Source organism: Loxodonta africana, chromosome 14 (genome assembly GCF_030014295.1).
Source record: "Loxodonta africana isolate mLoxAfr1 chromosome 14, mLoxAfr1.hap2, whole genome shotgun sequence".
NCBI lineage: Eukaryota > Metazoa > Chordata > Mammalia > Proboscidea > Elephantidae > Loxodonta > Loxodonta africana.
The window spans coordinates 43,551,074-43,695,252 of NC_087355.1; the positions used below are offsets into that span (position 1 = coordinate 43,551,074).

A 144,179-nucleotide genomic window follows, 5' to 3' on the forward strand; every position below is an offset into this window, starting at 1 on the left:
TTTGTAATATTTCGATGTTTTGGATCCTCCAAAAGTTTGTTTTATGACCTAATATGTGGTCTCTTCTAGAGAATGTTCCATGTGCACTAGGAAAAAAAGTATACTTTGCAGCTGTTGGGTGGAGTGTTCTGTATAAGTCATTGAGGTCAAGTTGGTTGATTGTAGCAATTAGATCTTCCATGTCTCTATTGAGCTTCTTAGTGGAAGACCTATCCTTCTCCGAAAGTGGTGTGTTGAAGTCTCCTACCATTATCATGGAGGTGTCTATCTCACTTTTCAATTCTGTTAAAGTTTGTTTTATGTATCCTGTAGCCCTGTAATTGGGTGCATAAATATTTAATATGGTTATATCTTCTTGGTGAATTATCCCCTTAATCATTATGTAGTGTCTTTCTATATCCTTTGTGGTGGATTTAACTTTAAAGTCTATTTTGTCAGAAATTATTATAGCCACTCCTGCTCTTTTTTGATTGTTGTTTGCTTGATGTATTTTTTTCCATTCTTTGAGTTTTAGTTTGTTTGTATCTCTAAGTCTAAGGTGTGCCTCTTGTAGGCAGCATATAGAGGGACCATGTTTTTTATCCAGTCTGAGGCTCTCTGTCTCTTTATTGGTGCATTTAGTCCATTTACATTTAGCGTAATTATAGATAAGTATGAGTTTAATGCTGTCATTTTGATCCCTTTTTTGTGTGTTGTTGACAATTTCATTTTTCCATTTACTTTTTTTGGTGAGATATTTTTCTTTGTAAATTGTGTGTTCCTCATTTTCATAGTAGTTGAACTTATTTTTGCTGGGTCTTTATGTTTTTCTTGGTTTTTATTTCGAAGTATGGAATTGTTAGATCTCTTTGTGGTAACCTTAATATTTACCCGTATTTTTCTAAGTAAAAACCTAACTCGTATCGTCCTATATCACTTTGCTTTCCTCTCCATATGGGAGATCTACGCCTCCTCTATTTAATCCCTCTTTTTTGATTATTGTAATGTTTTACATAATGACTTCAATGTTTCCCTGTTTTGAGCACTTTTTTCTTTTTTAAATGAATCTTATTTTGTTTTGTGATTTCCCTATTTGAGTTGATATCAGGATATTCAGTTCTGTGATCTTGTGTTGTGTTGGTATCTGATATTATTGATTTTCTGACCAAAGAATTTCCTTTAGCAATTCTTGTAGCTTTGGTTTGGTTTTTGCAAATTCTCTAAGCTTGTGTTTACCTGTAAATGTTTTAATTTCACCTTCATATTTGAGAGAGAGTTTTGCTGGATATATGATTCTTGGCTGGCAGTTTTCTCCTTCAGAGCTCTATATATGTCATCCCATTGCCTTCTTACCTGCATGGTTTCTGCTGAGTAGTCTGAACTTATTCTTATTGATTCTCCTTTGCAGGTGAATTTTCTTTTATCCCTGGCTGCTTTTAAAATTTTCTCTTTATCTTTGGTTTTGGCAAGTTTGATGATAATATGCCTTGGTGATTTTCTTTTTGGATCAATCTTGTATGGGGTTTGATGAGCATATTGGATAGATATCCTTTCATCTTTCACGATGCCAGGGAAGTTTTCTGCCAACAGATCTTCAACTATTCTCACTGTATTTTCTGTTATCCCTCCCTGTTCTGGAACTCCAATCACATGCGTTATTCTTCTTGATAGAGTCCCACATAATTCTTACGGTTTCTTCATTTTTTAAAAATTCTTTTATCTGATTTTTCCTCAACTATATTGGTGCCAGTTGCCTCATCCTCCAACTCCCCCACTCTGCATTCCAATTCCTCATTTTGCTCCTCTGACTTCCTATTGAGTTGTTTAATTCTGTAATTTTACTGTTAATCTTTTGGATTTATGAATGCTGTCTCTCTGTGGATTCTTGCAGCTTATTAATTTTTCCACTATGTTCTTGAATAATCTTTTTGATTTCTTCAACTGCTTTATCAGTGTGTTCCTTGGCTTTTTCTGTAGATTGCCTAATTTCATTTCTGAGTTCATCCCTGATGTCTTGAAGCAGACTGTATATTAGTTTTTTATATTCTGCATCTGGCAATTCCAGGATTGTATCTTCATTTGGGAAAGATTTTGATTCTTTAATTTGGGGATTTGTAGAAACAATCATGGTCTTTTTTTTTTTTTTTATGTGATTTGATATCTACTGCGGTCTCCAAGCCATCTATAAGATACTGTAATGATTTATTTTATATTTGATCATTGAGTCTTATCTTCTTGTTTTGTTTTGTTTCAATATACCCAGATGGGCTACTAGATTGCGCTCTTGATTGTTGTAGCCTTTAAATCACTTATGTCCTATTACCACCTGGTTGGAGCTGTTACCAGGTAAATAAGCCTAAGAGTCCATTCACTATTCTTGAATAGAATCAGCTTAGGTGTTCTAATTATGTCACTTTTTTTTTAAGTGTGTGGTGTAGGCTGTCACCTATTAACTTGGAGGAGCAGTGGTGATAGTTGTATGCACCAGAGTCTAGTAGCAGCAGGGGGTCACACTCTGAGGAGGGCAGGATGCTGACAGCCTTCCCCTGAATGCCAGTGAGGTAGGTGTGTCTCTATTCCTAAAGTACTTTGGTGGGTGGGCTCTGCAGCTGTACCTTAGGCACCCAATGCTTGTACTTCTAAAGACTGGTAGGCATCACTATCCTCAGAACCCTTTAGCAGGTGGCTAGGTGGTTTGGGTGGAGCTTCAGCCCTCAGTTCCCTGTTGTGGATCAGTGAGAGCTCTGTTTAATAGGCAGAGAGGTATCAGACCTCTAAAATTTGTCTTTCCACTAAACAATTACAGTCAGATCTCTATTAGAATTTCCTTTGCATTATAGTAGCCACCTTGTTCCCTGTAGGGATGAAAGCCAAAGACTGTGGATCTCTTATGCTTGGCTGGAGCTGGTTCTGTATTTTTATTCCAGTTTAGGAAAGTCAGGGAAGGATTTTTTCCCCCTGGGTTGTTAATTGCAGCTTCTCTCAGGCCAGGAGAATGGGTTAGGAAAAAAAAAAAAGCCTCGTAGAGCACTTCACTCCCTGGCCCAGGAAATTCCAATGTTAATGAAGCCACCTGGGGCAGGGAGGGGAGGGATCAGATAGATAGGACAGAGTAGCGTGTGGCAATATAGACAAAGTTACTTTTCCTGCTTGGTGATGATTATTTTATCTGAGGTTCCAGAGGGGCGTGTAGCCTGTGTGCGCTGGCTGGGTCGAGATTGCCCCTGAGGGTCAGGCCTGTGTCCCGTGCTTGTGCCATCTCAGGAAGCCGTGATCAGCTCCTCCACTCCTAGTCCAAAGGCCAGCTCCAAGGTTTTCTGGCTGGGACAGTGCACTCCAGGCTCCAAAACCAGTTGCTCCTTCCCCATAATTTCTCCTTCTGTCAGCCACATCGTCGTGCAGCCTGTGTGTGCTGGCTGGGTTTCTGCTGAGGTTACTTCAGGGGGCTAGGGCTACATCCCATGCTTGCACCATCTCAGGAAGCTGTGCTCATCTCCTCTGCGCTTAGTCCAAAGCCCGGTGCCAAGGTTTTCTGACTGGGATGCTGGCTCCAGGCTCCAAAAACAGTCACTGCTTCGCCATGGTTGCTCGTTTTCTGGTCAGCTGCATCTTTGTGCAGCCTGCTTCCACTGGCTGAGTCTCTACCGAGGTTACTCCAGGGGGTTGGGGCTGCGTCCCGTGCTTGCCCCGTCTCAGTAAGCCATGATCAGCCCCACCACTTTGGCACCAGGGAACTGCGAGGGCTCAAGGGTGTGGCACGGGACAGCAGTTCCAGAAGTGGTCGCTGCTTCAGGGCGCGGCTTTCGTTCCCCTGTCACTCAGGTCAACTCCTTAGTTTTGTGTTTGATGGTCAGGGTTCATAGATTATAATGTATGTGAATCAATTCACTTGTTTTTCCGAGTCTTTGTTGCAAGAGGGATCTGCGGTAGTTCTACCTAGTCAGCCATCTTGGCCCCGTCCATTTAGTTTGGTTTTTATGAATTCTCTAAACTTCTGTTTAGGTGTTTTTTAAACTTCTGTTTATTTGAAAATGTTCTAATTTCACCTTCATATTTGAGAGACATTTTTGCTGGATATATGATTCTTGGCTGGCAATTTTTTTCCTTCAATGCTTTGTATAAGTCATCCTATTGCCTTCTTCCCTGTATGGTTTCTGCCTCATAGTCTGAGCTTATTTTTATTGACTCTCCTTTGTAGGTGACTTTTCATTCATCCCTAGCTGTTCTTAAAATTCTTTATCTTTGGTTTTGGCAAGTTTGATTTTAATATGTCTTGGTGACTTTCTTTTAAAATCTACCTTATGTGGAGTTCGATGAGCATCTTAGATTGATATCTTCTCATCTTTCATGATATCAGGGAAGTTTTCTGCCAACAAATCTTCAACAATTCTCCCTGTATTTTCTGTTATCCCTCTCTGTTCTGGAACTCCAATCACTCGTAGGTTATTTCTCTTGATAGAGTCCCACATGATTCTTAAGTTTTCTTCATTTTTTTAAATTCTTTTATCTGATTTTTCTTCAAATATATTGGTTTCAAGTGCGTTATCTTCAATCTCACCAATTCTGCCTTCCACTTGCTCAATTTTGCTCCTCTGACTTTCTATTGAGTTGTCTAATTCTGTAATTTTGTTAACCTTCTGAATTTCTGATTGCTGTCTGTCTATGGATTCTTCCAGTTTATTAAATTTTTCATTATGTTCTCAGATAATTTTTAAAATTTCTTCTACTGTTTTATCTGTGTGTTCTTTGGCTTGTTCTATGTATTGCCTGATCTCCTTCCTGATGTATTGAAGGGTTCTGTATATTAATCTTTTTTTTCTGCTTCTGGTAATTCCAAGAAGGCACTTTCATCTAGATCTCTTGATTCTTTGTTTTGAGAGCTTGTTGAAGCAATCATGGTCTATCTGTTTATGTGATTTGATATTGACTGTTGTCTCTGAGCCATCTATGTTATAGTATTAGTTTATTTTATGTTTGTTTACTGTATCTTAGCTTCTTGCTTTGTTTTGTTTTGATATGCCCAAATGGTTTACTTGAGTGATCTAGCTTATTGTCACCTTTGAAGCTCTGATGGCCTGTCACCAGATAGTTAGAGGTGTTATCAGCTGTATCAGTCTAGGAGTCCATTCACTTTTCTTGTATGAATTCAGCTCAGGTGTCCAGGTAGCTGATCATCAAGTGTATGGTACAGGCTTTGTCCTACAGTCTTATAGGGGCGGGGTGATTGGTGTAGGTACTGGTATCTGGTTGCAGCAGGGGGTCACACTCTGAACCAGGCAGGGGGCTGAGAATCATCCCCCAAGTGACTCTGAGGAAAGCCCATCCCTCTTCCCTAGAGCGTACAGGTGGTTGGGTTCTGCAGAAGGACCATGGGCACCCAGTGCTTTTGGTTGTAAGGACTGGGAGGTACCAGTTATCCTTGGACTCCTGTTGCAGGTTGCTGGGTGACCTAAGTGGAGCCACTAGTCCTCAGGCCCCTGGTGGGGGTTAGTGAGGACCCTGTTTAATAGGCAAAGTGGTTTCAACTATCAAACACCCACCTCTCCTCTGCACAGCTGAAACAGTTGCAGTCTGCCATCAAGGGCCTATTCTCATGAAATAGGCCCACACAGGTCCATCCAGGGGGGAAATGTATTCAAAGTCCATGGACCGTTTGTGCCTGGACAGGAGCTGCTTCTGTCCGGAGTTTCTGAGGTTAGTGGAGCTGACAAATTATCTTTTCCCCAATTGCAAATTTTTTCCTTCTCCAAGGCTGGCAGGGTGGCTCCAGGCACTCAACAGGGCCTATGTCAGGCCCAGGGAAATCAACGGCCTCTGAAGCTGGCTTGCAGGTGGGGGGTGTGGTAAATAGATGCAAGTACTTAGGTTTTGCCGAGAGCACAATTCTTCTCTGGTTCCCGAGATGTTAGTAGGCTGTGCGGCTGGCTGCTTCTCCCTGAGGTAACTACAGCCAAACACTACTACCAGCTCACCCCAGCTGCTCCTGGGAATGGTACCTGAAGGATCCCAGTGATTCAGGTCCAGCAACACCTCTCCACTTCTGAATAGTCTCTCCCTTCCCCTGCCACTCAGCCATTTTCTAACTTTGCTTTTGATGTTTAGGCCTCCTATCTTGTCATAATCAGTTCACTTATTTTTATGCGTCTTTGTTGTAAGAGGGATTGCTGGAAGCATCTGGCTATTCTGCCATCTTGGCCCCACCTCCTAAAAGATGACTTTTAAGAAAGGCTTTGAAAAAGGTGAAAAAGAATGTTATAAAGAAGAAACAGTCAGAGAAAAGGCCCCAAAGTCAGAGCATGTCTGCTGAATTCTAGAACTATCATGACTGTGGTTGTGGCAGAATAAGCGAGGCAAGAGGAGTAAGATATGAGGCTAGAGAGGTAATGGAAATAATGGGGTAACAGACACCCACAACATTTATAGCCTTGGAGGCCGTTCGAAGGATCCTGACTTTTTACCCTGGCATTTCAAATAATCTGTTATCTGGCTTACCATTGTCTCTGATTTCATTGTCTTATACTCTCCCCCTCATTCAGTTCTTTCTACATTACATTGGCCTTCTTCTTGTTGTTCCAACATGTCAGGCACCCTTCTCCTTCAGGATCTTTGCACTTGCTGCTCATCCCCCAATAAGCTGCATGGTTCACCCTCTCTTTCTCCAGGTCTCTGCTCAAATGTTGTGCTATCACTGCTGTATTTCTAGGTGCTAAAAAAGTGCCTTGCATATAGTAGAAACTCAATAAATATTTGTTTAGTGAATGAATAAATTAGAAAGAAGATGACAATATAGCAGGTCTGTGTCTGCCTACATTTTTTGCATCTTTTGATTTGAAATGGCAAGAATTTGGGTATTACTGTAGTCAAGGCTTTTGGGGTATGAGGACAAATAAGTTGAATATATATTTAAGCCCATAGGATGGAGTAGAACTGCTCCATAGGGTTTCCAAGGAATTGCTGGTGGATTCAAACTGCCAACTTTTTGGTTACTAGCCAAACTCTTAACCACTGTGGCACCAGGGCTCCAAATATATATTTACATGTATATAAATGTTTCATAAAGACTGGAAGGTTAAACAGCAAAATGACAATAAATACTTAAATATTATTAAATGATATATCTGAGTGAGTTGATTTTCCTTTTGTTAGCTTTTGCTTTTTTTCTATAACGAACATATAATTGTATATTGAAGAATGATAAAACTATATGTATATAATTATGTATATATTTTTTTTATGTATGTACTAAACCTGTGCTATTTGCTGAATTAATTTGAACTTTTGAAACAGAGAGAGTAGGTCAGTGTATATTAAAGCCTTGCTTTGGGATTTCATTAGAGTTTTTGGTTCAGTAGGCTATAATTGTGGTATACCTCCACAAGCCACAATTTAATGAACCTGGAGCCTCATTTCTAGGACTGAAGAGGATTGGGAAACCTGGAGTTCAATAATGCTGTTTTGTTTCATTAAATGTTCTGTGTGGAAATAAATGTGACTTGTCTCTGATAAATGATAAAAGGCAGCAGACATCATTAGTGTCCATCACATGACTCCTGACACCTACTGGTGAGAGGATCTCTGTTTGCTGATGATCAGAAGTAAAATCTTTCTAAAGATTGATTTGAAATTGCTCCTTAACTTCAACATTCAGATCTAGCCATGAAGCCAAGAGTGCCTTCCTATTACAACATTATTCTGAGGTTTTAAATCATTTCAGCTCTGTATTTCAGGATGTTTGAAGAGGCAGCCATGTTCACAAAGGAAGGAGGCTCAGTGGAATGCTTTATTAGAATTTCAAAAAATTGCTTTCTCTTGAACTCCTCATTACTAGGAACAACCTGATGCCAAGCAATTTATGATTATTAAAACATATAATTTGCATTTAAATTAAATGAATTAATAAATAGCAGAGATTACAATAATGTGTTATATTTTCTTATTGTTTGCTGCTTTAATTTTCACACATGCTAAAATAAAGTATAAAATTTATGGATTTTCATTAGTTGTTTACAGAGAAGTTATTGAGGACAGTATGAATTGAAGAAATTAGTCTCCTTTATTTTCAGTTTTTAATGAGAATAAATGTGTTCTTATATGGGTGCTTCTCTTAAAACATGGCTTCCTTTTAAGAAACTGGGCTATATTTTAATTTAGAAGAAATTTCTTTTCATTCATCTATGTTAGAAATCTTTTCTTAAAGATATGCAAATACCCTAAATATGTTTTGCTTAGTCTCTTATATAAGATTTTCTCATATCAATAAACGGTAATCTTATTCATAACTAATTAATATTTACCAAGAAATTATTATGTGTAAGTTATGATATCTGGTATTATGGTGAAAACAAAAACTACAAAACCCTTCCCCTCAAAACACTGAGTCCAATTAGGGATATACAACTTAAAGCTACAAAAACATGTTTAAATACAAAACATAATAAACCTATACAACACAAACACAAGGTAATTTTACTGTATATAGTTAACCTAGAATCTCAGCAATTTAAAATTCTATTTCCAAGGAAATTCTGGGACTGGGAATAATGGTACCCTGCTGAACCTGAATCTCTCCTCAAGTCCTTCCCCAAAACTAAAATATCAAAAAGACTCCAAATTAAATTAAAAAATGACTCAAGCTTATAGCCTTACTAGGGAAAATACCATGAACTTCAAGCTATCTATAGAGATATGAACACCACATTCCAACAGACCTCCCAAGACTTCTGTAAGCCTGTAGGTGTAGAAAGTAGGAAAGGAGAAGCTGAAGAGACTCCACGAAAAAGTGGAGCACATAGAAAAGACATAGACAACAGAAAGAGAAAGTGCAATAATAAGTGGCAAAACTCTGTGTCTGAGATTTGGTAGCTCATGGTACCTGTCACAGGGAAGAGATTCCAAGATGAGTGGCACTGAAGAGGACAGCAGCTTCAAAACCATTGCTTCTTGGAAAGAATCATGAGAATAGAAAAGGTATTATCCCCTTGGTGGACGAAAATAAGAGGGGAAAATTGAGGATCTTGTACAAATGAAAGAGAACCAAAGTATGCCAATCCTTTTGTCTCTCCCTCACCAACAGCATCCATTAAGAAACTGGACATCATTACACTGACAAAAGGGCGCAATCCTATACTAGGAACCCTATCCAAAAAAATGCCCCGGAATAGAAGAAAAAAAAAAAAAAAATCAAACCAATACCATAGAAAGCTAATGGGAGAAGAACACAGAAAATGCAAATACAAGTATACTTCGGATATATTGCAGGGTCAGTTCCAGACCACTGCAATAAAGCAAATATCACAATAAAGCGAGTCTCATGAATTTTTTTGATTCCTAGTGCTTCTAAAAGTTATGTTTACATTACACTGTAGTCTTTTAAGCGTGCAATAGCATTATGTCTAAAAAAACAATGTACATACCTCAATTAAAAAATAATGTATTGCTAAAATACATTAGCCATCATCTGAGCCTTCAGCAAGTCATGATCTTTTGTTGGTGGAGGGTCTTGCCTCAATGTTGCAGTTGCTGTCTGATCAGGGTGCTGGTTGCTGAAGGCTGGAGTGGCTGTAACAATTTCTTAAAATAAGACAACAATGAAGTTTGCTGCATCAATTGACTCTTGCTTTCATGCAAGATTTCTCTGTAGTATGCGATACTGTTTGATAGCATTTTACCCACAGTAGAACTTCTTTCAAAATCGGAGTCAATCCTCTCAAACTCTGCTGCTTCTTTGTCAACTAAGTTTATATAATATTCTACATCCTTTGTTGTCCACAATGTTCACAGCATCTTCACCAGGAGTAGATTCCATCTTAAGAAGCCACTTTCCTTGCTTATCTGTAAGAAGCAACTTGTCATCCGTTAAACTTTTATCATGGGATTGCTGCAATTCAGTCACATCTGCAGGCTCCACTTCTAATTCTAGTTCTCTTGCTATTTCCGCCACATCTGCAGTTACTTCCCCCACTGAAGTCTTGAACCCCTCAAAGTCATCCACGAGAGCTGGAATCAGCTTTTTCCAAACTCCTGTTCAAGTTGATATTTTGACATCCTCCCATGAATCACAAATGTTCTTAATGGTATCTAGAATGGTGAATCCTTTCCAGAAGGTTTTCAATTTACTTTGTCCCGATCCATGAGCAGAATCAGTATTTATGTCAGCTATTGCCCCCCCCTTTTTTTTTTATTGCCCTATGAAATTTATTTCTTAAATAATACAACTTGAAAGTCAAAATGACTTCTGATCCATGGGCTGCAGAATGGATGTTGTGTTAGCAGGCGTGTAAACATTAATTTCCTTGTACATCTCCATCAGAGAGAGAGCGTGAGTAACCAGATACATTGTCAATAAGAAGTAATATTTTGAAAGGAATTCTTTTCTTCTGAGCAGTAGGTCTCACATTGGGCTTAAAATATTTGGTAAATTGTTATAAACAGACATGCTGTCATCCAGGTTTTGTTGTTCCATTTATAGAGCACAGGCAGAGTAGATTTAGCATCATTCTTAAGGGCCCTAGGGTTTTTGGAATGGTAAATGAGCACTGGCTTCAGCTTAAAGTCACCAGCTGCATTAGCCCCTAACTAGAGAGCCAGCCTGTCCCTTGAAGCTCTGAAGGCAGGCACTGACTTCTCTCTAGCTATGAAAAGTTGCCGATGGTGTCTCCTTCCAGTATAAGGCTGCTTCACCTACACTGAGAATCTGTGGTTTAGTGTGGCCACTTTCACCAGTTATCTCAGCTCGAGCTTCTGGGTAAGTTGCTGCAGCTTCTACCATCAATCAGCACTTACTGCTTCACCTTGCACTTTTCTGTTACGTAGATGACTTCTCTCCTTAAACCTCATGAACCAACCTCCGCCAGCTTCAGACTTTTCTTCTGCAGCTTCCTCTCCTCTCTCAGGCTTCACAGAATTGTAGAGAGTTAGGATCTTGTTCTAGATTAGGCTTTGGCTCAAGGGAATGTTGTGGTTGTTTTGATCTTCTATCCAAAACCACCGAAACTTTTATCCTTATCAGCAATAAGGCTGTTTCACTTATCCATCATGTGTTCACTGGAGTAACAATTTTAATATCCTTCAAGACCTTTTCCTATGCATTCACAACTTGGCTGTTTGGCACAAAAAGCCTAGCTTTCAGCCTATCTCAGCTTTTGGCATGCTTTCCTCGAGAAACTTAATAATTTCTAGCTTTTGATTTAAAGTGACAGACTTGCAACTCTCCCTTTCACTTGAACACTTAAATGCCATTGTAAGGTAATAAATTGGCCTAATTTCAATATTGTGGTGTCTTGAGGAATAGGAAGGCCCGGGGGGAGGGAAAGAGACAGGTGAATGGCTGATTGGTAGAGCATTTAGGACACACACAATATTTATTAAGCTCACCGTGTCATATGGGCGTGGTTTGTGGAGCACCAAAACAATTACAATAGTAACATCAAAGATCACTGCCATGGATTGAACTGTACTCCCCCCGCCCCAAAATATCTGTCAACTTGGCTAGGTCATGATTCCCGGTAATGTATGCTTGTCCACCGTTTTGTCATCTGGTGAAGTTTCTCTATGTGTTGTAAGTCCTATCTCTATGACGTGGATGGGATTAGGCAGTTATGTAAACTCAGTCTACAAGATTAGATTGTTTTAAGCCAATCTCTTTTGAGATATAAAAGACAGAAGTGAGCAGAGAGACAGGGGCACCTCATATCACCAAGAAAGCAGTGCTGGGAGCAAAGCACATCCTTTGGACCCAGGGTTTCTGTGCAGAGAAGCTTCTAGTCCAGGGAAAGATTGATGGCAAGGACCCTCCTCCAGACCCAAGAGAGAAAGCCTTCCCCTGGAGTTGACACCCTGAATTTGGACTGCTAACCTACCAGACTGTGAGATAATAAACTTCTGTTCGTTAAAGTCATCCACTTGCGGCATTTCTGTTACAAGGGCACTAGATGACTAAGACAATCACTGATCAGAGATCACCATAACAGATATAGTAATAATGAAAAAGTTTAAAATATTTTCAGAATTACCAAAATGTGACACAGAGACAGGAAGTGAGCACATGCTTTTGGGAGAACGGCACTGATAGATGTGCTCGACACAGGGCCACCACAAACCTTCAATTAGTAAAAAAAACACAGTATCTGCAAAACATAATTAAGTGAGGCACAATAAAACGAGGTATGCCTGTATCAATATTTTAGGTGATAAAAATGTTCCCTACCAAAAAAGAAACAAAAAACAGAATACTGAAACACCATACTCCAAACAGAATTAAAAGATCCTTAAACAAGCATTCAGAGGTTAGATATACATATACAGATATGCAAATACATGTAGATGAAGATACAGATATAAGCTAGAAGCAGAAATTTTAAAACTAAGGGCATAAGTGGAAAAAAGGAAACAATACAATAAGAGTTGTTTGATATAAGAAAAGAAACTGAAGAAAAAGACAAGTCCATCTCAGAAATGAAGACTAGATTACAGTGAATAAAGTAGCCAAGGAATAAAAGATTCTTATGAAAATTTAATAAGAAACTTTGAAAAAACACCGAGAATAAAAATAAAATAACAAAACAGTGTGAAAAAAGGGTTGAAATGGAAGCTATGCAGAGGGTTCAACATACATATAATTGACATCTCTAAAGACAATAAATAAAGCAATAAAATTAATATGTAAAACTATTAGAAAACTTTTCAAAAGTAAGAAACAAATCTTTTTACATATCGAAAGGGCCCCCATGTTTGCCTCGAAAACTCCAACATAATAAACTTTGAAATACATTCTAGTAAAATGATTAGAATTTAAAGACAAAAATCTTCAGAGTGTACAGGAAATAAGATCAAAAGGGCAAAAAAATTGGGCTGGCATCAAACTTCTCCAGGGTAACATATAAAACAAAGCAACAGTGTGGCTAAGGCAGTATTTTTAAATAATTCATAAGAAATTGCAAGCCAAGTATTTTATGTTGAGCCAACTCCTCTTTGAGTGTCAAGGCAATAGAGAAGCACTTTAAAAGGTTTGTGGATTCAAGGAATACTGTACATGTGCGCACTTCTTTGGTTGGGTAAGGTTTATCCAACTAGGAAATAACTTGGAAAGTTTCATAACAGAACTGAAAAAATAACACTATCCTCAACTAGTACTTGTGTAAATTCCTGCCACAAATTTTGAAATCACTTTGGATTATCTAGCAATACTTTTCCTCTAGGAATACTTGCACATGTTCGCCAGGAAGTAGGAGCAATAGTGTTCATGACAGCATGGTTTATATTATTAAAAAACTGAATATAATTCAAATGTCCATCGAATGGGTATATATATTGTGGCATAGCAATGAAATTAATGAATATCTGCATAAATGAATCTAAGAAAAAAAAACTTGAATGATAAAACCACATCACGTAAGAATTCCAACTACATATTGTTCAAAAACAAGCAAAACTAAATAATACATGCTTTAGAGTTACACAGAAAGATGGGAAACTATAAAAGAGAGCAAAACAGGGTTAATTACTAAAATGAAATAGTTTACTTACGGGGAATGTGATGGATAAGGACTTCAAAGTTATTGTTCTTTTTCTTAAGCTAGGTGCTGGGTACTTGGGTATTCATTATATCACTATTCTAAACTCTACGCACAAACTAGAGATCATACACAATCTCTGAATCCAAGAAAAATAGTTTCTACATAAAAGTTTCAAAAAGCTCTCTTGAATTTAAGTATTTGTTTCTAAGACCTATGCGAAAAGTTTATTCAGCTGCATTAATTAAAAAAAAACTTTAAAAGCAAGTGGAACATAATTATTTTTTAAGTCCTTTTCAGCTTTAATAGTTTTGTACTTAACAGTATGTCAAAATTCCTTGAAAAAAATACTAGCTTATTTATTGAATAAAATTAACATCTTAAAGTCTTTTGAGAAAAAAATAAAACAAGGTTACAGTAACACCAGGAATTTGAACAGCCAGGTAGGTCAAGTTCAGGCATCTTTCCACATGTGACTTTCCCACCCCCTGCCAAGCACCATAGTTAGTACAGGATTTGAGTCAACAATTAGTATATGATTAGGAGTGTTTGGTCTTAAAAAAATTACAATGCCTCTGATAAAAGGCTTGAAGTAACTCAAAATCCTCATCCTGCCCCTCCCGATGTCTGTATCATTGGAACTGGAATTTTCATCATTCCAAGGCAGGAGTTCTCGAAGGTGGGGATGGTGAAGACTCTGACTTCGGGGGGCACTTGGCAATGTCTGGAGACATTTTTGATTGTCACAACTCTGGGGAAGAACGGGTGGTGCTACTGGCATCTAGTGGATAGAGGTCCGGGATGCTACTAAACATCCTACAATGCACAGGATACCCTGATGAAGAATTATCTGGCTCAAGGTGTCAATAATGCCAACCTTAAGAAACTCTGCTCTGAGGAAGTGTGATACTTTTTCACTAAAAAATATTTATTGTGTTTATTCTCTGGGCAGGGACCAGTACTTGGCATTAGAGATAAAGCAATGAAATCTTGAGTTCTTTCTTAAGGACCTCACAGTCCAATGGGAGAATCAGACACATAAGTGGATAATTATATCACTGTGGAATAAGTTGAATGAAAGACACAGAGAAGAGTCATCTAACTTAGGATGGGGGTGGGAGAGGTTGGAGGCTTCAGGAGGAAAGTCCAGGGAAATCTGGGAACCGATGAGTCTTCAAAGATAGATATTTAGAGATCTTCCAGATTAAACAAGGAAAACAAAAAAAAAAGGTTCTAAGCAGAGGAAGAAAGTACCAGTGAGCATTAAGGGTCATTAGCTAAACAATTTTCCCATACCACTACACTACACACACTCCATATTCCAGACACCAGCTGCACACCAGGCACTAATATGCCCCTATGCTCTTTTGTAGGTTTTCACTTCTTCCTTGGAATACCTTTTCGTCATCCTCTCTACTTGATGAAACTGTCACCATCTCTCAAGACCACATACCATGAGAGCAGGAGTATTTTGTTGTTGTTGTTTGTTTATAGTTACTAATTTGTTGCAAGTACAAAGAACAGTGACTGGCACATAGCAGATGTTCATTACTATTATTATTATTATTTGAGTGAACAATGCATAAATTCAAATATCAGTTCCTTTTTGATGCTTCAGTTTCTCGCTGTGAAAAAGCAGAGCTCTTTCTATAGTACCTATGTTGTATATAAATGAATTGCCCAAGATGACTTATTAGCACCTAAACAAAAAAGACCAACCCATTGCCATCAAGCTGATTCTGACTCATAGCGACCCTATATATTAGCACCTAATAGGTGCTTAATGGTTATTGAATGAATGAACATAGAAGAACATAATGGAAAAAAACAAAAACAGACAAACCTGCCAGACATCTGGACTCGTGATCCAGCTCAGCAAAAAAAAATTTCCTTCTAGACTTCCCTGAAAATGGATCCTGAAGGATGCACTCCACATAAAAAATAAAAATCACTTATAATATTCAAGAGATAACATTTTTCTTGCTCAACAGTCTTCCACCACTTCCATACAGACATACACATATACAAACACATACAGATATGTGTATTTAAACAAAACAGAATTATCACATGCAATTTTTTATAACTTCCTTTTCATCTGTCCATGATATTAAGTGTAACTAGCTATCATTATAATTTTATGATGTAACATGATTCATTTAAACAGAATCCTATGATGGACATTTATGTTAATTTCAGGGTTTTTTGTTTGTTTTGTTTTTGATGTTTTAAGCACTGCTATAGTTTTTTTTTATAGTTACCATACTTTCCACATTTTTGCTCACTACAGGCATTGTTACCTTTGGAAAGATTTCTAAAGTATACATCAAATTTAAATCTTTTAAAGTATGCTGCAAAATTACCTTCTAGAAGGCATGTGAGATTTATCATTCTACCAAGTAGTATATGAAAGAGATTGTTTTCTCACATCCTTAATTAACACTGGGTACTGGGCTGCATGTTAGATTTTAATTCAATGTGTTATAATCCCACAGTATTTCTTTTATGATTTCTGACTCATGAATCAATACTTGGAAATAATTTCCCTACTAAAAACTCCTACCTATAATTTCTTCAAATGCTTTTTCATGGTTTCATTTTTTTTTATATAGAAATCATAAATTCCATCAGAAATTAATTTTAAGCCTTTTAATTTATAGATACAGTTATCTATTAATTTCTAAACAGACAGTCTTTCCAATACATTCAATAAATAATTTATCAACTCTCTCTCTGTGGACTAAGTTGCACCTTACCCAAGCCATGGTATTTTCAATTGCCTCATATGCATGCAAAAGCTGGACAATGAACAAGAATTGATGCCTTCAAATTATGGGGTTGGCGAAGAATACTGAATATACCTTGGACTGCCAGAAAAACAAATAAATCCATCTTCAGAGAAGTACAGCCAGAAGGCTCCTTAGATGTGAGGATGGCAAGACTTTGTCTCACGTACTTATAGCATGTTATCAAGAGGGACCAGCCCCTGGAGGGGGACATCATGCTTGGAAAAGAAAAAGAGGAAGGCCCTTAATGAGATAGATCATTGCAGTGGCTGCAACAATGGGCTCAAACATAGCAAAAACTGTGAGGATGGCACAGGTCTGGGCAGAGTTTCATTCTGTTGTGCACGGGGTCACTATGAATCGGAACCAGCTCAATAGCACCTAACAACATCATCTTTGTGATGTATATGATATGTTAAATGAATATTTATATTTGGATATATTTCTGAAGACTGCACTTTTACTTATTGTTTTACCTACTTTTCTTGACTATGAAATTATTTTAATTACTACAGCTTTATAATATGCTTTAATATCTGGCAGATTAAGGTCCTCTTTTCTGTTTTCCAGATTAGATGAAAATTTATATTTGTACAATATTGAATCTTCCTACCCAGGGAGACAGTTAATCTCTTTTTTAGTTGAAGTTTTATCATGTTACCTTGTAATTTTTTTTTTTTTTTTAATCCCATTGAGGCTGTACATTTTTTGCTAATTTTTTCCTGGGTAGTCCATATTTTTGTTTGTAATTGTGAAAGAGGTATTTTTCTATTATAATATGCAATAAATTGATATAGTTGTTTATATATATCCTCATATTTATTTTCTAATGGAACATGTTACCTAAATCTTACTCAGTTTTTTCAGCTAATCATATAATCTGCAAATAGTATTAGATTTTCCATTCTTTTCTATATTTAACTCTTATTCATGGTTTTTGTTTTGTTTTTTATTGTACTGGCTATCACTTTCAGAAAAATGTGAAAGTATAAAATTTTCATGATTTGTATGAGGCTATGTCTAATATTATGCATGATGATGGAATTCTGGTTCAGTACGGAAAAGAATAGTAATTACAATGAGTTGAAGCACATCAAATATATAAAAATCTATAGTTCATAATGATAATAAAAGCCACAACAGGAATAGCAATAGCAAATCTTCATTGATCACCATTCGAGAGGGCAAACTCTTTACTCTGAAATTTAATAAAGGGAAAGATTCAAGTATTTATCCTTCCTTTATGAATTGTATTTAAGAGTAACCAAAGGGTTGATGAAGACAAAACTTTTTAAGAATTACAATTAATATATGCTAAAAAATGATAGAAGATCATCACTTAGTAATGCCCAATGAAATAATGGATCTAGGAAACAATTATGAATGGATGCTTTAGATAAAATAGTATGTAAAACTTTATTTTGGATGGAATCAGGCTACTAGCACCTGAACCCACTAATACATTTTAGCAGCACCATACAGAGAAAACCAGATATCAGAAAACCTTTTGAAGTACTATGATACTCTTGCCTTAAACACACACATTCAGATCTAATCCAGTTTAAAATCTAACTCTCAATTTACAGAATATCAGAAAAATAAAGGAATAAATTGAATAACACAATGAAAAAGGCCAAATCTAGAATATCAGACATTCAAAAGGACAAATATCCTCACTTCTTCAACAAATCATTGACATGAAACAGAAGTATGTTATACAGTAAAAGAAATTAAAGAGGCATACAATCAAATGCAGTACAGATCTGGATTCCAAACCTATTATAAATAGACATCTTGGAGACAATCAGGAACATTTTAAGATGGACCTGCTACTAGATGATATTAAGAAATTACTATTGATTTTATTAACTACAATAATGGCTTCCTGGTAATGTAAACAAAATCCTTGTACACTGAGATATTTACAGGTAAAATATCACCATGTCTAGGGTTTGCTTTAAAATATCCCAGTTACAAACAATGGGGGGCAATATATAAAAAGTGGCAAAACATGAATAACTGTTGACCCTGGGTGATGGACAGATTGAGGTTCACTATACTATTCTTCCTACGGTTTTGTAATACAAGAGGTTAATGATATATCAGAAAAAAAGCAGACAAGAATTAAGATACAGTGGTAGGGATGGGGGGAATAAGTGGAAAAGATCAATGATGATCCTAAGTAAAAAGGGTAGAAGCAGTTAATACAGTAAGCACATAGTTAAGTATGACTTAAAGTATAAATAAGATTCATATAAATTGCAAACGAGAATGTTAGAGATTGCCTACAACTTAGAATTGAGGCAGATAAGGTAGAGGTGAAGAGAAGGGAACAAAAGCACCCAAATAAGAAGCCTAGAAGGGCACACCCTATTTGTATCACAAATGTTTAGGGACTAGTATCATCAATAATTTTTCATGTCTGAATTATTTCTCTTTATTCTATCAACTCCTCCCGCTCTGTTGTTCCCTGTAAAACATCCTATTAGGGGCTGAGATGATGACCTCCTTCTCTTGGCCATTAGTGCAGGAAATGTATCTGGTTGTTTATTTATAAAACCGTCCTTTAAAAAACTAATTGCTGCAATATCAGAGACTTTAAAAATGTTTTGAATCTCACTTTATAAATATGAAAATGGGGGGTGGGAGACTGAGTTTTCTTAGCCTAAGATGTGCAGAAAAGGCAATCCAGTGAAGACCTGCCTTGACACATCCAACAGAGCAACTGCAGAAGCAATTTGTTACAAGCAGATGGATAGCTGAACACCAAAAGGGATGAAAATCTAGAAAGAAATTAGATATTGAAATCAATTTCTTTTAGACTTACCATGGAAGTTCAGTTTCACACAAACAATTATATTTGAAGAAATAGGAAAAAAATGCCGTACCAAGATGGGTGCCCGTGAAAACAGAACTTTACACATGCTATAGCCTTTATAGTCACCATTTACTTGATTGGTCCAAATATTTATAGTTCATTGTTATGACTGCCAAAACTGGCAACCACAAGGATTGTTGTCTCAATTAGGACAGTAAACAGATTGTCTCTTTTTTTAATGAAAAAATCTAAAATGTAATACTTCACAGTTTAACATGTTTATTCATCTAAACGAGCTAAAAAATAATGGTGCGACATCTGTTCGAGAGGCATTGGTACCTCAAATTTTGGCTGCCTCCCCACCAATTTGGTTGTTGTTTTAAAAAATGAAGAATAGGAGGGGGTACTGTCATCAAAAAATCTTCTGGCATGTAAAGTATCTTATTTTGCTTGAAATAAGGATCTCATGTCTGTTGCTAGGGCTAAAAAAATGGTATAATGAGAAGGCACTATGCTGAATACTGTCGCAGTTCAATTGTTTTAAATAAATTTACTGACCCATTATGGATATTTTCACACTGGTATAGTTCTTTACGTGGCTCTCTCAGCTCCCTCTATACTTGCCTGTAGAGCTAAAACCTAGACAAAATATTAAAATTGTTTCTGTAGGTACTGAATTCATCTACTACAGTTTTTACTGTGGGTTGCACTTATTCTAGGTATGTTGCCAATGGAACAATATCTAGCAAACATCGTTTCAACCATGCCGCATTGGAGTAATTCTAATAAAAGAGGGCAGTGCTGCTAAGGGAGAAGTGGTAAGAATCTCCCCAGAGAAGCCTCAGGCAAGTGGAAAGACGCATAATTGTTGGAAAGGAAAGAATATAAAATTATTCTAGATGGTTTCTGGCTCAACAACCTCAAGTTATGGATAAAATACATTAAAATTTTATAAGTTTAATTTCTAGAAGTTTATTTCTGATGCTTATCTAAAGCACAATTCACTCTACTCAAGTATTATTTACTATATAATTTTGGAAACTGGAAATATAGTGCTTTAGTATTCACATAAACATTATAATAAAAATTTAGTTTTGTTTTCATTTGGAGTAACGACATATGCTAAAATGAATTTAAAATGTTGAGTGTGGCTTATTAGAATGCTAAGAAAAAAAGGGCACATTTAATTTCCTAGAAAGGAGCAATATCTATGTTCTACAGCAATCTTAATTCTAGTTCTCTTGACTTGAAAGAGCACCAGGATGGGACATATACACATTCCAATACAACCAATAACCACAACCATAAACGCTAAAGGCTAAGAGTTGGTCAATACTGTGATTTTAAAATTTTATTTATGAATTTCAACCAATTTTTGAGCATCTACGACAAGCAAAAACACTGTGCCAGACTCAGAGGACTGAGGAAAAATTTAATTTAAACCTTAACATGCACTTACTAAGTATGTGCAGATTACGACAGCATTAGAAATACAGAAATTAACAAGAACATACTCTCAGGATCTTACAATCATTGGTGGGGGTGGGAGCATTCTTTCTGTCTATATAAAAAATTGCTAAGATAGAAAATCTTGAAGTATTTGCCACCTTTAAGCAACAACAAACCCTATTCTGATACAAAATAGGCAGGGTGTTCCCCCCCCGCCATGAAATTCTATATGAAGTAATATATTTAAAGTATGTCCTCTCATCAAAGGAATTTATATATTCTTTACCTCCACCTACATATACATGTAAAATAAGAACCAGCAGCCCTTTAAGCTTCATTCATGGTATTCAATAAGCTATATTTTACATCTGGTGCATTAGTTGAACCCTATTCCGTAGAATATGTTAACAAATAGATTCTAACGTTCTGTAAAGCCATTATAATTTTTCTGTTTTTGTCATCTGAACTACTGTGAACAATGAATTATTGGGGGAAAGGGGAAACCCACGCCTAAAATTTGTGTCTGTTGCCAGTCTCAGATTTATGCCAAACACCACTTGTGGTTCAAGAGTGTGGTCCATCCGCTGAAAGAGCAGGCCGGATATCGCTTCTCTGTCTTCAAAGATTCAAATCAGACTTTCAGTCTGGGATTCCTCTACAGAGGTCTGGCTGCTTTCCAGTTAATGTGAGTTCACAAAATTTGCATTTCACAAAAACAGTGTTGTGTAAGCATATATTGTCCCACTTTACCTGCTGTTTGTTAAATTCAAAGAGTTTAGCTTCTGGGATTTATGGTTCTCTGGGGTCACCAATCGGAGCCAACTCCATGGCAACAGGTTATTTTTTTTGGTTTTGGGGGTCATTAAAGTCATACAAATGGGCATTGACTCAAAATAGCAATAGAACTGGGCAAGGAAACTTGTCTATAATAATACTGTATTTAGACTATTATTTATTAGATCAGAAACAATATTTTTTTTTTCCCAAAAGAACATCTCAAGAGTAAAACCGGATGATAAAGATTTTTCAGGATGATAGATTTTCAAGCATTTCCAAGAGTATAGTCATTCATTTTAAATACCTGAAACCATGTCATATTTCAATTGCCTAGATGGCTACTCAACAATTATTACATATCCTCTCATTTAAATTACCACTAAAAACAAGAAATGAGCTTCATTTAAAATGACTGTTTTTAACACCATATGGGAGGGGAAATAGCTAAATGAAAATTGTTCACGTAAATGTGATGGGAGTAGGGGAAAGCAGTATTTCTTGACATGTGGCATGTCACTCAGGAAAGGAAAAGGCCCATCGTATCCAAAATGCCAGCTTGGATATCCCCTTGCCTCCCACTTCATGAACAGACACACCACATGGCACTAAATGCTGCAACCTTTCCTAAAAATGCCACTTGGATTGGTCAGCTGTGGTGAGTGTTCAGGAACTCTTGGACTGTCTCCTGAGTTTGTGATTTGAAACTGAAGTATTCAACAGATAACACTGGCTGAATTTTGTCCTCAGTTGTTTGGCATAAATGACCTGTGCGGATACTGGAACCTGTGGCTGTTTTTACGCTGATGAAATAAATCATGTTACATGAAAAAGTTCTACAGAAAATAATGCTACACAGTCATATTCAACTATCTTCAAAAGTACCAAAGAATACCTTTTTTAGAAACTGTGCTTATAAAGCCCTCGAGGGTATTTTTCGAAGCTTTCTTCTCTTGGCCAGTATGGAAACAATCTTAATGTTTTCTTTATTCTTCATAAATACAACGCATATACAACAAAACACTCTGTGCACATGTTAATTTTCTAGGTACTTTTATATACTATAGTAGCTGGCAACTGTACTGTGGACACGTTTCCCCATCTTCTAAGCTTTACGTGTTTTAAAAATAAAGTAAAAAAAAAAACTACTACCAGTAAAAAATATTGAGTATCTTGGTCATTATGCTCTAATAAACCCACACACCTTGATGAAAGTATAGAAACAGAAAAGTACACATGAGAATAACAGGAGTCATATATTTTTCTTCCACTATTTAATTTCCACTGAAGAGTTTAATTGATGAAATCTCAAGGGGCAAAGGTAAATTTTAAAAACAACTTGGTATTGTTCTGATTTAAGAAATAACTTAAGAAAAATGATTCTGGGTAGGTGGAACTTCTGCTATTACGATTGTATGAAAAGGCTGCACAATTAAAAGACAGATTGTTACATATCTCCCAAACAAGAGGGGCAAACTAATACTGCAAGCAGCCAGACCAACATAATTAAAATAGAATTCCAAAGTTTATATTAATAGAGTAATAAGTTAATTAAAATCAAGATCAACTGAACTTTCTATTTACACCACTTCAGAAAGCCCAAGAGGAAAGGAATTCTATTTTAGAGACATATGTGACTCTTTGAGCTTCTGTCATCCAGGTGCCATTTCTGACGGAGCACATGTGCACTGAACAGTTGGCAAAGAAGGAGAAAGATTACTATAGATGTATGTGCAGATAGTCTCTCTAATGATATAAAATACGTCTGGAGAAAAAGCAGGGCTTCTTTGTAAAATGAAAATTTTCCCATGACTTTTGTTCCTTCTTAGGCTCTGAATGTGATCTGAGTTGATTTCTGTAAATGAGGACACATACTTTTACTTACCATGCACACAGAAAGGAAAATAGATTTACTAATCTGTCATGGATGGAGTTCTACATAGGAATTGCTAAGACTCTGAAGAATTTAGAATCTGTTTTCCGTTTTATCTAAACGCACCACGTATAGGGTGCCTGTCAAAGTTGAAAGATTTATAAAGACATCCAGTAGCATACATTTTACTACACCGCTGGGTAAGGCTCTTTTCTTGATATCCTATGCAATTATTTAAAAAGATATTTCTGCCAGCTGAAGTACCAGCAGAAAGAATTCAAGATGCTGTACTTTCAGTACTTCAGAAAGTATTGGTCCCAAGAGGTGCTTTTATAAAATTATTTCTCTTTTTCTGTGTTGCTTGCTGCACTGCTAATCTTCATCTGGTTCCAGATCAGGGTCCACATCCAGGGACAGTCTGAGATAAAAGAAAGCGTAGAAAGCCAGCAGGAGAGCCAGTATCGCTGCAAGAACCAGGCCAACTTCCTGCGGGGGTGGGGGGGGGGGGACATGAAGGCTTGAAGTTGGTGAAAAGAGATTGGTTATCAGCTTCATCAGATAAAATAAACTCAGAGTTCCACAGCCTATAATCAGTAATTTGAAGCTAGCTGTCACATAATTTTTGTTTAAAATTTTTTGCCATTAAAGAAAGAAGCTTATTTTGAACTTGACAATACCCACTGGAACTGCAACTACATCAGTGGGTGATTTGTTTCTCTTTAATTTTATTACTCACGGTTTTCTAACTGTAAAATTCAAATTCGTCATTTCAATATATTTTCACAGTTCGGTGACAAATTCTAGGTGAAAAGAATGTAGTTTCTGCCTATGACGTTTCTCTGTTCTCTATCTGGATATGTTTAACTTTGTTGTTTTGATAAATTTATTATTAGTTATAGCAATTTGAACATCGATTTTTTTTAACTTTATTTTGTCACTTTTTCTCTAATTGAAAGAAACTGTTATTATAACCAGTTTCTAAATTATATCTCTGTACACATCCCTACTAGATGTTACTATTTTGAAATTCTAATTTTTAAGTTCTAAACTCCATTTTATAATGTGGAAGAACAAACTGAGTACTCTTAACTCATATAGAATTATACAGTGTAATTCATTATAACTGTGAGGGATGGCCTAAATATTTCATTTGATGATTTCATGTGGATTATATTAATCAATTATATAGAAATAATTGCCAAAATAATTAATATGTACATAAAACGGTAAAAATATTTCTCAAAAAGTCTATAAATCTCTTCTCTCTCTCTCTATGTGTATATATATACACACACACACTCTAATACTGAGAATGTTCCTTGATGCTATATATATACGACATCAAGGAACATTCTCGATATTAACATATTATTTAGCGAAGTAGAAAAAAGGGCAAAGAGTGCCACCTCAGGACCCTGAAGGTTTACTGTTCCCTTCTAAGTTTTACTGGTATAGCACACCTATTACCAGGAATTCTTTTATGGAGAAGAAATTCACTTGCATTTACATGAACATATTTTACATTTTATAATAATATAAAATCAACAACTCAACATATGCTATCTAATAAACTTTAAGAAACATTAAAATTAATTTGCTTTATTGTCAACATGGAATTTTAACCTAAATATTGAAACTGAAAATAGACACTTGATACAGATTTTTAGCTTCATAATTTCATTTATTTGTATTTCCAAACTCTGAAAATAAATATCAATAAAAGCCATGGGTTGAAAACTCAAAGTGTCGTCTATTTTTGTAAGGTTTGATTTTTTTTTTTAATCTATCAATATAATGTCAAATGATAGTAATTTTTCTTTGTTGCAGTTGGAATGCTTTGGCATCTCAAAAGGGCATGGCGGCATCAGACAGGTTTCATTTATTTTCTTATATCCACAGCTGTGCTCCCAGACCCATCTGGTTACACAGCTACTAATTTTAAGAGGATGTAATAAACAAGTGACACACAACTGCAAACTCCATCTGTTCTGTATAGTGGACAACAAAACTGTTAAGCAGCAGTAACCATTCATAGGAGCTTAACACAGGAATAAAGTTTTTACTCTTATTTGGAGGCCGTGATTCTCTTCTTGTTGACAGTCAACTCTAATTGCTGCTCTTCAGCTCCTCCTTCTTATCCTTTAAAAAATGACTCTGTATCATCTTTACCATACATTTCCAGAATATCCACAGGCATGAAAAGGGGTTTTAGGGTGGGCAGCAAAGAACATTCATAGACTGTAGCTTCAAAAGATCCATTAATTCAATTAAGTCTACTCAGCATATGGTGTGGGTGGCATATGAAGTACTGGGTGGGGAAATAAAGCAAATTATATTCTTCAAAATGTCCCTGTTTTATTAAGTACAAAAGCATTGTGGAGGCAGAATATTTGGAGGGTTAGAACAACTTTAAATTTTGAAAATACTGCTTTCAGGATTCTGGTGATACCAACCATAACTTAGAGACCTAGAGGCATATATTACGCTTTCCCACTCCTCTCATTTTTAATTTTAAAACAGAAAGAATAAAAAAGTACAAACGTAACTTTTCAAGCTGGCTCATTTCAAGAGGTTGAGAGGATCTGGTTGATGCCTATTTTATTTACTTAAAACAAAAATGAAATTTTTGATTCTTTTTATTATTAGTATACCTTTCAAATAAACCCTTAAGATAAAGAAATGAATAAATGAACCAATGACCAAATATCAATTATCCTTTTTCTTTTAACTACTAGGGAACATAGGTATTTGGCCTCTAAAAAAATGTATTAGTGACATTGTAGTTCTTTAGAAATAATACCCTAATTGAACAGCAACAAAATAGCAAAATCAGATGTTCAAATACTTTTGAGGTGGCACTCATTTCATTATTGGATCTTAAATTATGATATTTTTAATTTATATGTATAAGACAGAATGAAATAAAATAGCTTCTCCATACAAATTAATTCTAGATTTGAACACAATCATATTTATTTTCCTGGAATCATTAACTAGTCCCCGAAACATTTTCTATTACACATTTACAAAAAGGCACAGAAGCCTTTGGGGGTAAAGGCCCTATTACACAATTCGTCATATCTGTAGCCCATGGTTTATCAATCAATATTGTTCATTTGATATAATAACTAAATCTGGAAGTGATTTCTTATATAATTCCTCCAAGATGACCATGCTTAATTCATCTTTCTATCCACAGGTTCTATAACATTATAACACTTATAATAATTACTAAATGATGAATAAATAAGATTTATATGATCTTTATACAACATATATTAAAATTATATAATGCTTTTTAAACTTTACAACACTAATACCCATAATACTATCTCTATAGCAACACTGTGAACATTTTGTAAGTTATGACGTAGTCACACAATGCAGGCTTAGTTGAAGTAGGGGATCTTCAGATCAAAGAAAAACATCCTTTAAGGAAGTCTTATTTACACAAACTAGAAATGGCTAATTTGAAAAACATTTTCTCCATCAACTAACAATTCATAAATGCCTCCTATGTGCTAAGGTTAATGTTAAGTGTTTTTAATGCACTATTTAACTTTCCTAACAACAGTTTTTTTTTGTTTTTTTCACAACAGTATGGGAGCCCTGGTGGTGTGATGGCTAAGAGCTCGGCTGCTAACAAAAGGTCGGCAGTTTGAATCTACCAGCCACACCTTGGAAACCCTATGGGGCAGTTCTACTTGGTCCTATAGGGTTGCTATGAGTCAGAACTGGCTCAACAGCACTTAACAACAACAACAGTGTGAATAAACCTCCACTTTATAAATGTGCCAGCTCAGATTCAGCTAAATCATGGCAGGAGTAAGGGGCCAGGGGGATGTGATATTAGATCTTCTTGTGGTTATTTTTCTATTCCATACAGTTGTTCCTACTTTCTGTACATTTAAACTATTTTTAAGGACATAACTATGATTTGCTCTAAAGAACAAATAGTAAAGTAATAAAATATCACAATATTACGGTCATCCTTGATCACCTAGGTAAGAGTCAAACATGTCTGATGTTCATTAGTCCTTAGTTGCTTCTCTGACATTATCAATATGGATAAAATCACTCACTGGGGAAATTAAAAAACATTAAATGGCAATTGCTGAAAGAAATTTCACTGTTTAAAATCCTATGCCAACATGACAAGGCAATCAAAGTTTGACAGGGCAAGCTAATTAGTATGCCAGTTTTAAAATGTAAAACACCTCCATGATTTCGATTCTAGAAAGTTTCTTATCATTTTAATGGGCCCTTCATGTAAATTCTCAAGCAATGCAAACAATATTTAAAGTTCTTTGTTTTCCACAGGTTGACGACTCAAGATGATATGCCAGCTTATTAAATAGGAGCTAAAAAAAAAAAAATTTTTTTTTTCTTTTTCTTAATCTATCTTCTGATGTCATTTAGAAACTCTTTGGTACACACTTTAAATTGTAAATGAAATCTAAGAATTTTTTTCTCACAAATTCTCCATTGTTTTTTTTAAAATACGTATTAGATAATTATATTATAAGATAGATTTTACCTCATACTGGGAGCATAGTTATCTCCCCAAATTAAAAAAAAAAATACGAGCAAATAAAAATGACTGTTTAAGTAGATGGTATATAAATAAATGAGTCGTTATGCTGTTATCTTAAATTCCAACACACAGCTCTTCAGTGTACTGGGCCACAAGTAGATTGTGCTACCTCAACTTTTTTCTAAAAAAAAAAAAATCGCTCATTGTAAAAGGTAAGAGACATAGTGCCTTGAAGGAAAACAGCAAGGAACCCTCTCACTTCAAGGGACAACTAGCAAGTTTTAAAAAAAAATTAAGCATTGCTTTTAGAAAGGTCATGTCATGGTGATATTTTTCAAGGATGAGTGAAATTTCATATGAAATTAGAAAAAAACTTCAAAAGATGAATCATTTCTCTTTTAAGCAAAAAGGTAGCCTACTTTTTTTCATTAGAAACTGACACACAGCACTAACTGAAGAGATTATGTTGTGAAAACATACCGCATCACACGGCAATGCTTGATCAAAATCAGCAATCAGGAGCAAAAAGGAGGCAGTGTTTCATGATTATAATAGCAAATTCTGGAAGACAACCAAATATATCATCTGGCAGTTCAACAGCTGTTACAGCTTGGTAGTAATACCTTGGCATTTACTATAAGCTATAACTTAGAATAATTGATTTTTCATCTGCCAGATAAAAACTAAAATCTCCTTTTAACATTTTAATATATAAATAAAATATATGTACTGGTCATTTTTATTTTACACATTTGACAGTAGGGCTGTCAAATTAATTTTTCTATCAATAGTTTAATTTGATTCTAAATACTTGGCAAAGAACAACATGGGTAATAATGTAAATATAATTTTGCTGAACTTCATTGTATTAGCACATTGGATTAATATCTGCTAACATTATTCTTAGTTCCATTTATCCCAGTTAAGCAGTCAGAACACCAGTTTTCTAAAAGAAGTTTGGGAACATCATCAGAATTTTATCACAGAGAGTACTGACAACAATAATAATACATACAGAATAAAATTTTATATAATAATGATCTAAGTGTATATGACTAAAATTTCAATAATTATAAAGTATAATTTATTGAAAGTGAAAGAAGTTTTCAGCTAAGGCACTATAAATCACTGAAATGTTTGAACAATATAAACAGTAGCAAGTAAAAGCAATATATAAATGGAAACTTTAAGTATAACTCATCCTTTTAAGTGACACAGTGTTTCATTTTAAGATCATTTAAAATCTCTGGATAGGAACCATGTTTTCCATTAAGTGAATTCTTTATAAAAACCTTTGATTTTGGCATTCTACTTAGATTTTACAATGTCATAAAACAGAATTCAAAATTTATGCAACCCTGTTTTAGAAAATGAAATGGCATGCATATATCAAATTTTAAAGTTATTAAATAAAGGTCTACCTTTATGCCTATTGCTGTTTTCTTTGCTTCTGCTTTTAATTTGGTTGCTCGTAAAATAGGTTTGGTTTTTTTATAATCCTGTTTACCTAGAAAGAAATAGGTTCAGACAATAAGTTATGCTTATAGATATTTCAAGTTTAACAGGCATCTGAAATGTCAAGGATGTTTAAATAGAGTAAAACAGACACACAGATTTGCAAAGTAGTTTCCAGTTGTGGAAACCATAAACTTGTCACCCTAAGGTCGACTTTTCCTCCTCTCTTACTTTTTCAGGAAGAAGATTCTGACATACATCTTTCATTTGAAGTGCAGTGAATATCAAAAAAAAGAGAAAAACTTAGAGAATAAGAAACTTACAAGGGATATTTGGAAACAAATGCATAAACATTATACTTAAGGTCCCATTATTATGTAAAGTTAACTTTGTCTTCATAATTGAATAACAGCTCATTATAAATTTATTTTATAATGGGTACATTAAGTATTCAAATAATCAATTTATCCCCAAGTTTTCTCTAAGAGACCAAAGAAGCTGTAAATAATAAGCTTTTATTTCCTGAATTCATCAGAAAAATATGTATTTAACTTTAGTTTTCTGTTGACAGGGCAGAATAAATATGGCTAGATAAAACGCATAAGACAGCTACATTTAGATATTAGTTTCAACCTTCTCTACCACATTTCATAGCCAAAAAGGAACAAAACTGAATTAATGCCACCAAATTTCCTTTTTTTGGTGAACTGTCTGGCGAACCCACTAATGGTAACAAAAGAGCTGTTACACAGCCTGAGGAGAAAATGGATTTAACAACAACAAAAACACTAGCTTGAATAATATACTATTTTGTTGACCAAACTCGTAAGTAAGATGAGTCAAATGAGTCTCAAATATATCACATTAGGCTGACTGCTAGTTAATATATGCCCATATAATCTCTTTTGCTATTTTATATCCTCCTTATTTTGCCTGTTGTTTCTATCCTATTCCCTTTCCTATCAATGACCATATGTTTCCAAAACTTACTCCTGCATTTCTTTTATCTAAATAATACAACTTCTAAACCTTAATTTCCACACCTTCCTCACACTGAAATAAACCTGAAAACAGATGATCTAAAGTATATCATAAAAATTTAATGTGCAATATATTTATTTATGTCTGCTAATAATTCAAAAGTACCTTTATAATACCATACTGATTTTTAGAATTAGAAATGGCAGGGAAGATTGAGTCAAATGAGTGGAAGTAATGAAGAAATACTGTTAGTGTTCATCAGACACATACAAGTGTGTGTTTAGCTGAAGAGCTATGTATTATTTTTGAAGAAACTTAACTGCTATTGTACAGCAGTCTTTCTGGATCCATGAGCATTCAGAAGCTTAATAAATATTATTTGATGATGGGGTTTAATGATCCAGAAATGAGCCAATTGTAAAAATGTATATCAAATGATCTAAATTTAAATCATGGAATGAACAAAATACAAATATTACTGTGACCCATTTTAAATTAGTAACATTTAATATTTCTAAAAAGACTCTGACAAGTGTTCACTCTGATTTTCCCATCTCAACAGTCGAACTATTCATGTCATTATTCCTGCTGAGATATAAACAGTTTAGAACAATGAAAATGGTGACACATCAAATGCCTCACTCAGGGTTACAAAGCAAGTTTCTAATGAGAATTGAAATTTGAGGCCAAAAAGTCATTTCTGGTTTTATCCTACTCATACCCTATGATAAACTCTGAGTGCGATGGGAAAAAAATAAATAAATGAAAAAGGATTACCTTAACCCATATTGCATACAAATATGCAATCTTTTTGATAATGTGTCTATCATAAAACAGATTCGAATATACCTCAAAGAATCAATGTTAAAGTGAGAATTTATTACTCTACTTCAAATGCCACGTAACCATTGGTTAAATAATGTATTTTATTTCAATTCAACCCCTAATTCTCTTAGATAATAATTCCACATTTATATTAGAGTTGATATGAATATTTGAAACCATATTGATAATAAATGGTTTCAAAAATTATTGTACACTTGGTAGTTCTCCAAACAGTACATCTGTCATTAATTTAGCATTCTCCTTGCTGACTATAATATCCAAAAGTATATACTGCAAAATGTGGTTTCCATCTACTAAGCACAAATGTTTAGAGAGGTATCTGTTAACTTCTTTATAACTAAAAACAGATCTTTCCATCATACCCAAAGAGATTTTGAACATTTTAATTTTTTATGGCTTCAACAAAGATACCTGTGCCCAAAAGATTGTAAAAAATATATGTATATAAAATACAAAAAGTTCCTGCCTTCTGAGTTCTTACATGTGCAGAAAACACACTTAGATGATCAAGATTTTATTTACAGACTTTTTTTTTGTAACATAACTTGGTCTAATTTTCATTTTATCAATAATGCAATAACCAAAGAAGTTATTTGGCAATTGCTCAATAAATCTGATGTGGAAAGAAAAACTGGGGCCACAATTATCTAGTTTCTTTATCCTCAATGACGCCATTCATTACATAATTCCTGTATTTTCATTCCCTGTGGCATAATGAGGAGTCCCTGGGTAGTGCAAATGGTTGTGTTCATCTATTAACAGAAAGGTTTGGTGGTTCGAATTTAGCCAGAGGTGCTTCAAAAGAAAGTCTTGGCAACCTACTTCCGAAAGGTCACAGCTATTGAAAACCCTACAAAGTGCAGTTCTTCTCTGAAACACATAGGGTGGCCCTGAGTTGGAACTGACTCAACAGGAATGGATTTTTTTTTTTAATGGTATAATGCAGGTGAAAACAGGTTTTTCTCCTTATCTCCATGCTTCCTTAGTGACCGATTTATGCTCTCTTGCTCCAACATAAGCCTATCGTACTGTTTTTTTGAAATTATGTTTCCCCCTCTTTGGTATACAGTTCTATGAATTTTAACACATTTCAAAAACCCAATAACTGCTACCATAATCAGGATATAAAATAGTTTCGATCACTCCAAAAACTTCCTTGTGCTATATCTTTATAGTCATCTCTCTTTCCACCCATAATTCCTGGCAACCACGAATCTATTGTCTATTTCTATAGCTTTGTATTTTCAGTATGTCATATTAATGGAATACATAGTATTTAATCTTTGATGATGGCTTCTTTCATTCACTTTTCCAAATCATTCTTTGCCGTTCCATAGAAATTTTGGTATCAGCTTGTTTATACCTACAAAAATTCCTGCTGAGATTTTTATTTGTATTTTCCTAAATTTATAGATTAACTTGGAAAGCAGTGACACTTATTTGGTAGAGTCTTCAAATCCAGGAACACGGCGTGTCCTGTCAGCTATTTAGGTCTTGATTTACTTTCATCAGCATGGTGTAGTTTTCAGCATACCGCTACCGCACACATTTCGTTTGACTTATACCTGAGGTTTTCACTTTTAGGAAAAAGCTGTTGTAAATTGGACAGCCTTTAAGAAAAAAGAAAGAAAGAAAAACTCGGTGTCAAATTGCTAGTGTAGAGAAATGAGATCAAGTTTTGTGTGCCACCTTGTATCCTGGGGCATTGCTAAACTTACTTTGTAGCTCTGTATAGGTATTTTGTAGATTCCTCGAAGTTTTTCATAGACAAAAATGTTATCTGTAAAATAGGGACAGTTTTATTTCCTGTCAAATCTGTATGCCTTTTATTCCTTTTTCTTGCCTTATTGCACTGCCTAAGCCTTCCCGAAGATTGATTAGAAGAAGTGAATGAATATCGTTGCCTCGTTCCCAATCTTGGTGGGAAAGTATTAAGTTTGATGTTAGTTCTAGGTTTTTATATAGGTCCTTTTGATCACGTTGTTTCCTTCTATTCCTTATTTGTGAAAAGTTTTTTTTTTTTAATCATGAATGGATATTCTGAAATACGTTTTAATGAGTCAATGTGATCATTTGGTTTTATTCTCTATATTGTTAATATAATATTGCTAATAGGGTAAAATACATTGATTTCAAAACATTGAACTGGCCTTACATCTTCAATAAATCACAAATGCTACTTGGTCATGAGGATACACACACACAGCTGGGTTTGAATTGCTAATTATCATGGTGCAAATTTTTGCATCTATGTTCATGAGAAAAGTTGGTCTGTAGTTTTCTTTTTTGTACTGCTTTTGTCTGGTTTTGGTATCAGAGTACCAAAAGGAGTATGTTGGCCTCATAAAAAGAGCTAGAAGTACTTCTTCCTACTCCATTTTCTAATAGATACTGTGTAGAATTGGTGTTATTTCTTCTTTAAATGTTTGGTAGAAATAGCAAGTGAAATTATCTAGGTCTAGGGAGTTATCATTTAGAAGATTTTTAACTATGAATATATTTAGTATCTATAGGACTATTCAGGTTATCCATTTCATCTTGGGTAGTTTGTGGATTTGAAGAATTGACTGTTCCTAAGTTGTAGAATTTAGCCTTCATACAGCTGCTTATAATATTTCCTTGTTTTCCTTTTAAAGGCTGTGGGATCTATAATACTCCCTTTCCATTCTTTCTTTTTATTTTTTAGTGTCAGTCCGTATAAAGGTTATATCTATTAAATTGATCTTTAAGATTTTCTGTGTTTTAAATTTAATTGATTTCTGCCCTTATCTTTATTTTCTTCTTTTTGCTTGATATGGGCTTAATTTATCTCTGTTACTACTTTAAGGTTGATGCCTACATTTGAGAGCTTTCTTGTTTTCTATAATAAACCATTAGTGCTATGAATTTCCCTCTAAGATCTAACTTAGATGCATTCCACAAATTTTGATATGACACATTTTCTTTTTCTTTCAATTCAAAATATGTTCTAATTTCCTTTGAAATTTTCCCTTTCATACGTGGATTATTTACAAGTATGCTATTTAGTTTTCAAGTGTTTGGATATTTTCCTGTAATTTTTCTGTTGCTGATTTCTAGTCAACTCTGCAAATAATATCTCCCACAGGATGCGGTGTTGCTGCTGTTTGTTGTTCTTTTGGTTTCATTGATTTTTTCATTACTGTTTCTTAATTTAGTGGCTTTCTTGGACTAATTCTGTAAAGTCTGCATTCTTCCTCATGTTTGCCCACTGAAGTCTCTGCTCAGTTAACTTAGTGGTCAATTAATGATAGGGTATATATTTCTTTATATGCCTTGAATCAATAAGTCCCTTCAGCTTTTTCTGTGGAGGTTTATACATGTGTGTGTTGGGGTACACCTTCTACACTCTGAGAGTTTACAGCCCTTCCCTTGCCTTCATTTCCTGGTCAACAAAGGGTGAAGGATCTGAGTCTTCTAATTTCCAAGAATCTATGTAAGAGCTTTTTAAAGATCCTATGAACATCTCATTCCCAACTTTTTCCTTTTGAGTTTCTGATCAGTTTATATTAGCCCCAACTAGTAACACTTATTTTAAACACTTGCTGCTGATTGTTTTTGTCAAGTGCCAGGAGAAAGGGCTGTGTGCGAAGAGTGAGGTCTGAATTAGATCAAATACGGATAAATCCTGAGAATGGAGTTTTTTTGTAAACTTTAGGTCAGGTCAAACAGTGAAGTTCTCTGGGCATGTGACTTTTTGGGAGTTCCAAACACATTTTGCCCATTCCAGTGGCTGTTAAACTGCTGGTTTTGACAAATACTGAAGTTGCCAAGATAGCAAAAAAAAGGGACAGGATTAATGCAAGTTAAAATTCCACAAGGATTGCTGTTCTTACCAAGATTCAGCCATTTATCATGAATAAACACTCCCTGGAGTATTGTAAGCCTTCAGTTGATTTCCAGATTTTTGAAAAAGATGATTTTGGCAATTGCTGCCAGTGTTCTCATTGCTTTAATGGAGAAGTAGATTTTCAGAGACTTTTACTTCTCCTATCCAAACATACTTCTCCATCTTTTTTTCCTTTAAATATCATATATTTGAAGTATATATTCTTGTACAGTACAGAGCCGACTTTAGAAAATTCTGTCTTTTAAATGTCTGCACACAAACAGAATTATATATAAAAAATGTGGATATAATATTATAGAACAGGTGTATTTTGCTTAATATTAGGCAAAGCATTGGTGTCTCTGCTTGATACATTTTCACATAGACTAACACCTGATTATTCAACTGCTATGAATGTATGCACATAGTTATTGAGAACAAAATATGAATAAGGTGGCTAGCAGGTAGCAAAATATTAATTATCTCCCAGCAGGAAACAAGTCATATAAATAATAAATATAAATATATATATATATATCAAAAACCACTGCTGTAGAGTTGATTCTGACTCATACAAACCCTACAGTATAGAGTAGAACTGCCCCATATGCCCCATAGGGTTTCCAAGGAGCAGCTGGTGGATTTGAACTGCCAACCTTTGGTTAGCAGCCTGACCTCTTAACCACTGAGCCACCAGTGGTCCATATATATATACACACATATATATGTATAAAATAGCATATTATTTTCACCTGCATCACAGCTCTTAATGGCATGAGCCACTACTATTATTATCATTTTTTTAAATTGTGCTTTAAGTGAAAGTTTACAGTTCAAGTCAGTTTCTCATACAAAAACTATGTGACCCTAGTTGCTCTCCCTACAATGTGACAGCACACTCCTCACCACGCTGTATTTTCCATGTCCATTCAACAAGCTCCTGTCCCCTCTGCCTTCTCATCTTATCTCCAAACAGGAGCTGCCCACATAGTCTCATGTGTTTACTTCCACTAAGAAGCATAGTCCTCACCAGTATCATTTTATGTCTTATAGTCCAGTCTAATCTTTGTCTGAAGAGTTGAACCATTATTTTTTATGGTTAGCAGATAGAGTTGCCAGAATCCCTGAGACCAATATTTGAACTAGTATAACACCAGAATATATCACTGACTGAAAGTGTTCTTGGTAAAAATTGTGCCTCAGAAGAACTGCAAATATTCACTATAGTCATAAAAATTCTCCTATCCTATTTTCTTGAACAACTCTTTCATTCATTCGTTAGAAATTATTTAGTGAGCATTTACTACATACCAAACAGTGTTCATGGTGCTGAGAATACAGTAAACAGTTACTGTTGAATCAGTTCCAACTCATGGCAAACCTATGTATGTCAGAACAGACTTCTGCTCCATAGGATTTTCTTTCTTTTTTGTTTTTAAAATGACAGAAGTTTATTCTCTCACAGTTCTGGAGACCAGAAGTCAGAAATCAAGGTGTTGGCAGGGCTGAACTTCCTCCAGAGGCTCTAGGGGAGCACCCTTCTTTGTCTCTTCCAGCTTCTGGTAGCTCGAGGTGTTCCTGGGCTTGTGGTTGCATCACCCCAATATCTGCCCATCTTCACATGGCCATCCCCTCGTCTGTCTTCTCCTATGTCTCTTATAAGGACACCAGTCTTTGGATTAGGGCCCACCCAGGTGATCCAGGATGACCTCATTCCAAGACCCTTCACCTTATTATACCTGCAAAGACCCTATACCCAAATAAGGTCACATTTAAAGGTCCTGGGAGTTAGGATGTGGACATAAATTCTGGGGGGTTACCACTCAACCCTCTACGGACATCTTTAAGAAGGTGTCTGTCTTGGTTATCTAGTGCTGCTATAACAGAAATACCACAAGTAGATGGCTTTAACAAAGAGAAGTTTATTCTCTCACAGTTGAGTAGTCTACAAGTCCAAATTCAGGGTGCCACTACATGGTAAAGCTTTCTCTCTCTGTCGGCTCTGGAGGAAGGTCCTTGTGATGCATCAGTCTTCCCTTGGTCTGGGAGCATCTAAGCACAGGAGGCTTAGTACCAAAGGATGCGCTCTGCTCCTGGCACCGCTTTCTTGTGATATGATGTCCCCAATCTCTGCTTGCTTCCCTTTCCTTTTATCTCTTGTAAGATAAAAGATGGTGCAGACCACACCCTAGGGAAACTCCCTTTACATTGGATCAAGGATGTGACATGGTAAGGTGTTACAATCCACCCTAATCCTCTTCAACATAAAATTATAGTGGCTGTCTTGTTTCCCCTCAGCCCCACCATTCATCATCAGCCTCCAACGGCCCCACCTAAGACTCGACTTGAGGGATTTACTTCCTCTGCAGGAGCTGTTGTTAGCTGCCGTCAAAAAGCCCCAACTCACATGACCCCATGCTCAACAGAATGAAATGCTTCCTGGTCCTGTGCTATTCCCATGATCAGTTGTGGATCAGACTGTTGTGATTCATAGGGTTTTTTTATTTTGTTGCTGTTGAGAATATACACAGCAAAACATACACCAACTCAACAGTTTCTACATGTACAATTCAGTGACATTGATTACATTCTCCAAGTTGTACAATCATTCTTATCTTCCTTTTCTGAGATGTTCCTCCCTCATTAACATAAATTCTCTGCTCCCTAAAGTTCCTATCTAATCTTTTTAGTTGCCGTTGTCATTTGATCCCATATAGATAGTTCTTAAAAGACATAATGCTCAATGCTGAGCTTTTTTACTAGTTACGCTAAACTACTGTTCTATTTTAAGAAAACTTCAGGGGATATTTTTGGTCTAAGGTTTATAGATTCTCAGAGCACTAGTTTCAGGGATTCATCCACAGCTCCATGGCTCCAGAAAGTCTAGAGTCCATGAGAATTTGAAATTGTGTTTAGTATTTTCTCCTTTTTTATCAAGATTCTTCTACGGAATCTTTGATCAAACTGCTCAGTAATGGTAACGAGGCACCATCCAGTTCTGGTCTCATGGTAAAGGGGGCAGGTGTTTACGGAGGCAATTAGCCATACATTCCATATTCCCTTCCTATTCCTGACTCTCCTTCTTTCTCTGTTGCTCCAGGTGAATAGAGACCAATTGTGCCTCGGATGACCACCTGTAGGCTTTTAAGACCCATGGCACTACACAATGAATGAGGAGACAGAACAGAAGCACCAAACACATTATTAGGCCAGTGAGCTAAGATGTCCCATGAAACCATGATCCTAAACCTCCAAACCCAAGAAACTAAATCCCATGAGGTGTTTGTTGTACATAAGCAGCCTCAGCAGCTACCCTTTTACTAATTTTTTATTTTTTTCATTGTTGTAAATATATTTATCACACAGCTTTTGCCAATTCGACTTTTTACAGGTGTACAACTTATTAACAGCAATTATAATAATCAGCTGTACAACTCTACTGTTAATCAATAGGATTTTTCCATCACCATTAACCTTCCTTTTCCTCCTCTCTCCTCCCCCTGTACCCCCTAATAAACTTTGCTCTCCATACATTTGCCTTTTTATAAGTGAGGTCATACAATATTTGTCCTTTTGTGATTGGCTTATTTCACTCAGCATAATGTCTTCAAGCTCCATCCATACTATAGCATGTATCAAGACTTCATTTCTCCTACTGGCTAAGTAGTATTCCATTGTATGTATGTACCACATTTTGTTTATCAGTTCGTCTGGTGATGGGCATTTAGATTGTTTCCACCTTTTGGCTATTGTGAATAGTGCTGTATATATCTAGCAGTGGAACTGCTGAATCATATGGTAGTTCTATTTTTAGTTTTTTGAGGAACTGCCACTCAGTTTTTCACAACAGCAGTGGTATCATTTTGTATTCCCACCAGCAATGGATAAGGGTTCCAATTTCCCCTCATGCTCATCAACACTTGTTATTTTCTTTTTTTTTATCTTACCCATCCTAGTGGGAGTGTAATGGTATCTCGCTGTGGTTTTGATTTGCATCTCTCTGATATTTAACGACGCTTCGCATCTTTTCCTGTGTTTGGTGGCCATTTGAATGTTCTCTTTGGTGAAATATCTATCCAAGTCCTTTGTGCATTTTATGGTTAGATTATTTGTCTTCTTGTCATTAAGCTGTCAAAGTTTTGTATATATTTTGGTTATTAGATTCTTGTTAGATATACGGTTTCTGAAGATAGTCTCCCATTTGGTAGTTTGTCTTTTACAGGGTTTTCAATGGTTGATTTTTTGTAAGAGGAACATCAGGCCTTTCTTCCAAGGCATATCTGGGTGGACTCAAATCCCCAAACTTCCAGCTGGCAATCAAGCATGTTAACCATTGCACTACCTAGGACAAGGAGGAATACAGTAGTGTGAACAAAACAGGCAAAGTTCCTGTTATCCTGAACCTCATAAAATGACAGATAATAAACAAATAATAATTGTTCACTTTTTCAGGTGATATACAGCACTGATGAAAAAAATATATAAAGCATGGGAAGGCACACAGAATCAAGAGGAGAGATGTGCTGTTTTAGATAGGGTGGCTAAGGAAGGCTTCCCTGATAAAGTGTCACTTGACCACACATATAAATGAAGTCAGTGAGGGAGTCTGGTGGAAGATAATTCCAAATACTGGGAACATCAAAGTTCACAGACTCAGAAAGTGCTAATTCCTGGGCAGCCAAAATGTCACTGAAGTCTCTCAAGTCAGAAAGAGAGTTTAATAAACCCAGGTGGTGGCGGAGGGAGTTCAATTTTTGATGGCAGGCTCAGTAGTCCAGAGTAGACCCTATGTTCATTTTCTAATTTCTGAGTACATAGGCTCAAATGATAACCTCAGCTCGTCTCCCTGATATGATTTAGTTCTGGTTCCCCAAAAACTAAACATATGGTATGAGAGCTATTTTGGTCATAAGGGGAAAAATAGAAATATTACTCCCTCTCGTTACTAAAATGGTAAATCAAATGCAATAAACATTGACTATATCCTCGAAAACTTGAAATATGCAGTCGGCGATTATTTTTATATATTTATTTATTTCCTCAGAACCCTGGTGGCTAGTGGTTAAGGGCTCAGCTGCAGTGGTTAAGGGCTCAGGCTGGCAGTTTGAATCCACCAGCTGTACCTTGGAAACCCTATGGGACAGTTCTTCTCTCTCATATAGGATCACTATGAGTCTGAATCAACTTGACAGCAATAGGTTGGTTGGTTGGTTTTTTATTTATTTCCTCACTGTGGCTAGCCGGTCTTGGAGACCAAGTGGGAGCTACTAAAATTTTAAACTTATGGTAGAATTTTCTTACTGCAGCAGAATAATAAAGTCTTTAGCACATGGTCACAACTAGCTAATTCATTTAGTCAATGCATTTTCTACATGTTGATCACAAATACCACAAGAGGCTGTTTGCCTTATTACTAGAAGGAACAGCAGTATACTTTCACAGCCCTGCTTCAGAAATAGACCACCTCTTCATCTCAGTGCTATAATCTGAATCCCAGAGACTTTAATTGCCTCACTGCCTCACAGTATATCAAAATGACAATGATACTATGATAAGGCCTGGGAAAGACACGGAAAGTGCCTGAGAGTCCTCATTCAGATATTTGCATAAGAGGGAGAAGAAAGAACATTCTGTTAAAATACAGAGGCTTTCCACTTAAACGCAATTCATGGAGTTCCATGATTTAGGGCATGTCAGGATTGTCTCCAGAGTGAAGGTCAAGTTACTGCCATTAAGAAAGGAACACACATACAACTTCTTAAAAGAGAAAAAAGAAAGAAAGAAAGAGAAAACAATTTTGGCATTACTTAGTAACATCATACTCATCCATGTCCTATGATCCAACATTCTTCTGCTAGGTATATATTGCAGAGAAACTCTTGCACATGTGAATCAAGAAACAGACATTTCTAAAAACGCTCATAGCAACATTGTTCATAATAGCATTCATAGGAAAAAAAACTGGAAACAATCCAATTATTCAAAATCAGGATGGAAAAATACTGGTATGTACATTAAAATTGAATTCTATAAAGAAAATATAGAAAATGTATGAATAATATCTACATTTATCAAAAAGAATAAAACTCTAAAACGTAATTTCAGCAGAAGCAGCAAGTTACATAGCAATACACACAGCATGATTTCATTTATATAAAGTTAAAAAACTGACAAAACTAAACAATATATTGTTTGATACATAATCGAGTTAAGTCCATAAAATAAATTAATACAAAATGCAGGATATTGTTTGTCTCTCAGAGGGAAGGAGGGTACTGCTTCTAAGATACTAGTACATGTCTAATTATTAACCTGCATGGTGGATACATGATTGTTCGTGTTATTCTTGTTTTATTTATGTAGGTGACCTAAAAAGCTGCTTGTGTTGAGTGGGGCATGGGACAAATAAAAGGTTCTCTAGTAGATTGCTGTGCAAGCTACTCTGACTCTTGGAGCTTATGACTTGACAGAGTCAATGAACCCTAAAGTGCTTTTAACTAACTGAGATGTAGAAACAAGCCTTTAGCCGGTCCCAATAAAAGAGAAGTGGCAGTCTCTAGGGTCTTGGACCAGTGCCATACCTCCTTCAGCAGGTAACAGCTGCTAAGAAACAACTCCTGGATTACTACCAAGCTCTGGTGGAGACTGACTACCTAGTCATGAGACTCAGGTGACCATCTGGCCTAAGCTACCAGTCATGAATTGGGGGTTATCAAATTCAACAAGCCATAAAATCAGGTGTACTATTTTAGCAGTTTTTTAGCAATGTTTGTAGATGGCCCTTTCTAATATGCTGACACCAGCTGAAAGCAGAATGCTGTGTTATCATAGTATCCTTGGAGATGGCCTGAAGGACAATGGAGTAAGGGAAACCGTTCCAGTGAGTAAAGTTTTAGTAGCATATTTTGTTGTGCACTTTACCCAGAAAGAGAGAAGACACTACACCAGTTCTCCTGAATCTGAAGCCAGGCCTGCCATTAAGTAATTTGGGTTCTTTGGGCAACAGGCAAAAATGAAGACTCACACTGCTGATTGGGGTAACTGATGCTGGGTAGAGGAGCCCTGGGGCCCTGGTGGTGCAGTGGTTAAGCATTCAGCTGCCAACCAAAAGGTCAGCAGTTGAAATCCATCAGCCATTCCCTGGAAACCCTATGAGACAGTTCTATTCCATCCTATGGGGTCACTGTGAGTCAGAATTAAGTTGACGGCAATGGGTTTGGTTTGGTTTGGAGGAGCCCTGGTGGCACACTGGTTAAGTGCTGAGCTGTGAACTGAAAGGTTGGCAGCTCGAACCCACCAGCTGCTCCACAGGAGAAAGATGTGGCAGTCTACTTCTGTAAAGATTACAGCCTAGGGAAACCCTATGGGGCAGTTCTACTCTGTCCTATAGGGTCACTATGAGTTGAAACTGACTCAGTGGCAATGGGTTTTTTGTTTTGTTTTATTTTGTTGTTGTTGTTAGGTGCCATCAAGTTGGTTCCAACTCAGAGTGATCCCATGTACCACAGAACGAAACACTGCCTGGTCCTTATGCCATCCTCACAATCCTTGTTATGCTTGAGCCCATCATTGCAGCCACTGTGTCAATTCATCTTGTTGAGGGTCTCCCTCTTTTTCGATGGCCCTCTACTTTACCAAGCATGATGTCCTTCTCCAGGGACTGATCCCTATTGATAACATGTCCAAAGTATGTGAGATGTAGTCTCACCATCTTTGCCTCTAAGGTGCATTCTGGTTGTTCTTCCAAGACAGACTTGTTCATTCTTCTGACAGTTTGAATCCACCAGGTGCTCCTTGGAAACCCTATGGAACAGTTCTACTCTGTCCTATAGGGTCGCTATGAGTCAGAATCGACTCGATGGCAATGGGTTTGGTTTTTGGCATTTATGACCAGCTAGAGAGCTAAGAATGGTAGCCTGCATTTACATTTCCTTGCCTGCTCTTAGCATATAATACCCATTCCCTACACACCCAATTCCCTTGCAAAGTTGTCATGATCAGATTTTAAAAAATATTTCTTCCTCTTCCTTTTCTTCTCAGCTGGATCACAACAGAGCTGGAGGAAGACTGAATGTCACTCAAGACACTGAACTAGAGAACAGCAACTCTAGCCTTGGTTAGGGCGTATCTAGGTAGCTGCGGAGAATGCTGGGAATCTTCGTAAGATCCCATTCAGGATTATTTTGCTTGTAAATGATAGAAATCCAACTTGAACTAACTAGAAAATGAGAGATGGAGATAGAGAGATAATACGAATGCAGAATTGGAATGAGAATTGAAGAATTTAATGGCTCACATTCCAAGAGAAAACGGAAGAATAAGGGCTTAATTGGGACTGACATGAACTGTAATTTGAACCTGAAGGTCTTTCTCCTTTCTTTTCCTACCACTAGTTTCTATTTCTCGTTTCTCTTTGGAATCACGGTCATTTCTTACTCTGGCTCCCATTCTTATAAAATAAAAGCCAAAATGAAAGTCTCCCTGGAATGATTTTAATCATTCTTATCAAGCCCTAAAATATTACCTATCAGGTTTCTTCTAATTCCAGAAGACTATGCTTCACTTTGCAAGGGCAGCGGTGGTTCAGTGGTGGGATTCTCCCCTTCCATACAGAAGGCCGGGTTCAATTCCTGGCCAATGCACCTTGTCCACAGCCATCACCCGTCTATCAGTGGAGTCTTGTGTGTGACTATAATGTTGAACAAGTTCAGTGGAGCTTCTAGACTAAGAACGACGAGGAAGAAAGGCCTAGCGATCTATTTATGAAAATCAGCCAATGAAAACCCTATGGATCACAACGGTCCAATCCTCAACTTATCATGAGGATGGCATAGGACCAGTCAGTGTTTTGTTCTATTGTGCATGGGGTTGCCGTGAGTTGGGGGCTGACTCTATAGCAGCTAACAATAACAGCGTGCTTCACTTAATATATGCATCGATCCTAGTTCAGGCAACTTTAACGAACCAAACTACTCTGTTTTCTTTTGTTGAATATATTTTGAAAATATAAACTGAAAATCTCATGGTACAGAGCAACAGAACTGGCTGCTTCAAGTCTTAAATGGGGATAACAAAAAGGAACTCAAAGAAAAATCATAATTAGAAAGTAAATATTAATGCAAAATAATTTTCAAATTATGACTAGACTTTTCAAGAGCAGAGATAGTACCACACGTATTCACAGTTTTTATTTATATTACTTTGTGGACAAATTGTACAATATCTGTTTTATAAACAGAATACTTTAAAAAGACATGTTATAATTTATAATCAGTAAATATTTTTCTTTTAAATATTATCTATGTTAAAAGTTCCTTCGTTTCTATATTTATATTTTCTATATTTAGTAGGATTAAAATAATTTAAATTTGGCATGAACATTGTTTCTATAAAGAACCACAGGTAGATATAAAAATACATATTTAATAAAAATCATAAATACTGTGGTACCTTAATACTATCGTCTACTATTTCTTGTAATGCAATACTTTAGGAAAGGATAAAATAATTTATATGCTCTATTTAATTCAATATAAAAACCTTTATTTATGTCATGTATTATTTCATATTAAGAAACAGTTACAACTATGCTACAGTTTTACTGGGAGTGTCCTTAGTTTAACAAAAGCTTAACTGCTTTTGGCTCTTTGCTTTTCAATCCTTTAGCCTTGCCCAGAAACAAGACTGCATCTTTGCCCTTTGTTGATATTGCTGCTCAAACTCATTATTATGTGAATATCTGGTTATTGTTTTATAAATGTTCATTTTTCAGAAGCTCTTTGTTTCTTTTTTTTCCTCAGCAGTCGACTTTACACTATCCACAGTCATTATCATCATGTGGCAGTACTGCTCTTCCTCTGCCTTTGCTGCTTTAAAAATTAATGCACTGTTATTTTTTGAATACTGCATAAGCTGCTTATGAAGACATTATGCTATCAAGCAAGCACATGCAGAAAAGCTTCCTAAACTGTTATTCTCTCAATGAAAATACAGCTGGTTCTGCTTCAAAGGCACATCTTTTCACCTGCAAATGGACTTGCTCCTACACTTATTCCTCAGTACATTGTCTTTTATTTGTGTCTGGAAATCTTTAATTGCCCTTAATTAGAAAAAAGTAAATTCAGTGCTTTAATCTTACAAATACATTCAATCATAATTCTGTCTGGGATGAATACCAAGTTCTATTCACTGTCTGATCTCTATAACAAAGATATATGATTTATTGTCCATTTATATAGACCACACCAATTAAGACACAATAGAGAAGTAAAGAGATAAGAGTAAAAATATTTGAAAAGAAAAATTTGCCATCTAAATTTAATTACTCAAATGAATTATTGGAAGATGAGTTATTTACAGCATGCCAAAAGTACTGACAAATAATAAAATTTGCTAATCAACAGTAACGACTTTGATATTTCCTTCAACATTTTTAGAGTAATTTCTCGTTAACTGCTTAAAATCCTTTCCTCCTTCCTCAAAAAACAAAACATTACTTTGGAATCTGACTATTCTTGTATTACCAAAATTCAAATAAGAGAGCAATACAATTTTTCATATAAAGTAAGTTCCAAATTGCCTGACGAAGATGATTTTTTATTACTATATTACAAATTACAAATACAAATTACAAATAACTCTAGAAAATTCATTACAAAACCAAGGGTCAATAGTCTTTCTATGGAACCCTACAGCAAACTTCAGTAGTTATGTCAGTAAACAAATGGTCTTCAGTAATTAATTTCTGTGTTTTGATAGCTGCAACATGAGCAAAATAAAAAATGGCATATTAAAAGACAAATAACTAATTAAAACCTTAATCAATCAAATGGATAAAAAGGCAGTTATTACAAAACCAGAAACATAATAAAAAACTGATTCAGTGGACTATCAGCAGCATATTATACCTTTATATTTAGCCAATTATACAAAATGATGCCATAGATTTCCTTTAAAAAAAAAAAAAAAAAAGGAGGTATTATCTTTAAAAAGAAAATCTGCAAAAAGTGTTTTTCTCAAAATTAGCTAGCGATATCTGGGCTAAAGAAAGAAGGCTAGTAACTTAAGCCTTAAAAATTAAAATTTCATTCAAACTTTTTTATTTCAGTGTTACACAGGCAACTCAAGCCAATGACAATTTTTCAACGCATGGACAGAACAGCTTGACACTAACCATACACTACAAAGAACAAATCCTCATTTAATACTACACTAAGCACTAAGAAAAAAGTACTAAGCTTCGGGTTGCTACAAAGATAAACCGACAAGTTGCTCACAAGACATAAATTAATTTCCAAGAAAATCATATTAAAAATGCTAACCAAGCAACAAGTTATACTTGGATGAAAAAATATAGCTTAAAAAGGAAAATAAAGGAAATATTCAAAACCCAGAAACAACGAAAAAAACAAATCAAGACAGCTGGTTCCAGCTGATATCCTAGTAGCCCTGGAGACAGTGTTGAGTGATGAAATAAAAAAAAAAAAAAAATTTATTTCATCACTCAACACTGTCTCCTGGTTATAAAGGTAAAAAGGACTGAATACTGGTTCTTAGTACCCAAACATATGCAGGGCCACCAGGAGAAAGGAGCTGAAACTGAGATATATATATAAAGTAGAGGTCCTCAATGAATTGACCAAACCATAAAAAGAGGATAGAAAAAAAAAAAAAATCTGCACTAGGATAGCAGGAATCTTGTTGCTGTTGCAGGCTCTGGGTGTAGGGGAAAGATGCAACTCCTATGAGACATAAAACCACAAGCCTGTTAGGCCCATAACAAAGTTTAAGGTTCAGGTTATACTTAAAAGAATCCTAAGTCAAGAAATAAGTCCAGAACAATGGTCCAATATCTATAAAACTTCTAGTATCAAGAAGAAAATAGAGCATTGCTCTGTAAGAATACTTTCACGATTCATAGCTGATGGGACTCCCACAGAGGGGAAAAACAAGAACAAACTAAATCTGTTGTAGCTGAGTTCCCACAGACACACACACGCACAAAGAAATATAAATCACAAAGGGATTAAAAAAGAAAGGACCAAGAGAAAAAGAAGGGGGAAAAAACATGACAGTGAATAATACATAAATAAGAAAGTTGGTACCATAAGGAGGAATACTAGAAAAGTCTGAGAGGAAGTATAAAATTGATGTCAAAAATAGAGGGAAAAAACAAATGACTAGAATAAGGAGTAAGACTTGTTTTACTCCTTTGTAAAATTTTATTGTGCTTTAGGTGAAAATTTGCAGAGCAAATTAGTTTCTCATTCAAAAATTTATATACAAATTGTTTTGTGACATTGGTTGCAATCCCCACAATGTGTCACCACTCTCCCTCTTTCCACCCCGGGTTTCCCATGTCCATTCGTCCAGTTTTCCTGTCCCTTGCTGCCTACTGTCTTTGCTTTTGGGCAGGCGTTTTCACTTGGTCTCTAATACTTGATTGAAATAAGCACATTCTTCATGTGTGTTACTTTTTGTTTTATAGACCTGTCTAATCTTTGGCTGAAAGGTAGACTTTTGCAGTGGCTTCTGTTCCGAGTTAGCAGTGTGTCTGGGGCCAAAGTCTTGGGGTTTCTCCAGACTCTGTCACACAAGTAAGTCTAGTCTTTTTTGTGAGTTTGAATTTTGTTCTACATTTTTCTCCAGCTCTGTCCGGGACCCTCTATTGTGATCCCTGCCAGAGTGGTCCATGGTGGTAGCTGGGCACCATCTAGTTGTGCTGGACTCAGCCTGGTGGAGGTTGTGGTAGTTGTGGTCCATTAGTCCCTCGGACTAATCTTTCCTTTGTATCTTTGGTTTTCTTCATTCTCCTTTGCTCCAGACGACGTGGGACTAGTGGATATATCTTAGATGGCTGCTCACAAGACTCTACTCACCAAAGCAGGATGTAGAACATTTTCTTTAAAAACAAGGTAATGCCAATTGAACTGATGTCTCCTAAGATCATGCTCCCTAGTCCTCAGCCCAGCAACTCAGTCCCTCATGGAGTTTGGATGTGTCTATGAAGCTTTTATGACTCCCTTAGTCAACCTGTGCTGACTTCCCCAGTACTGTGTACTGTCTTACCTTTCAACTAAGTTATCATTTACCTATTCTCTAGTTAGTGTTTTTCTCTCCCCACCCCCACTTCCTCGTACTCATCAAAGATTGTTTCTTTCTGTGTATAAACCTTTTCATGAGTTTTTATAATAGTGGTCTCATACATTGTTCATCCTTTTGTGATTGACTTATTTCAGCAGCACAATGCCCTCCAGATTTATCCATGTTGTGAGACTAATCACAGATTCATTATTGTTCTTTATCGTTGCATAGTATTCCACTGTGTGTATGTACAATAGCTTGTTTATCCATTCATCTGTTGATGGGCATTTAGTTCGTTCCCATCTTTTTTGCTATTGTGAATAATGCTGCAGTGAACATGGGTGTGCATATGTCTGTTTGTGAGGGCTCTTATTTCTCTAGGGTATATTCCTAGGAGTGGGACAGCTGTGTTGTATGGTATTTCTATTTCTAGTTTTTTAAGGAAGGGCCATATCATTTTCCAAAATAGCTGTACCATTTTGCATTCCCACCAGCAATGCATGAGTTCCAATCTCCCCACAGCCTCTCCAACATTTGTTATTTTCTGGTTTTTTTTTTTTTTTTTTAATTAGCACCAGTAATGTCAGAGTAAGATGGTATCTCACCGTAGTTTTGATTTGCATTCCTCTAATGGCTAGTTATCATGAACATTTCTTCATGTCTGTTAGCCACCTGAATGTCTTCTCTGTTGAAGGGTCTGTTCATATCCTTTGTCCTTTTTTTAAGTGGATTATTTGTCTTTTTGTTGTAGAGGTGTTGGATTTTCCTATAGATTTTAGAGATAAGACCTTTGTCAGATACGTCATAGCCAAAATTTTTTTCCCATTCTGTAAGCTCTCTTTTTACTCTTTTGGTAAAGTCTTAATGATGAGCATAAGTGTTTAATTTTCAGAAGACCACAGTTATCTAGCTTATCTTCTGGTGTTTGTGTATTGTTAGTTATGGTTTGTATCCTATTTCTGACATACATTAGGGCCCCTTGCATTGACCCTATCTTTTCTTCCATGATTTTTATAGCTTTTGGTTGTATATTTAGGTCTTTGACTCATTTTGAATTAGTTTTTGTGTACGGTGTGAGGTATGAGTCCTGTTTCATTTTTTTTACTGATGGACATCCAGTTTGGCCAGCACCATTTGTTAAAAAGAACGTCTTTTCCCCATTTAATGGACTTTGGGCCTTTATCAAAGATCAGGTAACCACAGGTGGATGGATTTACATCTGGGTTCTCAATTCCATTCCATTGGTCGATGTGTCTGTCATTGTACCAGTACCAGGCTGTTCTGACTACTGCAGCTGTATAGTAGGTTCTGAGGTCAGGTAGTGCAAGACCTCCTGTTTTGTTCTTCTTCTTCAATGAGGCTTTACTTACCCAGGGGCTCTTTTCCTTCCATATAATTGTTAGTTTTTCCATCTCCTTAGAGAATGCTGTTGGTATTTTATTGTTTCAATGTTCTCATCATTCATAGATTGACGTTTCTGGTTCCCTGTTTTAAGTCTTTCAGCTTTGTTTTATTATTGAGAATTCTTCACTTGGATTGGTATATGGTTGATGCTGTGCTGGGTCCTAGACTCAGGTTGTTGTCTGGTTCTCTGACCAATGGACCCCCTTTAATAATACTTGTAAGTTTTCTTTGGTTTTTACAAATTCCTTTAATTTCTGTTTATCTGAAAATGTCTCACTTAACCACTGTATCTGAGAGACAGTTTTGCACTATATATTATTCTTGGTTGGCAGTTTTTTTTTTTTCTTTCAAGGTTTTATATACGTCATCCCACTGCTTCTCGCCTGCATATTTTCTGCCAAGTAATCAGAGTTTAGTCTCATTGTTACCCGCTTTGTAAGTGACTTTTCCTTTTTCTCAAGCTGCTCTCAGGATTCTTTCTTTGTCACTAGTCTTGCCAAGTGTGATTACGGTATGTCTTGGGGACTTTCTTTTGAGGTTTGTCCTATATGGAGTTCACTGAGCTTCTTGGATAGTCAGCTTTTCACCTTTCATGATATTTGAGAAGTTTTCTCCCAGCAAATCTTCAACAGTCTTCTCTGTGCTTTTCATTTTCTCCTCCTATTCCAGAACTCCAATCACACACAAATTTTTGCACTTGATTGTGTCCCACATAATTCTCAGGTTTTCTTCATTTGTTTTCATTCTTTTCTCTGATTTTTCCTCAAAGTGGCATTCACAGATTTGTCTTCATCTCACTGATTCTGTCTTCCATTGTTTGAAATTTGTTCCTAAAACCTTCTATAGAGTTCTCCATTTCTGAAATTTTGTTGTTTATCTTTTGGATTTCTAGTTGCTGTTTCTGTATGATTTCTATTTATTTCAACCTTTTGTTTTTGTATTATTTGCCTGAAATTTTCTATTGCTTCGTCTGTGTTTTCCTTGACTTTTGCTATGTTTTCATTGGTTTTGTCTGTTTTCCATGATTTTGTCTATTTTTTCCTTTGTTTTCTCTATGCTTTCTTTGATCTCTTTCCTAATTTCTTGGAGAGCCCTAAATGTTAGTGTTTTGAATTACGTATCAGGTAGCTCCAATGTCTTTTATTCTACCAAAAGGTTATCTGATTCTTTATATTGGTCACCTGCTGGAGCTATCTTGTCCTGTGTTTTTATGTTTTGATATTGTCTGCTGTCTCTGAGACATTAATGTATTATTTTCTTTCTTTACTGATTGTATGTTCACTTGTTTCATCCTGCCTTTTTGTTTTGTTTTGATATGTCAGGGTAGGTAGCCCAGGCATGCTTTGCTGCTTGTTCATCAGTGGGCACGATAGCTCTCATCACCTTGTCTGGGGGTGTAGGGCAGCAGCACACAGGGTAAGCCCACTTCAGGGTACACTGTTTTGGCGGTACAGATGAGGGTGGACTGAGCAGTCGCTATCTGCCTTCTAATGTTGGTCCACCAGTATAGGCGTGTTCATAGTTCCTTGCCAGATGGAAAGAAGTGTTGGATGAGGAATGGTATGGGCTCATTTCTCACCACTCAGCAGCTGGTTGAGTGGAAGGCGGGGAGGTTGCAGGCCCCGTGTGGCAGCAAGCCTGAGTGCCAGGGGCACTCCAGCCATGGCAGCATGGTAGGGCACAGTGGGGAGTAGGGGAGGAAGTGTATGGGAATAGGTAAGAGGGGGAAAGAAAAGAAAAGGGAGAGAATGAAAAATAAAGGTCAGTTTAGCAGGAGTCAGAGGGTGGGGGTATGGCAGACCCAGGAGCTGGTAGGAAGGAGGGAGGTGGCATATGAGGGAAGGTGAGTGGGAGAAAGAGAAGAATGAAAAAAGGAAAAAGAAAAAATATTAAAAAATAAATGGTGGCTTGGTGGGGGCCAGCTGGTGGAGGCTGGGCAAACCCAGGGCAGCAGCAGTTCAGTACACCAGTGGCACTCTATCTGCAGTGGCATGATGGGGGTTGGCAGGAGGCGGGGAAAGTGTCATACAAGGCTACATGGGAGGGAAAAAGAAAAGTAAGAAAGGAAAAAAGAAAAATCAATGGAGGCATGGTGGCCACCCACAAGTGGGTGCAGTGGGTCCTGGGGGTCGATGGGAATAGAGAGGATATAGCATCACAGCTAGGTATGAGGGAGAAAGAAAAAAAGTGGTAGTGTACCAGGTGGGGGTGGAGGTGGGGATGAACTGGAGAGGGGTGGGTCAATGTGATGGCGGCTCTCTAGCCATGGCAGTGTGGCAGCACAGCAGGACTGGTGGGAAGTGGGGGAAGGTGGCATAAGGGGCTAGGTGGGAGGAAAAAAGAAAAGGAGAAAAGAAATAAAATGGCAGCATGATGGGGTTCAGCAAGTGGGTGCAGGGCAAACCTGAGGGCCAGGTGGGAGGGAGGGGATATTGCTTACAGGGCGAGGTAGAAGGGTGAAAGAAAAGAAAGAATGGTGACAAAGTGGGAGCTGGTGAGTGGGGCCAGGGGAGGACCTAGGGCAACAGTGGGCTGGTGTGCCAGTGGCTTAGCGACAGTGGCACAGTGGCACAGCAGGGGCCATTGGGAAGGGGGGAAGGTGGCATATGGGGCTAGATGGTAGGGAATAAGAAAAAAAAAACCATTGCCACCAAGTCAATTCTGACTCATAACCACCCTACAGGACAGAGTAAAATTGCCCTATAGAGTTTCCAAGGAGCAACTGGTGGATCTGAACTGCCAACCTTTTGGTTAGCAGCTGTAGCTCTTAACACTCTGCCATCAGAGTTTAAGGAACAGAAAAAAATGGTAGCATGAGGGGCCAGTAAGTGGGAACGGGGTGGACCCAGGGGACCTGTAGGAAGAGAAGGGAGGTGGCATACAGGGCTATATGAGAGAGAGAAAGAAAAAAAACAGTGGTACAGCAGGAGCAGGCAGTACATAGGGCTAGGCAGAAGGGAAAAAGAAACGGAAGAATGAAAAAAACAAAGAAAAAAGAAAGCCACACAAGAGGGGGTGGGATGGGCAGTGGGGCAGGGGGAGACTTGTTATGGTATAGTGGCCCCAGCAGTGGGGGCTTCCGGGATGGGGTGATTCTTGCTTCTACTCACCAGAAGGGAGATGGGCGGGAAAGCATGTTTGTCTGGTTACCGGGTGCTCTGTCTCCTGTTGGGAGCTATGCAAAGTTGCCTTCTCGTACTCCTTGTCCATGGTCATTGCTAACTGTGTTTCAAGATGTCCATATTATCCCGTGTTAATTGGCAGGGGATCTCCATTCGGTATCGCTCCTCGTTCTGTTTTCCGTTAGTTTCTTCTTCCATTTGGTGTTTGATCTCGTTCTTTATTCCTTCATTTGATGCTCAGGGTTCCAGGGTTGATGACTGTATCCATTTTAGTTAGTTTTTCAGGTCTTTGCTACAGAGGGATGTGTGGCACATCTATCTAGGGCACCACAGTGGCTCTGTCCCCAAGAAAAATATTTTTAAATGATCATATAGACCTTCCAAACAGGAAAAATAAAGCCCTTGAAATTATATATTCAATGGATGCAATGTCCCGAACCAAAAAACCAAACCCACTGACATCAAGTTGATTCCAACTCATAGTGACCCTATAGGACAGGGCAGAACTGCCCGAGAGGGTTTACGGCTGTAAATCTTTACGAAAACAGACTGCCACATCTTTCTCTGGTGGGTTTGAGCCACTGACCTTTTGGCTAGTAGTCAAATGCTATAACCACTGCTCCAATAGGGTCCTTGGATGCAAGGTAGACATAGCAATAAATAAACAAGAGACAGAGACACAGAGAGAGAGAGAGAGAGAGAGAAAATGTGAATATTTTTACACTCTAATCAAAGTGAAGACAGGCCTGAGAAAATATTAAACTGAGATTATAAGACAAATATAAATAGAGAAAATACTGATTTTAAGAGAGATGAACATTGTAATGAGAAAGCTTAACTTACATGTAGTAACATTTTCAGTAGGGGAGAGAGGGGGAAATAGGAAAGGCATTATTCAAAAACATCAAAGATGATATCGTTTCAGGAGGTAAAGATTGACACGACGCCTAGAATGAAGAAGCACATCAAGTCCCAAGCCTCTTTTTATTCTGTTTAATAAAGAAAAATAAATACACATAAAGCAGAGATTCAAAACATTTAGAATAAAGAGAAAAATCTTAAAAACAGGAAAATACATACAAGTAGTCTCCAACTTATGACACATTCAAGTTATGACGAACCACACTTACAACTGGCCTTTTTTTTTTTGTACATCTGATTCTTAGTAACATGTACTACAAAGAGGGACTGATTACCCAATAAGCAAGTTAAGCATGTGTTTAGGGCATCAACCAAACAGGGGCGCCAGTTGTCCAAAGCAAAGACCCTCAGTGTACAACGATATTAAAGTAAGACTCAATTCATTATCCTTATTATGTATGGAAGTAGATACCGTTCAGTAGTTTAATTGTGAAGAAATCGTTGAATTTGTAAGAGAAAGGATAGAAATGTTTTTAATTATATGTTAGAGATGAAAGATGTATCTAAAAATTAAATACATTAATTTGTTGTAATATTTGTTTTCTGATCATTAAATTTTCTTTTATGATACCTTTTTATTTGTTCATTTATACTTATAGCATTTATTATGAAACAAGCATCAAAATTTAAGTATGAGCCATTTAAAGCAAAATTGGCAAAAGACAATTTTTGGGGAAGTCAACAGAGTTTTACACTGACTGTTGAAACAACTAAGTTCACTGACTCATTTTCTTTGTTGTAGAATATGTGGAATATTATTTTTGTAGAAAATGTGGTATATGATAAAAATCTTAGTGCCCCACATCCATTAAAAATTTTATAATGCATACGCCACTTTTGTGTTCAATCGCTAATACTATAGTTGCATTTAAAAAGAAGTTACATAATGGATAGCTAAGAGGCCCATACACGTATATATACTTGTGTGTATATACATATATATATATATATATATATATATATATATAACTCAGGAGCCCTGGTGGCACAGTAGTTAAGAACTCAGCTGCTAACCAAAAGGCTTACAGTTTGAATCCACCAGCCACTCCTTGGAATCCCAATGGGACAGTTCTACTCTTTCCTATAGGGTCCCTATGCATTGGAATCGACTCGACAGCAAGGGGTTTGGGTTTTGAGTCTTTTGGTTTTTTTTTTTTTTTTTGTATATAACTCACATATCTCCTTCGAATGCATGAGTAAGCAGCAGAGGGGGCACCACAGATTATCAATGTTTAGGGCTCTCATATGCCTTAATCCAACCCTGACCACATACAATATTGCAGCATACAATTTGCTGATGTTATCATTCTCATGCCAACCCAAAAAGACAAATAAAGACTGGATTTATAAAGACACTGACAATAAAAAATAAGGAAAACTTGAAAAAAAATGAGGTATGCAATTTACATCTGAACTGACTTACGACAAAGTCATCAGAACGGAACCCTGTTGTAAGCTGGGGACTACTTGTACTTAAATGACAGTTATGCTAATGGAAGAATTCTCATCAGAGCCAGCAAAAACAAGACATGAACGCCATCTCCAAAGTTCTCAGCAAATACAATTATGAATCTGGAACTATGAACCCTGCTAAACTAAGTGCGAGTGGAATGTAACAACGTTGTCTTATGAGCAAAAACTGAGACGTTTCACCACTCGTAAATACTTACACGAAGGCAGAAGGGACGAGGACACTTTACTAGAAGGAAGGTGTGAAGTACAAAAAGTGATGGCTAGTAAAGTCAGTAAACAGGAAGTTAGATAATTCTAAAGCCACTGACATACAGTTGATTCTGATCCACGGAGACCCTATTACTGGTGGTTAAAAAACTTAAAACAGTAACAGTAATTGCAATGATTATGTTGTGCTAAAAACCAAAGATAAATAAAGTAACAGGCAACAATCACATGAAAAATGATAGGAGGAATTGATCAGCTATAAATAGGTAAAAAATTTTTTTACTGCTTAGGTTAAGGAAATCCTGGTGGTGTAGTGGTTAAGAGCTATGGCTGATAACCAAAAGGTCAGTAGTTCAAGTCCACCAGGTGCCCTTTGGAAACACTATGGGGCAGAGCTCTACTCTGTCCTATAGGGTCGCTAAGAGTCGGAATGGACTCGATGGCAATGGGCTTGGTTTTTGTTTTAGGATGAAGAAAGATATGATAAACTTTAAACTTCATTAAGTCAAACACCACAGAGGAAATTTGAAGGCATCCAAAAAACAAAGAAAATGGAATGCAAGCTTTAAAAATCTAAAGAATGAAAAACAAACAAACAAAAACATAAAATCCAAAATTTTCAGGAAAGAATTTTGGGGTGGAAAGGTAGCAAGGAAAAATTACTACAAGTAGAAAATACAAATAATGTTGTGGAAATATGTCTATATTTATCATTTACAGTAAATGATACTGGATTAATCTTCCTTGACTAAACGCAGATTCTTAGGTTATGTGAAAAACATCAATACACAATCTTAAAGTCTAGCTGAAAGTAAAAGGAGTAGTAAAAAATATCAGAATGCCAAAGAAAAGGTGTTTTACCATATTAATATAAAACAAAAAGGATGCTAAGAAAATGCTTAATAAGCATTTTAGAAATAAAAAGTCATGAATTATTAGAAAAGGGGAACAATAAAAAATAAAATAAACTGGTTCTGATAAAGGTGATGAAGTAATTGTTAGCTACTATCACATAAGAAAACAGAGATTTAAATCAGTTGTATTTTTAGATGATTTACTTAACAAATGTAAATATGATTTGGCTTAAAATGTTTAATAATACCAGTTTATAAAATATCTCAATTATATTGAAATAGTTTTTTTCTTAATTCTCCTTTTTTTCACAATTTTTGAAATACTTCCTCTCTACATTAATACATTTAATGATAGCCAATAGCAAATCATCTGCTTTTTCAAACATTATTTATGAAGAAATGATGAGATCCAAACCCCTTTATTTTCCCTCATTAAAAAAAAATAAAGATAAAACCCCAGTGCCGCGGGGCCAATTCTGAGTCCGAGCGGCATAAAGGATTCAGTGCTCAGCTGTTGCACTGCAGAATAAAGGCCTGAAGATTCACTGCCATAAAGACTACAGCCAAGGAAACCCTGCGAAACAGTCTGTTACACAGGGGGCTGTCATGGCGTCCCCTCATAGTCGGCAATATCTCAGAGCATTCAGTTTTTCTCAGTTTATCGCCTTCATGGTGATAGGGTATTTCATCTCAGTTCCCTACACATTTCAAGGCTATGCTACAATAACTTAAATAGTGTCATTTCAATGTAATGATTCTATATCTACAAGGTATTTCCTGTCACAGTGTTAGCCTATTTGATTCTCACCTGAGCAAAGAATATTGCAAAGAAAGACTTCTGTGAAAGCCATTAGTCACTGTCATTTAGTAGATGGTTGGAAAGGAAATACTTTTAGTGGAAGTATTAAACAGTAATGTTAAAATCATCATTCAAAACATAGAGTCAGTTTTGCCAAAATATCATTACCATTGAAAAATTACATAAACCAGTGTGATTTAGTGGCAAGGAGATATTGTACACATATAATACCACTATTCTTTATGAAAGCTTATTAGCATTCTTTATGAAAGTATACTGGCAAACTAAATTAGCTTAGTAATAACTTTAGTATTCAAGAAACACTACACTATTCAACTCAATTATATTTTATACATCTTCCTTTTACCACCTGTGCTGAAGCATCTCCCCAAGATAGTTCTAGTTGCTTTATTCCCTCTTCACATTTGGACCTTGTCTAGGCAACATCTGTATAGGACTTCATTTAAATGAGATACTGTTAGTGATAGATCTGTCATTACCTTCTATGAGTTCAGGACTGTGATATTTTCTAATCCTGACACAAATAATCTGACAATCTTTCAATGAGAATATCCTTAAATATATGTAAATTCATCTCTGCTTTTATAAAAACTATGTGCATGTATGTGTGTGCTTATGATTATAGATACAGTTTTATAGTATATGGACAAGAACCTTGATAATATAGCACATTATCCTTTAAACTGTAAAGAGTAAACAAAACTGTACCTTCACTATTTTATCTTTAATACATTTTGTTTGATATTATTACTATATTTGCTAAGTGGACACAGAATAACTCATATCCATGCAGCATTCCAGCTTATGAACTGTTCTAACACTTCTCTTGGGATTTCACAACAACCCTGTAAGGCAGGCAGATCTTACGTCTGCATTTATTTTCAAATGAAAGTCAAACAAGAAAGGGAACATTATATGGAAATATAATGTATATCACAACATCCTCAAAACAATTTGTGATAAGGAGAAGTGGGGTGAGGCTTCACAGTCATATAACTTTCCCATCTTATTCTTCTTTGGCTCTAATAAAACATGAAAAGACTTAAATGGGAAGGAGCAGGGAGGCACACAAGGGAGTGTAGGAGGAGAAAGAGGAAGTTACCTTTTTGCTTCTAATTCATTTATAATTTACTGCACTTTGTTCAAAGAATGTGGTTGTAGAATATTTATTCTTTAAACTTTGGGGGACTTGCTTTGTGAACTAGTATGTGAGTAATTTTTTTTTTTAAATAAACAATCCATGTATCCTTGCAAAGAAAAGGTAGAAAATCCTGTACCTGGAGACCAGTCTAAAACAGATAAGCTTCCTGCTGTGTTTCTGTGCTGTTGAGTAGACTTTTCTCACCTCCCATTTTACTAAAGTAGAAGCTGTTCAAGGGTCCTACCTATACTTGGGAGACTCAATCCCATCGTCAAAGCCTGTGTCTAACCTCCTGCAAGCCTTCACTTAAGACTCCTGAAGAGTTCTCTTTCTTTTTTCTGAGCTCAGCTACCCATTTAAAAGGATGTTTGCTCTGTTTTAGTGTATTTTAATAGAAAATTTTGAGAATATCAAATTATTATCATCAAGTCAACAAAATAAGTGTTTACATGGATAAAAGAAATAGTTTAATAAATGACGACACTACAGATACTGAGTATATAAAAACATCTAGGCTTTAGAAGAAAAATAATAAAATTTGGTTTGGGATTTATTAAATGAATAAAAATTAAAGTACTCAAAAAAAGATCACATGAACATGAACTGCATTTCTTCACTGGTAAGCAGAGCTGTGCTTATTTTTTGTTCTTAAAAAAACATAGCATCTAAGATATAACTATTGGACTCTACTCATATGGAGCAAAATAGAATGATGGAAATCAAGGCTCAAAGAAGAAACTAGTCCAAAGGACTAACAGCCCACATGAACCATAGCCTCTTGTAACCTGAGACCAGAAGAACTAGATGGTGCCTGGCTACGACTATGGATCGTTCCGGCTAGGGACACAATAGGAGGCCCTCGGTAAAATGGGAGAAAAATGTAGAACAAAACTAAAATTCCTGAAAAAGGCCACACCTACTGGACCGATAGAGACTAGAGAAACCCCCAAGACTATCACCACAAATACCCTTGGAACTTGAAACTGAGGTTATTTCTGCAGGTCATCTTTCAGCCAAATAATAGACTGGCTTATAAAATAAACAATATCACCTATCAGTAATATGTTCCCTTAAACAATTAACTATATGAGACCAGAGAGTAAACATCTACCCAAAAGCTAAGATGTGAAGGCAAGGAGGGGAAGGGAAGCTAGATCAATGGAAACAGGACAAACAGAATGAAATAATGAGAATGCTGACACATCATAAAAATTGCAACCAATGGCATAGAACAATGTGTATAAAAATTATTAAAGGGGAATCTAATTTGCTGTGTAAACTTTCACCTAAAACATAATATTATTTTTACAAAATCCTTTATTCATTTATTTCTCTGTATCATACATATTATAGAAATTTATTTTCTTAATATCATACATAATTTCTTTTTTCTTTATCTTAATTCACAGAAGTGTATCAAAGGGAATTCATTGCTTACCAATTTGTTTTCTGTACTGATCAACAGGAAGCTTTACAGCAGAGGCATCTTTTCTACCCATCTTTGATTTCCAAAATGCCTGCTGAAAAGGAAGAAAATAATTATAATGAAATCCTAAAAAATTAAACACTATCTATGGACTTCAGAAGTAATTTATTCTATGAAATTTATTTGTACAGAAATGGCTAAAAATGCCTTTGAGATATCCCATGTAAAAAAGAACACAAAATTCTTTCAAATAAATTATCAAGGATACAATTGCTGGTAACTAAATTTCCACATAAATTGTTCTTAGTAACATTCATCTTATCAAGTATTATCAATACTCAATTAAACCACACTGCTAGAGAGTATTGTCTATAAATGTGAAAATCATGTAGTATTTCTTCAGATGGATTGAGGCTATAGGAATGCTCTTGGCAGTATTTTTTTTTTTTTTTCCAGTTATCTACTATGCCGTACAAAAAAAAAGGGATGTTAAAATTTGACTCTCAGGTAATACGAAGTTTGTTTTAAAAAGCATGACATAGGTAATCAAAGTGGGTGAATGTGAGTTCTAGATCTGCCCCTCTTAATGTTAACAGTAGAAACTACTTCCATTTACTAATATGCTAAGTGCTATGCTCACTGCATTATACGCACTGTTTGATTTAATCTGAAACATATCTTTCAAATTCTTTTTTCCCTTTTTTAAAGTTATTTATTTTGTAAATAGTTTTTACATAAACTGCTCACCCAAACCCATAGTCTCCTTTTCTTCCTGGCACGGAGTTAGACTACCTTTCCCAGCCCCAATTCCAACAGGTAGTTGAGTTCTTGTCCACAGAATGTAAACTGAAGTTATGCGCGTCACCTCAGGCTGCAGCATAAAAACCTCCAATGCATGATACTGCGTTCTTTTCCCCCCTCTGATGGGCTAGAATGAAGATGGTCTCCAAAGGAACCCTGAGGGTATATTTGAAGGAGCACAGAGGCATGGTCCCTGATGACAAGGTGCAGGAGGGTACTTTCGCTAACTTGTTTACCATCCTATCACTCTTCTGCGAGGAAGGAATAAAATTCTATTGTGATTGAGTCCTTATATATTGGAAGGGTCTATTTATTACAGATGTAAGTGTTAGCCAAAGTAATACAGACATTAGTGCCTAGAAGTTGTTCCTTGTGGCTCCTAATAAGGTACTACAAGATAAAGATAAGCTCAGGCAAGAATCGACCAGCAAAAATATAAGAGAATAGAGGATAATTTGGGGACTCAAGGTTGGAAATGCTAACTTCTTCTAAAAGTTAAATAGTAGGAAAAAAACTGAAAAACGCATGAGGGACAAAGGCCCATTAAGATTTCACAGTTAAAAAAAAGAGATAAAGGGCAGATTGGGGGCATTCTGTCTCACTATTGTTTCAAATCACCTCAAGGTAGTCGTCATTAGGTAGAAAGAAGCAAAAATTCATAAGCAAAGAAAGAAAGCTGGCTTGAAAACTATATCTAGGAAAGAACATGCAGTGTAATTATTGGCACATGGAAATGACTAGAAAGAAATGAAGTAAGTTATTGAATTTTGAGGGAAATGTATTGCCAAGGAAACCAGAAACTTTGTCTAAAAAAAGTGTGCGCAATGAAAAACAATCCTTGGGCCTCTAAACTGAAACCAGCAGATGCAGACCCCAAGGAAGGCAAGCTTTATAATTTGTAATGCGCACTTCATACATGACCATGAAGGAAGAACTGTCCAGAGGGCAGAGCCATGGAGAACAATGTACAAGCGAGTTCCTCCAGAAAGAGCGTATTTAGGGTCTAAAGAAGAAACTTCTACTGTCAGCACAATTGACTTCAGTGCTCTCATGCCCAAAAGGTTTTCATCATCGTTATGGACCAATGCTTGGTAAAGTACAGGGTCTGCGGAAAAGAGGAAAACCCTCAACGAGATGGACTGACACAGTGGCTGCAATGGGCTCAAGCATAACGATTGTGAGAATGGCGCAGGACCAGGCAGTGTTTCGTTCTGTGGTACGTTCTTCCTTCTCTGAATGGGAGTGATTATTGCAGATATCCTGTCTCTGTTTCACCATTATTTATTGGGGTTTAGTGGGGCTGGGGAAGAGTAGATAAATTTCATAACGTGAAAACCTCGAAGAACCGCAGCCCAACGTGACAAAGATGACTGTGTGTCAGACTGAGATCCTTGATTTTCAGCTGCATGCAGTAACTGGGGAGCTTCAGCATCTCCCCATCAGGTAGACAGGAAAAAGGATGTTCATGGCTAGTTCATGGCCATAAATGTGGACCATAACAGAAACTTTTGCCTGCTCACTAAAATACATGTCCTCCTTTTTTTTTTCCTGGACACACCTGACTACATTTTCCAGTCTTCTTTGGAGTTTCAGTCAATGGAATGTGAATAAATTAGTGGTTGCTACTTCTAGAACTGACCCATAAAAACTTGCCATGTGTACTCATTCATCTGGCTGGAAGGGAAATGACCCCTAGAGTGGCTTTGGAAATAATGTGCTGAAAATAGCAGAGTCTACAGAAGTCTGAGTCCTGAATGAATTCAAGGAGAAGAGCTATCCAACCAACCTGTTTTCCTATTTCATACCACCATGAAAATAAGAAATCTGTAGACTTTAAGCCACTACACATTTTTGCATCTATTTATTCCAGTATTTGGTATCACCTTAACTAATAAAAACATGTATAGATGCATCCATATAACCTAATGCAATTATCAGACTGTAATTTTCCTCATAAGGATAATTAAGGGCCTTAAATGCCAAATACACTTGATATCTGTTCAGACCAAACTGTACTGTTTATCTGTATATATGGCCACATAAATAGATCAATGTTAACAGATGATCTCACCTAATAGAGTAAAAGTCACTCCAAAATTAAAATCTTTTACTTATGTGAAAGAAAAATTTCAGTTCAGATATAAACCTATTTTTCTCATCATGATAATCTTCAGATTTAATAATGTTATAGTAATATCTGAGAATGTACAAAATAAACAGGAAGTCATATAAATTAAGTCTTTACTTCTCATAAACCATGTAGTTATTATATCTAAGATAACACATCCTTAAAATTTTAGAAATGAAACCAATTTTCATATTGAATTCCCGTAGTCTCATTTGTTACAATTCAAAACATTAAAAATAATTGTCAAGGGAAGCACCATAAAAATGCCAACAGACATATTATAATTTATTCACATAGCAATTTACATTTGCATAGTGTTTTGCATTTATTAATCGTGAAGAAGAGTCAAGTTATTTTAATCTTGATTTTATGGGGCTAAGAAAGATATCACTACGTTTTAGCAAAGAAGTTAGTTTAAATAAATAAACACACAAGATATTCTTCCCTCTTTGGTTTTGTTCTTTGACTTTTTGGAATATGCTTAAATTTTTAAAAAGCAAATTACTAAGGTTATCTGCCAAAATGGTCTCTCACTATGTTTCCCACAATTCCTTCCTGGTCATTTAAACTAATATCACAAAAGAGATAACACCTTAGAGGCCAGTAGTTCATTTATCTATTCATTCTTTATAGCACGTAAAAAAGATAGCCATAAATAACATCTTTTCACCAAGGCAAAATGAGTTAAAACTATATTAAAATATACTTTAAATAAACTATTATAGCTATAAAGGCTAAAGTATCTAAGTTTTTATGAGGGCCTATCATGGATTGAATTGTGTAGCCCAAAAATGCATGCTGACTTGGCTAGGCCATGAGTCCCAGTATTCTGTGATGGTTCACCATTCTGTCATCTGATGTAATTTTCCTAAGTGTTGTAAATCCTAGCTCTATGATCTTAATGAGGCAGGATCAGAAGCAGTTATGTTAGTGAGGCAGGACTCAACCTACAAAACAGGTTGTCTTAAGTCAATCTCTTTTGAGATATAAAAGAGAGAAACCACCAAAAAAAGCAGTGCCAGAAGCAGAACACATCCTTTAGACCCGGGGTTTCTTCGTGGAGAAGCTCCTAGACCAAGGAAAGATTGATGACAAGGACTTTCCTCCAGAGCCGACAGAGAGAGAAAGCCTTTCCCTGAAGCTGGTGTCCTGAATTTAGACTTCTAGCCTACTAGACTTTCAGAGAATAAACTTTTATTCGTTAAAGCCATCCACTTGGTATTTCTGTTACAACAGCACTAGATAACTAAAACAGGGCCTAAACTCTATGAACAGACACATTTTATATATATAATAACCTATGGATATACTAACTTTAAAAGAATTTCAACGAATAAGCTACATTAAAGAGGAACGGGTTTTAAGTATTTGTTCCTAAATATTTAGCGAATGTTGATAAAGTTGCAAAAATTTAAGCTTTTTTCTTTCTTTAAAATTATTATATTCTATTCCTTAAGCAAAATAACATTTTACCAAATGATGAAACAAAAAATGCCTATAGAACACACATACACAAGTGATTTACACTTTACTAGCTGCAACAAATGTAAGAAGGTAGAAAATGCTTTTACTAAAAAACACACTGAGGCTATTTTAAATGATCTAAAGAAATACACTCATTTGGTATGATGCACACTGTCAATGCTTCAGACATCTAGAACCTTCTAAAATGTTCTGACTTCTCTTTGTTCTTCAAAGCCTTGCAGTAATCATCATTCATTTCTATTGCTTTGATGGTTAGATAGCAAACTCCCAAGAAATCCAGGGAGACATTAGCACGTACAGCCGCAATTTCTAATAAGACAGTTATTTGCATATAAGATCAGCCACAATTTAAAACGTGTTGTGAAAGATGCAGAAAGGGAATAACAGATTTATATTAGCATGTACAATACCAAGATTGTTTTCACAATTTAGTTCCTCGGAGACTCTGTCCCATCACCTTCTTTTATAAAGAATGTTGCATTCCCTGAGGTACTAACTTGTTCTGAGATACAGCTAAAATATGGATGAATAAGATTATATTTATTATTTACATATTTTTCCATAGTAATAATTTCAGATTAAATTATCATAAAGTTTTTAACATTCTGAAAACTTGATAGCACATACCTGAGGAAAAAATGCTAATTTTATTTAAAACCTAAATTGTGTATTAAAAAAATGAATAGTTAAATTTTTATTTAATTAAAACTTTATACAATTTAGGATTTTTAAGATTAAAGATAGTGTTTTTGTTTTTAGTATGTGTTCTTAACCTGAATTTTGCACAGCAATTTTGTCACACTTATTCTAAGCATATTATGTGACCTTTAAAAACAAGTGAAAATAGTGTTATATCCAATTACACTTCAACCAAGTTCTTTTATTGCTCATTTATACCTTTTTTTAATGAAATCCAGAAAGAACAAGTAAAGAAATAAGAAACCTGAAGTCTTCACATATGTCTCTGCTTCCCGAAAAAGCATTATATCCAGACTGTGACATTTAAATACATATCAAAACACAGGTTATTAAAAAAATTCAACCCATGACCACAGTAAAAATAATCATCGTAGTTCTTGAGGCTAAAAAGAAAGATTGAGAGAAAACTCTTACTTAGGTATGAAGTTATAGTAATACTACATCCCACCCATATATATGATAGCACTTCTCATACTTTAATTGCAGCTACATTACTCAGGAGAAAGTAAGTAACTTAAGAAAGGGGGATGAGTCTCATTCGCCCTGGTGACATAATGGTTAAGAACTCGGCTGCTAATCAAAAGGTCAGTAATTCAAATCCACCAGCCGCTCCTTGGGATCCCTATGGGGCAGTTCTACTCTGTCATATAGAGTACTTGTTCTTCACTGATTCATATTTCTGTTCAAAGTGAAGAATCTTTTAAATACACTATGGATTAATGTATTGTCCATAGTAAAACCTCCACTATAGCTCCTCTTATGTAGCCTATCTCCAGCTTGTCTTGTTGTATTTCTCTTAAGGTGTAGTAGCTGTTTGAAGGTTTAGGGATGGCATTAGCTCTACAAATTTATGCATATATTAACCTAACAATCTATTTTGAAAAGAGTATTATTAGTTGGATTGCTGTTGTTGTTAGGTCCCATCGAGTTGGTTCCGACTTAATCCAGAGAGTGGACAAAATCCAGGTTCATTGCCAGTCAGGATTTTCCAAAACATAGTACATAGGTATGGAATTCTGGAGCTCAGCACACTGGCAATTATCAATCAAACACCTTGTGAAGATGAAGGAAACAGCCATTAACAATAGAGCAAAGATAATCAACCAATAAAGCTGTTGCATTGGAAGACCACAATTGCCAGAAATTAAAAAAATAAAGCATAAATGAAAAAGTGTAGACCTAAAAGATGTCTGGTTAGGATGAATCAAAACTGAGAAGTAATCACGAAAATACAAATTCATACTAGATGCTAGGAACATAATAGTGAACAAAAAAGATGCTTGTTCCTGATTTTATGGTACAATCATTCTTTTCAGAGTAATGTTTTAAAAATCAAAAGTTGTTCATTCCGTTTCCAGAATTAAGTCACTCAAATGACTCCCCATTTCTTAGATAAAGCAAAAATCCTTAGTATAAAGAATAAGTAATGATCTGAGATCATTTGTTTACCGAGTCATGTTCCTGTGCACTATAAAATTCTGCTTTAGTTTCATGATTTTTACAAGCTTATTCACATCTTCATGCATTTACCCATGCTTTTCAATTCACTTCAAACGTCCTTTCCACAATTCCCTGCTTGTGGAACCTGTATTTTAATATTGCACACAAGGGTCAGCTTCACTGAGCAATCATTCTGACCTTCAGAGAATCAGCAGATAAGGGAGGGTCCGAGTCAGTAAGAGAGAGGAGGGGGCTACAGAAGGTGCACTTTTAATAAGCACCAATTCCCTCCCTTAGGAGAGAGGATGGCGAGACTTCATCTCACATACGTTGGATGTGTTATCAGAAAGGACCAGTCTCTTGAGGAGGAGGACATCAGGCCTGGTAAAGTAGAGGTCAGCAAAGAAGAGGAAAACTCTCAACAGGATGGACTGATACAATGGCTGCAACAACGGGCTCAAACACAGCAACAATTTCGAGGATGGCAAGGACCAGGCAGCGTTTCATTCTGTTGTATATAGGATTGCTATGAGTTGAAACCGAGTCGAGGGTACTTAACAACAATAAAAACAACAGCTCCTTCCCAGGATTTTCAAATTCAGGTGGTTGAGGGCCCAAACGTGACAAAATATTGGATTAGACATATTGTAATATCGTTAACAGAAATAGGTAATATATATGGAGAAGCAGATATGGGTTAGGTGATAAGGGTGGAGGAATAATGTTATAAATCCACATTTATGTTTATAATGTTAGATCTGCATTTTAGACTATAATTGTTACCATCTTATAAAAATGTTTGTAACTGCTATAATAAAACAATGCACTTGTTTTTCCAAAAACCTAATAGAATTAGTTGATCCAAACATAATTGTATCACAAATCTCCCGGCCCCCAACAGAAAAAAACCACAAATATTTTACTTACTTTTATTTTAACGTCTCTTTAATGCACAGATGGTTGTGGCATCTGGACACATGACAAACTTGAAAACAACACATTAAATTTATACTGCCCAGAATAGACAAAAAGCTGCCTTGCATGCACCATCAACAACACTCATCATTGGAGGAGGGGACTGGGTCCCACTGAATTACTTTTTTTTTTTAATTCTGAACTTTGCACAATTATCAGAGGATAGGCACATCACATCTGAAGGCCACATGAGGGAGAAAATCTCTACAAAGTAACCATTTTCTTAAGCTGTGAATTTGTGATGATTCACCAGGGTTAAAATTAAGCAAAATGGGAAATACACTTCAGTTAATTTCTTTTACTACATGTGCAAAAGGAGATAGGAGGTTAGCTAAGCTGGGACTGGCCTATAACTTTTAGTAGTGAACAAAAAAATTATTACGATGGCAAATTACACTATTCTCTAAATAAAGGTTATTTGATATGTAAACTGCCACTTTCAAAAGGTTTTATTTTAGTTACAGTAATATGGCACCAAATAAATAAAACTGAAGACCCTGTTTTTATTATGATAAGGTGTTGAAACAAGAAGAGACACATTTTCAGCCGCATAAAAAGAGCAAAGGCATCTACTATTCTGGCACGAAACCAAAACGCAGGCAGCTTGTACCACTGCACGCTACGAGCTTAATGAGTCAAGAGGAATGTGAAGAAGCAAGGGCATGCCTGGCTTCGGGGCTTCTGACGGTGAGAAGGAGCTGCTTCATTTCTACTTTGACTGTTAACTGACACACCTTCAGGCTTTGTTTTGCCTGATGAGACAAGTAATCGAAAATAAGGTTATAGATCTAAAGGTCACAACCTTGATTTTTCAATACTTAGAATCCCTTTAAACTGGGTTATTTTAAGGGAATTATATGTAATATGAAATTGTTTCAATTATCATATCAATAAAAAAAACTTTATCCACTCAACTGGTATGAAAAACAGGTGGCCAAAGAATGAAGGAAAACAAACTCTAGACATAGACATCTCAGATGGCATCTATTCTTCTCTGTAATTCCTAAGTAAACAGACATAATTCTACTGTATCATAAATCCTCAATATGAAATCCTTTTCCTTGGTTCTGAAGGAATATCAGAAAATTCTTATGATTCAGAAAGTTTTTAATAAATTACTCTCAAAAGAAAGATTTACTAGGAAAAATACTTTTTTTCATGTTTAGCCCAAATGCTAAATGCATTTGACTGGGAACTTCTAAATAAGTTCAATATAGATGAAATATTCTGATATATTCTAAATCTATCAGTCCCTATTTATATCTAAGTTTGACTTATTCAAGCAAAGTTAAAATTTTTATTTTTCTTAATGTATGTATTTTAATTAAAATAAACATAAACCAACTCCCCAAAATACGGTAGTTTTAAGACAACATATTAATAAGTGTGGGCAGCCTACTGAAAAACGTTTCTGAGTATCTACATGTGTCTTGCCAGTCTCTAAGAGAGGACTTGAATATACCACATTTCCCACATTATCATCCCATAAAGCCTCTGTTTCATGGCACAGAGCTTGGGAAATGGAGGCCTAGGTTATTGGAAAGGTGATTTAAAAGAATTATAAGAGAAGGGGATAAGCAGTTGGTTAATGAAAAAAAGGTATCAAGAACTGGCTAACAGACATGATTATCAATCAGTTCCCAGCTTCAGATATGAAAGAAATATTCTGTCAATGCAGTTCTATAGGACGGCGATCATATAGTTTGCTAACCAAACCAGGACACTTTTGAGAGTGAAAGGGGAAACTATTGCACCAGGGCAACAAGTGTCAACCAGGACTATCCCCAGGCCAAATGAGATATACTCTTGCCTCAACTATAAAGTACACAGGGACAATTCATAACACACTGTAGCTCAACTATATTATTCATTCAAGTCTTCTTCTGGGATACTTATGATTCAGGAAATAGATCAATATTTTAGATGATACATACCTGCTACAAACTGACAAAAACATATCAGAGAATATCACAAGAGGAGGTTGAGCTACAGGGCATACTGCCTTACTTATGGAATCTCTCTGTTGCATACTGCAACAAAGTGCTCCTTCATGACACTCCAAGCTATTGGTTTTCAAGGTCAGGCTTTCTTGATTCTCCTACATCTTAAAATCTTCTTTATCTCCTTCATAAGCTCACAAGCATTCTTCTCTCTGCCTGTTAAACTCTGGTGTTCCCATAGTTCATCCACTCCATATACAGTCTCCTTGGGTGCCTCATTCCCTCAAAGGTTTAACTATGGAATATATCCCAAGGACTTAGATCCTCAGACCTCCCTCTTCAAACACACATTCAGCATCATTCCAACTGAACATATCCAATCTGAATTTCTCATTTCTTCTATTGACTGGCTTGTTTTCCCCCTCATTTATTTTTTAACTTTTTTTTTTAATTCTGAAATCATTTCTAACAGAAGAGCTGCGAGAAAAACACAAACAGCATTTTTTTTGAGCCATTTGAAAGTAAGTTGCCAACATTATGCTATATATAACCACAATTCAACAATCAAAATTAAGAAATTAACATTGATATCCTCCCTAACATCTAATTCACAGATTGTCCTTATAATGCCCTTTGTAGCAAAATAATTCAATTTAGAATCATATTTTACATTTAGTTGCTGTGTTTCTTTAGTCTTCCTCAAACTGGAACAGTTCTTCAGTCTTTCTACAACTTTCATCATCTTAACACTATTGAAGATTCCAAACCAGACCCACTGCCGTAGAGTTGATTCTGATTCATAGTGACCCTACAGGCCATTTATTTTGTATAATGTCCCTCAATTGGGATTTGTCTGGTATTTCCACATTATTAGATTCAGGTTATGCTATTTTGATAGGAATATCATAAACACAATGCTGTGTTCTTACCATTACATGGGGTCATGTCGTAAATAATTTTGATTTGTTTCTACTGGTGATATTAACTTCGATCACTCAATTAAGGTGGTATCTGGCTGATTTCTCCACTGTGAATTTACTCTTTTATCCATTGTAATTAATAAATATTTTATGGGGAGCTACTTTGAGACTATGTAAGTATCCTAATTCTGCATCAAATCTGCAACTGCCAGTTTTAGCATCTACTGATGTTTCTTGGCTGAATTAATTATACTCTGATGGTTGCCAAATGATGATTTTAAATTTCATAACTTCTTCTATATTTATTAGTTGGTATTATACTGTTTAGAAGACCACTGGTGGCTTAAAGCACTCGGCTGCTCACTGAAAGGTCGTTTGTTCTAATCCACCAGCTGCTCAGCTGAGAAAGTTGTGGCAGTCTGCTTCCGTAAAGTTTTACAGCCTCAGAAGCCCTATGCAGCAGTTCTACTCCATCCTATAGGGTCACTATGAGTTAAAACAAACTTGATGGCAATGCGTTTGGTTTTTGGTTTATTATACTGTATGGAAGAAAGGCCTAATGATCTACTTCCAAAAATCATCCAGTGGATCAGAGCGGTTTAATCCACAAGCAATCATGCGGATGGTACAGAACTGAGCAGTACTTTGTTCAGGTGTGCTTAGGGTCATCATAAGTCAGGGGCCAACAATGGTAGCTAACAACAATGACAAGATGCTACTGCATGGAAATGCATTTTCTTCTTCCAATTTATCTATTCATTTATATGCATTTATAGTAGTATATAATAATAGATTATTGTTCTAGTCAGTGGGTTAGAATTCATTTGTATCATTTGTTTATTTGGATGCTCAAATTGTCCTGGATTTGGCTAGTGCAAGGTCTTTCAAATTGGCTTCTGTGTCCTTTTGACATATTACTATTAATTTTTTAGCATCTCCTATTTTCTGATTCAATAAGATTTTAAAGGCTCATCTTGTACTGTTCCTGTCTTTAAATGTGCCAGATTCCTTTTAGTGAGGAATGGTACTTAGAAACCAAGATCTGGGGATAAAGTATATTCATAGCAATTGGAGTGACACTATTCCCAGGTCTTCTCAGTGGATTAAGCTAGAGAATATATGTATTGGTGTAAACTCAATACTTCCAATATCCAACTCAACACCACATAATTCACTCTAGTTTTGCCTTTTCCATTTTATATTTATACCTACCTTCTCTGATTGTATAAAACTTGTCTGACATTGTTATAAATGTAAATTTGTCACATCTTATTCTTTTGAATAGTAAAAAAAATGAAAGCCACTAATGATTTACAAGATATATATTAACATCACCACAAAGGCACTAAGTAGAATATATGTTAAAGAAGTAAAACAACAACAAAAATACCAATGTAACATATTAACTAGAAATGTTAGAAAAGACTATAGCCAAAGTCTCAAAAATGGCAAATGAAGAGTTAAAAGATAAATTGATTGTTTCTCATAAAATAGCACATAAAACAACGGATCTAAAAGGAATTCCAGGTATTGTTCATTATAATCATTCTTCACATTAGAAAGCAGGCTTACATACCTAATAGTAGAACCAGAGCTAAATCTCTAGTTCTACTATTTTTAATACACTACATAATGCTTGGAAACCCTGCTGGCATAGCGGTTAAGTAACCAAAAGGTCAGCAGTTCAAATTACCAGGCGCATAGGCCCTAGGTGGCGCAAACAGTTTGCACTCGATTGCGAACCTAGCAGCTTGAACCCCCCTAGCAGATAGGTCTGGCGATCTGCTTTCATTAAAAGATTAAAGCCAAGAAAACCCTACGGAGCAGTTGTACTCTGTAACCCGTGGGGTCACCATGGGTCAGAATCAACTTGATAGCAACTATCAACAACAACAATGCTTGGTTGCCCTGTGTGTATGTGTGTGTGTGTGTGTGTATCTCTGTGCGTGCAGATGTGTATGTCTGTGTGTGCTCAGGAGGAGGAGGTTTATAAACAGGGGACTGTCATGCCCAGACATGACCAACTACAGAGGAAGGAGAAAGAATTCTCTATTAGAAGTATGGATTATTTCCTATAATGCTCCAAGATATTTACCATCTTGACTTACTGTCTCCTTTGCCAGAATTGGGTCATAAGTCCTTTCCTCCCCCACTCTATAGCAAGGAAAATGAGACTGCTCTTAAATCACCTAAGTCTACTCTTGAAGTTGGCCATGGGGTCTATTTACCCTAGGCATATGACTGCCTGAAAGAGGGGCAGATAACTGAATAAAATCAGGGTTCTTTGAAAATAAGGGGAAAGTGTTCTAGACAGGAAATTCTAGATTGCAACAATGTCACTGCAATGTGTAGCGCCATACAATGTATGTATACATACAAGTATTTGTACATTAGAAAACATAGATTAGAAATATCAAATTACTAATGCTCAAGAAATATATTGTGAAATTATGCATATACATGTTGATTCATCACTTAACCTAAGGTCAAAAACAATGATTCTCACGCTTCTTCCAACTGTAAAATACACAGATAACTTATGACTCATTGAATTTTCTATCTGTTCTAATGGTAAGCATTCCTTATGCTAATGGTTAGTTATCTCAATGTGTATTTTCTATTTCAGGTCATTAGGATTCCAAATTCAAGAAAACATCCTGGGAAAAGTACTTTAAGACCATCCAGAGAAAGCAGAAAATAACAGATTTCTTTTTCTCTCTCTCTCTTTGGCTAACAACTTCCTGAAAGTTGTTAAGTGCTATAGATTTCACTTTAACTTACAGCAACCTTATGTATAAGAGAACAAAATGTTGCCCAGTTCTGCACTATTGTCTCAACCACTGTTAGGTTTGAGCTCACTGCTGCAGCAACCATATCAGTCCAACTTCAGGAATGGTGAACTGAAAAAGGAAGTTTTAGTTTGGCACATGAACAGTTTCTGAGAGACATTCAATGTTTGTTCTGTAATAAAATACAAGCGTAGAAGGAAAACACATCAGGCCAGAAGACATAAAACCTTAGGTCTAGCCATGTCTTTCCAATAAAAGACTGGACAACCTTGACAAAGTCATGGAATTTCCCTACTAATATGATTTTCTAAATTCTCTTCAACTTTAAAACCTAATGTTCATGAGCATGTATATCAGGCTAAGAATAACTATTATCATGCCTAAAAAGACATCCTTGTATATTAAAATAGGCCCAATAATAATACTACATGATTTAAACATAATTTTTGAAACAAATTAATGTTCACTGAGATAAGCATAATCTAAGTACCTGAGGGTAAACAAACAGCTCAAAGCAACCATCAGGATGCCCTTTATGGTTATTTTGTTTCTAGTAGTTTCATAAATCTGTGTGACTTACTAAAAAATAGCTTTACTAGTAAATAGATGTCAATGTATAAAAACAACTAGTATACATCCAGTTTTCATAGAAGTTGCATTAAATGCATTCATTATGTTAAAGTCCCATGTGATTTTATTATTACCATTTTGTTAACACAAGAATTCTCTCAGATTGGTAGTTTCCAAAGAGATTGTGTTATTAAAACTTATATTTACAAACTATGACAAAAATTACATATTTATAAAACCATCAAATTATCCTATTAGAGAAATACAATAAAATATACTAAATTTAAAAATTGAGAAAACAGTGTGAGAAAAAAGGTTTAATGGGAAGAAGCACTGGGGGATTAACTAATATAACTCTACTGAGTAGAAACAAATAAACAAAATAGAAACAAAAATACAATGCTAATTAAAAAAAAAAAAACTTTGTGGTGAAGTCAATTTCATCTCATAGTGACCTTATAAGACAGAGTAGAAATGCCCCATATATTTTCCATGGAGTGCCTGGTAGATTTGAACTGCCAACCTTTTGGTTAGCAGCTATAACTCTTAACCACTACACCACCAGTGTTTCCGAAAGCCAAACCAGTAGCAGTCTAGTCAATTTCAACTCATAGCAACCCTATAGGACAGAGTAGAACTGCCCTGTGGGGTTTCCAAGGAGCAGCTAGTAGATTCAAACTGCTGACCTTTTGGTTAGCAGCTGGTGAGCGGCCAAACTCTTAACCACTGTGCCACCAGCGCTCCATACAGTACTAATAAAAAAAAAAAAAAAAAATAAGCATGTTTAAATGTTCCTCTACCAATGGATGATAGAGAAAAGGCTTATCCCAGATGGAACCCAAAATACCAAAGAGAAAATCAGGAATTTTACTTTGTGTCAGGTTTTCTATCTCCCATCTCCTATTCCATAATTCCTACTCTACTAAACGTGCCATGCCTCTCATATGGTCTTTCACTTAAAAAAAGATGTCCAGGTATTGCTTGATAGCTATTCTTTTTCAAAGCATGAAGTTTTGCAAAAAAAGAAATAAAGAAAAGCTAACCAATGAAAATATGGAAAATATACATCCTAAATTAACAGTCCAAAAGCAATAAAACACTTCAATTTCCATCAATTATGGGGACTACAAAGATTAAAACACTTCATCTGGAAAATAAAGTATAAATCAACATGCAACAACCACAAAACCAAGAATAGTGAAATAAAAGATTTTTGCACAGTTTCATACCTTTTGCAGAAGACCTTGTTTTGTTGCATGGTGAGTGTACCAAGTAATAGAATGTAGAGGGGTTCACTAATTCAGTTTCGTGTCAGTTTGTTTCTTAATTTTGACACTCATTTAAATTTTCAGTAACCCCAAATCAGGCAAATACCCATGCAAGAAAAGAATGGCATTTGTGCAATGAACTATTACACTAGGAGAAAATGCATACCTTATAGAAAGATACAGATAGCTAGTGTACCAAAAAAGACCTCCAATATTCTTGGCTTAATACTTCTGTGAATGTCATCATAAGGAATAAAAGGAGATATGGAATAGAATGAACTCACAAAATTTACAAAAGATATTCATGTTCAGTGTAATTAAAGGCAGATAATAATTATTTTGTAAATTGAAGACTGAAGTTTAAAAGGTTTATTCTGAAAATAGCAAGAAATCTCCCTGGAGATCATTATATTGTTTGCTAATATTAATAGTTGGTTTCATAGATTTAAGCAAATGCTGGTCTTCATGATGTTAAAGTAAATGGCAAAACTATGGGCGATGAAAGAGAAGTAATAGAACATTCAGAATCAAAGTTTTAGCTTCAATTATTTAAGAGGAAAAATGTACAAGTTTGACATAAACATTATTTGCATAGTGTTTCATACTCAGAAAGGTGATCCTTACATAAATATTCGGGTTTGCTTTAATTTGACAAGTAAGCTGAAAGTTAACCTTCACAGTAATCAATAATCAACATATTTAGTCATAAAAAATCAATGTATTTATTGCAAAAACAGTTCTTTACGAAAACTGTACATATATGTGTGGGTATGTGTACAGATACATATATGAACAATGATGATATGTGTACGCAAGCATAAGATATTCATTCTAGTGTTGACATGTGCCCAAAGAGACAGGTCCATGTATTAAGTTACAGAATAAATAGTTAATTTCCACTTAAATTATGAAAGTATCTAAACTATATCCAGAGAAAAACAGGAGCAATTGTAATTAAAAATAAAAGAATAGAAAATCCAAGAGAAACAATTAGATCTTATACTAAATAAGATAACTACAAGAAAGAACAAAAAGGCTAACTGAAAAAAGATGCTCTGAACAGAAAGAAATATGACTAAAATATTCAAATGGAAAATTAGAAAGTGGTTTAATAACTTTGGCTAACTTTTAATGAAAATGTACTGCACTTCCTGGAATACTCTGATGATGGATAGAAAATGATGAGTAAAACTGTTTCTCAAGTGTGATGTATCTAGGAAATAGATCAGTGAAACAAAAAGAGTAATATCATCACAGCATACAAACAGAAAATTCACATATAGACGCAAAAAAATCACAGTTTACATTGCATTTATGTTTAAAATAAAACATCACTTTTTCACATTCTGAAGAGCCTCCCCCCAAATATGGAAAGAAAAACAAGCCAGGGCTTTAATATTTTTTCCAACCTGGAACAGCTGCAAAAAACAAATCTTGCTGGAGATAAGCTTAGTTATAAATATCAACATTCCCTTTAAATAAGGGAGTCCACTTTTCATACCATCTGCCTCTTTCTAAAAGGAAAAAAAATATGAAAATCACAAACTAGGACATTCCCTTTCAAATAAAGCATTTAAAAATGAATGTAGTATAATGGCTATGAACCGCTCTGAGCCCCTGCCTTTAAACTTGCTTTGTTTAGCTAAGATCAGAAGCTGGGATTTTGTGAAGATAAACAGCTTCTCCCATGAATAAACTACCTAAAGCAGTTAAAGAAAAAAACATTGTTGTTTTCCAACTTTTTTCCCATTGTTGGCCATAGTCATAATCTCTGACTGAACCATATCTCTCCCTAATATGATCTGAGGGTAATGTTAAGGCATTTTGGTCAGTATCATACTACACCCACTGCTCATTCTGTAACTACAAAAAGGGGTGGGGGGGACCCTACTGCCATTGAGTCAATTTCAATTCATAGCAACACGTAAGGTTTCCAAGGCTGTAAATCTCTATGGAATCAGACTACCACATCTTTCTCCCACGGAGCTGCTGGTGGTTTCAAAACGCCAACTTTTCTGTCAGCAGTCGATCGCTTTAACCACTGTGCCACCAGGGCTCCTTAACTACATGTCACTTTTGTTACCTCTACTTTTCTGAACTTTTTAAGAGCCTGTTCAAATGCTTTCATGTTATCTTCTAGTACAAAATTCTAGTTACTAACAGAATTGGATTTTTTTATGCAGATTTTATCCTCAGCAAAATCCTTCCTGTGCCTCTCTCAACACAGTGGTCTTTTTATACTCAAGTTTGGATTTTATCTTAAAACCTTCTTTCTTCTTTGCCCTTAATTATTTTCCATTCTTCGTTAATGACCTTGTGATTGAACATTTTAATTTTTCGCTGTACCACATCATTACTACTTCAATAATGAAGTCCATAAGCCACGTCTGCTATTTAACTCGTTAAAGCACTCACAAGAAAGAATTAATGTGAGATAGTGCCAAATAAAGTGGTTGAGAGTATACTGAATGTGCCTACGGTAAGAAATATCCAGTATAGTAATAGCGAGATTGCTTGAGGGAAGGGATAAGAAACATAAGGTAGAGAAAAATGGCATCCTCTGCTTTAACAATATCTGTAGTTACCAAACCAAACCTGTTGCCATCAAGTCATTTCTGACTCATAGTGACCCTACAGGACAGGGTCGAACTGCCCCACAGGGTTTCCCACTCAGTGCCGTCAAGTTGATTCCGACTCGTAGCGAACCTACAGGACAGAGTTGAACCGCCCCACAGAGTTTCCAAGGAGCTCCTGGCGGATTCGAACTGCCAACCCTTTGGTTAGCAGCCATAGCACTTAACCACTACGCCACCAGGGTTTCCACACGGTTTCCAAGATTGTAAATATTTACAGAAGCAGACTGCCATATCTTCCTCCCACAAAGTGGCTGTAGTAAATGTTTAGTCAACTCCCTGAATTATAGTGGCAGGATTCTGAAAAGCTACTGAAACAAAGGCACTGTGAAGACCCGACGTATTCATTCTCATTCTCATATTCTCTCTCCTCTTCTTTCTCCCATACACACAAAGTCACACCCATATACTGCAAACAAAAAGAATAAAATTGAATCTTTAACCATATGCAGTTGCAATTATTTTAAGGTGCTAAGACTGCACTTAAATATGACCTTCATAGGAAAAATATACTCTAAGACTTTTTTTTTTTAATTCACTTCTATTCTGCTTTAGCCACAGACCACGTAAGTCTGTAATTATAGAAAACAAGGTTCCTTTACAAATGGCAAATCATATTTAGTTGCTTTCTTGGAATGCTGTGTCTTCAGTGTGTAAGGAGGGAAGAGATGGAAAGATTTCTTCACAGTAATGGTCAACAATATTTAATCTCAATTAATTAAAATAAATAACCATTTTTACAGCAATCAATATTTCATCCTTTTCATGATTTGATGTAGGCACTCTGCAATAATATGAACAATTAGATTATCAGTGTTGCAACAGAAAAATTATTTTACCTTAGACCTATTATCAACTATTAGGCTTAAAATATTAAAAAGTCTTCTTCATATTAAATTTAGTCTACTGTTTATTTCTGACTCCCCCACCTTCCCCAGAATGTAGTACCATGAGAGCAGGGATATTTGCTTTGTACACTGAAGAATTCCAAACAATAGAACAATGTCTGGCATATAGTGGACACTGAATACATATATTTCAGTAAATAAACAATCTCCTAGATATAGTTTTATTAACCTAAAATATCTATATTTTAGGTTTACTTATTGTAAACATACTCAAAATATTCTGGGTTTAAAATATTACTATAAGCTACCTATCTTTTAAGGAGCCCTGGTGGAGCAGTGATTAAGCACTTGGCTGCTAAATGAAAGGTGGGCTGTTTGAACCTACCAGCCATCCCATGGGAGAAAGATGTGGCAGTCTGCTTCTGTAAAGATCAAGTCTATTCCAATTCAAAGCGGCCCTATAGGACATAGTAGAACTGCCCCATAAGATTTCCAAGGAGTAACTGGTGGATTCAAACTGCCAATCTTTTAGTTATTTAATTACTGTGCCACCAGGGCCCCATCCATAAAAATTACATCCTTGGAAATCCCACATGGCAGTTCTACCCTGCCCTTTAGGGCCGCAATGAGTTGGAATCGACTCAATGGCAATGGGTACAGGTATCTACCTTTTATAAGAACATAAGCCTGATAAAAGGTAGGTTAACTCTTCCTTACTCTAACTTGTTTCCTTTCTGGTTCTGTCACTTTTTAGCTGATGACCAAGCTAAGCTCATTTTCCATTTTTTAAATGGGAGTAGTAATTATCTCCGATTACGGCTGTTGTAAGGTTAAAATTTTTTTTTTTAAGGTTAAATTAAATAGGTAATTCACATGATGTATTTAGCATGGTGCCTCTCAAACAGTAAGTGTTCAATAAATGTTACCAGTACCATTATACCATGCTGGTTTAATCAATTACTCACTGTTAAGGCACTGCACAGCCCAAACAGACTTTAGGCCAAAAAACAACCTGAACTTGATGAACTCACTTTCATAAAACAATCAATCAATTCCTTTATATTTAATTATAAGAGTGGTCTCAGAATATACCACAGCCTCTAACAGCTTAATTACATATAAATTGTACAGTTTCTGCTATGAGCTGTTTTCCTAACCATCTTCTACCATCAGCTAAGTGATTTCAACAACAGTATCTTTGGATAATTTTAAAGATGCCCAAGTATGTACGCTGATTTATCAGTAAATCCTGGAAACCCTGGATGAATAAAGCTATCACTTACATGCTTCCACTATATATGCAGAATCAGTACTCAAAAATATTTATTGTCCAGAAGGTTTCTGGAAAAAAAAAAAAAAAAAAAAAGCTTAAACACTATACCCCAGTTTTAAAGCCAACACATGAATCCCCGATTTTTGTCAGAAATCCCAAATTATCCTCCAGTCTAAGAAAAAAACCTTCTCAGGTTAACATTTCCACCGTTTCTTCCTTATTCTCACCTCAGGAGTTGTAAGCTCTAGATGTCATTTCTGCTAAGCCTATAAATCACAATTTCTCTTCTATATCCACCACCTGCATTGTGCAGATCAGTACAGCTCCTTCTACTAGAAAAGACTGGCATTACATAAAACATTATATTACTTTATTTAAAAGTCTATCATAAAAAAAATTATTTTCTAAAAGCACTGCATAACCTCATCAGTTTTAGAAAATTTTTCCTGTTATGAAATGATTGTGTTTTTATTATTACAATAACCAGTATTCTTGGGTGGGGAGCAGATTATCTTATGAACCCTTCTAACGGATACTACATACACAAAATTCTTTAAAAGTACAAATCAAACCTATTGCTGTAGAGTCAATTCCGACTCATAGCAACCCTATAGGACAGAGCAGAACTGCCTCGAAGGGTTTCTAAGGAGTGGCAGGTGGCTTCGAAGCACTGACATTTTGGTTTGCAGCTAAGCTCTTAACTGCTGTGCCACCAGGGCTCCTTAAAAGTACATACTTTCAAACTATTTTTGAATTCTAAACAATTTAAAGAAAAAAGCAACTGAGCTTTCCAAAGCAATTACTACAGTAAAATGTGTAACCCGGGGTTTTACAGGTGCCTAAAAGTTGCATGGAGCCCTGGCACCACAGGGGTTAAAAGCTTGGCCACTAACCAAAAGGTTGGCAGTTTGAATCCACCAGCTGCTCCCTGGAAACCCCATGGGGCAGTTCTACTCTGTTCAGTAGGGTTGCTATGAGTTGGAATTGACTCGACTGCAACAGGTTCGTTTTTGTTGGTTAACAGTGCCCTGTCAACTTTCTGCCTCAAATCTGCCTTATCTTATATTTTACTTTGTTGCCATTTCAACTTGCATGTTTCTCCTGAATTTCCCCACCCACCTTCAGTTTAGTGTGGCACACAGGCTCCTTTCCAACCTCACAAAGAAAATATGGGTCATCAGATAAGAATCACTCACTTTGCAAGCTTGTTCTCACTCATTCTGTCTGTAACACACACACGCACACACACACCAAGCCCACTCACACTCTTAGACATGGACATTATCTGCATCAGGATGTCTACTTTGACCTCAGTGTAAGAAATGTCCCAGCTCCTGCCAAAGCTTCCACTGTGCTCTGGAGCTGACCTCTTCCACCCTTTCCCTATATATTTACCTTTCGTACCTCTCCTTTCCACCTCCTGTCACTACCTTAGTCTGGGGCCTCATCTGAATTACTCTATTAGTATAACTGGTCTCAAGGCTTCCAGTCTTGCTCCCCCCTCAAATTCATTCCCCACATTGCTCCCAGAATAACCACTCACAAATTAAAATCTGATCAAGAAATCCCTCTATGGTTCATTATATCCTTCAATGCTTCACTATGTCCTATATGATGGAGTTCTAACTTCATGCTTTGGTATATATAATCTGACTCCTGCTTCTCTCTCCAACCTCTCTACCTGCCTTTACCCCACATGGACTCCAACTTCTTTGAATTACAAACAGTTCCCTGAAATGACCATGCTACACAACATATTATTGCCTTTGCCCATGCTGTTCCTTTTTCTGGAAATGCTTTTAAATACTTCTTCACCTTATACCGTATCTTATACTCTTAATTAATTCTGGTCACAAGTTTTCCAGTTCTCCTGGTTACAAGACAATATTGCACTTCACACCCCCTCATTTAAAATTACGCAGTTTGCTTCAACCAGTGAATCTCTAAATGCTAGTGCATAATTAGCCACTTTCCTGTCTCTCTGTGCAGTGATCATGGGAACATGTCCAGGTGCAGCCTTGGACATCTTGGCTCACCAAGCTTCTCCACCAACCCATTCTGGACATGGAGTCTGTGTGAGAAACTCTTGTTGTGTTCAGACACTGAGATTTGGGATTGTTACTACAGCATAACCTAGGCTATTCTTAATGATACAAAGGGTCCTCTCTTACAGGAAGCCTTTGCTGACCCTAACATAGTCTGATTTAAATGCCGCTTCTCCAAGTAATGATAGCATTCTATTCAAACTCTCATCATAACCCAACACTGTAGTAAGATGGCTGCTGTAATTATCTGCCTCCCTTATCAAACTGTACTCTTTGAGGGCAGGAACTGCATACTTCATTCCTGTCTCTTCACTGTCTAGCACAGTGCTAGCTTGCAGTAAGGGCTTAAAAGAATGTTTGCTGAATTAACCATTCATTCACTCAAGGGTCAGGTACAACTCTCGTTAGTAGAATAAAGACAGAGAAAAAAAAAAATCCCTGCCTTATTAACAGCTTCATAATTTTTGTGCAGGAGAATGACAATAAGGATGACAAATGAGTATAAAATATATATTTTACTAAAAAAAAAAAAAAAAAATTTTTTTTTTTTTTCTAGATACTGATAAATGCTAAGGAGAAAATACAGAACAGGGAAAAGAACAGAAAGTATTATATCAGGGCCAGTAAGGCCTCATTGAGAAAGTAACCTTCTAATAAGACCCAAAGAAAAGTAAGGAAACTGGTCATGTTGATATCTGTAGGGAAAATCAATTCAGAAGAGGGAATACCAAGTAAAAAATCACTGAGATGGGAACACGTCTAGCATGTTCAAATATCAAGGGGGCTAGTATGGCTAAGGAGCCCTGGTGGCACAGTGTTTAAGATTTCAGCTGCTAACCAAAAGATCGGCAGTTCAAATTCACCAACTGCTCCTTAGAAACCCTATGTATGGGGCAGTTTTACTCTATACTATAGGCTCGCTGTGAGTTGGAATCGACTCAGTGGTAACAGGTTTGGTTTGGGTTAGTATAGCTAAAAGGAGCTCTAATGGCACACTGATTAAGCACTCGGCAGCTAACCAAAAGCTCAGCGGTTCAAATCCACCATCATCTCCATGGGAGAAAAGACCTGGCAATCTGCTCCCATAAAGATTTACGGCCTAGGAAACTCTATGGAGCAGTTCTACTCTGTCCTACAGGGTCGCTATAAGTCAAAATCAACTCTATAGCACACAACAACCACAACAAGTACGGCTGGAGCAAGCAAATGAAGATGAGAGTAGGTTAGAGATGGCATTAGGGAGATAACAAGGGGCCAGGTCTTACAGAGACATGTGGGCCAATTTAAGAGCTTTGGATTTCATCTTGAGTGAAACAGGAAGCCTGTGAAGAGTAGTGAATAGCGGTGGGGAACAGCAGGAGATGAGGAATGAGGTCAGACATATAATGGGAGTTCATGTTCTTTGATTTTATGCCATATTGCCTCTCCCCACAATACATGTGAAATACTGATATATCAATAAACCAAGATTAGATTAAAAATAATGTTGAATAACTGTTATTTTATGATGACCTAAATCCTCTTTTTTTTTAATCTATTCATTACTTACCACCCAGGGACATTGATTCTAACTAAAATATAATAATATATCATACATCAAGATAGACTATGTAATGTAGCAACATATTCTAGTAGACAATAACAGTAAATGATATAATAAATAGATTTATAGTGCTATGGACCTTGCTTCATTTACTTGAAATTGTCTAAATATCACAAAATAAATATAACTAAAAACATTTCCCCATCGTAATACCACCTTCCATAAGAAAAAACTATGTTCCGAACCCGAGTTCACTGCCAGAAGCAAACAAAACAAGTAAAACAAAGGGGAAAAAAAAAATAAACCACAAATCAAAACACCTTTTGTCAAATGTTAAATTAAATAAACACACCTTGCGTTGTGTCCTTGATGCTGCCAAGTCTGAACTCTGGAGGGCTGCCAAGGGGTAAGAGGTTTCCAAAGGCAAGGTCTTTACAGATGTCTGGATGTGTGCTGTGCTCGCATCCCTAGGAAGTTCAATCCCAGGTATCAAAAATAATACCCTTGGTTGCTTTTTCTTACTGCAGTTCAAAAAAGAATACATGGAAATATTAAGTGGATGATATCCAGTTCCCTAATTATCCACAAAATTAAATCACAGTAACAGCATTTTGCAAAATACCTTTTGGGATGCTAATTCTGTTACACGTTCAATTCAAATAAGTTTTCATGACCAAGTACAGTTGGAAAATGTTGCACACTATGCCGTTTTTTTTTTACAAAGCACATTATCATAATAAAGGCTCTGAGAAATCCTGTAATAGAAAAGCCTATTTAAGTTTACTTAACCCAATGTGTCCCAAATTTGTTTGAGTAAAGGCCCTGTTGAACTATAGTAACTAGTAACGTTATTTTTGCAGAAAACATTTCACGAATGCTTCATTGTACACCTGCTCCTCACTTATCAACAATCTTGGTTTTATGATGTTTCAAATTTACGACAATAGTAAAATATCTACTATCCGTTTTGCGTATTAACGACATGACTGGAGTAACGAACATCGAGGTGTAAGGTGAGAGTACCACTGACTGTGATGTTAAGGTTGTGTCAACTTGGCTAGGCCATGATTCTCAGTGGTTTGGCAGTTATGTAATAATGTAGTTATCCTCCATTTTGTGATCTAACGTCATCCTTCATTTTCACATAACGCTATTATAACAACCTGGGTCTTTGGATACTAACCACTTGGGTAAGTGAGGAGTGGGTATACAGCCATTATCTTTTCCTTCAAGGAAAAGTTTGAAATAAATAAGGCAACGGTAGGTATATCCCAAGGCAACTTTTATTCTGTAAAGGTATAGTCAAAGAATTAAATAATTATAGCATATGTTATATTTTAAAAAGTTTGAGAACCACGATTCTAAAGCACCAATCTGCTCCACTGTTTGAAAACCTTAAATGGATCCTTATTGCCTAGAAGATGAAAGCTGCTTTGCATGATATATAAGGGCCTTTTCAGTCTGGGCCCAGGAGGCCTTATGCTTCAGCTCCAGCAACTTTTCCCCAAATTTATGCTCTAGCCACTGAATTTCTTACCATTTCTCAACCATAGCATCCTATTGACAGATTGGTGGCTTTGCAATTCTTACATTCAATATCTCAAATTTTACCTACTCTTAGCCTTATCTACGTTGAATCCATTAGCCATCCTTCAAGATCTCACTTTAATACCACTTCCTTTGTAAAATTTATCTCCACCTGCCAGATATATCTTTGATGATTAACTGATTGACATATAAATCACTTACTACATATTGTACATGCTTATCTCTAGAAACACTTAGAGAATTTTGGCATAGAATAGTTAGGTATTCATTAATGCTTCCTGAAAAAGTTGCAGTATTAACTAATTGATTTTTGTCCTTGGAAATGAAATTCTAAAATCTTTATATGGATTTTGTTTCATCTAAGGCACATTTAAGGCACAGAGGCCGAAAAGATAAAATGTGGACTATTACATGTGAAGAATAACAATAATAATAATTCTTGGTTTTAACCCCAAACCATATAAAACCAAAGAGACATTGGGGTAAGTAAAGCATTTAAGGGCAATAATTCAGTAGATTTGGATCCCTTGAATTAAAAAGAAAAGTTTAATTTTATGCACTAAAGTTTATAGTTTAGGGCAGCAGTTGGCAAACTTTTTTTGTAAAAGGTCAGATAATATGTATAGTAGGCACTGTGGGCCAAGAGGCAAACCGAAAGTTATAATTGTGTCAAGGCAATATGCAGTGCACTATTTTGGCTTAAACTGTGTCCCACAAAAAGACATGTTGAAGTCCTAACCCCCAGTATCTGTCAGGGTCACCTTACGTAAAAATACGGTCTTTTCAGATGTAATTAGTTAACATGAGGTTATACCAGAGTGGGATGAGATCTCATCCAATATGACTGCTGTCCTTATAAAAAGAGAAGAGATACGGAGAGACACACAGGGAAGAACGCCACGTGACACGGGAGGAAGAGATGAGAGTTATGCTGCCACAAACCGAGAAATGTCTAGGACTACAAGAAGTTGTAGGAGACAAGGAAGAATCTTCCCCTGCAGCCTTTGGAGAGACCATGGCCCTGCTGACACCCTGAATTCGGACTTCCAGCCTCCAAAACTGTGAGAGAATAAATTTCTGTTGTTTCAATCCACCCAGTTTGTGGTAATTTGTTATGGCAGCCCTAGGAAACTAATATACGCACGGAGCAGCAGCTGCAAAGCAATGAGGGTGCCACATGTCTCTGCTGGGTGGCGGAAATGGTTTGCACTCAACAACTAACCTAAAGATTGGCAGTTCAAACCCACCTAGCAGTGCTGTGGAAGAAAGTCCTGGTAATCTGCTTCTGTAAAGATTAGAGCCAGGAAAACCCTATGGAGCAGTTCTATTCTGCAACACATGGGGTCTCCATGAGTCGAAATAAACTCAACAGCAACAGGTTCGGGCTTTTTTGCTTTGTTTTGTTTTGATTTTGCAACTACTCAACCCTGCTGTACAAAAGCAGCAATAGATAACACGTAAACAAATGTGTGGCTATATTCCAATAAAACTTTATTTATGAACAATAAAATCTGAATTTTCATATAATTTTCATGTCACCAAGTATTATTTTGATTATTTGTTCAACCATTTTAAAATGTAAAAACTACTCTTCATTCATGAGTTGTACAAAAACTGGCAGCTAGCCAGATTTTGCCCATTGGTCAGAATTTACTGACCCATTTAGATATATTTATATCTATTAGTACCCTTGGATTACCAGATTTTACCTCTAGCATAAACAAACCAGAAGATCTCAAATTTTTAATGAAATCTAAATTGTTACTGAATTCATTTTTACATTTTATATCTCTTAATGCAAGCAAGTTTTTACTTTTTCAGTCAATTTTTAACTAGACTTAACATAATTATTTAGAGTTACCTCTATACTCTAGGAATCTAGTGCATTATCATTCGTTTTGCTACATTTTTTTTTTAGATCATGGCTTTTGTGTTCAAATTGCATTATTATTCAGTTGGTTTGTGTACATCTTAGTTTTTGTTTTCCCCCCAAAAAACAAGCAGCGTAGTTTGGTGTCCTTTATAAACTTAGGACTGGTTTTTTGTTACCATCACATAAGAAATACAAACTACAAAGGGGGAAAAAAGTTCTAAAAATGTTGCTGTTGTCTTCTGGCATTTAACACTGCAAAAAAGAACTGAGACCAACCTAATTTTTGTTTCCTGATAGTAACATGCTTTTTTTTTTTGGATATGTGAAGGATATTTTAAAATCATTATAATTTGTGTGTTTTTTAGCTATCGTGTCTTACTAAGAAGAGAAGCCCTTTTATCTGCATTTATAGTTCTTTTCCAGCTCAGGAAATGATCAGTTCTCTTCTTTAGAAACAATTATCTACCTTCTGGTTTCTTCTTTGGCAACTTCAAATATCTATATGGTGAAGTTCATACTTTGTCCTCCATATAACATGAGCTTTTTACGATTTTCTAAATTCTACTAGGAGAGATTCTCAAATCTTTTCTCCACACTGATTAAACTTTCTACAATAATACGGGTAACACTGGGAAGAATGGGAATTCTAGAGCACCCAATTGTGCTCACGAGGAACCTGTCCATAGATCAAGAGGCAGCTGTTCTGACAGAACAAGGGGATACTGATTGGTTTAAAGACAGGAAAGGTATGTGTCAGGAAAGGGTTGTATCCTTTCACCCTATCTATTCTATCTGTATGCTGAACAAATACTCTGAGAAGGTGGACTATATGAAGAAGAACAGGGCATAAAAAAGGATTAGAGAAAGACTCATTAACAACTTGCGTTATGCAGATGACACAACCTTGCTTGCTGAAAGTGAAGAGGACTTGAAGCACTTACAGATGAAGATCAAAGACTACAGCCTTCAGTATGGATTACACCTCAACATAAAGAAAACAAAAATCCTCACAACTGGACCAATAAGCCAATGCTAAACAGAGAAAAGACTGAAGTTGTTAAGGATTTCATTTTACTTGGATCCACAATCAACAGCCAAGAAAGCAGCAGTCAAGAAATCAAAAGATGCACTGCATAGGGCAAATCTGCTGTAAAGGACCTCTTTAAAGTGTTGAAAAACAAAGATGTCACCTTGAAGATGAAGGTGCGCCTACCCCAAGCCATGGTATTTTCAATCGCATCATATCCATGCGAAAGCTGGGCAATGAATAAGGAAGACCAAAGAAGAACTGATGCCACTGAATTGTGGTGTTGGCGAGGAACATTGAACAAATTTGTCTTGGAAGAAGTACAACCAGAATGCTCCTTGGAAGCAAGGATGGAAAGACTGTATCTTACATACTTTGGACATGTTGACAGAAGGGATCAGTCCCTGGAGAAGGACATCATGCTTGGTAAAGTACAGGGTCAGTGGAAAGGAGGAAGACCGTTCACAAGATGGACTGACACGGTGGCTGCAAGAATGGGCTCAAGCATGACAACAACCGTGAGCATGGTGCAAGACCAGGCAGTGTTTCATTCTGGGGTACATAGGGTTGCTATGAGTTGCAACTGACACAACGGCACCTAACAACAACACCACCACAATAATATCAATTTTGCTCTTTACTGCATCAAATATGGATTTTTAATCTGCATTGTGGAAGGAAGAATAACGGCCAACAGATGTCCAAGACCTAATTCCCAAACCCTGTAAATACCCTACATGGCAAAATGGACACTGTAGATGTGATTAGCTAAAGAGCAGTAAAATAGGGAAATCATCCTGGATTATCTGTATGGGTCTTGAAAAATGGATAACCTTTCCCAGGTGTGGTCAGAGGAAGATGTAACTACCAAAGAATGGTCAGAGGGATGCAATGTTACTGGCTTTAAAGATGGAGGAAGGGGGCCATGACCCAAGGAAGTGGGTAGCCTCTAGAAGGTGGAAAGACAAGGATATAATTCTCTCCTAGAGCCTCCAAAAAGGAATGAGCCTTGCTGACACCTTGACTTTAGCCCAATGAGATCCACATAAAACTTCTGAACTACTGAACTGCAAGATAATAAATTTGGGTTGTTTTAAGTCACTAAATTTTTGGTAATTTGTTGCAGCAGGAATAGAAAACTAATACATCTCTCAAATTTTTAGTTTCTTTGCCATCCCTTTGGAGTTCCTCACTAACTTCCTACTGCCATTTCATCACTCTAAGTCTTATATGAAGTTCTTCTAACCACAGAGCCCATGTATTTTTGCATATGTTAGATGTCATGGAATTTCCTGAAATATTCTTCTTTGGTTTAAACATATTAGATTTTCAGAGGTGTGATGCTGTCACTAACTGCTAGTAAAGTGGCAAGGATGAGCATGAATTAAATTCCTGGAAATGGATCCAGGCTTCATCTTCCCACATCTCCAAGATCCTCACTGCCAGCCACTTCTGTGGAACTTCCTCTCTCACCCTAGCCACCCAGAGTTAGGCTAAAACACCCCTGTCACCCAAGGCCAGGTCATCAAGAACCAGCCACAGGCTCATGAGTCTGCACAACTCCCACCTTCAGACCAGCCCGTCTCTCTTCTTCTAGCCTCCTTGAGATAGGTCACACTAACTGCCCGTGGAGCCTTGCTCTGTCACCCAGCTACCCAAAACTAGTTCCTCATGAGTTAGGACTCCGTCTTTATGACTGCCTGGGTAGCCCTCCTCTGAATTAGCCACTCCAAGCCCAGTCAGAGTCTCAATGCCCCTTATGAGTTCGTTAATTCTCTATAACGGCTCACGAAATTCACAGAGACTACTGCTTATAACTCACCCAAAAACCCAAACTCATTGCTGTCGAGTTGATTCTGGCTTATAGCAACTCTACAGGACAGAGAATAACTGCCCCATAGGGTTTCCAAGGCTGTAATCTTTAAGGAAGCAGACTGTTACATCCTTCTCCCTTGGAGGGGCTGATGGGTTCAAACCACCAACCTCTGGGTTAGCAGCTGAGCACGTTAACCAACATGCCACCAAGGCTCCTTCCCCTATACTTACAGTTACCCATTTATCATAACCAGAAAGGGTTTAAGTGAATAGATGCATCAGACAAGGTCTGGGAGAGTTCCCAGCATAGGGCTACCCTCTCTCGTTCATGGATCCAGGAGAAAGAGAGGAAGTTCCAACGCCAAGGGTTCCTCAGTCACTGGGACCTTAGTGAATATGCAATGACTGGGATCTTAAGGTATAGTTATGACCAGGGCTTAAAATTGGTTCTTCTGGTTCGGTCATGGCCAAGGAAACAACACCAGAACAGACTCGAATTTTTAGAATTTGGTGAGGTGGAACGGTAACCAAAATGCGAAAAATTACTGGTGGAAGGCCTGCTAGAAATTTTAATCTCTCTTTTAGAAAACAAGGGTAGCACAGGCACTGCATAGCCACCAAATCTCTTGCTTGAGGGATTCCGAGCAGCATGGGAAACAGAGGTTCACCACTCAAAGATGGCGGCACAATGGGCCGCTTTCAAAGTGTCGCTCACCATAGTCCTAGCAATAATCCAATCTCACATATTCATTTCCTCAAAGGACTCACTGTGCTTCTTCCGCGTTTCCCATTCCAGAGTTTCAACCTATAATTTTTCCCATTTCGATTACCACTCCGGATCACCCAAATTGTAAAAATTCAGGTCTGTTCCAGTTTCGCTTTGTTGGCCATGACTGAACCGGTTCAAAGCCCTGGTTTTGATCACTCCAATCAATGAATAAGCAAGACTACATCCTGTCCCCTCCCTTCCTGAAGTTAGTCCAGCAGGTGTGGATCCTGTGTAGCACCTATTGCCTGGCTATTGTGGAAAACGAAGAGCACCTTAATTGCTCTATTTTCAGACACCTGAAACAAAGGCCAAACCAAGTTCTTAGTCCTACACAAGAGGTATGCCTCCAAGTCTTCTGTTGCTTTCCTTTTCCTTGGTTTGGCGGGTTTTCCCCCACTTTATTCATTTTCAAATGCTAAATTTATGTAGACTATCTTGGTACTAAAAAAGACTCTATACATCATTTAGTCCAGTGTTTTCCAAATGTGTGTGTGGTGGCAGGACTGGAAAGCAATGTTGAGGGAAGGAGAGGAGACAAAGAATGGGCCCTTAGGAACAAAAACAAAACTGTATCAGAAGCTGGGGGGTTCTTTTTCAAATTATACCTTCCCATTGTGAAAAAATATGACATGCCACTGCCCAGAGAGATTCAGTGCTGTACTGAGTCACTGTGCCTAATGAAAATGTAGTAAAATGCTCAGGCATATTGTTCTAGTTCAGAAAAATGTTAGAGAGCAATAAATCGTCAACCCTTTCTTTTAAGAGATAAGGAAATTTTGATGCCTGGAAATATCATATAACCCAACAAACCTACTGCTGCAGCCAAGTCTAGAGCTTTCAGTCCAGTCAACTTCTGCAGGTTATAAGCTATACTATACAATCAGGACTTTGCCAGAGATATCCACATAATTTATTACTGTGCACCCTGAAATATTTGAGTCATACTGTTAATATTTAAATTTGTAAAACAAATTATCTTTGGATTATACCATCTTCCTTTAATCTTTGCCAAAATTAAAGTTGTTCAATATAATTAACCTGCAATTTTTGTAACTACTTCAGCACATAATACTACTATAGGAGAACTAAGCTACTTTATTCTTCTTGTCATTCTCCATGAGCACTGGTTTGCAAACCCTGCAATTTACAAGAGTCTCTTATTTATGAAATCGTCTTCATCTTTCAAATAACAAAGTCCGCTAAACCCCAAGTACAGAGTATTTATCTTTCCATTGTTTAACATTTTAAAAATTAAGAGGGAATCTAAGAAATCATCTTTTCTTTTTCATGAAAATATATATATCTCATTGGGGACAGTGGTGGTTTAGTGGCAGAATTCTCATCTTCCATGTGGGAGACCCAGGTTCGATTCCCAGTCAATGCATCTCAAGTGTAGCCACCACTCATTCGTCAGTGGAGGCTTGTGTGTTGCTATGATGCTGAATAGATTTCAGCGGAGCTTCCAGACTCGGAAAAAAGGCCTGGCAATCTACTTCTGAAAAACCAGCCAGTAAAAACCTTATGGCTCACAATGGTCCAATCCCATTGTGCATGCAGTCACCACGCGTCAGGAGCTGACTGGACAACAGCTAACGACAACGCCACCTCACTCTATTGCTGCAAAGATACTTAATACTTCTACCACATAATAATCCAAAAAACCCAGTGCAGTCAAGTTGATTCCAACTCATAGTGACCCTATAGGACAGAGTAGAACTGCCCCATAGAGTTTCCAAGGAGCGCCTGGTGGATTCCAACTGTCGACCCTTTGGTTAGCAGCCGTAGCACTTAACCACTACGCCACCAGGGTTTCCAAATATAATACAGGATCAAATTATGCAAAAATAAGATAGCTATAGGACTGTATATTTATGTCTTCAGTAAGAAATATCTCCAGAATATCAAATATAATAAAATAGGTGTCCATATTTTCCATTAATGTCATTTTAGTTATTCTGGGAGAAAATATATTTTTTTTTAATAAAAAAAAAAAGAACCTATATTCTAAGCAGTATTTTTTTTTTTTAAAGACCTTCACACTTAGAGTAAAATCTATTGATACCAAAAACACGGATACGCATAAAGACTAGAGGGAAATCTCCTTTGTGGCCTAGCCTCATGTTTCTATGTAGGAGAACTTCTACTGGAAGTTGGAGATGCTTTTAGAGTTTGAGTGGGGGAAGAAAACTTTTCACTGAGCTGGTGAACTTTTCCATTACTCAATATTTAGCATCCCTGAACTTCAAGGTCCCAAAAGTTAGTAGCATCTCCTCTAAATACATTATGATAATTAAACACGCCCCACATATTTTAAATGGCCCAGAGGTATCATCCAGAATTGAAATCCAGAGCAGTTGATTAACAGCCCTACCCTCAGACACCACCCCTTGTTCATAGCTTCCCAACAGGAGAGTTGCCTGATTGGTGGCTGAAATTTATTATAAACCTGTAAGCACTAGAGGTTTTGCCCTCTCTTGCCTCCCTCTCTGCTATGGACCATGGAGAGCAGTGATTCTGGGTCACTGTATCAGTTCCGCAAACTGAAGTTTTTTGTCAGCTGGACTAAAGTCTAGGCCCTGGGAAAGGAAGCAGAGATGGAAGGGTCCAGGAAGCCGTAGTATTCATTTTTGGTCCCCCATCCCCAAATCAGCTCATTAGTAACAAAGCTGATATTTCAAACACCATGTACCTGTTCACAAGCTCAGGAGGGGAAAGAAGGGAAAAAAGTGTTATGGAAGACGCTTCAAATGCTCTTTAACCAGAACACAAAATCAATTAAGGGTCCAAAGCCTATTGCCATCGAGTCAATTCTGACTCATAGCAACCCTATAGGACAGATGAGTGGTTTTCCATCTTCATTTTTAAATAGCCCAACGATAAAAGGGAAATTCAAAAATACTTTAAACCGAGTGACACTGTTTACATATGTTTACAAATTCAAATTACAGACAGATAGATTAAAAGTATAATCAATAACCATTTATATATGTGTACATCATTATCTCAAAAGTACTTGCACAACCAATTATCCCTTGTTACTTTTTTAAGGGCACATATTGGTAATCCCATTTTACAGATGAGAAAACAGTCATGAGGGTAATTGCCCAAAGACAAACATTTCATATCCCTGCCTGTTTACCGACTTCTAGGCCAACGTTCTTCGGAGGGTTAACAAGCAGCACACATTGTCTTCCTGGGAATTTACATTGTACACCTGGCCAAGGGAAGTAAACGCAGACTTTCATCTCCTTTGTGTTTTTTTCTCTGTAATGTTTGTTCTGCTGAATCATTTAGGGCCACACGATATAAGCAAAGGAGAGGAGGAGATTTGAAATGGTTATCCGTGGTTACCATCTTATAGTTATTAAATACAGGCCAAGTGTAGCAAAAAGGTCTTGGAAGGCGCAGTATCACCTCTCTTCACAGAAGGGTCTCCAAAAAGGAGATCATATATTTGGGCCCCACCAGTAATGAATTGGAGGCCTGGTGGTGCAGTGTTTAAGAGCTTGGCTGCCAATCAAAAGGTCAGCAATTCGAATGCACCAGCCGCTCCTTGGAAACTTTATGGGGCAGTTCTACTCTGTCCTCTAGGGTCACTATGAGTTGGAATCCACTCGATGGCAACAGGTTAGGTTAGTAATGAATTGCCTCAGCTTCCTGTGGAAACTGACTGATCCGAAAAGAGCAGCAGCAAGAAAAATAACTCGTTAGAAGAAACCTGATTGCTTCATCCCCTTTTCCCTAGCCACCTGCATGGACACCAAGGTTTGTGGGCATAGGGATTCACCAAGCACATAAAATTACCCCTCCCTCAATAAAGGCATTCCTCCTGCATGAAACTCCACTCTAAACATTTTGGTCTGCAGACACTTATTCATTAATAAGGGCAGAGGAAGACGCAGGGAAATGGCGGGCGGCACTACGGAAAGCGAGGTCAGTGATGGCACTACACAACCCAGAAAGCTGGACGTTTGGACAAACGGCCTCAGGTTAACTGACAGCACAAGGGAGCCAATCCCTGGCCGAGTGCAAGGCCCGAGGGGAGGGCGGGACTAATGTTTCCAAGGCCCAGCAGCCGGAATGAGACACGCAGGCAAGGCGGGAACCGCGCATCCCTTAGCAACAGTGGCGGCCACGCCCACCCTCGCGCGAACCCCGCGCCCGCCATCCCCCGCCCCCACAGCGAGCGCCCTGCGCCCCCGGGGAAAAATTATCGTAGTATTGGGTTTCCTAAGCTCTGGGCTCCTCTTCCAGAGCCTCCCTACGCCCAGCCCACACAAGTGCCGATCGTCTCCTAAACGCTTTCAGGGCTCGCTAAGGAGGTGCGCCCACTTTCAGACCCGGAACCCGAGCTTCCACGGCAGGGCCTCTCTAGCCCTCACTCTCTCACGCAAACACACACACCTCAGCTCAGCCAAGGCAAGGGCCGACAAACTTCGTGTCCAGTTGGAAATGTTGCTGTCCACGGTCCTGTCACTCAGAGGCAGGGGCGGGACGCGTCAGCCGCACACTCCTACTCCCAAAGGGCGGTAGAAAAAGAGGCGGAGTTCGGCAGTCAGAGGCGGGGCCATCCCTCAGCCTGTTCTCCGATTGGTCGGATTCTCTCCCGCCTTCCGCGCTTTCTGGACGCAAGCGCGCGGGGCCTATGGCCTCTTCTCTCCTGTGACGCGAGACCAGGCGTTTCTCTCCAGGACATGACAGCTGTCCCAGTTGGTTTCCTAATCTCCAAAACGGAGTAATATCTATCTCACAAAGTGACTATGGAAATGAAAAAAGAGGTACTGTAACTTGTTTTATGAATATGAAACCCCAAAACACATTTTGATTATTGAACCCTTTCCACCTTAACGCACACTCTAATCCACACTCTCAGGGGTCTGTGTGTATTTGAAATATGGACTGTCTCTGGAAAAATGGTACTTTGTTGGTTCATTTAGCAAAAAGTTGGGTTTTTTAATATATTAATTTAAACTTTAGCACTAGATTAACCCGTTTAAGAATGGTCATTCCTGAAACGTAACCAATAGCTAAGGTTTGGGGGATGTGTTGAGGAAATGAGTACACAGTTTTCTCAGGTGTAAAATGGGAATGAGATATTAGGCCTGGCAATCTCCTCCGGTAAAGATTACAGCCAAGAAAACCCTATGGGGAAGTTCTATTCTGTCACATGGGTCACTAAGAGTCAGAATCTACTCAGTGGCATCCAACAACAACAAATTCTTGCAACACTCACTAAGAGATATTATCCATAGCTATGCAGCTTAGGGATGTTGCATTTACTCAACCATTGAACATATGTATGAACACCTACAGCCCTTAATTCTATATGATAGTAAACTGAATTTAAAATTCCTTAAAAAAATTATACCACTTCCAATTTAATTTTTCTCTTACTCAAGTATAAGTTACATTAATCGAGGCCAGCCCACCCTATTTTTAAAAAGATCTATTGGAAAAGGAAGTAGCATTCAAAATAACTGAGACAAACATAAATAGACTAACTAGAAGGTTCTTTGAAATTTCCCAGGATATTATGTCCAGGAATCAAGTCCAAAATGTGATTTTACTTTCAGCTTCCTAAATTATTTAGCTGGTGTTCTGTGGGGTTTTATTTTATAATAAATAAAGAAATGCTCAAGTTTATTATGCATAAACTCATTTAGTTTATTGCAAGGTCCTGGTGGTACAATGGTTAAGCATTCGGCTGCTAACAAAAAGGCTGATGGTCTGCATCCCACTTTGAAATGTGGCGTCTGGGGTCTTAAGTGCTAACAAGCGGCCATCTAAGATGCATCAATTGGTCTCAACCCACCTGGATCAAAGGAGAATGAAGAACACCAAGGTCACACGATAACTAAGAGCCCAAGAGACAGAAAGGGCCACATGAACTAGAGACTTACATCATCCTGAGACCAGAAGAACTAGATGGTGCCCAGCTACAACCGATGACTGCCCTGGCAGGGAGCACATCAGGAAACCCCTGAGGGAGCAGGAGATCAGTGGGATGCAGACCCCAAATTCTCACAAAAAGACCATACTTAATGGTCTGACTGAGACTAGAGGAATCCTGGCGGTCATGGTCCCCAAACCTTCTGTTGGCCCAGGACAGGAACCATTCCCAAAGACAACTCATCAGACATGAAAGGGACTGGACAGTGGGTAGGAGAGAGATGCTGATGAAGAGTGAGCTAATGATATCAGGTGGACACTTGAGAATGTGTTGGCATCTCCTGTCTGGAGGGGGGATGGGAGGATAGAGAGAGTTGGAAGCTGGCAAAATTGTCAGGAAAGGAGAGACTGGAAGGGCTGACTCATTAGGGGGAAAGCAAGTGGGAGAATGGAGTAAGGTGTATATAAACTTATATGTGACAGTCTGACTTGATCTGTAAACGTTCACTTGAAGCTCAATAAAAGTTAATAAAAAAAAAAAAGGCTGATGGTTTGAACCTACTAGCTGCTACTTGGAAACACTATCAGGCAGTTCCACGCTATCCTTTAGGGTCGCTATGAGTTGGAATCGACTCAGTGGCAGTGAATTTAGTTTTTCATGGCAAGACACACAGGAAAAACCACAATAAATTTGATTAGAACCAGAGAATCAGAACAATATAAAAACAAAACAAAACCTGTTGTCGTCTAGTTGATTACAACTCTACAGGATAGAGTAGAACTGCCCCAAAGGGTTCCCAAGGCAAAACACACTGGTAAGCCATAATAAATTCAATTTGGAGCAGAGAATGAGAACATATAAACTTAGTCCAATAGTTAGAGTCCAAATCTGTAAACTTCAGGCATTTATCTTTAACAAGTAGTCTCAGGAGGAAGGCTTGACCATGACTCGTGCCCATGAGTACCTTGTAGCTGGGGTATGAGGTTGGCAGCAGTGGGCAAAGTCTTTGTCTCAGAGAGTGTCAAATTCCAGAGAAGACCTTCTGCTTCTGCCTACTCTCATTGAGTGACCAGAAGTCCAGAGTATATATGTGATTTTCTTATCTGGACTTGCACACTAAAGAGCAAGTGATGTCATGACTAATAAAGATTAGTATGTACATCATCTCTTCAAGATCAGAAATTAGGGAAGTTGTTTAAGATTTACTGTGTCTCAAGGCTTACTTATAGATATTTAGCTGTATGTTACTTTTTTTTTTTTTAATCACAGCATACAGGTGCAAGGCCAACTTAGATTGTTTACAATATACTTCTGTTTCTTAGGTGATTTAAATTCACATTATGAGTGACTTATTAATATGTGGTTTGAGAGCATTACAGAAGTGTGCATAACACCTGGTTACCAGTTTCTTTTCAGAAACAAAGGTAGAGTTCAAAGAGATTACTTTAATACTCTATCTTAGTCATCTAGTGCTGCTATAACAGAAATTCCACAAGTGGATGGCTTTAACAAAGAGAATTTTATTCTCTCACAGTCCAGTAGGCTAGAAGTCCAAATTCAGGGCACCAGCTCCAGGGGAAGGCTTTCTCTCTCTGTCAGCTCTTGGAGGAAGGTCCTTGTCATCAATCATCCCTTGGTCTGGGAACATCTCAGCACAGGAATCTCAGGTCCAAAGGACATACTCTGCTACTGGTGCTGTTTTCTTGGTGGTATGAGATTTCCCTGTCTCTCTGCCTGATACTTTCTTTTATGTCTTAAAAGAGATTGGCTTAAGACACTATCTAATCTTGTAGATCTCGTCAATATAACTGACACTAATCCGTCTCATTACTTAGTAGTGATAGGATTTACAACACGTAGGGAAATCACATCAGATGACAAAATGGTAGAGAGTCATACGATACTGAGAATCATGACCTAACCAAGTTGACAGATTTTTTTGTGGGACACAATTCAATCCATGACATACACTTAACCAGAATTTTGCAGGGGTAGAGGGGAGGGCTTTAAAATACCAAAAATGCTCTGTCATCTTATAATAAACCAATATCCAATAAAGTTTATCTTGTCAGATATGATAATAGAACAAAAAAATCTGTGAAGTACCTTGAGATTAAATTAAAATTTTTTTCCAGACTGTGGTATAATTGTTTGAATAAAAGAAACACTTTCCAATTGCAAATAATTTTATTCTCTTGACCTGATGAATTTCCACATTCTTCTGAAAGCTTGCTAACTATGAATGCCTCCGTACAAAAATTTCTTGATTTGTTTGACTTATGATCCCAATTATATTTCTTTAATCTTTTAAAAATATTTGGTTTTAGACTAAAAAGAAAGAGCTATGACTGTATATTAATAAGTACATTATATAAATAAATACTGTAAGATTTAAATAAAAGTAGTGAGTATATTTATTTGAATCTTTTTTCAATTTCATATTCAAATAAGTACAGCAAATGCGTTGTTTGAATATCTCTAATATATAAGAGATTATACATTTAAATAAATGTATTGTATGCATGTAAATGTGTAATCATTGAAATAAACACAGCTGTATATTCCTCATATGTAGCTCCAGATGTTTGAAGCATACATTCAAATTTCTGGAACTCCATACCTTGGTATCTGGGTAAACGTTCAGTAGGAAATATTGTGCTACATATATGTAGGTTTAAATTTAAAACTGTACGTGCCATGAAGAAATGAAGTTAGAGGAGTGAATAATGACTCTCTACCACTGAATTTTCTTATCTTGAACATATCCAATGAGATGAGCTTTCCTAGTATGTTGTTCTGCAGGCAATTTATTAATCTATTAAAGTAGCACTAGCCAGTTTACCCTATGTGACTATGACTTTGCACAGTAGTTTTCAAGTATCTTTCAAATTTAAACTCCAACATAATGTTGCCAATTAACCTTAAATACTCTCCACTTTTGTAATAGTAAGACCTAATGTTATCCATGCATCAGTAACTTATGCTTCTCCTCCAATACTTGTAGCATATAGAATTTGAAATTCCTCCAGAGGCACAAATGTTCCTCCAGAGGCACAAATGTATATTAGAAGAAATTATGAAGAACAGACACAACTGACCAAATACCAAATAAATAAATACATTTTAGTGATATTGAACAATAAATAGACACTACATTTAACCAGACGAGTTGTAGAAGGACATCATACATGAAGAAAGCAAAAGGCCATTGAAAAGACAGGAAAGAAAGAAAAGTCCAAGACGGATGTTAGAGGAGACTCTGAAACTTACTCAAGAACATCAAGCAGCTAAAGCAAAATGATGAAATAAAAGAACAGAACAGAAGTAAAGTATTATAATGACATGTGCAAAAGCTGGAGATAGAAAACCAAAAGGAAAGAACACACTCGGCATTTCTCAAGCTGAAAAAACTGAAGAAAAAATTCAAGCCTCAAATTGCAATAGTGAAGGATTCTATGGGGAAAATATTAAACGACACAGGGAGCATCAAAAGAAAATGGAAGGAGTACACAGAGTCATTATACCAAAAAGAATTAGTCAATGTTCAACCATTTCGAGAGGTAGCGTATGATCAGGAACCGATGGTACTGAAGGAAGAAGTCCAAGCTGCTCTGAAGGCATTGGTGAAAAACAAGGCTCCAGGAATTGATGGAATATCAATTGAGATGTTTCAACAAATGGATGCAGCGCTGGAGGTGCTCACTTGTCTGTGCCAAGAAATATGGAAGACAGCTTCCTGGCCAACTGACTGGAAGAGATCCATATTTATGCCTATTCCCAAGAAAGGTGATCCAACAGACTGTGGAAATTACAGAACAATATCATTAATATCACATGCAAGCAAAATCTTGCTGAAGATCATTCAAAAACAGCTGCAGCAGTGTATCGACAAGGAACTGCCAGAAATTCAGGGTGGTTTCAGAAAAGAACGTGGAACCAGGGGTATCATTGCCGAGGTCAGATAGATCCTGGCTGAAAGCAGAGAATACCGGAGGATGTTTACTTTTGTTTTATTGACTATGCAAAGGCATTCGACTGTGTGGATCATAACAAATTATGGATAACATTGCAAAGAATGAGAATTCCAGAACACTTAACTGTGCTTATGAGGATCCTGTACATAGATCAAGAGACAGTCGTTCGGACAGAACAAGCAGATACCGAGTGGTTTAAAATCAGGAAAGGTGTGTGTCAGGGTTGTATCCTTTCATCATACCTATTCAGTCTGTATGCTGAGCAAATAATCTGAGAAGCTGGACTGTATGAAGAAGGACTGGGGCATCAGGATTGGAGTAAGACTCATTAACAACCTGCATTATGCAATAACACAACCTTGCTTGCTGAAAGTGAAAAGGACTTGAGCCTTCAGTATGGATTGCACCTCGACATAAAACAAAAATCCTCACAACTGGACCAATGATAATCGGAGAAAAGATTGAAGTTATCAAGGATTTCATTTTACTTGGATCCACAATCAACAGCCATGGAAGCAGCAGTCAAGAAATCAAACAACTCATTGCATTGGGTAAATCTGCCGCAAAGGACCTCTTTAAAGTGTTGAACAGCAAAGACATCACCTTGAAGACTAAGGTGCACCTGACCAAAGCCATGGTATTTTCAATTGCATCATATGCATGTGAAAGCTGGACAATGAATAAAGAAAACCAAAGAAGAATTGAGGCTTTTGAATTGGGGTGTTGGCGAAGAATATTGAATATACCATGGACTGCCAAAAGAACAAACAAATCTGTCTTGGAAGAAGTACAACCAGAATGTTCCTTAGAATCAAGGATGGTGAGACTGCATCTTACATACTTTGGACATGTTGTCAGGAGGAATCAGTCTCTGGAGAAGGACATCATGCTTGGCAAAGTACAGGGTCAGCAGAAAAGAGGAAGACCCTCAACAAGGTGGATTGACACAGTGGCTGCAACAGTGACCTCAAGCATAGCAATGATTGTAAGGATGGCGCAGGACCAGCAGTGTTTCATTCTGTTTTGTGTAGGGTCTCTATGAGTCGGAACCAACTCAACGGCACGTAACAACAAAACAACAACAAACATTTATCTATGTGTGAACTATGAAATACAAATTTTATAATTTCAGTGATTCTGCATATGAGTTAAATTCTCTTGAATTTTCATTTAAAACTGGCATTGCAAAATACAAAGATGAAAGGTAACGTTCATGCTAATAATCAAAAATCTTGTTTTTTCTTTATATAGAATGACATTAAATAGCAAACAAACAACAACAAAAAAAACCATGAACGAAAGAAGTGTTATGTTTTAGTACTTTTAAGAGCACTTTTTCCTGCTTTTTAAACAATGGACTCCACATGCTTATTTTGCACAAATTATGTAGCTGGCACTTTTGTCCTATAAGATACAGCTTTTGTCCTGTAAGATCTACAAGGTCTGCTGGAATGATCCCACTTCAATCCTATAAGATGTACAAGGTCTGCTGCAATGACTCCACAGAGTTACAACTCAGTGAGGATAACATTTTTGGTACAAGAGAAGGAGGAGGAAGAGAAATCACTCCAGTGGACGGTACCAAGTCTGAGCCTCACAGTGTATCCATGTCCACCCATGACACTCCATTCTTTACCCAAAAAGGAGTTCAAATGACCACCCACCCTCCAATCATATATGGGACTGGGCTCCTCTTCCCTAGACCATACCATTTTGGTATATTCACCTTGTACTACTGCTGACTTCAGGTTCTGCTTCCTCCATACCCTACCAAACCTAGAGCCTATGCCCCTGGCTGCAAGCCTGCACCTCCAGAAATTGATCTCTTGTCTGTTCTGCTCATTAGCCTCTACATAGTGTCTCTGATGGGCCTAATGTCAAATTCCAGTACAGAGAAGGCATCCCTGTGCCCTAATCATCAGCAATCCACACGGGTGTAAGTTCTTCTACAGCCAGCTAGAAGCCACACAGGAGCAGATGGAACTCTTAGGACAGGTGATCTTGGAAGAGGAACACTTGCCCGGCTCTAAGAACATGTCCTGTGACAAGCAGTACTTTCATATGCACCAGCTGCCGAACTCCCTGGACTGTGGGATCATTCTCCAGAAGCAAGGTAAGACCAGGAGGGACTGGGGCCCAGAATGAAACTCCTGGTACTGCTAGATGTGATGGAGCTGCTTGAATCCTTCCATCTTGCCATGAAGCCTTTGACACCTATATCCGGATACTATCAGCCAACTAAGAACCTTCCTGAGAACACCTCCAGCAACAACCAAGCTGGCGTTTCCACACACCACTTGTATAGTAATGAGCTCCTTCTCCCAGGATTTATAGTCAGGCTATTCCTGTTGGAGCCCTGGTGGCACCAGCGGTTTAGCGTTCAGCCGCTAACAAAAAGATCGGCTATTCGAATCCACCAGCCGTTCCTTGGAAACCCTATGGAGCCCTGTCCTCTAGGGTTGCTATGAATCAGAATTAACTCAATGGCAATGGATTTGTTTTTTGTTTTTTTGGTACCCCTTCATGGTAGAAGAAGATCACAAACAGTGGTTGCATGTTGGTCTGGCCCTTTTTGAGCAGGATGAACTCATTGAGAGGCTGAAATGCTTGCGTCAGAAGACTTGGGTCTTTGCCTGATGAGCTGAGTTGGGGTGGCAGACCTTCTCAGAACACTTTACACTGGCCTAAGCAGGTGGCATGCAGGTCCCACCCGTGATGCTGGTCAGGGGCACTGACTCATTCCCTAATTCGACACACGGTAATGAAGCTAAAGTTAGCAACTTGCCCAGACTTCCCGGATGGCTGTGTAAACAGATACAGAGTTGCAGTGGCCCCCAAGGACATTTTATCACTTTCAACATTGTGCCTTCTGAAGGGCCTTGTCTCTGGGGCCAGGAATTGGATTTGGATCAAAAGGAGAGGGAAGACAGGCAGAAGGGACTGGTTATTCCTAGAAAAGCTGAAGGGGAAGCTGAAAAACAACTTTAGTTTTCAGGCTCTACCCTCCTCTGGATCTGCCTCTCTGATACTACTTCTAGCAGACCTGGCACTTGGAGATCGCGCCTTCCCTCATACCTTGCACCCCATCAACACCAGTGAGCATGAAATGAATTCCCACAAACAAGAGAGCCAGGTCGTATGGGGTGTATTGCCCAGGTGGCTTCCCTAATTTCCACTGGTAGCAGGAGCCAAGGTTTAGTTTTGGATATGCGGACCTCAGAGAATGAGTTAGAAAGTTTTGACTCCTCTTCAAGTTTCTGAAAAAGTTTGTATAGAATTGGTAGGAACATTTTTCTCCTTAAATATTGGGTGGAAATTGCCAAGGAAGCCATTAAGGCCTGGAGTTTATTTTCTGAGAAGATTTTTAACCATAGGTTCAATTTTAAAAATATGCAGGACGATTCAGATTATCTATTTCTTCTTGAGTTAGTCTTGGTAGTTTGTATATTTCAAATAATTTGGACGTATCTTTTATGTTGCCCAATAATTGGCATAAATTTGCCCATAATATTTCTTACCCTCGTTTTAATTTCTGTAAAAATATAGTAATGCCACCTCTCATATTACTGATGTTAGTAATTTGTTCCATTATTCTTATTTTACTGATTAGTCTGGCTCAAGCTTTATTAATTTTATTATCTTTCTCAAAGAACAAGCTTACATTTTTAGATTTTTTTTCCTATTGTTTTGATTTCTCTTTCACTGATTTCCATTATTATCTTTATTATTTCCTTTATTCTGCTACTTTGGGTTTAATTTGATCTTGTTTTTGTTATTGTCTTAGGTTGGGTTCTCTAGAGAAGCAAAACCAGTGAAGAGAGAGAGAGAAAGAGAGACTTATATCAAAGAAATGGCTCATCCTTTTGTAGAGGCTAAAAAGTCCCAAGTCTGTGGATCAGGCTGGAGGCTTCTCCTGAATCACATAGCTGCAGGTGCTGGCAAACCCAAGAATGGCAGGTCAGACAACAGGCCTCTGACTCACAGGCTGTGGAGGCCAACAAATCCCAAGATTAGTAGATAAGCTGGCAGGTTCACAGACTGTGGATGAATCCCAGTATCAGCAGGTAAGCTGTTGACTCAAGTCCCAAGAACTGGAGGTCAGATGAACAGGAGCCAGCCGCAGAATCCAGAGCAAGAAAAAGCCTGCAAGCCTTGCCAGAAAGTCCACCTATGTTGGATGCGAGCTATACCCCCTGGGAAACTTCCTTTCCATTGATTGACTACTCACAGCAGATCCCATCATGGAAGATTACATCACTATACGACTGCTGAACACTGAGAATCATGCCCAGCCAAGTTGACACACAACCTTAACAATCACAGTTACTTTAGGTGGAAGTTGAGGTAAATAATTAGGGAATTTCCTTCTTTTCTAATATAGGCAATGATAAAAATTTCTTCTAATCACTAACTTTATCCCACAAGTTTTGACATGTTGTATTTTAATTTTTATTTGTTTAAAAATACTTCTAATTTACCTTTGATTTCTCATATGACCAGTGGGTTATTTCAAATGTGTTACATTCAAAATATTTGGAGATTTTTCCAGAGATCTTTTTGTTACTTTCCTTTTAATTCTGTTGTGGTTGCAGTGCACTTGGCCTCACAGTGCATCAGTGTCCACCCATAATACTCCATTCTTTACCAAAAAAGGAGTTCAAATGACCATCTACCCTCCGGCCAGTATGGGTCTAGTTTTCCCTTCCACAGATCATACCCTTTTGGTGTGTTTACCATACCATTTTGGAGTGCTCATAATGCTTCTGACTTTAGGGAGGCAACGTCATTTACTAGAATATCAATCAAGGATTGTGCTATGGTTGTCAGACATTTTATTTCATATTTTATATAATTTTATTCTTTAAAATATATAGCAATTATTTTAATGACCGAGGATATAGGCTACGTTGGCAAATATTCCATATGCACTTGAAAAAAATATATATTCTGCTGAACCCCAGTTATGACTGTCCTTTTTTTTTTTTACATCTTATCGTTAGTAGTATTTACTACATACAATGTTGCAACTCATAATTTGCTGATGCTATCATTCTTGTGCCAACCCCCAGAGACAAAGATTGGATTTATAACAATTCTGATAATAAAACAAACACACAAAAAAACTCACTGCCATTGAGTCAATTCTGACTCATAGAGACCCTGTAGGGCAGAGCAGAGTGGCCCCATAGGGTTCCCAAGGCTATAAATCTTACGGAAGGAGACTGCCACATTTTTCTACCATGAAAGAGCTGCTGGGTTCAAACTGCAGATCTTTTGGTTAGCAGCCAAGTGCCTAACCACTGTACCATAAGGGCTCCTGATAATAAGAGACAATAATAATGAGAACTAAAAAAAAAAAAAAATGAAGTATTCAGCTTAGGTCGGAACCAACCTATGGTATAGTCAGCAGAACCAAAATCATCGTACCTGTACGGTGTTCTGTAAATGTCAATTATATACAACTGATAGAGGTTTTCATTTCTTCTTTATATTCATTTATTATATATCTACTTGTTTTACCAATCATTTGAGAGGACGTGTTCAAATAACCCATTATAATTTCAAATTTGTCTATTTCTCCTTGAAGTTCTATCAGTTTTTGCTTCATGTATTTTGAATCTCTGTCATGATGTGCATATATTAAGTCCTGTAAATGAATCGGTCCTTTATGAAATGAACTTGTTCAACCTTGGTAATATTTTTCACTCTGAAATATACTTTGATATTATTATAGTCTTATCAGCTTTCTTTTACTTAGTGTTAACATGGTTATAGCTCCCAATCTCTTAACCAGTTTGTGTCTCCATATTTTTAAGTGGTTTCTTGTAGACAACATATAGTTGGATCTTACTTTTTTATCCAATTTGACTATATATGTCTTTTAATTGCAGTGTTAGACCATTTACATTAGTGGAATTACTGATACAGTGTTTAAATTCACCATCTTGCTATTTGTTTTCTCATTATTCCATCTGTTCTTTCTTCCCCATTTCCTTCCCCCCACCCTACTTTTGGGTTTAGTGAGTATTTTTATGATTTTATTTTCTTTGTTTGCTTGGTCACTATAAATTTTTGTTGCTTTACAATTTATAGTATTCATTTTTAATTTAGCATGCTCTACCTTTGAAAACCAAAACCAAACCCATTGCTTTAAGAATTTCCGTTAACATTTCTTGTGGTGAATGCCTACTGGTGATGAATTTTATAGGCTTTTGCATGTCTAAATAAATCTTCATTTAACCTTTGAAAACCAAAACCAAACCCATTGCTTTAAGAATTTCCGTTAACATTTCTTGTGGTGAATGCCTACTGGTGATGAATTTTATAGGCTTTTGCATGTCTAAATAAATCTTCATTTAACCTTCATACATTCTTGCTAGGTATTAAATTCTGGATTGGCAGTTTTTCTTTCAGTACTTTAAAAGATTTTGTTTCACCTTCTGGCTTGCGTTGTTTCCAAGAAGAAGTCAACTATCATCTTATCTTTGTTTCTCTGTAAATCATTTTTCCCTCCTCTGGCTACTTTGAAGATTTCCCTTTTATCACTTTAAACAATTCAATTACAATTTGTCTTGGTGTAATTTCTTCATGTTTCTTGTACTTGAGGTTTTTTGAACTTCTTGGATGTATGGGTTTATAATTTATATTAAATTTGGAAATTTTTCAGTCATTATTGCTTCAAATATTTTTTCTATCTGCTCATTCTCGCCTTCAGGAACTCCAAATTTTTCATTATTTTTATCTCTCTGTGTATAATTTTGGACAGTTTTTATTACTTCATTGCTATATATTCAAGTTCACTTTTCTTTTTGGCTATTAATGTCATCTAATATTTTTTTATATCAGACATTTCTTTATCTAGAAGCTCAATTTGGTTCTTTTTCTGTCCCATCTATTTCTTTCTTTAACATGCTCATCCTTTGCTTTACCTCTTTGGACATTTGGAATAGAGTTATAATAACTATTTTATCATTCTTGCCTGCTTTGTCTATCATCTGTGTCATTTCTGGGTGTGTTACTACTGATCTTTTTTTCATCATTACGAGTCATATTTTTCTATTTCTTTAATACCTGGCAATTTTTTCATTGAATACCAGACATTTTGAATTTTACCTTGTTGGGTACTGGATATTTTTGTGTTCCTATAAATATTCTAAAGCTTTGCTCTGGAATGAAGTTAAGTAATTAGAAACAATTTAATCATTTCAGGTTCATTTAAGCTTTGTTAGGAAGAACCAGAGAAGCCGTTAGTCTATTGTTAATTTTTCTTCACCACTGACCTAATACACTGTGTTTGCTTTTACCAATGTCCTTGAATTACAATGTATGTCCATTTTGGCTGTTGGGAACACAAACTATTCCTGACCTTATATGGACCCAAAGACTATTCCCTTTGCTCCTTCCAGGTAGTTCTTTTCTCAAACTCAGGTTGTTTCCTCATATGCATTCATTGATCAGTTCTAGAGGTATCCGCTGTATCTATCCAGAGCTCTCACTCTGTGCAGTTCTTTCCTGTCTGGCATTCTTCCCTGTGAATTACAGCTGCGTTGGCTCCCACTGAACTTCCAACTCTGTCTTCTCACCTCATGGACACAACAAGGCTCTACCTGAGTTTCCTGTCTTTGCACTATGGCCTGGACACTCTATCCAGGCAGTAAGCTGAGGGTATGCAAAATTTTTTTTTTTTGGCTCCCACTGAACTTCCAACTCTGTCTTCTCACCTCAGGGACACAACAAGGCTCTACCTGAGTTTCCTGTCTTTGCACTACAGCCTGGACACTCTATCCAGGCAGTAAGCTGAGGGTATGCATAGCCTTTACCTCATTTGTTTTTCTCAGGGATCAGTGTTCTCTATTGCCTGGTCCCCTGTGTCTCAAAATCATTGTTTGATAAGTGTTGTATAATTTTTAGTATTTTCAGGTAAAGATTAGATACAATCCCTGTTACTTCACGTTGATTGATAGCAGAAATTTTGATCTGTTCAATTTTATTCGAAAATTATTTATCAGAATTTGTGTCTAGGAGAAAGGTGCATTCTTCTAGAGAGTAGTATATTTGCCTCGTAAGCAAATGAAAGCATTAATATTGTGGAGCCACTTTAAAATTAACTGAAGATTAAGAACCTCAAATATTGTTTGCAAACATATTCAAAGTCTAGCTTATGGCTACAACAGCTTCACTGGTATTTCTCTTTTCCTGCCTCTGCTCAGAGTCAGAGCAACTGTACTCCCTTGAGGATAAAGACATGAGTATATTTGTTTTAGCCTTCTCCTTACAATGAAGTTACCAACTCAATGTTTGAGAATTATTTGTTAGGTTTCCTACCTTGGGTGGGCCCTGCCCCCTGGAAACATCTCAGTTGGTGTTCTGTCAATTCCTGGAATCCTTCAATATTGCAATTCAAGGCTTGAATTTTTCTTTCAGCTTGAGAAATGCGAAGTGTGTTCTTCCCTTTTGGTTTTCTCACTCCAGGTCTTTGCACATGTCATTATAATACTTTACATGTCTTCTTGAGCTGCCCTTTGAAAAAATCTGTTCAGCTCTTTTACTTTATTATTTCTTCCTTTTGCTTTAGCGACTCGATGCTCAAAAGCAGATTTCAGAGTCTTTTTTGACACCCATTTTGGTCTTTTCTTTCTTTCCTGTCTTTTTAATGTATTTTTGCTTTCTTTGCACAATTCGTCTGGTCTTTGTCCATTGGTGTTCAATGCGTCAAATCTATTCTTCACATGGTCTCTAAATTCAGATGGGATATACTCAAGGTTGTACTTTGGCTCTTATGGACTTGTTCTAATTTTCTTCAGCTTCAACTTGAACTTGCATATGAGCAATTGATGGTCTGTTCCATAGTCAGCCCCTGGCATTGTTCTGACTGATGACGTTGAACTTTTCCATTGTCTCTTTCCACAGATGTAGTTGATTTGATTCCTGTGTATTCCATCCACTTGTATAGCCACCATTTATGTTGGTGAAAAAAGGTATTTGTAATAAAGAAGTCGTTGATCTTGCGAAATTCTGTCATGCAACTTTCGGCACCATTTCTCTCTCCAAGGCCGTATTTTCCAACTACTGATCCTTCTTCTTTGTTTCCAACTTTTGCATCCAGTAACCAGTAATTATCAATGCATCTTGATTGCATGTTTGATCAATTTCAGACTGCAGAAGTTGGTAAAAATCTTTAATTTCTTTACCTTTGACCTTACTGGTTGGTGGGTAAATTTGAGTAATAGTCGTCTTAACTGGTTTTCGGTGTAGGCATGTGGATATTATCCTATCACTGACAACACTGTACTTCAGGATAGATCTTGAAATGTTCTTTTTGAAGATGAATGTAGTGCCTCTTCAAGTTGTCATTCTTGGAATGGCATAGTAGACCATATGATTGTCTGATTCAAAATGGCCAATACCAGTCCACTTCAGCTCATTAATGCCTAGGATATCAATGTTTATAAGTTCCGTTTCATTTTTGACAATTTGCAGTTGTCCTAGATTCATACTTCCCGCATCCCATGCTCCAATTATTAACAGATGTTTGCAGCTGTTTCTTCTCATTTTGAGTGGTGCCACATCAGAAAATGAAGGTCTTGAAAGCTTAGCTCCATCCATGTCACTAAGGTAGATTTTACTTTGAGGAGGAAGCTCTTCTGCAGTTGTCATTTGAGTGCTTCCAACCTGAGGGGCTTATCATCCAGCACTATATCAGACAATGTTCCACTGCTGTTCATAAGGTTTCACTGGCTAATTCTTTCAGAAGTAAACTGCCGGGTCCTTCTTCCTAGTCTGTCTTAGTCTGGAAGCTCAGCTGACACTTGCCTGTCATAGGTGACCCTGCTGGTATTTGAATACCAGTGGCTAAGCTTCCAGCACCACAGCAAGACTCAAGCCCCTACAGTATGACAAACTGACAGATGTATGAGGGTGTATATGTGTGTATGTGTGTGTGTATATGTGTGAGTATATATATATGTATATCCACATACATGGCACTGGGTACATATGTAAAATATATATGTATATAATCTCTAGCATTTTTAGTTGTTTTCAGTATGAAGAACTCAGCATAAAAAAATTCCAGAGTCAGTGTAGATATTTTGGCCCAACCATATTACCAAGTATGTAACTCAACTTTCATAATATATTTTAGAATCAATTACATATTTTAGAATTAAATTGTCAAGTTTCATAAAAATCTTTCTGGTGACATTTTAGTGAGTGCTGCACTAGAATTCATTGTTGATTTTTAGATTTCTTTGCAAAACTTATTCTTATCCTTGAAGCTACATATCATAGTCTTTTTGTTGTTGTTAGGTGCCATGGAATCGATTCAGACTTACTTCTATACAACAGAACGAAACACTGCCTGGTCATGCACATTCCTCACAATGGTTGCTATGTTTGATCCCATTGTTGCAGCCACTTTGTCAATCCATCTCTTTTAGAGTCTTCCTCTTTTTTGCTGACACTCTTTTTTTTCAAGCATGATGTCCTTCTCCAGGGACTTTCCCTCCTGATAACACGTTCAAAGTATGTGAGACGAAATCTCGCCATCCTTGCTTCTAAGGAGCATTTTGTTTGTATTTTTTCCAAGATAGATTTGTTTGTTCTTCTGGCAGCACATGGTATATTCAGTATCCTTTACCAGCACCGTAATTCAAAGGCATTAATTCTTCTTTGGTCTTCCTTATTCATTGTCCAGCTTTCACATGCATATGAGGCAATTGAAAATACCATGGCTTGCGTCAGGCTCACCTTAGTCCTCAAAGCGACATCTTTGCTTTTGAACACTTGAAAGAGGTCTTTTGGAGTAGATTTGCCCAATGCGATACAGCTTTTGATTTCTTAACTGCTGTTTCCATGGGCGTTGATTGTGAATCCAAGTAAAATGAAATCTTTAAGAACTTCAATCTTTTCTTCATTTATCATGATGTTGCTTGTTGGTCCAATTGTGAGGATTTTATAGTCTTTCTGTATCTCATTAACTAAAGTTGCATAATTTCCTCCTTCCAGTCATGCATATTTCTTTTTGGCTTTTTTGGGAGCCCTGGTGGTGCAATGGTTAAGAGTTCAGGCTGCTAACAGAAAGGCCGGCAGTTTGAATTCACCAGCCTCTCCTTGGAAAACCTATGGGGCAGTTCTAATCTGTCCTACAGGGTCGCTATGGGTCAGAATCCACTTGATGGCAACAGGTTTGGTTTTTTGGTTTTATTATAGTTTTGGCACTTTTTGAATACCTACTACATGCTATTGTTTTTTCTAATTGATTACTTGTTTACGGGAAAGCTAATATATTTTTTTTCCAATTGACCTTGTACTCAGTCATTCAATTTGCTCTAATTTCTTAGTTGCGGCAAAATTTGCTAATAGCCTTAGAATTTGGAAACGTGCAATAATGATAGATTTGCCTCTTTTTAAAATGTATGTACTACTTTATTTAAAACCTTTAGTTAAAACCTCCAATATGATGGAGAATGTCAATGATACAGTGACTCCTCATCTTCATATTGATTCTATCTTGAAATATTTTCAGTGTTTCACCACTAAATATAATATTTGCTTATATATCTGGTGAAAACCCTGGTGGCGTAGTGGTTAAGTGCTATGGCTGCTAACCAAAAGTTTGGCAGTTCAAATCCACCAGGCACTCCTTGGAGCTCTATGGGGCAGGTCTAGTCTGTCCCTTACTGTCACTATGAGTCAGAATCGACTAAATGGCAACAAGTTTGGTTTTTGGTTTTTTATATATCTGGTACCTTATTATGTTAAAAATATTCTGTTCTAGACATGTTTTGCTCAATTTTTTTTTTGTTATTCATTCTGTGAATGAGTATTCATTTCTATTAAATGTTTATCGTTATGCATTAAAATGAACAAATGGCTTTTTACTGTTGTTATGCTAACATGGGAGTATATTTTATCCTGGGAGAAACATTACCTGTTTGTGTCTTTTTAAAATAGACTGCTCAACTTAACTTACTAATATTTGTTATGACTTTACAACTATTTTATAAGCACAATTGACTCATTGTGTGTGTTTTTATGTGTGTGCGTGCATATGTGTGTATGTTTGTTGGCAATGCCCACTTTTGGTAACTGTTGAGTATACTAGCTTCATAAAAAAAAAAAATAGAATAAACTAAGTAGCTTCTCTTCATTTTCTTTGCTTCTGGGAATTCTTGCACAAGGTGGGAAATTATTTCTTAAAGACTTGATAGAACCCACCATCTGGGTAAAAACTTTCTAGGCCTGGTACTATTTTAATTTCTTCTATGATTAAAGGTCTAATTAGTTGTTCTACTTTATGTTGAACATACTGTGCAAGCATACGCATTTTATGTAGGTTTTAAAATTTATGGGAGAACATTGTACATTCTCTTTTTTTTTTTTTATTTTTTTGATGCGTTGTTGGATTCTATTGGCTAGAACTTTGTTGAGGATTTTTGCATCAATGTTCATGAGGGATATAGGTCTATAATTTTCTTTTTTTGTAATGTCTTTACCTGGTTTTGGTATCAGGGAGATGGTGGCTTCATAGAATGAGTTGGGTAGTATTCCGTCATTTTCTATGCTTTGGAATACCTTCAGAAGTAGTGGTGTTAACTCTTCTCTGAAAGTTTGGTAGAACTCTGCAGTAAAGCCATCCGGGCCAGGGCTTTTTTTTGTTGGGAGTTTTTTGATTACTGTTTCAATCTCTTTTTTTGTCATGGGTCTATTTAGTTGTTCTACTTCTGAATGTGTTAGTTTAGGTAGGTAGTGTTTTTCCAGGAATTCATCCATTTCTTCTAGGTTTTCAAATTTGTTAGAGTACAATTTTTCATAATAATCTGAAATGATTCTTTTAATTTCATTTGGTCCTGTTGTGATGTGGTCCTTCTCGTTTCTTATTCGGATTATTTGTTTCCTTTCCTGTATTTCTTTAGTCAGTCTAGCCAATGGTTTATCAATTTTGTTAATTTTTTCAAAGAACCAGCTTTTGGCTTTGTTAATTCTTTCAATTGTTTTTCTGTTCTCTAATTCATTTAGTTCAGCTCTAATTTTTATTATTTGTTTTCTTCTGGAGCCTGATGGATTCTTTTGTTGCTCACTTTCTATTTGTTCAAGTTGTCGGGACAGTTCTCTGATTTTGGCTCTTTCTTCTTTTTGTATGTGTGCATTTATCGATATAAATTGGCCTCTGAGCACTGCTTTTGCTGTGTCCCAGAGGTTTTGATAGGAAGTATTTTCATTCTCGTTGCTTTCTATGAATTTCCTTATTCCCTCCTTGATGTCTTCTATAACCCAGTCTTTTTTCAGGAGGGTATTGTTCATTTTCCAAGTATTTGATTTCTTTTCCCTAGTTTTTCTGTTATTGATCTCTAGTTTTATTGCCTTGTGGTCTGAGAAGATGTTTTGTAATATTTCGATGTTTTGGACTCTGCAAAGATTTGTTTTATGACCTAATATGTGGTCTATTCTAGAGAATGTTCCATGTGCGCTAGAAAAAAAAGTATATTTTGCAGCAGTTGGGTGGAGAGTTCTGTATAAGTCAATGAGGTCAAGTTGGTTGATTGTTGTAATTAGGTCTTCCGTGTCTCTATTGAGCTTCTTACTAGATGTCCTGTCCTTCTCCGAAAGTGGTGTGTTGAAGTCTCCTACTATAATTGTGGAGGTATCTATCTCACTTTTCAATTCTGTTAAAATTTGATTTATGTATCTTGCAGCCCTGTCATTGGGTGCGTAAATATTTAGTATGGTTATGTCTTCCTGATCAATTGTCCCTTTTATCATTATATAGTGTCCTTCTTTATCCTTTGTGGTGGATTTAAGTCTAAAGTCTATTTTGTCAGAAATTCATATTGCTACTCCTCTTCTTTTTTGCTTATTGTTTGCTTGATATATTTTTTCCATCCTTTGAGTTTTAGTTTGTTTGTGTCTCTAAGTCTAAGGTGTGTCTCTTGTAGGCAGCATATAGATGGATCGTGTTTCTTTATCCAGTCTGTGACTCTCTGTCTCTTTATTGGTGCATTTAGTCCATTTACATTCAGGGTAATTATAGATAAATAAGTTTTTAGTGCTGTCATTTTGATGCCTTTTTAGGTGTGTTGTTGACAATTTCATTTTTCCGCATACGTTTTTGTGCTGAGGCGTTTTTCTTAGTAAATTGTGAGATCCTCATTTTCATAGTGTTTGACTTTATGTTAGTTGAGTCGTTACGTTTTTCTTGGCTTTTATCTTGAGTTATAAAGTTGTTATACCTTTTTGTGGTTACCTTATTATTTACCCCTATTTTTCTAAGTAAAAACCTAACTTGTATTGTTCTATATCGCCTTGTATCACTCTCCATATGGCAGTTCAATGCCTCCTGTATTTAGTCCCTCTTTTTGATTATTGTGATCTTTTACCTATTGACTTCCATGATTCCCTGTTATGTGTATTTTTTTTTTAATTAATCTTAATTTGTTTGTTTTTGTGATTTCCCTATTTGAGTTGATATCAGGACGTTCTGTTTTGTGACCTTGTGTTGTGCTGATATCTGATATTTTTGGTTCTCTGACTAAACAATATCCTTTAGTATTTCTTGTAGCTTTGGTTTGGTTTTTGCAAATTCTCTAAACTTGTGTTTGTCTGTAAATATCTTAATTTTGCCTTCATATTTCCGAGAGAGTTTTGCTGGATATATGATCCTTGGCTGGCAGTTTTTCTCCTTCAGTGTTCTGTATATGTCGTCCCATTCCCTTCTTGCCTGCATGGTTTCTGCTGAGTAGTCTGAACTTATTCTTATTGATTCTCCCTTGAAGGAAACCTTTCTTTTCTCCCTGGCTGCTTTTAAAATTTTCTGTTTATCTTTGGTTTTGGTGAGTTTGATGATAATATGTCTTGGTGTTTTTCTTTTTGGATCAATCTTAAATGGGGTTCGATGAGCGTCTTGGATAGATATCCTTTCGTCTTTCATGATGTCAGGGAAGTTTTCTGTCAGGAGTTCTTCAACTATTTTCTCTGAGTTTTCTGTCCCCCCTCCCTGTTCTGGGACTCCAATCATCCGCAGGTTATCCTTCTTGATAGAGTCCCACATAATTCTTAGGGTTTCTTCATTTTTTTAATTCTTTTATCTGATTTTTTTTCAGCTATGTTGGTGTTGATTCCCTGGTCCTCCAGATGTCCCAGTCTGCATTCTAATTGCTCAAGTCTGCTCCTCTGACTTCCTAGTGCGTTGTCTAATTCAGTAATTTTATTGTTAATCTTTTGGATTTCTACATGTTGTCTCTATGGATTCTTGCAACTTATTAATTTTTCCACTATGTTCTTGAATAATCTTTTTGAGTTCTTCAACAGTTTTATCAGTGTGTTCCTTGGCTTTTTCTGCAGTTATCCTAATTTCATTTGTGATATCTTTAAGCATTCTGTAAATTAGTTTTTTGTATTCTGTATCTGATAATTCCAGGATTGTATCTTCATTTGGGAAAGATTTTGATTCTTTTGTTTGGGGGGTTGTAGAAGCTGTCATGGTCTGCTTCTTTAAGTGGTTTGATATGGATTGTTGTCTCCGAGCCATCACTGGGAAACTAGTTTTTCCAGAAAATCCACTAAAAAAAAATGCAGTCAGACCCCTATCAGAGTTCTCCCTCTGGCTCAGGCTATTCGGATGTTAATGAAACCGCCTGGGGAGGGTGGGGGAGGGAACAGAGAGATAGGAGAGTAGCACCTCAGAATATAGCCAGAGTTGCTTGTCTTGCTTGGAATGACTATTATACCTGAGATTCCCGTGGGGCGCGTCGCCTATGTGTGCTGGCTGTGTGGAGATTGCCCCCGGGGGGTCTGGCCCGCTGGAGTCACGGTCAGATCCTCCGCTTCCAGCCCCACGCCCAACGTCAAGGCTCCCCTACTGGGACGGTGCACTCTCGACTCCAAAATCAGTCGCTGCCTCCCAGGGACTTCTCGTCCCTCCAGCCGCGTGGCCGTGCCACCCCCGCAAACCAGGTGGGCCCCCTCCCGGGGTTAGTTCAGATGGGTGGAGCAGCTCTCCATGTTTATGCCGTACCTGCGTCCAGTCCAAATCCAGGTGAGACGGTTCCCCAGCTGGGACGCTGCTCTTCCTGCTCCAAGACCAGTCACTGCCTCCCGGGGACTTCTCCTACCGGCTGCATCCCACGCCGCCCGCGGAACCGGCTGGTCTCCCTCCCAGGGTTAGTTCAGGGGGGTGGAGCAGCACTTTGTGCTTGTGCTGTGTCTGACTGGTATGCTGGCTCCAGGCTCTGGAAACAATCGCTGCTTCCCCGTATTAGTTCGTTCTCTGTCTCTAAATCTGTGTTTGTTGTTCAGGGTTCATAGATTGTTATGTATGTGATCGATTCACTTGTTTTTCCGTGTCTTTGTTGTAAGAGGGATCCGAGGTAGCGTCTGCCTAGTCCGCCATCTTGGCTCCGCCTCTTGTACATTCTCTTATTTTAAACTTCACTTTGTAAATGTAGTATGTCCCGTTTGGGTTCCTGATGTTTCTCCCATTTCTGGTGACCATACTTTCCAGTTGTTTTTGTATTAATTTCTACAAAAAGTTAGCTTCTGGCCTTTGTTGATCAGCTTTATAATTTTATTTTTTATTTCACTCATTTCTATTTTCAGTTTTTATTTACCAATTACTTCCTTCCCTTTTTTTTTTTCTTATAACACACTCAATGAGTATGCCCTGTTCGGGGAGTTTTATTGAGCTTTCTTCTGTGATTTGGTACATTGTCAATTTTGTTTTCCCCTTTTAGTGTCCCATCTGTGCTTAAATCCTCTGTTGAATACCAACTTCTATAAAATTCTGTGTAAACACACTAGATCAAGCTTATTAATTGTGCTATACAAATATTTTATATCCTTAATTTTATATCCTCAATTCAACAAATCAGTAATTCCTAAAGTAGATATTATAGTTTCTCACTGTGGTTATGGATTTATCAATTTTTTAATATTTATCAGTTTCACTTTATATGTTTTGTAACTACTTTGATTAATAGGTAAAGAACCATTATTACTATAAACTGCTAAAATACTGTATTGTTTTTAATTACCATAAAATATCCCTTTTTTAGACTAGACTTAATGGTCTGACTGAGACTAGAAGGACCCCAGTGATCATGGCCCCCAGACCTTCTGTTGGCCCTGGACAGGAACCATTTCCGAGGCCAGCTCGTCAGACATGGATTGGACTGGACAATGGGTTGGAGAGGGATGCTGATGAGGAGTGAGCTATTTGGATCAGGTGGACACTTGAGACTATGTTGGCATCTCCTGCATGGAGGGGAGATGGGAGGATAGAGGGGGTTAGAAGCTGGCAAATGGACACGAAAAGAGAGGGTGGAAGGAGGGAGCGGGCTGTCTCATTGGGGGGAGAGTAATTGGGAGTATGTAGTAAGGTGTATATAACTTTTTATGTGAAAGATTGACCTGATTTGTAAACTTTCACTTAAAGCACAATAAAAATTATTAAAAAAAAAAATCCCTTTTTTCCTTTTTAATGCTGCTTATCTTAAATTGTATTTGGGCTAATATTAATATCATTATACATTTTTTTAAAATCAATTTCCTGGCTTATCTGTTTCAGTTATTTTTTTCTCTAAATATTTCTGTCATTTTATTTCAGGTGAGATTTTCTACTTCCATTGAATTTAGCCCACTTGGATCTTTTAAGGAAACTCTGGTGGCATAGTGGTTAAGAGCTATGGCTGCTAACCAAAAGGTCAGCAGTTTGAATCCACCAGGCACTCCTTGGAAACTCTATGGGGCAGTTCTACTCTGTCCTGTAGGGTCACTATGAGTCGGAATTGACTTGACGGCAGTGGGTTTGGTTTTGGTTTTTTGGGATCTTTTAAAATGTCTCATAATTTCTAGCCCTTAAAGGAATATCTTTCTTATTTTTCAATGTAATCATAAATACTTAGAAATATTTTTACTCTCGGCTCCAGGAAATTGAAAGAGAGGAGAGAGAGTGAGCATTTATGTAGTGTACCATTTTGGTCCTAGTACATTTTAGTAATTTTTTAGCTCTGCAGCTTATTATAGCATTTCAAGAGTAGTATTTTTCCTTATGGAAATAATAACTTTTAGTGTATATTATGGAACATATAATGAATCCCCATTTTCAGCTTATCCAGAAATAAGTAAGTAATGTCTTCTGTTTTTGTAAGAACCTTAGAAAATGAAATAAATGGAGGCAAAATAGAAATGCTTAAAATTAGCAGTAAGTAGCAAAAAAGACATGAATTTTGGAAACGTGGCCTCTTTTTGGTGACCTTTTATTTGAAATCTGCTGAATTAGCAATTGTATCATTTGCAATACTACCTCACCTGGATTGTTTTCTATGGAAAATACAATTTTCAGGCTCAATTACACTTAAAGAAGGAAAAGCTATACAGTTGGCCCAGTTTTAATTTTAGAAATGTGTATGCTCTTAGTTTAAATGGAAATCAAGATTTTGTGCATTTTTTTTTATGGAATATTAAAATATAACTACTCTGCAAATCCAATAAGGTGTTTTGTCAGTTAGCCAAACACATGTGCATTGGACACGAAACGTTCTTTCAGTAGCATGACATGCACTGAATTAACCGTATGTCGTTAGTGGTGGAGACTGTGCAGGATGAGGGAGAGGTCACGACTGACTGCTTTTAATGCAGTTTTTTCATGCTCTGTAGATGCTAGAACATCAGCCAGAATTGGTGCAAAAATAAGAGAGGAATAAATTTCTATTTCTGGTGAAGTAGATTAAGAATACTTTGGTCTTTCGTAAGTGTTACTATAGAATCAAATGCCCCAAATGTCAATGGGAACTATTATAATCCCTCTTTCATACAGCTAAGTGTCTTTTCCTGCTATGCTTCCTGAAGATGGTCACATTATAACCTCAGAAGTGGGATGAAATTGTGATGTGATTGATACCTGGGCTCTTCTCTCTCCTCAGCTGTGTAGTGGGAGAAGGTATACTGTCTAAAGTATTTTAAAGAGAAATGTAGACCCCCACTGCAGTTCGTCTGGAAGAGCTTTGAGGTCTTACAGAATTTAATTTAAATACTAGATAATATATGATAATTTAATTTAAGTACTAGATTGTATATGATACCTTGGGCAAGTTGTTTAATGTCTCTGAGCCTTATGGTTTTCATCCTTAGAATAAGGATACTATAATACACTGCATGTTGCTGCTTAAAAATTAAATAAGATACTGTTTGAAAAATGATAAATGCTGGGCTTGGGAGAGGAGCAGGGTTGCTGTCTATGTTCTGGGACATTGCTATTCTCATCGGACTGCTCTATTGGAAGTAATGTCACAGCAGACACAAGATAGAGGCAGACAGGAGATAGGAGAACTTGACCTTAGTTCAAGTGAGAAAAAAAAAAAAGATTTTGGGACTGTTTATATGCACAAAGAAGATTAACTTATTTAAAAAAAAAAACTCCCAAATTTCAGTGATTTAACATAGTTAACTTTATTTCTTTGTTCAAGTTAAACGCAGGAAGTTAGTGAGCCCTTGCTCCACACGTTCATTTAGGGAACCAGGCTCCTTTCATCTTCAGACTCCACTTTTCTTAGGGCCTTGAAGACCTCAGGTGAACCTGCTACATCTGGCAAGCAGAGAAGTAAAAGAACAAGAGTGCAGAATCACATGGGAGGGATTTCAGGGGCCATGCATAGAAGCAGTCTGTGTTATTTCCTAATTTACCAGAACTCACTTACATGCCCCATCCAACTGGAGAGGGGAGGCCGTGTGATGTGATCTGTGTGCCTGGAATATAAGGGAAATAGTTTGGTAAAACACAGAGCATTGTCTCTGCCGCATATGTGGTTTGATCAGATACCAGAATAAAAGCAGTAGTCCACTTAATTTTTATTTTTCATTTCCTCACCCTAAGTTTTTTCACATTCCTTTTTTACAGTCTTCAAGATAAACATCCAATTTTTGTTTAAACTGAAGAATAAACATGAGACTAGTTTTAGTTTTTAGTGTATGATTTGATAATTAGTTCAGCTTAGCAGCTCTTAGCTCAGTGCTGGCTTGTTATCCCTAGTTCTTTTTAAAGTTGGTCAAGCACTCCAAGCTTCAGTTACCTGAAAAATATCTGTCTAAATCACAGAAATGGGAAGTTAAATTGAAGTAATACATGAAAATGTATTTATAAATTTGGAAGCATGAAGCATTATTTTTACTAATGAAAAGATGGCACAAAAATTACTATAATAATGACTTTGCATCCCATTACCCCTGTTCTCTGCCTTGTCTTCATCAAGTCCTTTAGCATCCGTGTGCAAACGATGTTGTTCAGATGTCAGATGTGTATTTGAATTTCACATCAATTATACAGCTGAAGACTATGTTAACATTTTGTCAAACTGGCGGGGTCCATATAGGCTTTGATATAAAAAATATGAAGCTATCATGGAAGGTAGTAGCCCAGTATTACATATGAGCAAAGATTTGGAAGACAAAGATTTAGATTAAGTAAAGGAGAAAGGAGTTTTTAGAGGTCAAAATGGGCAGGGGTCTGAAAGGGGAGAGTTCAACTAATCATAACCATTATATTAGATATCATAATAAAAAATAAACCTTAAGTACTAGGTCTTATGCTAATTTTTCACCAAAGAATTAGAAAGATGAACTCAATTCTTTAGTTGTCCTTTTATTCTGTAATAGACATTAGTCTTCCTTTCTAAACATATTTACTTTATAACAGATCATTATTATTTAACATTTACAATTTGTCCTTAATAATAGAAATGGAAACAAGATCATATTGAATAGAAGATGTGCCAGTTCCATGAAGGCCCAAGTTATAATTTTTGGTGAGTCTGAAAATGGTTATTTTGTTTCTGTCTCCTCTCTTACTTTGCATTTTGCTTTTTCCTTACGTTTTCTTCATTATTTTTCTACTTTTCTTGACTGTAAATATATGTACATTTCATATATGTTTGTATTTCATAAAAACCTGAAGCCACAAAAGAGAATATTGAACTATTACATGTAATCCAGCACTGTTACTTCTAGCATGAACTAACTTCCATCTAAGAATAAATTGGTTCTTCTGATAATTATCATGACAAATATCTCCCAGCCTGCCATGTGTCTAAAAGTTAGTGGGCTCATTGTCTTAATTTTTTTCCTAGGCTCTAGTCAGATACTACTATACATTTGTTTCATTTTGGTTTTCTTTTTCAAAGTCAACTGACACTGTGATAGATTCTGTGTGGCCATTATTGTTCTGAAAACTTGAATGAGATCATTTCTTGAACACATACCTTTTTTACCTTAAATGTGAGATTAAAAGTGTGTGTGCATGTGTGTGTGTGAGAGAGAGAGAGACAGTAGTGACAGAGACAGAGATTATGTGCCTATGAATGCTCTTTACAAATTTGGTAATGACCATGAATTCTCCGTTCTTCATGACCACTCCATAGCTTCTAGACTATACTCCCTATTTCCTCCTGCACTTTTCTTTTTGATTTCTTAGCAACTCTCATCAAATAGTAAATGGTAGTTGAAATAAATACACAAATCTGTAGGGTCGCTATGAGTCGGAATCTACTCGACGGCAGTGGGTTTGGTTTTTTTTTTTGGTTTGTAGGGTCGCTGTGAGTCGGGATCAACTTGATGGCAATGGGTTTGGATTTTTTCTTTTTTTTTTTTTTATACTTGGTTTGAAAAGAAATGGGCTATAGCTTAATTTAGTGATATTAGAGATTTGGCCTCACATTATTTTTCAGTTGCCATTTGCTGTGGGGAGCCCAGAGGCTAATATTTAATCTGATGTGTTTACTGTTTGTCCATGCTTGACACGTCTTAAAGTGCTCAAAGTTTCCACCAGGCCAATCTGGAAGAAGCAGACCCATTTGACCAACAACATGTTTGTTCACTGAGGAAAACCTATGTTAAAAATGTCTTCTGTCATTGTTGGTAAGGAATTGTGTTACTATTCAATGCCCAGCTTCTGACAATAAAAGGCACATGAAGTGACCGTTAGCATAATCCAGGATCTGATCCTTCATATTTACAGGCTAAGAAACTTGATTTATCAGTTTACCAAAATTGATAAGAAATCAGTATTCTGTCACATGCTGCCAGAGTTCATAAAATACTGATGTATAAAACCGAAGAGTGAACTTCATAGTTTATCATGAGTAATTTAAATTGTTAAGTTATCAGATACTTTTTTCTACCGGCCTAGCACATTTTCTCCCTGCAGCTGAGCTACATGGGAAACCAAATTACCAGAAGGGTGCTTGTGGCACTTAATCACATCAGAGGTACTAGGCGAATAATTTGAATGTACAAAAGCATGAGTCTGGGATCCATTCGGATACCTTAAGGTGATTTTGATAGAATGAAAAGCATGTTCATGTATACTATATATAACTTAACAGGACAAAATATATGTATATATTTTGCAAGTTTTTGAAGGGCACCATACTGTTCTCCCTAAATATCAACTGCAATAGTTATCTTGCTTTATATTGTTTTATGAATCTGTCAGATACATGCTTTATCTAAAATTTACATCAAAACCTTTCACTGTAAATATTTTTCTTCTATAAATAATATACAACATGGGTTAGTAAAATTAGCAACTATATTCATAGAAGTCCCCCACATGTCTGTGAGTTTGTCATACTGTGGGGGCTTGCATGTTGCTGTGATGCTGGAAGTTTGCCACCAGTATTCAAATACAATCAGGGTCACTGAGGGTGGACAGGTTTCAGCTGAGCTTCCAGACTAAGACAGACTAGGAGGAAGGACCCAGCAGCTTACTTCTGAAAAGATTTAGCCAGTAAAAACCTTATGAATAGCAGTGGAACTATGTCTGATATGGTGCCAGAAGATGAGCCCCTCAGGTTGGAAGCACTGAAAAGACAACTGCGGAAGAGCTGCCTCCTCAAAGTAAAGTCTACCCAAATGACATGGATGGAGTTCAGCTTTCAGGGCCTTCATTTGCTGATGTGGCATGACTCAAAACTAGAAGAAACAGCTGCAAACACCCATTAATAATCAGAACTTGGAATGTACGAAGCATAATCTAGAGCAATTGGAAATTGTCAAAAATGAAATGGAACTTACAAACATTGATATCCTGGGCATTAGTGAGCTGAAATGGACTGGTATTGGCCATTTTGAATCAGATAATCATATGGTCTACTATGCCATGCCCAAAATGACAACTTGAAGAGAACTGGCATTGTATTCAACCTCAAAAAGAACATTTTAAGATTTTTATGCTGAAGTATAGTGCTGCCAGTGATAGGATAATATCCATAAGTCTACAAGGAAGACCAGGTAATATGACTACTATTCAAATTTATGCAACAACCAATAAGGCCAAAGATGAAGAAATTGAAGATTTTTACCAACTTCTGCACTCTGAAATTGATTGAACATGCAACCAGGATGCATTGATAATTACCAGAGATTGGAACTTGAAAGTTGAAAAGAAGGATCGATAGTTGGATAATGGGGCCTTGGTGATAGAAACGATGCTGGAGATCACAGGATAGAATTTTGCAAGACCAACGACTTCTTCATTACAAATACCTTTTTTCAACAGCGTGAATGGTGACTATACATGTGGACCTTGCCAGGTGGAAAACACAGGAATCAAATCGGCTACATCTGTGGGAAGAGAAGGTGGAAAAGCTCAATATCATCAGTCAGAACAAGGCTGGGAGCGGACTGTGCAACAGATCATCAATTGGTCATATGCAAGTTAAAGGTGAAACTGAAGAAAATTAGAATGAGTCAATGAGAGCTAAAGTACTACCTTGAGTATATCCCTCCTGAATTTAGAGACCATCTCAAGAATAGATTTGACGTGTTGAACACTAATGACTGAAGACTAGACGAGTTGTGGAATGACATCAAGGACATCATACATGAAGAAAGCAAGAGTTCATTAAAAAGACAGGAAAGAAAGAAAAGATGAAAATAGATGTCAGAAGAGACTCTGAAACTTCCTCATAAATGTCCAAGTACCTAAAGCAAAAGGAAGAAATGATGAAGTAAAAGAGTTGAACAGAAGATTTCAAAAGGCAGCTGGAGAAGGCAAAGTAAAGTATATACTGACATTTCCAAATACCTGGAGATGGAAAATCAAAAGGGAAGAACACACTCTGCATTTCTCAAGCTGAAAGAATTGAAGAAAAGACTCAAGCCTTGAGTTGCAATATTGAAGGATTCTATGGGGAAAATATTAAACAACTCAGAAAGCATCAAAAGAAGATGGAAGGAATACACACAGTCACTATACCAAAAAGAATTGGTCGATGTTCAACCATTTCAGGAGGTACCATATGAGCAGGAACCAATGGTACTGAAGGAAGAAGTCCAAGCTGCACTGAAGGCGTTGGAGAAAAACAAGGCTTCAGCAATTGACTGAATACTAATTAAGATGTTTCAACAAACAAATGCAGCGCTGGAAGTACTATGTTGTCTGTACCAAGAAGTTTGGAAGACAGCTACCTGGAAGAGTTATATATTTATGCCTATTCACAGGAAAGGTGATCCCATCAAATGCAGAAATTGTCTAACAATACCATTAATATAACATGCAAGTAATATTTTGCTGAAGATTATTCAAAAGCGGCTACAGCAATATTATCACAGGGAACTGCCAGAAATTCAAGCCAGATTTAGAAGAGGACGAGGAACTAGGGGTACCGTTGCAGGTGTGAGATGGATCCTGGCTGAAAGCAGAGAATACCAGAAGGATGTTTACCTGTGTTTTATTGACTATGCAAAGGCTTTCGACTGTGTGGATAGTAATAAATTACGGATAACATTAAGAAGAATGGAAATTCCAGAGCACTTAATCGTGCTCATAAAACCAAAAAAAAAAAAAAAACCAAACCCAGTGCTGTCGAGTCGATTCCTAGTTATAGCGACCATATAGGACAGGGTAGAACTGCCCCATAGTTTCCAAGGAGCGCCTGGCAGATTCGAACTGCTGACCCTTTGGTTAACAGCCGTAGCGCTTAACCACTATGCCACCAGGGTTTCCAGTTGTGCTCATGAGGAACCTGTAAATAGATCAAGAGGCAGTCGGTCAAACAGAACAAGGGAATGCTGCATGGCTTAATGTCAGGAAAGGTGTGTGTCAGGGTTGTGTCGTTTTACCACACCTCTTCGACCTGTATGCTGAGCAAATAATCTGAGAAGCTAGACTATGTGAAGAACAGGGTATCAGGATTGGAGGAAGACTCATTAATGCCCTGTGTTACACAGATGACACAACCTTGCTTGCTGAAAGTGAAGAGGACTTGAAGCACTTACTGATGAAGATCAAAGACCACAGCCTTCAGTATGAATTGCACCTCAACATAAAGAAAACGAAAATCCTCACAACTGGGCCAATAAGTAACATCATGATAAATGGGGGAAAAGATTGAAATTGTCAAGGATTTCATTTTACTTGCATCCACAATCAACACCCATAGAAACAGCAGTCAAGAAAGACAAATTGCATTGGACAAATCTGCTGCAAAAGACCTCTTTAAAGTGTTGAAAAGCAAAGGTACCACCTTGAAGACTAAGGTGCACCTGACCCAAGCCATGGTGCTTTTAATTGCCTCCAACCGGTTTGGTTTTTTGAGTTTGGTTATGCATGTGGAAGCCGGATAATGAAGAAGAAAGACTGAAGAAGAATAGAAACCTTTGAATGGCAGTGTTGGAGAAGAATATTGAATGGACTGCCAAAAGAACCAACATATCTGTCTTGGAAGAAGTACAGCCAGAATACTCAGAAGCAAGGACAAAGAGACTGCGTCTCCCATACTTTGTACATGTTGTCAGGAGGGATCAGTCCCTAGAAAAGGACATCATGCTTGGTAAAGTAGGTCAGCAAAAAAGAGGAAGACCCTCAATGAGATGGATTGACACAGCGTCTACAACATTGGGCTTAAGCATAACAATTGTAAGGATGACGCAGGACCAGGCAGTGTTTGTTTCATCCTGTTGTACGTAGGGTTGCTACGAGTCCGAACTGACTCGATGGCACATAACAACAACAACAACAACAAATGTATAGGAGAGAGTAAAGAGGAATAATCGTTTATCTTTCGTAACTAATCATTAAGTGTTAATAATCAAAACTTAATTTAACATGACAATTTTATTCAGACTTTAATTAGAATACACCTTCCTAACTCATTCTCTTTAAGTCCCACAATTCCTTGCTAAGTTATTCTGGAGCTTCAGAACATATGAAGACTAGAAGCCTTTCCAGTTCTGTCAGCGGAAATCATATCTCTAGGTTTCATCTCCCATCTATAGTTCTTCTTTCCAATCTTACACATGACAAAAGGAAGGAGTAGGAATAAAGTTTGATTTGTTGTATTTGTTTCAAGCTTCATATACCCTCAGGCCACAGGGGTGACTGAGCCTTTTAATGGACCATTAAAGAGCAGACTTAAGTGGTTGATGGGAAGGAACAAGGTAATCCTATCTTGAATGACATGATTCAGGCAGGTAGCGTAGAGTCTTAATGCAGCAAGCCCAAAATGGCCCTTCTCATTTATGCCATATGTTTGATCAGGCAGTCTGTCACCTTCTTTGAATTTTATATCCTTTTACGGATATTGACACCTCAGTCTCTGTGAGGGACCCTGCAAGGGCTTTTCATCTGCTTGCTGAAGACCCAAATACATGGGAGGTTACAATGGTTATTAAACAACACAGGGTGGGAGATAGTAACCTCCTTCTTCATTTCTCTTATTTCCAAATTATTAGAAGAGAACTGAGTGTCATGTAAGGATAATGGTTAAGATAGTTGTCTTCTAATAATCTGGAAAAAAGGGAAATGAAATTACCCCTTGAGAGTCCAAGGATAAATTAGGATGTAACACATGACAAGATACCCAAATAATATACCTACTTTCCCAAATATATGCCTACAGAAAAAAATGGAATGGTTAGCTACAAAATTATATTTCTTATTGTAATTTTGAAATGCGAATTGTCCTTTAGAAATTTCCATTTGTTTTAAGTAAAGATAGTATGGATCAACCTCCCTCTCCCTGGGTGTAATCAAACCTGGAACACTGACAAGAGTGATTTTTTTCATTAGCTGCGAGACTATGAACTATACAAATTAGAGAAGGTAATGCCATCACAGTGGCCTCTTGAATCAACAACAACTGGCTTATCCTGGTGACATTCTATCAGAAGGCCATTCCTACCTCTGCCTTGTAGTACAATGACTGCTTTCAAGGAAACAGATGTCAGAAATTTTGTAGATTCTCCAAAGAATTTATTCAGTTCTATAAAAACTAGTTAAAAAGAGAATTTGTTTTCCTTGAGAGAATGGGAGCTTTATAGAGAGTTATTTAATGTATAGGCTTACTTTTGTATGTGTATAAATGTACATACATTTGGATTTACATAATAAGTATTTGGGTTTTAACTGCATAATTAGAGAAAAAAATAGAATGTATGGCTACTATTAACTATTACTTTCTTTAAATACCAGCAGTCTTAAGAAGCAGCTTAGTTTATTGATGAGCTGTTACCAGAAGTAATAATTTGGCATAATTAAAAATCAAAATTATAGTAGGTGAATATATGAATCATAAAAATATAATTTTATGAAAACAGCAATCAGAAAAATTATCCTAATTTTAATGCAAAGACCATCACAATTTATGTATATTCTAGAATTCTTTGTATCTAATAAAATCTTGTTTTTTGAAGAATATTAAAAGGCACGAGGATAATGTCTCAAGTGAATAATCAGGATAATAAACAGTATATTTAGTGTGATCCAAATATTGATATACCACATCTGTTGCCATCATGTCAATTTTGACTCATGGTGACCCTATAGGACTGAGTAGAATCATCCCATAGGGTTTCCTAGGAGCGGCTGGTGGATTCAAACTGCCTAAGCTTTTAACCACTATGCCCCCAGAGCTCTGAATATTCATACAGATCGACAGATATGGATACAGATATGGATATTAGTATCAATATTTATATAGATATTGTATGTAGTTCTCAGTATTAACTTTGGATGACTCAATTATTCTGATTTTTGTTTTTACCTCATATTTATTTTCCAAAATTTTTACATCCAAAAAGGTGAATTCATACTCTTTTTATTGTCACTAAAGGGAAGGGAGAGAAGAAAAGTATGTGTGCTCTAGTATGTATGTGTGTGTTCAAATTTCATGCCACCTTTCTGGCAGTTAAATGTAAATGGAACTATATTGATTTGGTACACTAATTTTTGGTTTTCATGTTAGCAAATATAGAATGAATTTTATTTTTAAGTGTTATAATTTGTTTAGTGATTTAACTCAACTCCTAAAATTAGTCTACCACTGATTGTCCCTGTTCTACTTAATCCCATTTGCCTGTGTAATATTTATCCTTAAGCAATCAGTTAGTTACGATATCATCGGTTCCAGGTACCATTCCAAAATCCCCAAGTCTGGGCCAGGCATCAGTTTTCTGTGAGCATATTACACACACCAAAGGATACTTCTCTTTTAGCACTTAGCAAATTTTAGTAACCATGAATTTCTCCAAATAGGGATTATGTCTTATTCAACTTCTTAAAATTCACACCTTATATAATGAGTACCTGTTGAAGTAAATGTTATAAAAATGTTTATCTATTCCTCTCCCTCAATTTGTAGTTTTAGTTCCATTCCAACCAAGATATTGACATGATTTTTCTCTTTTGATTGGGGATTTGCAAAAAATAGTGTAAATTACATGTGAAAAAGTAAATGTAACAAGAAGGCCTAGGAAATTTACTGTGTTACAGATGTAAGATTCCCGGATAAATCAGTGAAAGAGAATAGACAACCCATTAAAAAGCCCTTTATCCCTGAGAATTTAATATATGATAAAGATAGTATTATGTCAGAAATGAAAAGATTAGTCTATTAGACATATTCCTATTTTTAAATAGCCCATTTAGATCCACAACTCATCTCATATATAAAAATAAATTCCAATTGTATCAAAAAGTTAAAACTAAAATATGGAAGAAGTTATGACTAGAATGAAATATGATTGAATTTTTGAATAATCAGAACCATTTAAGCGTAACAGTAAGTAAAAAAAAAATCAGGGAATATTTTGATACATTTGACTGCATAAAAGTATTTTTTAAATCCCTCTTGTAGGATTAAAAAAAAATCAGAACATTAAAAGGCAGACAACAAAATAGGGGGAAATTGACAAACAGGTTAATGAATTTAATAAAGTCTATAATAACCAATTTTTAAAAAACCATTAATACCTCCATAACTAAGGTTCTAAAAAGGCAATTCATAAAAACAGATTAAAAATAGGATATGATTTAAATATTTAGTATTGGTCAGAATGTGGTGAGATGGAAGTATAAGTCTGGACTCACCAATAAAACAGTATATTATGCTCGTTACATTACTTATTACAAAAACTTCCATACATTCATAAATATTTTCCAAGAATTGGGAGCTTGTATTTTATTTGTCAGTTAACAAAAAAAAAAAAATTTAATTATCTACAATATCTGCCTCTCTTAGAATTCTAGTCAATTATGGTATTGATATTGATGCTATTTTTGCTGTGATCCTCCTTTCTCATCTCCTATGTTTTTTCTCATGCTTTCTCTATATTCTCATCTTTGATCTTTCCAAAGGTGTGTCTACAACTATTTATTTATTACATGAGGTAGAATGTGTTGATGTCAAGTAACAAAAACAGATTTTTTTTAACTTAAGCCAAGAAAAAGGTAAACTTATTGCTGGGATACTGGATAGCTCACAGAATTGAGAAACATGAGTAGGGGGGCCCTAGGGATCTCAAGAGCAAGGGACCATGAACAATTTTTTAGATACAATTATCAGAATAACTCAAAGCCAGCTGCATCTACCACTGGCAGAGTTTTAAATTCCCATCCAAATTTAAATTCCAAGGAGAAAGAATCCAACTCCTTACCAGATTGCTCATTAATTCTAGTAGTTTTATTTTTTTTTTTTAATTGAGTCCCTTGGTATGTGGGGAGCTCTGGTGACACAGTGGTTAAGAGCTCAGGCTACTAACCAAAAGCTCGGCAGTTCAAACCCACCATCCACTCCTTGGAAACCCTATAGGGCGGTTCTGCTTTGCCTGTAGGGTCACTGTGAATCAGAAATGACTCAACAACAACGGAGGTTTTGGATTTATGGAGGCCTGGTAGCGCAGTGGTTAAAGCAGCTGGGATGCTAAACGAAAAGTCATCAGCGGCTCTGCAGGAGAAAGACGTGGCAGTCTGCTTCCGTAAAGATTTAAAAAAGCAAAAAACCATAAAGATTTACAGCCTTAAAAACCCTATGGGGCAGTTCTACTCTGTACTATAGGGTCACTATGAATTGGAATCGACTGGATGGCAGTGGGTTTTTTTGTTTGGCTTTATAAAGATATATAATCCACAGGAAAAAAATAACTTTGTCCCTTTGAACCTAACAATCAATATTGATTATTCAATTTTCTTATTGCATTAGTTGTTACCTCAAAAATAACACTGAATTGTTTTACTTACTAAGAATGGATGTTTTGGGTTAGTGGTCACTCTGTACCAATGCTGAGTGCAAGATTCTGAGTGCCAAAGGTGCCCACGTAGTCTTTAATAAACTCTGTGTGTGTGTGTGTGTGTGCGCGCGCGTGCTCACACGTGGGAGCTTCTGTTATCGGGGCCCTCTAAACACAGGGAATCCCTCTTGCCCAGATGTAAGGGCAGTACTGCCTGATCTAAAGCAGTGTAGCTGAATGTAAAATTGTTTACAACAGTATTTACTGTTTTAACTATAAAACTCACAAATGAAAATCTCTTCACTAGGAAAAATGCAAATGAGAAAAGATAGTGGTGGGTTTGGGTTACATTTAAAACAGCAACTCAAAGATAAGTTTTCAGTTGGAAAGGATTTATTTCTTCTTAAGAAGGCACTGACATAGAACAGCATTAACATTTTCAATCCCCTTCTTTTGCCAGGAGAAGTGGTGGAAGGGATGGGAAAGTGGAGTCCTAGCAATGTAGGTGTTGTAAGGACACAATTTGTGGGAAGGGGATAAGAGGAGGAGAAGAGGAAAAGGCACACCATCCATTAAGCACTTACTACATGCCAAACGCGGTATTGTTCTTTACAAACATTTATATCCAAAAAATTGTGAGATGGAAATTAACCCTACTTTACATGTGAGAGAACCGAGAACCAGAAATGTTAGCAGACTTGACTCAAGTAACAAAATTGGTAGTTGGCAGGGATGGGATTCAAACCTAACCTAATTCTAAAGTCTATTCTCTTAGCCACTACTCCTCTACTTGAAGCTGAAAATATGTCAAAATCAAAATATGCAAATACTGAAAACAGAATATGTTAGTGATGAGGAGTTAGGCAGGGGTGGAGGTAGAAAAATATTAGTAAGCTGCAGAAAATTATCAAGAGGGCGTGAAGCAGATACCTAGAATGGACTATGAAGGCAAGAAATAAAAAGCCAGAGGAGTGATGTAGGAATTAGAAATGGTGAGAAGGCAATATTGGCTAACATTGGACTTTTGAATTTGATTGTATACTGCTATTAGTTTTGAGCCAGAAACTTTGCTTAAAGGGACAAAGTTTTTTTTCAGCTTTTCTTTTTGCATTAAAATGATTACCAGTCTGTCTTTTCCTTGTGCCAGAAAACATCCTAAGTCCAATACAAGGCATAGGAAAAATAATTCTTGATGAGCAGGAAAAACTGAGTGCCCAGGATTCTGTCCACATGCCAAAAGGTCACGAATGAATAAACCATAGGGAGAAACGGTGGCTGCAGTCACAGGTAGACACAGTGGCTTCAGGAAAGCAAATTCTTTGTTATGGTTGTAAATATCCAGTGCCCCACTAGGTCATCCTCAGAAACAATTAAGGAAACTGAACTAGACAAAGTACTGAAAAAATTTTCTGATCCTTAATTCTGTTTATTTATTCTGTGATTTTAAACCAAAAGACAGATACATTGCAAATCTTTCCAATAATTATATAGTGCACGAAAACAGACTGTTTTGTGGTTGTTAGGTGCCATAAGTTTTTTCCAACTCATAGTGACCCTATATACAACAGAACAAAACACTGCCCGGTCCTCTGCCATCCTCACAATCATCACTATGCTTGAGTGCATTGTGGCAGCCACTCTGTCACTCCGCCTCATTGAGGGTCTTCCTTCTTGATAACATGTCCAAGTTATGTGAGAGGAAGACTCACCATCCTCCTTCTAAAGAGCATTCTGGCTGTACTTTTCTAAGATAGATTTGTTTGTTCTTCTGGAAGTCCATGCTATATTCAATATTCTTCACCAGCATCGTAATTCAAAGCTATCATTTCTCCTTTGGTCTTCCTTATTCATTGTCCAGCTTTTGCGTGCATATGAGGCAATTGAAAATACCATGGCTTAGGTCAGGTGCACCTTAGTCCTCAAAGTGAGATCTTTGCTTCTCAACGCTTAAAAAAAGGTGTTTTGCAGCAGATTTACCCAATGCAATATGTCATTTGATTTCTTGACTGCTGCTGCTTCCATGGGTTTTGACTGTGGATCCAAGTAAAATGAAATCACTGACAACTTCAGTATTTTCTCCATTTATCATGATGTTGTTTATTAATCCAGTTTTGAGGATTTTTATTTTCTTTAGGCTGAGACGTAATCCATACTGAAGGTTGTAGTCTTTGTTCTTCATTAGTAAGTGCTTCAAGTCCTCTTCACTTTCAGCAAGCAAGGTTGTGTCATCTGTATATCACGATCCTGATGTCATCTAATCCTGATGCCCCATTCTCCTTCATACAGTCCAGCTTCTTGGATTATTTGCTCAGCATACAGATTGCACAAGTATGGAGAAGGGATACAACACTTTTCTTGACTTTACGCAGTATCCCCTTGTTCTGTTCAAACAACTGCTTCTTGGTTAAGTACAGGTTTCTCGTGAGCACAATTAAGTGTTCTGGAATCACCAGTCTTCCCAATGTTACCCCTAATCTGATATGATCTGCACAGTCGAATACCTTTGCATAGTCAATAGAACATAAGTAATATCTTCCTGGTATTCTCTGCTTTCAGCCAAGATCCATCTGACATCAGCATTGTTATTGCTCATTCCACATCATCTTCTGAATCTGGCTTGAATTTCTGGTAGTTCCCCATCAATTTACTGCTACAACCGCTTTGCGTGAATGTGATATTATTGATATTGTTTGATAATTTCCACATTTTGTTGGATTACGTTTCTTTGGAATGGGCACAAATATGAATCTCTTTTTTTTTTATTTTTCCAGTTGGTTGGCCAGGTAGCTATCTTCCAAATTTTTTCCGTAGACAAGTGCACACCTCCAGCACTGCACCTGTTTGTTGAAACATCTCAATTAGTATTCCATCAATTCCTGGAGCCTTGTTTTTCGCCAATGCCTTCGGTTCAGCTTGGACTTCTTCTGTTAATACCATTCGTTCTTGATCATGTGCTACCTCCTGAAATGGTTGAATGTTGACCAATTCTTTTTTGTACAGTGAATCTGTATATTTCTTCTATTTTGTTTTGACGCTTCCTGTGTCATTTGATATTTTGCCCGTAGAATCCTTCAGTATTGCAACTCAAATCCTTAATTTTTTCTTCAGTTCTTTCAGCTTGAGAGATGCTGAGCATGTTCTTTCCTTTTGGTTTTCTAACTCCAGGTATTTGCACATTTCATTATAATACTTTGTCTTCTCCAGCTGCCCTTTGAAATCTTTTCAGCTCTCTTACTTCATCATTTCTTCCATTCGCTTTAGCTATTCTATATTTAAGAGCAAATTTCAGAGTCTCTTCTGTTATCCATTTTGGTATTTTCTTTCTTTCCTGTCTTTTTAATGACATTTTGCTTTCTTCATGTATAATATCCTTGATGTCATCCCACAATTCATCTGATCTTTGGTCATTAAGGTTCAGTGGGTCAAATCTATTCTTCAGATGGTCTCTAAATTCAGGTGGGATATACTCAAGGTGGTATTTTGACTCTTGTGGACTTGTTCTAATTTTCTTTTTTTTAAATTGAACTTTAGATGAAGGCTTACAGAACAAACTAATTTTTCATCAAACAGTACACACATTGTTTTATGACCTTGGTTAACAACTCTATGACATGTCAGCACTCTCCATTCTCAACCCCGGGTTCCCTATTACCAGCTGTCCTGTTCCTTCCTACCTTCCAGTCCCTGCCCCAGGCCTGGTGTGCCCCTTTAGTCTTGTTTTGTTCCATGGGACTGTTCAATCTTTGGCTGAAGGTGAACCTCAGGAGTGGCCTCATTACTGAGCTGAAACGGTGTCTGGAGGCCATACTCTCAGGGTTTCTCCGTCTCTGTCAGGCCAGCAAGTCTGGTCTTTCTTTTTGAGTTGGAATTTTGTTCTACATTTTTCTCTAGCTCTGTCTGGGACCCTCTATTGTGATCCCTGTCAGAACAGTCAGTGGTGGTAGCCAGGCACCATCTAGTTGTACTGGACTCAGTCTGATGGAGGCCATGGTAGATGTGGTCTGTTAGTCCTTTGGACTAACCTTTCCCTTATGTCTTTAGCTTAATTCATTCTTCCTTGCTCCTGAAGGGGTGAGACCAGTGGAGTATCCTAGATGGCCACTCACAGGTTTTTAAGATCCCAGACACTACTCGCCAAAGTAGAATATAGAACATATTATTTATAAATTCTATATGCAAATTGAGCTGGAGGTTCCCTGAGAACGTGATCCCCATAGCCCTCAGCCCAGTAATTTGGTCCCTCAGGTCCATGTGTCTATGGAGCTACCATGGGCTTGCCTTGTACAGGTTGTGCTGGCTTCCCCAGTATTGTGTACTGTCTTACCCTTCACCAAAGTTACCACTTATCTAATGTCTATTAAGTGTTTTTCCATTGTCACCCCTCCCCTCCCTTGTAACCATCAAATATTATTTGTCTAATTTTCTTTAGCTTCAACTCGAACTTGCATGTGAGCAATTGATCATCTGTTCCACAGTCAACCCTTGGTCTTGTTCTAACTGATGATATTGAACTTTTCCATCATCTCTTTCCACAGATATAGTCGATTGGATTCCTGTGTATTCTGTCCATCTATGTCCATGTGTATAGTCTCTGTTTATATTGTTGGAAAAGTATTGGCAATGAATAAGTCATTTGCCTTGCAGAATTCTATCATGCAATTTCTGGCATCATTTCTATCACCAAGGCCATGTTTTCCAACTACCAATCCTTGTTCTTTGTTTCCAGCTTTTGTATTTGAATCACCAGTAATTATCAGTGCATCTTGATTGCGTATTTGATCAATTTCAGACTGCAGAAGTTGATAAAAATCTTAATTTTCTTCATCTTTGGCAATAGTGGTTGGCACATAAATTTGAGTAATAGTCATATTAACTAGTCTTTCTTTTAGGCATACTGAGATTGTTCTATCACTGACCGCATTGTACTTCAGGATAGATCCTGAAATGTTCTTTTTGTCGATGAATACAATGCCATTTCTCTTCAATTTGTCATGCCTGGCATAGTGGACCATATGACTGTCCCTTTCATACTGGCCAATACCAGTCCATTTCAGCTCACCAATGCCTAGGATATTGATCTTTATGCATTCCATTTCATTTTTGACAGCTTCCAATTTTCCTAGGTTCATACTTAATACATTCCATTTTTTGATCATTAATGGATGTTTGCAGCTGTTTCTTTTTGTTTTGAGTCATGACACCTCAGTAAATGAAGTTTCCAAAAGGTTTACTTCATCCACATCATGCGGTAGACTCTGCTTTGAGGTGGCAGCTCTTCCTCAGTCATATTTTGAATGCCTTCCAACCTGAGGGGCTTATCTTCTGGCACAATATCAGACAGTGTTCCACAGCTATTCATAAGGTTTTCACTGGCCAATTTTTTCAGAAGTAGATGGCCAGGTCCTTCTAGTATTAGTCTGGAACCTTCACTGAAACATGTCCACCATGGGTGACCCTGCTGGTATTTAAAATACAAAGCTTCCAGCATCACAGCAACATGTAAGCCACCACAGTACCACAAGCTCACAGACAGTAAAGCAGCAATAATCCACTGTCTCCTAAAACCTGCTTAAATCTTGAACTCTCATAACGTTTTGTCAGTAGGTTTGGTTTCTTTACTACTAAATCAGAGAATAGAAAATATTCCTCAATAATATCGTGCAGCGGTTGTCAATGTTTAGTACTCATACAAGCAGCATCAACGTCATTTTAGAACTTGTCAAAGATGCAAATTTCAGACTTACTGAACTTATAGACTTGCTATACCAACTGAATCTGAAACTATAGGTGTTGAGATTCAGTAAGTCTGTTTTCACAAGTCCTCTAGGTGATTCTGATGCACCCTAATTTGAAAACCACTGGTGCAGTGGATCTTCAATATATACCTTCCCAATGTGTACGGGTGGAGCCATGGTGATGCACTGGTTAAGAGCTCAGCTGCTAACCAAAAGATCAGCACTTTGAACCTACCAGCGGCTTCTTGGAAACCATATGGAGCAGTTCTACTCTGTCCTATAGGGCTGCTATGAGTTGGAATCATCTCGACAGCAATGAGTTTGGCTTGGTTTTTTGACGTGTATGTGTAAAGGGAAGGTTAGGGGAATGTCTGAGAAAGTTGATGTTTTACACAACTGGAACCAACCAAAGTTTTCCAAAATTGTCTGAGGTACCCTAGGAGAAAGTTTCTTAGACTTTTATATTGTGAGAACTCTTGATCACTCTGGTAGATAGAAGGGGAGGGCAAAGCACAGTTGTGCAGTATATTACATGTTCATGGAAACCCTAATCAAAGAGCAAACATGCTTACTAAATAAAGCCTTATCGAGTAACACTTTGACCATTTGGCTGGGCTTTCATCCAGTTAAAAAAGAATTGTCATTGCCTGCTTAAGTATTTCTCTTTCTTATTAGATGATGAGAGTCTTTTGATTAGGGACCATGTCTCTTTGACCTACATCAGCAACAGAGTCTGGAGCACAGGGCGTGGTCAATAAATGTTCACAGAAGGAAGGAAGAGAGGGAGAAAAGAAGGATAAGAGGGAGGGAGAAAAAGGAATCAACCTGAATGGGGAAAGGGAATTAAAATTGGAATTTTTAGACAACCAAATTAAATTATTTTTTACTCTGGTACATGATTTTTATTTCAAGTAGTGTGGGCCATGAAGTAGAAGCATCCCTCAAATTACCTATAATAAAACCAGAGAATATAAACATGCACTTAAGCAGATACTGTCAGTGTTTGTAGGTGCCAATTTTTACATATTCTTTTGTTACATTATTCATGCAGTTTTCCTATGTGTTTTCCCCCACAAAACAATCCATTTTTTCTTAAATAATAATAATTGCTAGCAGTCCAACTCTAATGAACAGCCCTACAGTAAGTCAGTATGTGCCCATACAGAGGAAAGAGAGAGAGAAAGAGTTGCTTCAGAAAACAGATGTCAGCTTCAAGCTTCCCAGGATTTATTATAAACAGAAATGAGTAAAGAAAATGAAAAATCCTTTGGCAGTGCTATTTGAATACAGAGCTAATGAAAGGCTATATTCACCATCAAATGTATGCTAACAGCCAAATTGCCAGAAAGTCTACTGTTTCAGTAGCGTTCTATGCCAAAACACAAGACTACAATTGTACATAAAAAATGGTTAAACAAAATGTGACACAGCAGGCTTAACTTTCTACTGGGAAATCTGTTTCAGTATAATTGCATTCTGTTGTGACAAATAGAAAATATATGCAAATAATGAATTAGAAATCAATTTTGGATAAATAAATAATGTTACAGCAAAAAAAAAATTCTAAGAGTAAAATTTGTAAATGAGCCATATGGTAAGCCACTTCTTTCTTTTCAATATTCATTTCAAAAAATACTTTAACAATATAGAGTGATGACATATACGTAAGCCCATCATAGCTACTTCCGAGGATGACTTTTATCATTTTTAATGCCAATCATTTTGCTATGTGACCAAATACTAGGAAATTTTTTTAACCATTTTCATCAGTAAAATTCAATACTCTTAAAATCACAAGCCTGTCTAATAAATCTTTTTTAAATAAACTAAATGTTTCATGTTTTGCAGTTTTGAGTTTTACCGGTGTGTGTGTGTATACACCAACCAAATAAATGATACCATACAAAGTAACTTTATAACTTTTAATCACATATATTTCAATCTCAAATAGACTATTCAGATAATACGCTGTTTAGCAGAGCCTATTGTAATACACCGTAGTGTGGAATGAGGAGATGCTACATTTATTTTAAGAGAGGAAAAAAAAAATCCGTATTTCATTTGTTATACTGCTAACTTCACTTTAGGTAATTGCATTCAGCTTTATTATTGCCCAGAGCAATAACTGATTGTTAGTTATTGGAGTCTGAAATGATTTTCTCATTTCCCAGGGGAACTAGAGATTTACATGGAGCACAGCAGTAACTAATAGATATAATCTGGTCATAATGTAGTCATATAAAGTGTTATTTACTTGTGGAGAACATAGATGTTCAACATTTTAACATTTCCTCAAGAAGGGTGGCATATTTTAGTCAAGATATATAAAACAACTATATGTTGCTGTACCTTTTCAAGATATCAAAATATCAGCAAGCTTTAAAAGAAGCTGATCAGAAATCATAGTATTTTGTCAGAAATTATTTACAGTTTTTCCTTTTGTGATTTTTTAACTTATTTTTTACTTAGACACTTCTCAAAACATACTCCATGTTATTTTTAAATTCCTTTCCAAAATTCCAATGTATTTCTAAAGTTTCAGCAAAAATCTGGGACTTAACATACAATCAAAGTAAGATAATAATACTACAATAAAAATAAAGTTAGTGTACTGGTTGGTCTGAGAATATGTTCAGGTTTTTTTTTTTTTTTTTTTTAGCTGACTATGTCTCCTATTGCTAATTTTTAGTTTTTTGGTTTTAACTCCTTATTCAGAAAGTTAGATAAAAATTGGGTTATTTTTGTTGCCTTTTTTTATCATCTTAATTTGAGACTGATAGCTTGAACCCAGATCTTAGAACTCAAACTCGGAATGACATTATATATAAACCTGGAATAGTCAGGAAATGGGTGAGTTTCTACCAAATTTCTCATTTCTTCTGTGTGGGATACTAGCTTTCTTTATAACGTAGGACATTGACATGTTCTCATTCTTTGCAAAACGCACATGTAATGTAAATTTATTGCATATGATTCTTGAATAAATAAAACTCTAATGACAGAGGCAAATGTTTTATTAAAGGTTTTTTTTTTTTTTTTTTTTCTATCCAACTGATATTAATGTTTTATGAAGGTTTCAGAGTATTCCTCCTGGAAACATTATAGGGCCTGTACTTCTCACAAAGCAGGAGAGATTTGTTCATCTTACTCCCAGAAACCCTAATGAGTGTTACCCACAGAACACCTTGTTTGTGCATCAGAAACAAACACATCTTGTTCCAAAATAAAAAAAGAATGAAATAAAACTTATCTGGGCTATGCATGGAGATTTATATTCCTCAGAACTGAACTTACTATGTATAATGTACGCTGAAAATGTACTAATTCACTTACTGATTCTGGAAATCCTCACTGAAAACCAGTGATCTAAATGCATCTCAGCAAAGATTTAATAGCAAAGAGCTTCAAGTGAGGACTCATATTACTTGGACTATAAAATATAGTATAAATATCATCGTAAATAATTTAAACAAGAGTATAGTCATCACAATAAATGAACAAAGTACATTTTGCAAAGCAATGCCCCTGATTTAAAAAAGGATTGCTCACTTGCTGATTCAGAAAAGGCAAACTTCTTAATTTTCCATGTATCCTGTGGAGTTGATACCACTGAGAGTCTAAAATCAGTGGGCATTTTTGTATTCTAATCAGAAATTATTCAGTGCAATGTGTGGGAAAGTGAATATGAAATGCATATTTGGCTTCATTAACAACCAGCTTTCTAAGCTAGTATTGGAGAAACAGACTTACCAACAACCAAGCAAAGTTTAATTTTAATTTTACTGAGATCTACTGTGCAGAATTTACAAAATATACCTCAAAATTTTTCACTTTTGTATAGAACTCAATGCAGTTTCCCAATCATTTTCAAACTCAGGCTTTAATTGTGGACCCTACAACAAATCTGGGAAAGGCAAGGCAGAATGAGAATCAGGGAAGAAGTAATGTCCATGCTAAGTCCTAAATATTGGAGTTAGTCAGGCAGTGGGCATTGGGGGTGAGGATAAGGGGTGAGAGTGGAGACAGAAAGAGCAGATGCGAAGGCCCGGACCTGAGTACACAGCACATCAGGATGAAATGCTAGCAAAAGAAGTGCATCACAAAGGGAACAGATAAGAAACATAATGTGATATCCGTGTATCATATTGTACAATTATAAACTAGTGGTACACTGCCCAGTATGGATAGGATTTAAGAACATTCATAACATAAAAAGTGAAAATAGCAAGCTACATAATATAAAAAAAAAAAACTTTATATATCACACAAAACATTTGTATAAAGTTAAAAACATAAAATAACCTTGAATACATTTCGTGGTTACACACAAATACAGAAAAAATACAAACATGGGTTGGAAGAAAATATATCAACACCAGAATAGCTATCATGTGGGAGAGTAAAGAGGAATAAGATTCGGGATGTTTCAGAAGTCCCAATAAATGACTCGCTTCTCTCTCATGTCAGGACTAAGAGATATAAAAAAAAAACAAACAAAGAAAACGAGCAAATAGAGATCAAAAAGATCAAGTTTGCATTGAGGGATGTGGCTTAGGAATGATGCAGAATAGTCTTCTTAATTTTGAAACTAAACTTAGACAGTTACTTACACTTTCCCAAGCAGCTCTGAACTACCACAGACCACTCTCTGTAGGGACAGAGTGTTCCTCTGTAAAATTAATGTTTCTTACGTTGTTGGGGAGCAGTACTGTGATCCCTGCACATCTATAGGCATGCCTGTCTGAAGAAAGAGGGAAGCTGAGCGTCTAGGCCCAGTTCCTTCTCCCAACCTAACAGAGATAAAGGATTCCTTCTCATAAGAGAGGAAAGAGGTTAGAAAGACCTGCAATGTTATGCTAATGAAGTTACCTCCCTATTGAAGGAAACATCAGGAGTGAGCAGTGAATATTTCTCCTTGAAAAGATTTAAAAATTATTTATAAAAAGAATGTAACTTCCCACAACCAGGACTGGGGTTTGTTTTGCTCCCTGACATATTGCAAATACTAAGAAGAGTGCTTGGCTTATAGTAGGTGCTCAAAAAATATTTGTTGAATGAATGAACATCTTATTCCTTCACAAAATGACCTGAAAAAAAAAATCACAGAATGTTAACATGTTTCTTTTTGAGAAAGGATACATGGGCATCATGATAGTTGCTAGTTGCTGTATTTTTCTACAAGTTTGGAATATGTTAACATAGAATATATGAGGCTGGTAAGCTAGGAACAAATCTTGATTGAATGCTTTGTAGGTGGGGCAGGCTGTAATACCAGCTGAGCCTATGATACATTTTCTGAGATTAGGACCATTTGCGACAGACATGAGGGTCAAGAAAAAGAAGGCTAATGAAGGAACAATTAAGGTATAAACTATCATTCTATTTTTGTACCCTCACGACTCTTCCTAGCAGTGTGCTTATGGAAAACCCCTCATCGTGGAAACCACGATTGGAGAAAGATTGTTACCCCTCAAAGCGTCTGATTTCAGATAGGAGTTGGGACAAAAATACTGTCAAAGTAGCCAGAGCCCAGTTTGTATATGATTTAGTTTTGATGGAGACACTTAGCCAAAATTCATGCAGTAGTAGGAGAAATAATCTAGCCACTGAAGAGAGTTCTTTTACGCCCAAAGACGAGGAAGACAGGTTTTTATAGTGAAATACATTGCGTAAGATATACAGCACTGATCACTTCTTTTAATCCTTGACTTCCGAATAAACTTAATTGTTGTTTACACCAAGCCTCCCTTGCATTGTATTTAAGCAGTTTTCAGAGATTTCCAACAATACGGAGAGACACCCTCACGCAAACACACACGTAGGTTTACTCCACGCCTGCTTTCTCCAATCCCCACACCTCAAAATGAGGCTAGGATGAGTTTAGCTAGAGTAAGCTCCCCACAAGCAAGTTAGAAAACACAGAATTCCACATACTAGACCAAGGAGGAAACCCTGGTGGTGTAGTGGTTAAGTGGTACAGCTGCTAACCAAAAGGTCAGCAGCCCAAGGAGCCCTGGTGGTACAGTGGTTAAGCATTTGCCTGCTAACTGGAAGGTCAAGGGTAGCTTGAACCCACCATCCACTACACAGGAGAAAAGACCTGGTGAACTGCTCCTGTAAAGATTACAGCCTAGGAAACCATATGGAGAAGTTTTACTCTGCCATATAGGGTCACTATGAGTTGCGATTGACTAAACAGAACAGTAACAAGACCTGACAGTACAAAGGCATTTACATTTATAAAAGATGAGGCTTCTAACAACAATTAAAGTTAGTAGACTTTTGGGCAATAACAAAAATGGAGGCAAAGTACTTTGGATTGTGTAATGTGTGTATATGTGTCTAAAATGTGGGATCTAGGAAGAGTCATAATATTGGCAGACAACCCAATCTTCCTAAATATTTTCAGTATCAAATTTCCTAATTATTTCTTGTTTTCTTAGTTTCTTTTCTTCTTCCTGAAATTCTGATCACCAATATATTTAAAAGTTGAAATGAAAAATTTATTTTCTCAGCAGGATCGTACAGGTAATCAATTTTTTTTTTTTCCTCCAAAGGCAGGATGATCTATTTCCTCAAATGTATCTCTCATAGGAGACAGTATGACACAGTGATTAAGAGAACGGGCTCTGAGTTCAGGGTACCTGTAACAACCCCCTGGCTCCAACATTCATCAGCTGTGAATTGACCTTGAGCTAATAAACTCTCTAGGACTTAGTCTCCTCATCTGTAAATGCGGTTGATTCATAGTTGCCAACACATTGAGTGGGGATACTAAATAACTTAATGTATCAAAATAACTTAGCGTAGTATGTAACATATGGTAAGCAGGTAATAAATGTCAACTAATGGGTTATTGACATTTTAAATTATTAAGAGGTTACATGGCTTTCCACATTTATAGCATGTGTAGTCTGAGCAATAAATAAGTAACATCAAAGTACATGGAAAACAAAACATTGAATAATAAATAGGGTTGACTGCATGGTTTTTGACTTCCTCTTTTAGTTAATTCGATGTCTTATTTTGTGTTGATAAAACTCATAAATCCTTAGAGCCTAAAACTCTGGTTTTATTTTATCAAATTTTCTTAATGTCAGATATTGACTACAATTTTTTAAACGGAAAAAAATAGATAATGTACTTGCTTCTGGTTTCAATTTTGTCTACATTCTGCTCATGTTTCCTGAGAAATGTTGAAGCCCTTTAAGAATAATCTACCATGTTATTGCATTAAAGACTGCTCATGTCAACATATGACTAAGAAGCTGAGTTACAAATTGGGGTGCAGCGCTAGAAGTATTGAATGTCCTGCAGAGAGGACTCTAGGCAGCGGGTCCTCTAAGTTAGTGGTCGTCTTGTTCTTCACCTCCTCACCCTACCGTCTAGGCCACAAGGATGTGGTGGGGGGTTGCTCTCCTAACTCTAGAGGAGCCAAAAGGTATGATGTGCAAGTCTTACCTCAAAATGATGCTTTTATCTGATCAGATCTTCCTTCTTGGTGGGATTGGATGCAGAGAACCAATCAGATCTTCTTTCTTGGTGGAGTTGGATATAGGGAGGCACGTAGAGATGTAGCTAGTCGGTGGTGGAAGCAGAAGTGAAAACCTACAAAGGAAGCTCAGACACACAGAACCTGAATGATGACTGAGGAGAGACCAAGGCACGTGCAGCTGAGGAGGCAATGAAGTAACTTGATCATTGCATCAGCTTTCGAAGGCTGCATTCCAGACTCCACAAGGTCTGGCTGTTCTGTGTTCCCTATTCTTGTTTTAAGGTGTTTTTTTTGTTGTTTTTTTTTTTTTAATGACTTTCCTTGAGGGCTGGCTAAGATTCCTGTTTTATTTTTACAGATATTCTTGCTTGAGGTGATCTGAATGAATCTCTGCTCCTTGAAAACAAAAGAACCTATACAAGAACCAAAATAACACAAAAATGGTTCTTTTGAAATTAAAATATGCACTATGTTAATGCAGCTTATTAGTATATGTATGTTCAAAATGAAAAAATTACATTATAGTATTTTAATTCTGGGCAGTCTTTTACATTCTATAACAAAACGTCTGCAGTTTCCATTCCATGCCTAATCCATGGGGGTATCTCAGTATATTTCCATAAACAGCATACATTTTAAGCACTTATATTGGTATAACACATTCATCATATTACATTAACTTCATATAGCGATACTGCAATGATTATTATTATTGCTTTATTCACATTCGCATTGTTTATGTGACACAAATTTAAAATTTCCAAAAAAATAACATTATGCTTTAACTTTTATTTAGGAAAGGTGATTAGTCTTCTCAGCTAATAAAAAATACATATTTAAAAAATTGTATCAGGCAGCCACAGTTTGAGTTTTTCCTCATTTACTTTAAATCAG

At 36.8% G+C, this 144,179-nt stretch overlaps 1 protein-coding gene and 1 long non-coding RNA gene across 5 annotated transcripts; one reads left to right on the plus strand and one right to left on the minus strand.

Annotated features, from left to right (window-relative positions):
- Positions 1-11,226: 11,226 nt before the first annotated feature.
- On the minus strand, positions 11,227-94,481 carry TRIQK (triple QxxK/R motif containing). 4 transcript variants are annotated; one of them, XM_064267895.1, is made up of 6 exons: positions 94,098-94,481; positions 83,014-83,182; positions 79,084-79,141; positions 59,317-59,395; positions 29,146-29,231; positions 11,227-23,676 (listed from the first exon to the last, which is right to left on the minus strand). In XM_064267895.1, the coding sequence occupies exons 4-6, from the start codon at positions 59,375-59,377 to the stop codon at positions 23,563-23,565; spliced, it is 261 nt and encodes an 86-aa protein (XP_064123965.1). In that variant the 5' UTR covers positions 59,378-59,395; positions 79,084-79,141; positions 83,014-83,182; positions 94,098-94,481; the 3' UTR covers positions 11,227-23,562. The 4 variants fall into 4 exon arrangements, with proteins under 4 accessions (XP_064123965.1, XP_064123964.1, XP_010586696.2 ...); XM_064267894.1 differs by having other exon boundaries at positions 59,317-59,398; positions 94,098-94,480; XM_010588394.3 differs by lacking the exon at positions 79,084-79,141 and having other exon boundaries at positions 94,098-94,453.
- On the plus strand, positions 94,211-117,682 carry LOC135227626 (uncharacterized). The gene is made up of 3 exons (XR_010317799.1): positions 94,211-94,471; positions 103,342-103,901; positions 116,609-117,682. It is a non-coding gene; the product is annotated as an uncharacterized LOC135227626 (long non-coding RNA).
- The last annotated feature ends 26,497 nt before the right edge of the window (positions 117,683-144,179 follow it).

Bases quoted from the DNA above. Each gene is read 5' to 3' on its own strand.
- TRIQK (XM_064267895.1), bottom strand. From the start codon at position 59,377: ATGGGTAGAAAAGATGCCTCTGCTGTAAAGCTTCCTGTTGATCAGTAC. The intron at 29,232-59,316 runs GTAAGCAATGAA...ATTTCTTTCTAG, and splicing joins TCAGTACAGAAAACAAATTG to GTAAACAGGATTATAAAAAA. The intron at 23,677-29,145 runs GTAGACCTTTAT...CCACCCCCGCAG, and splicing joins AAACAGCAATAGGCATAAAG to GAAGTTGGCCTGGTTCTTGC.